Source organism: the organism of the source record quoted next, unplaced genomic scaffold, assembly GCF_019419815.1.
Source record: "Pyrus x bretschneideri cultivar Hongxiangsu unplaced genomic scaffold, Pyrus_bretschneideri_v1 Contig11, whole genome shotgun sequence".
In the NCBI taxonomy this organism is placed as follows: Eukaryota; Viridiplantae; Streptophyta; class Magnoliopsida; order Rosales; family Rosaceae; genus Pyrus; species Pyrus x bretschneideri.
Genome location: NW_025999402.1, coordinates 7,380,001 through 7,505,839, shown reverse-complemented (window position 1 = coordinate 7,505,839; position 125,839 = coordinate 7,380,001). Strand labels below are relative to the sequence as shown.

At 36.9% G+C, this 125,839-nt stretch overlaps 17 protein-coding genes and 2 long non-coding RNA genes across 26 annotated transcripts in view; 9 read left to right on the top strand and 10 right to left on the bottom strand.

The window, feature by feature from the left end:
- Positions 1-234: 234 nt before the first annotated feature.
- LOC103934029 (putative polyol transporter 1) lies at positions 235-2,824 on the bottom strand. Its single transcript, XM_048573079.1, has 3 exons — positions 2,668-2,824; positions 2,192-2,538; positions 235-1,320 (listed from the first exon to the last, which is right to left on the bottom strand). Exons 1-3 carry the CDS (start codon positions 2,822-2,824, stop codon positions 235-237), a joined length of 1,590 nt encoding a protein of 529 aa, XP_048429036.1.
- Positions 2,825-13,681: 10,857 nt separating this feature from the next.
- LOC103942451 (putative polyol transporter 1) lies at positions 13,682-16,338 on the bottom strand. The gene is made up of 3 exons (XM_048577125.1): positions 16,182-16,338; positions 15,639-15,985; positions 13,682-14,767 (listed from the first exon to the last, which is right to left on the bottom strand). The coding sequence occupies exons 1-3, from the start codon at positions 16,336-16,338 to the stop codon at positions 13,682-13,684; spliced, it is 1,590 nt and encodes a 529-aa protein (XP_048433082.1).
- A 3,888-nt stretch (positions 16,339-20,226) lies between these two features.
- Positions 20,227-20,775, top strand: LOC125473819. Its single transcript, XR_007255625.1, has 3 exons — positions 20,227-20,408; positions 20,489-20,597; positions 20,699-20,775. It is a non-coding gene; the product is annotated as an uncharacterized LOC125473819 (long non-coding RNA).
- A 3,850-nt stretch (positions 20,776-24,625) lies between these two features.
- Positions 24,626-25,333, bottom strand: LOC125473905 (acyl carrier protein 1, chloroplastic-like). The gene is made up of 2 exons (XM_048577329.1): positions 25,190-25,333; positions 24,626-24,861 (listed from the first exon to the last, which is right to left on the bottom strand). Exons 1-2 carry the CDS (start codon positions 25,331-25,333, stop codon positions 24,733-24,735), a joined length of 273 nt encoding a protein of 90 aa, XP_048433286.1. The 3' UTR covers positions 24,626-24,732.
- Positions 25,334-26,313: 980 nt separating this feature from the next.
- Positions 26,314-32,673, bottom strand: LOC103942447 (polyol transporter 5-like). The gene is made up of 6 exons (XM_048577328.1): positions 32,517-32,673; positions 31,974-32,320; positions 30,417-31,101; positions 26,814-26,893; positions 26,487-26,711; positions 26,314-26,340 (listed from the first exon to the last, which is right to left on the bottom strand). The coding sequence occupies exons 1-6, from the start codon at positions 32,671-32,673 to the stop codon at positions 26,314-26,316; spliced, it is 1,521 nt and encodes a 506-aa protein (XP_048433285.1).
- An 11,534-nt stretch (positions 32,674-44,207) lies between these two features.
- Positions 44,208-46,903, bottom strand: LOC103934026 (putative polyol transporter 1). The gene is made up of 3 exons (XM_009343733.3): positions 46,708-46,903; positions 46,165-46,511; positions 44,208-45,293 (listed from the first exon to the last, which is right to left on the bottom strand). The coding sequence occupies exons 1-3, from the start codon at positions 46,862-46,864 to the stop codon at positions 44,208-44,210; spliced, it is 1,590 nt and encodes a 529-aa protein (XP_009342008.2). The 5' UTR covers positions 46,865-46,903.
- Positions 46,904-50,233: 3,330 nt separating this feature from the next.
- Positions 50,234-52,244, bottom strand: LOC103934025 (acyl carrier protein 1, chloroplastic-like). Its single transcript, XM_048577327.1, has 3 exons — positions 52,122-52,244; positions 50,824-50,946; positions 50,234-50,495 (listed from the first exon to the last, which is right to left on the bottom strand). The coding sequence occupies exons 1-3, from the start codon at positions 52,242-52,244 to the stop codon at positions 50,367-50,369; spliced, it is 375 nt and encodes a 124-aa protein (XP_048433284.1). The 3' UTR covers positions 50,234-50,366.
- A 3,728-nt stretch (positions 52,245-55,972) lies between these two features.
- LOC103934027 (putative polyol transporter 1) lies at positions 55,973-58,629 on the bottom strand. Its single transcript, XM_009343734.2, has 3 exons — positions 58,473-58,629; positions 57,930-58,276; positions 55,973-57,058 (listed from the first exon to the last, which is right to left on the bottom strand). The coding sequence occupies exons 1-3, from the start codon at positions 58,627-58,629 to the stop codon at positions 55,973-55,975; spliced, it is 1,590 nt and encodes a 529-aa protein (XP_009342009.2).
- Positions 58,630-60,727: 2,098 nt separating this feature from the next.
- LOC103934054 (acyl carrier protein 1, chloroplastic-like) lies at positions 60,728-62,456 on the bottom strand. The gene is made up of 4 exons (XM_048577123.1): positions 62,299-62,456; positions 61,789-61,899; positions 61,293-61,415; positions 60,728-60,964 (listed from the first exon to the last, which is right to left on the bottom strand). The coding sequence occupies exons 1-4, from the start codon at positions 62,368-62,370 to the stop codon at positions 60,836-60,838; spliced, it is 435 nt and encodes a 144-aa protein (XP_048433080.1). The 5' UTR covers positions 62,371-62,456; the 3' UTR covers positions 60,728-60,835.
- Positions 62,457-65,521: 3,065 nt separating this feature from the next.
- LOC103934024 (vesicle-associated protein 2-2) lies at positions 65,522-69,227 on the top strand. Of its 3 annotated transcripts, XM_048577122.1 has the most exons (10): positions 65,522-65,654; positions 66,069-66,122; positions 66,403-66,473; positions 66,584-66,665; positions 67,067-67,182; positions 67,256-67,435; positions 67,729-67,957; positions 68,006-68,301; positions 68,504-68,581; positions 68,787-69,227. In XM_048577122.1, exons 2-10 carry the CDS (start codon positions 66,074-66,076, stop codon positions 68,901-68,903), a joined length of 1,218 nt encoding a protein of 405 aa, XP_048433079.1. In that variant the 5' UTR covers positions 65,522-65,654; positions 66,069-66,073; the 3' UTR covers positions 68,904-69,227. The 3 variants fall into 3 exon arrangements, with proteins under 3 accessions (XP_048433079.1, XP_009342004.2, XP_048433078.1); XM_009343729.3 differs by having other exon boundaries at positions 67,729-68,301; XM_048577121.1 differs by lacking the exon at positions 65,522-65,654 and having other exon boundaries at positions 65,739-66,122; positions 67,729-68,301.
- A 9,893-nt stretch (positions 69,228-79,120) lies between these two features.
- LOC125473904 lies at positions 79,121-79,801 on the bottom strand. The gene has a single exon (XM_048577326.1). It carries the CDS (start codon positions 79,799-79,801, stop codon positions 79,121-79,123), a length of 681 nt encoding a protein of 226 aa, XP_048433283.1.
- A 3,182-nt stretch (positions 79,802-82,983) lies between these two features.
- LOC125472027 (2-oxoglutarate-dependent dioxygenase AOP2-like) lies at positions 82,984-85,590 on the bottom strand. The gene is made up of 3 exons (XM_048573066.1): positions 85,140-85,590; positions 84,583-84,916; positions 82,984-83,413 (listed from the first exon to the last, which is right to left on the bottom strand). Exons 1-3 carry the CDS (start codon positions 85,499-85,501, stop codon positions 83,174-83,176), a joined length of 936 nt encoding a protein of 311 aa, XP_048429023.1. The 5' UTR covers positions 85,502-85,590; the 3' UTR covers positions 82,984-83,173.
- A 2,591-nt stretch (positions 85,591-88,181) lies between these two features.
- On the top strand, positions 88,182-90,625 carry LOC103934023 (trafficking protein particle complex subunit 6b-like). Its single transcript, XM_009343728.3, has 4 exons — positions 88,182-88,393; positions 88,828-88,945; positions 89,034-89,259; positions 90,337-90,625. Exons 1-4 carry the CDS (start codon positions 88,242-88,244, stop codon positions 90,363-90,365), a joined length of 525 nt encoding a protein of 174 aa, XP_009342003.1. The 5' UTR covers positions 88,182-88,241; the 3' UTR covers positions 90,366-90,625.
- Positions 90,626-92,218: 1,593 nt separating this feature from the next.
- LOC103928355 (FRIGIDA-like protein 5) lies at positions 92,219-98,267 on the top strand. The gene is made up of 4 exons (XM_009337388.3): positions 92,219-94,154; positions 95,042-95,596; positions 97,151-97,323; positions 97,409-98,267. Exons 1-4 carry the CDS (start codon positions 92,219-92,221, stop codon positions 98,012-98,014), a joined length of 3,270 nt encoding a protein of 1,089 aa, XP_009335663.2. The 3' UTR covers positions 98,015-98,267.
- A 2,024-nt stretch (positions 98,268-100,291) lies between these two features.
- On the top strand, positions 100,292-105,457 carry LOC103934051 (putative leucine-rich repeat-containing protein DDB_G0290503). Its single transcript, XM_048573058.1, has 5 exons — positions 100,292-102,119; positions 102,877-103,434; positions 104,130-104,302; positions 104,400-104,801; positions 104,850-105,457. The coding sequence occupies exons 1-5, from the start codon at positions 100,292-100,294 to the stop codon at positions 105,306-105,308; spliced, it is 3,420 nt and encodes a 1,139-aa protein (XP_048429015.1). The 3' UTR covers positions 105,309-105,457.
- A 2,927-nt stretch (positions 105,458-108,384) lies between these two features.
- On the top strand, positions 108,385-113,203 carry LOC103928358 (FRIGIDA-like protein 5). 3 transcript variants are annotated; one of them, XM_009337390.3, is made up of 5 exons: positions 108,385-108,575; positions 108,861-110,458; positions 111,220-111,798; positions 112,087-112,259; positions 112,410-113,203. In XM_009337390.3, exons 2-5 carry the CDS (start codon positions 108,877-108,879, stop codon positions 113,088-113,090), a joined length of 3,015 nt encoding a protein of 1,004 aa, XP_009335665.3. In that variant the 5' UTR covers positions 108,385-108,575; positions 108,861-108,876; the 3' UTR covers positions 113,091-113,203. The 3 variants fall into 3 exon arrangements, with proteins under 3 accessions (XP_009335665.3, XP_048433077.1, XP_048433076.1); XM_048577120.1 differs by having other exon boundaries at positions 108,850-110,458; XM_048577119.1 differs by having other exon boundaries at positions 108,846-110,458.
- A 2,741-nt stretch (positions 113,204-115,944) lies between these two features.
- Positions 115,945-120,099, top strand: LOC103928354 (FRIGIDA-like protein 5). 3 transcript variants are annotated; one of them, XM_048577117.1, is made up of 5 exons: positions 115,945-116,027; positions 116,233-117,906; positions 118,360-118,932; positions 119,327-119,499; positions 119,613-120,099. In XM_048577117.1, exons 2-5 carry the CDS (start codon positions 116,253-116,255, stop codon positions 119,886-119,888), a joined length of 2,676 nt encoding a protein of 891 aa, XP_048433074.1. In that variant the 5' UTR covers positions 115,945-116,027; positions 116,233-116,252; the 3' UTR covers positions 119,889-120,099. The 3 variants fall into 3 exon arrangements, with proteins under 3 accessions (XP_048433074.1, XP_048433073.1, XP_048433075.1); XM_048577116.1 differs by having other exon boundaries at positions 116,025-116,130; XM_048577118.1 differs by lacking the exon at positions 115,945-116,027 and having other exon boundaries at positions 116,137-117,906; positions 119,327-119,475.
- Positions 120,100-120,857: 758 nt separating this feature from the next.
- Positions 120,858-123,635, top strand: LOC125473818. 2 transcript variants are annotated; one of them, XR_007255624.1, is made up of 6 exons: positions 120,858-120,957; positions 121,066-121,196; positions 122,161-122,269; positions 122,373-122,442; positions 123,274-123,342; positions 123,437-123,635. It is a non-coding gene; the product is annotated as an uncharacterized LOC125473818 (long non-coding RNA). The 2 variants fall into 2 exon arrangements; XR_007255623.1 differs by having other exon boundaries at positions 123,270-123,342.
- Positions 123,636-125,006: 1,371 nt separating this feature from the next.
- The window catches only part of LOC125473903 (nuclear matrix constituent protein 1a-like), a 6,834-nt gene continuing 6,001 nt past the window's right edge, over positions 125,007-125,839 (top strand). Inside the window, exons 1-2 of the mRNA XM_048577325.1 lie at positions 125,007-125,071; positions 125,298-125,839. The exon at positions 125,298-125,839 is cut by the window's right edge and continues 325 nt beyond it. Coding sequence (XP_048433282.1) covers positions 125,308-125,839 — 532 coding nt within the window. The 5' untranslated portion in view covers positions 125,007-125,071; positions 125,298-125,307. The remainder of the gene's footprint in view (positions 125,072-125,297) is intronic.

Here is a 125,839-nt window from a genome sequence, read left to right as displayed (position 1 = left end):
GAATTTAATATAATGGCTGGAGCGATTGCTTGAGATCTATGTTTCACTAAAGATGAAAACCATAAGTTTTCAAAATTTTCAACTTCACTACGTACCAAACAAGTTTTTGGGTTTTAATGAAAATTATTCTTGTAAATGTAAGTACAGTTGCATATAACTGAAATATATGAGACAAAGGAATTGATCATCGTCATAAAGTGCATTAAACATTGATTGAGCATTGCCCTTCTATTCCTAATGGATTTGAGCCTTGTTGACGTCATCAAAACCATGATCAGCTTGCTTAGTCTTGTTAAGCATGGCATTGGCTTCTCTCCACTTGTGGTATTTACCAAACAAGACCTCCATATCTTCAAGGGATCGACCCTGCGTTTCTGGATACAACGTATAAAAGAAGACCCAACTAAGCGCAGCAATTCCCGCGTAAAGAAAGAAGGCCCCACCAATCGTGATGGCCTTATACAATGAAATAAAAGTCATGGAGATGACCCCGCTCGTCAACCTGTTTACGGCCACCCCCATACTGCACCCTTGTGCGCGCAACTGCAACGGAAAGATCTCAGAGCTGTAGACCCACGTGATGGGTCCCAACCCGATGGAGAAAAAAGCGACTATGAATAGTACCATGGCGATGCACAACCCGACGGCCCATGGGACCTTGCTGTGGGATTGATCAACGACCGTAAGACCCACACCGAGTAGCGTAAAAGAAACTACCATTCCACCCACGCTGCTCAAAAGCAAAACACGACGTCCGAACCGATCAACTTGAAATGTTGCCACCAAGATTGCAATGGTCTTGACAAATCCAACAGCCACGGTTGCAAGTAGCTTGTCATTGTAAGAAGTGATTCCCGCTTTCTCGAAGATCCTAGGGCTGTACAAAACCACAGAGTCTGTACCCGACACTTGTTGAAAGAAGTGGATACCAAGGGCTGCTACTAAAATGTGGCGAACAGCCGGTGTGGGGCGAATGAGCAATTCCTTCCATATACCTTCACCTTGGCTGCGTTTAGAAACCTGAACGACCTCATCCTTTGAGTCTTTGGGGATTCCTGCAGCTTCTTTAATCTCGTCTAGTCTGAGCTGCGATTCCTCTTCAGAAGATGATGTTCTATTTAGTACTCGCTTGGCGTCTCCGAGTCTCCCTTGCATGACGAGCCAGCGTGGTGACTCGGGCATGGCTAAAACGCCAAGGGCTAGAAAAACTGAGGGAATTGCGCCGATGCCGAGCATGATCCTCCAGTTCAAGTGGATTGGGAGCTTGGCTAAGGCAAAGTTGGATACATACCCGAGTAATATACCAACGTTAACAAACACCTACATATTTTCAAAATGATCAATTCTATTAATATAAACTCCACGTGCATGCATTTGAAAGGTTTACGAAACAATAAATAGGGTGGTGCTATCTACACATCCCTTAGTATTTTTCACACACCTCTTGTTAATTTCCGTCTTTTGATATTCTTTAGTTCATTTGATCTTGCGGTCGGAAATTCAGAAGGTGTATGGAAAGTAAAACATGGTGTGGATAGCGCCACCTAGTAGATATTTTAGGAAAATTCTAGGGTGAGCACATTTTTATATGGCATTTGTGCACTATCTAATGTGGCAAGTGATGTGTACATGTCACATTAATTAATGAATTTATCTCATTGAATGTTGGTTGCATACATCACTTGCCACATGAGATGATACACTAATGTGCTCTAAATATCTGGTGTCCCTAGCATTATTTTTTGGGTGGTGCTATTCACACACTCTTTTTTACCATCTAACACATTCTCTCAATTTTTGGCTGTCGGATCAAATGAATTGAAGAAGACCAGTGGACAAAAATTAACAAGAGTGTGTGGAAGGTAAAGAGGGGTGTGTGAATAGCAATCCCCTACTTTTTACAAGGAAATTGTTAGAATATCACATTTTTTTACCGTATTTTTATACCTTTGGACGTGGCAAGTGATGGTTTAAATGCCACATCAATTAATGAATTTATCTTATTGAATGTTCATTGTATGCGCCACGTGTTACATGAGATGATATAGAAATGTGATATAACTATATGGTCTCGCAAGCATAACTTTTTTCAAATGCTTAGAGGCTTATATTTACGTAAACATATCACCCTGGCTAATAACAAAAATAGTTAGTATATTATATGATAATTTAACGTGGTAATGAAAAAAACCTCAGGGAAAGATGTGAGGAAGCCACGAAAAGAGGCCGGAGAGATTTCGGCGGTGTAGACAGGAGCTATCATAAGAGCATAGCCAACTCCAACTCCGGCAATGAATCTACCAAACATGAGGAAGGCGTAGTTCGGGGCAAAACCCATGAGGAGAGCTCCAATAAAGAAGATTGTTCCGGCTAGTACTATGGTGTACCGGCGTCCAATCCAGTCAGAGGTTTTACCGGCCAAGGCGGAGCCAATGAGAGAGTATATATTCAAGGTGCCGTTAAGAACTTCAACTTGAACATCGCTGATATTGAGGTTTTCTTTGATGAAGAGAGACGCTCCACTCATTACACCAATATCTGTAAATAAATTAGAAATAAGCATGCGTCGCAGGTGGAGAAGTTTCTTCCAAAACAAAAATATCTATGAGTTTATCATTAGAGAACCACAACCACTAATAATATCTATGAGTTTTAATGAACAATTACCATAACCCAGTAAGATAGACGTCATTGAAGCCAAAACAGCACAGGCAACAGCAAACTTCTTTGTCTTGGGTTTCTTTGGGGGATCAAAGTCTGCAATACTATTCTGGGGTTGGCCGGAGACGACGTTATTTTCTGCTCTTTGGTCAGCCATCTTCATATCTATAGAGCTAGATAAATGAATTGATAGAGAGAGAGAGAGAGAGAGAGAGAGAGAGAGAGAATTAGATATGAGGAATGAGCTATTAATCAAGTACCATTTATACAAATTATATCCATTTGTCTGAAATGTTGTTGTTCATGGAAACAAACACCGTCATCCAATACTGTCATCAATCAACGAAGAAATTTGAATTATCTTAATTCTAGAACACAATTTAGTTAATTAGTTCTTATATACCAAAGCAACAAAATAAAAAACTGAAATATGGTTCCATATTTAGTGTCATTTCAGGCACGCAACTATATATGCGCAAAAACTGTGTGATATTGTTCCATATATGTTACAAGCTCACCCGCCACAAAAAAATTGGGGTTGCCCTACAAAACCTTGCCCTTAGGAAATAACTAGTTCGTTGCATAAAGGTCATGAAAAAAAAAAATTGTGAGACAAAATAATGAAATTTGTCGCACAACAAATGATTGTGCGTTAAAAAAAATGATTCGTCGCATTAAATGTAACAGAACAAAGAGCTTAATTTTTCGTGTGAAATGCAACGAGGCAAAAGTATGCTGTCATATTGTCCTAATGGGGACGAAAATGCTGCGTTAGTCAAGCATTGCACGACGAAACGTTTTGTCTAGTAAACATTCATGCAACAAATTGGAGTAATTTTAATATTATTTAATTGTCACAAATTTGTCGTATGCATTGTGACATCCCACATCGCCCAGGGAGTGATCCTTATGTGTATATTCTCATCCCTACCTAGCACGAGGCCTTTTGGGAGCTCACTGGCTTCGGGTTCCGTAGGAACTCCGAAGTTAAGCGAGAAGAGGGCTAGAGCAATCCCATGATGGGTGACCCACTGGGAAGTTGCTCGTGAGTTCCCAAAAACAAAACCGTGAGGGAATGGTAAGCCCAAAGCGGACAATATCGTGCTATGGTGGTGGAGCGGGCCCGGGAAGTGATCTGCCCCGGGCCGGGATGTGACAAAATGGTATTAGAGCCTAACCCTGATGCCGTGTGTGCCGACGAGGACGTCGGGCCCCTAAGGGGGGTGGATTGTGACATCCCACATCGCCCAGGGAGTGATCCTTATATGTATATTCTCATCCCTACCTAGCACGAGGCTTTTTGGGAGCTCACTGGCTTCGGGTTCCGTAGGAATTCCGAAGTTAAGCGAGAAGGGGGCTAGAGCAATCCCATGAAGGGTGACCCACTGGGAAGTTGCTCGTGAGTTCCCAAAAACAAAACCGTGAGGGAATGGTAAGCCCAATTCGGACAATATCGTGCTACGGTGGTGGAGCGGGCCCGAGAAGTGATCTGCCCCGGGCCGGGATGTGACATGCATATTACTGTTACGCGACAAATATGGTTGTGGCATTTACTGTTACGCAACAAAAGGTTTTGTTGCGTAAAGTTTAATATACATATTTTTTTTCTTTTGGGTTGTGAAAACATTTTTTAAATTAAAACAACAATTAAAAAAAAATTTGATTAAATTGTAACAATAATTTATAAAAAAGTTATTTACAATTTTTTTTATAATTAAATTGTAAAAGTAATTAATAAATTTGTTTTATTTATAATATAAAGAAAAATGTACGTACAATTTCAAAAGTTCTTCATATATCTACATTTTGCTAAATAAATACTATCTGCAATTCCCGAAAATTGTTGTTATCCACACTTTACTTTTACTACTAGCTGCAAAATTAACCCAAAAAAATAAGGTGAAAAGGCAAAGCAACAAAATTTGGTTGATCAATAATAAAAATTACTGTTAACCGTATAATATATAATTCGTTGTCAATAAAAATTAGAACTAAATTAACTCCTCAGTGAGATTCGTTGATCTGGTGCACACAACACAACTCAGTATCACAGTATATGCCTCTTATAAATTTGGTTACTTTCTAGCTAGTTATTTCCTTTTGATCGCTTTGGTACTTTGGTTGCAAACCAATAAAAAATAAGCACCGTCACTCATGCAAGGAGCCTAACGAGGAAGGACGCTCTACTTACCATTTGATGTATATTACAATATTATATATTATATTATATTATATTATATTATATTATATTATGTTCTTGAGTAGTCTTTGAGGAGACTTAAATCTAGTTAAACTTGAATGATATCTTAAGACTATTGGTGATTCATTTTCACCAAATGGTCATCATACATATTGTATAGCTAGCTATGACCGTAGGTTTAATGCAGTTATTGATATTTCCAGTAAAATCTAGATTCGTTAATAGACACTAGTCATCAATTAGGTAAATGCCACTTCAACTGCTTGCTATACACTTGAATTACTTTGATAAAGTGAATGGAATTTACATTCTTTGATATGACAAGCGATGTGATATAAACTTGATTACTTATAGTTTTTTACTATATATATGATTTCAAAATGAGGGTTATTATATTCAAATGATTTTAACTAGATAAACTTGATCTACTCACATTTTATTTTGTCGACCTCTCAGGACATAGTGAGAACATGGATAATCCAGGAAGTGAAGAGTAGGCTTGACAATGAGTATAATAATTGCATGATTGTACTCTTGATTATATATGACACTACATTATTTTGTGTTAACTGTTGTGTGAGGCCACTATCAGCTTTGGTGTAATACGATAAGGATGAGATTACATCCTCGAACATGTGTCCCCAAGTGGGGAGGTTGATGAGGTTTTCTTAGTAGACTGTTTTGATTATTAATAAAGAACAGTTTGGTTCAAATTCATTCACATCATAATTATCTTACGATGGCTTTCATCACTAAGTCAGCTTGTGACGTTATCTCATGATGGGTTCATGTGATCAATTTAGTGGCGGCCCGCATATTACGGCCTCGTAACTTGTGTTATTGGGATCAGAGTGTGTCACTGAATTTTCATGCCTAACACGTGGACAACACACATGGTAATGCTAGGGAGACCAAATTTGGAGACTAAATTTATAAACTAAATGATGTGTCACCAATAAGAATAAGCACGTTTATCAACGAGTAAGAAATAAATCAATCATCAACTTTCATGTCCTTTAGTTTTCAAAATTGTGTCCATAAATTTAGTCTCTCTGGCCTTACTCTAATACAAATAAGGTGACGTAGAGCACGTGTGGCCGTCGAGCTTCATACATAGAGCAACCTGCTATGATACCATATAGAAATATGATTCCCTGATTTGTCTGATACAATGTGTATAATATATTTATATATAGGGTTTGACAAAACCCATATGAGACGAATTCCTAAAATAATTACTATAAAATTTTACCTTCTTGCAATTACGGAGAAGATTCTATATTAACTAAATGTTCTAACAAGAACAAACAATTATATATTAAGCGCATCTACCAAACATATTGATAGAACGTCTTGTTACTTAACAAAGAAAATAAGATGTCTGAGACTCTGAACCTTCCCAAAAGGTGAAAGTGAGCACAGAACTTGTGCGCTCGATTGATCTTGATGATGAAGATTTTGTAAGGGTTTTGAGACTTTTGGTGTCCCACATCGGGAAACACTAAAGGTTCATTGCCCTTTATATAGATTTAGTGCTTTAGTCTAGTAATTAGAACATTGATCATTTGGAAATGGATTGAAGGCTTGGGCCTTATGGTTGCCCTTAGGAAATAACTAGTCCTTTGCATAAAGGTCATGAAAAAAAAAAATTGTGAGACAAAATAATGAAATTTGTCGCACAACAAATGATTGTGCGTTAAAAAAAAAATGATTCGTCGCATTAAATGTAACAGAACAAAGAGCTTAATTTTTCGTGTGAAATGCAACGAGGCAAAAGTATGTTGTCCTATTGTCCTAATGGGGACGAAAATGCTGCGTTAGTCAAGCATTGCACGACGAAATGTTTTGTCTAGTAAACATTCATGCAACAAATTGGAGTAATTTTAATATTATTTAATTGTCACAAATTTGTCGTATGCATTGTGACATCCCACATCGCCAAGGGAGTGATCCTTATGTGTATATTCTCATCCCTACCTAGCACGAGACCTTTTGGGAGCTTACTGGCTTCGCATAATCGGCTAAAATTAAAGTCGGAGAGAAATTGTCTGCTTGCGCATCAGGGAAGCAACCATAAGGGCATACTTGATATTTTGAGAAAAGGGTTACCCTTGCCTTAGGGGGCAAAAGCGACTTTTTATATTCTTTCTATACGCAAATTTTCCCCAAAATCGTTTTGTCATATCGAAATTATATTCCCAATTGGGTCACAAAATTTGATTATATTTAAACTTGTGCGCCTGTTAAAAAACCGAGGGAAAACCCAACTGCAAAAAATACCTTACTTCTCTCACTCAGAACTCCGACCACCAACAATGGCGGCGTCTTAACCGTCCGTCCGGCCTATGCTTGTATTTCGCCGAAATCTCTCTGCCTCCCCCACTGCCTTTCCCACCCACACAAGTCCTCGCTTCTGTCCGCTACCAAATGATGAGAATTTCAGCATTTCAGACGGAAATTGCCCTGAGACTGAGAGTCTCTCTCTCTCTCTCCTCCATTTCCGTGCTCTCCGAGTCGAACCCCAAATTCTCAAAGGTATTGACTTTTTGTTTGCTTTATCAATTTTTTGTTTGCGATAGTGTAATGTGCTCAATTTTGGGTTTTTGTTTTGCCTAAATTTTAATTCTCAATGAATTTTTGTTAATTTGATTTAACTTTATAACCCAAAATTTCTGTTGATACCGATGACACGGGCAATATGATTTGTGTCTATTCACTACACACAACAATTCTCAAAATACTCGTTCAACGATGATAAAAAGCTTTTAAGTTCACTTGTTTCAGATTTGCAACAGTATGGTCTTGCACAAGTTTCTGAAATTTCAAAAAATAAGCTGCTCGGAAGTCTTCCGAACCATCCATAATCGTTACGCAACAGCATGGTCTGGCGAACATTGTACGGTTATTCTCCATTTGATCAGAACTCCACCGGTGAAAAGAAACGAGAGTATCGAAAACTCAACAGAAACTCGAAAATTCATAAATTTATAGTAAAACCACGCAACTACGAGGTTCGGATTTAACACAAAACAACCGAGTACATAACCAGTTTACCGAGTACTTATCTCTAAAGCAGGCTAGGAAATGAAAATGCTTCTCGACTCGTTTCCATCGCTTCTGCGCCTTATTTTTCTCAATGAGCTTCTCAATAACATCTGCGGCATCCTGCACAGTTGCAATGGTCTGACCGCTTTCCTCTTCCACACTGATGCCGAATTCCTCCTCAAGTCCCATCACAATCTCAACCTGGAGTGCAGCTTCACATTAGAACAAATTCAAACTACAACAAATAACAATGAAGTTTAAATACCGAAACTGTAACTACGTTAGAGAAACCAAAATGATTTCTACGTCTGAAGATTTTTAACTGCAACGAACACTGTTAAAAGTAAAGAGAATTTTGAAAGATTGCACACAAAATAACCAATATGTCTCCTTATTCTTCACTAGTACTGCAATAGTCGTAACGATTGTGAAATGTAGTATATTTTTCTGGTTAGAAGAACTCCCTGCGAATACGGATGGAAAAAATATAAAGAAACCGGAGTAGGATGTTAATGAATGTTGAATGTACCGTATCTATTAATCCGCTCCAAGTTCGGAAAACTTTGACTCGCCGGTAACTGCAGAGTCATCTGGCAATGCAAGTTGCTTCTTTACTATCTTAGACACCTTTTCCACCGTATCCGGCTTTGCCTGATGATGGACAATTAACATTACTACAGCTCACAACTACCAGATAACTATCAAATTTTTAATTTTTACTACATTTGACTTAATTCGGGTAAACTCGAGAAACACTCAAACAATGGCACGCTTTTCCATTAACTTTGTACAACTCAAAACAATTTTTTTTGTAACGTACACAATAGTTTATATACAAACAATTTAACACACCATAATTTAAAAATAAATTAAATAATTTAAATTTTTGAAAACCAAAGAACATACCTCCAATTTCGTTCTTCACCTATCGATAATCGTATACAAAAGCTATATAGAAAACAAATTTAATGGCATTAGTACAAATTCACAATGAAATTTTCAAATACAAAACAAAAACGCATACCGAATATAGTAGGATAGATCGATTTAGGGAGAGATGATGAAGATTGAGATGATGGGAGTATTAGAGGATGGATTTGATAGTAATGGAAGGAGGAAGATTGAATTTTTCTGGTGGCAGAGGCAGTTGCTGCAAAATTTGCAGTTTTTACCTCTACAGCTGAGTAATCTGATTATAAACACAAATTCTTTGTGCGACGAAACCTCCATTGCGCAAAACATATACCATCAAAAATTGGCGCAAAATCTACCTGAATTTTTTGGCCACTTTGTGCGACGAATATTTTTGTGCGATGACAGGTTCGCCGCCTAAATGCTGAAGCGACAGAAGACATAAAATTTAAATATTTATTTGAAAATTTGAAACTTATGTAAACAAGGAGTTTATTGTCTAATTGATTAAGTAAAATAAAAAAAAACTTAAATCAAATTAAGTTAACCAAATAAATCAAATTAACCAACTAATCAATTAAACTGAAATTTTAATTCAAATACATATTAAAGAAATAATTAAAAACATTGTCCTCAAATACACAAATATAAACATATGTTATTCGTCCACAACACTTAATTAACACTTCTACTCCACTAGTCGGTCAGGATTTCCCTGTAATTCTACGTGTCGCTAGACGTTAGGCCACCACTGCCAGTAATGCGTCCTGAACATCTCATCGATCAACTTCATCAAGCGTTGGCCGTAACATAAATAATATAGTTACATTGTGACACAAAAAATAATTACAAATTAATCGTTATAATATACTATTTAACAAAATAATAATGATTTTACTAATTTACACTTACTGATAATTCATCCAACATAGACCTCTTCAAGTCCTTAGGTAAATTTTTCCAAGACACCCGCTTCGTAAAACAGTTGATCCGCACTAGCTCAGCATTCCTCGTCGTATTCAATCCCCTCATATCATCATAAATGATTCGCATACGTTGCGCATTTTCCTCCTTTAGAGCCTGCACCGATCTCTAGGTTTTTTTTATTTGCAATATCTGCGGAAACAAAAAATAAATTTCTAAATCACAGTAAGTGATTCACCCAAAATTGTTTTTCCAAAAATATAAATATTACATCCACAAAAACTTAATTATTACCTTTCCCAAATACTTCTCCCTTACATTGCTTAGTTGTAAGAGCAGCGGAATCGGCCATCTCACGAAAATTAAAACAAGACCTTAAGATATTTTAAATACAACAAGTTCAATGTGCACTGACCATTTCAAAGCCCTTTACCTGATAAAATCTCTCGCATAATGTTTACATGGGAAATTCCTCGTCATGTGACTATTTGGTGCCAAAAAACTCCTTACCCGCATTTACTTGAAAGCCTTTGCACGATGAAGGTTTTTAGTAGTTGTGAAAAGGTACCTTTCGCGGAAAAATCCTTCGTAGCATAAATTTTTCCACATTTGACTGTCGTAGGGCAAGATTTTGGAGCCAACAAAAAATTTGGCACGCAAGTCATTAAGGCTTGCAGGACAAAACACTGATTCGTTGGCTAAGTTTAGTTTGCCCGACGGACAGTTTCATTGACTAACGGTATCAGTTAGTTTTAACAAAGGACCACACCGATGTGTTAAAAAACGAGCAGAAACACATTTGCTCAACCACTGAGTGAAGGTGCATGTCGAGGATTTCCGTCGGGCAAACACTACTTCACCAATTAGGTCTGTGCGTTCTTCTTTATTCCCATTCTCCTTTCGCTGTTCCCCTCGGCGGCTGCTGTTTCTCCTTGCATCTTTCTCTCTCTCTCTCTCTCTTATACACAAACACCCTACACTCTCCTCCATCTCTTCCTCTCCCAATTGATTGAAGATTAGTTTATTTTTATTTGTTGATTAATTTTTTCTTCGAATGTATGATTAATTAATTTAGTAGCTATTAAAAAGGAATCATGCAAGGAGCCTAACGAGGAAGAACGCTCTACTTACCATTTGATGTATATTATAATATTATATATTATATTATATTATATTATATTATATTATGTTCTTGAGTAGTCTTTGAGGGGACTTAAATCTAGTTAAACTTGAATGATATCTTAAGACTATTGGTGATTCATTTTCACCAAATGGTCATCATACATATTGTATAGCTAGCTACGACCGTAGGTTTAATGCAGTTATTGATATTTCCAGTAAAGTCTAGATTCGTTAATAGACACTAGTCATTGATTAGGTAAATGCCACTTCACCTGCTTGCTATACACTTGAATTACTTTGATAGTGTGAATGGAATTTATATTCTTTGATATGACAAGCGATGTGATATAAACTTGATTACTTATAGTTTTTTACTGTATATAAGATTTCAAAACGAGGGTTATTATATTCAAATAATTTTAACTAGATAAACTTGATCCACTCACACTTTATTTTATCGACCTCTCAGGACATAGTGAGAACAAGGATAATCCAGGAAGTGAAGAGTAGGCTTGGCAATGAGTATAATAATTGCATGATTGTACTCTTGATTATATATGACACTACATTATTTTGTGTTAACTGTTGTGTGAGGCTACTATCAGCTTTGGTGTAATGCGATAAGGATGAGATTACATCCTCGAACATGTGTCCCCAAGTGGGGAGGTTGATGAGGTTTTCTTAGTAGACTGTTTTAATTATTAATAAAGAACAGTTTGGTTCAAATTCATTCACATCATAATTATCTTACGACGGCTTTCATCACTAATTCGGCTTGTGATGTTATCTCATGATGGGTTCATGTGATCAATTTAGTGGCGGCCAGCATATTACGGCCTCGTAACTTGTGTTATTGGATCAGAGTGTGTCACTGAATTTTCATGCCTAACACGTGGACAACACACAGGGTAATGTTAGGGAGACCAAATTTGGAGACTAAATTTATAAACTAAATGATGTGTCACCAATAAGAATAAGCACGTTTATCAGCGAGTAAGTAAACCAATCATCAACTTTTATGTCCTTTAGTTTTCAAAATTGTGTCCATAAATTTAGTCTTTCTGGCCTTACTCTAACACAAATAAGGTGACGTAGAGCACGCGTGGCCGTCGAGCTTCATACATAGAGCAACCTGCTATGATACCATATAGAAATATGATTCCCTGATATGTCTGATACAATCTGTATAATATATGTATATATAGGGTTTGACAAAACCTATACGAGACGAATTCCTAAAATAATTACTATAAAAATTTACCTTCTTGCAATTACCGAGAAGATTCTAAATTAACTAAATGTTCTAACAAGAACAAACAATTATATATTAAACACATCTACCAAACATATCGATAGAACGTCTTGTTACTTAACAAAGAAAATAAGATGTATGAGACTCTGAACCTTCCCAAAAGGTGAAAGTGAGCACTGAACTTGTGTGCTCGATTGATCTTGATGATGAAGATTTTTTAAGGGTTTTGAGACTTTTGGTGTCCCACATCGAGAAATACTAAAGGTTCATTGCCCTTTATATAGATTTAGTGCTTTAGTGTAGTAATTAGAACATTGATCATTTGGAAATAGATTGAAGGCTTGGGCCTTATGGTTGTGTGGATTAGGCTTGTATAATATAGGCTAAATGCAATTAATATTAATTAATCAAGACAAGAGCCTTGGGGGCACTTGGGGCATTGGAATTTAAAATTAATCTAATTCATTAATTTTAATTTTCGGATTAAGTTTTTAATTAATTTATTAATTAAAAATGTTTTGATTAAAAGACACAGCTCTTAGAAAGAGTTGTTACTTTCAAATACGCTGAACAGGTATTTGAGAGGTTGTGAAACAACCTATATATTTGTAATCACAGTATCCAAGTGAGATCATCCTTTCTTCCTCTTTTTCTTCCTTACGAAAATTCCAGAGAGTAAGCACACAAAGCAAATTCGCTAGAATTCTAGAATCCAGTGCAGGTTGTAGAATTAGGTAGTTGAATTCTGGTCGAGCAGACGTTGTAGAGTCACAAGCACAAGAGTGAGACAGAAGTACTGTTCGAAGGACATAGCTTTTGCTAGCTTCTACCTTCTGTAATCAAGTTAGTACCAATGTTATTCTTATATTAATTTATGTATTTATAGTGTAATTTTATTCTGCACGACAAGTATTTTTGGTTAATAAATATTAGAATTTCAAGTTTTGTTTATTTATGTTATTTTTGTTTATTTCTGAATTGTTCTCTAACATATTTTGTGTCCACTAGAAAATGTTAGAAAGGACGCTAGGATCAGAGTGAACAATAAAGGGAGAGTCGATAAGAGAGGGTGAGGGTTTACAGGTAAGTCAATGGATGTCTAGGTAGACTGGGGTTTTCATGTGCTGTGTCTAGTGATTTTTTTAGAAGGATAATGCTAGGTAGCAAACTTTTAAACCAAATTTTGCAAACCAAATGATGTATCATCAATAAGAGTTAAGCATGTTAATCAACACTTAAGTAATAATCCAACCATAAACAATCGTATCATTTGGCTTACAAAATTTGGTTTGAAAATTTGGTTCCTTGGCATTATTCTTCTTAAAAGTTCAGAATTTAATATAATGGCTGGAGCGATTGCTCGAGATCTATGTTTCACTAAAGATGAAAACCAAAACTTTTCAAACTTTTCAACTTCACTACGTACCAAACAAGTTTTTGGGTTTTAACGAAAATTATTCTTATAGATGTAAGTACAGTTGCATATAACTGAAACATATGAGATAAAGGAATTGATCATCGTCATAAAGTGCATTAAACATTGATTAAGCATTGCCCTTCTATTCCTAATGGATTTGAGCCTTGTTGTCGTCACCAAAACCATGATCAGCTTGCTTAGTCTTGTTAAGCAAGGCATTGGCTTCTCTCCAATTGTGGTATTTACCAAACAAGACCTCCATATCTTCAAGGGATCGACCCTGCGTTTCTGGATACAACGTATAAAAGAAGACCCAACTAAGCGCAGCAATTCCCGCGTAAAGAAAGAAGGCCCCACCAATCGTGATGGTCTTATACAATGAAATAAAAGTCATGGAGATAACCCCGCTCGTCAACCTGTTTACGGCCACCCCCATACTACACCCTTGTGCGCGTAACTGCAGCGGAAAGATCTCAGAGCTGTAAACCCACGTGATGGGTCCCAACCCGATGGAGAAAAAAGCGACTATGAATAGTACCATGGCGATGCACAACCCGACGGCCCATGGGACCTTGCTGTGGGATTGATCAACGACCGTAAGACCCACACCGAGTAGTGTAAAAGAAACTACCATTCCACCCACGCTGCTCAAAAGCAAAACACGACGTCCAAACCGATCAACTTGAAATGTTGCCACCAAGATTGCAATGGTCTTGACAAATCCAACAGCCACGGTTGCAAGTAGCTTGTCATTGTAAGAAGTGATTCCTGCTTTCTCGAAGATCCTGGGGCTGTACAAAACCACAGAGTCTGTACCCGACACTTGTTGAAAGAAGTGGATACCAAGGGCTGCTATTAAAATGTGGCGAACGGCCGGCGTGGGACGAATGAGCAATTCCTTCCATATACCTTCACCTTGGCTGCGTTTAGAAACCTGAACGACCTCATCCTTTGAGTCTTTGGGGATTCCTGCAGCTTCTTTAATCTCGTCTAGTCTGAGCTGCGATTCCTCTTCAGAAGATGATGTTCTATTTAGTACTCGCTTGGCGTCTCCGAGTCTCCCTTGCATGACGAGCCAGCGTGGTGACTCGGGCATGGCTAAAACACCGAGGGCTAGAAAAACTGAGGGAATTGCGCCGATGCCGAGCATGATCCTCCAGTTCAAGTGGATTGGGAGCTTGGCTAAGGCAAAGTTGGATACGTACCCCAGTAATATACCAACGTTAACAAACACCTACATATTTTCAAAATGATCAATTCTATTAATATAAGCTCCACGTGCATGCATTTGAGAGGTTTACGAAACAATAAATAGGGTGGTTCTATCTACACATCCATTAGTATTTTTCACACACCTCTTGTTAATTTCCGTCTTTTAATATTCTTTAGTTCATTTGATCTTGTGGTCGGAAATTCAGAAGGTGTATGGAAAGTAAAACATGGTGTGGATAGCGCCACCCAGTAGATATTTTAGGAAAATTCTAGGGTGAGCACATTTTTATATGGCATTTATGCACTATCTAATGTGGCAAGTGATGTGTACATGTCACATTAATTAATGAATTTATCTCATTGAATGTTGGTTGCATACATCACTTGCCATATGAGATGATACACTAATGTGCTATAAATATCTGGTGTCCCTAGCATTATTTTTTGGGTGGTGGTATTCACACGCTCTTTTTTACCATCTCACACATTCTTTCAATTTTTGGCCATCGGATCGAATGAATTGAAGAAGACCAGTGGACAAAAATTAACAAGAGTGTGTGGGAGGTAAAAAGGGGTGTGTGAATAGCAATCCCCTACTTTTTACGAGGAAATTGTTAGAATATCACATTTTTTTACCATATTTTTATACCATCGGACGTGGCAAGTGATGGTTTGAATGCCACATCAATTAATGAATTTATCTTATTGAATGTTCATTGTATGCACCACGTGTTACATGAGATGATATAGAAATGTGAAATAACTATATGGTCTCACAAGCATAACTTTTTTCAAATACTTAGAGGCTTATATTTACGTAAACATATCACCCTGGCTAATAACAAAAATATTTAGTATATTATATGATAATATAATGTGGTAATGAAAAAAACCTCAGGGAAAGATGTGAGGAAGCCACGAAACGAGGCTGGAGAGATCTCGGCGGTGTAGACAGGAGCTATCATAAGAGCATAGCCAACTCCAACTCCGGCAATGAATCTACCAAACATGAGGAAGGCGTAGTTCGGTGCAAAACCCATGAGGAGAGCTCCAATAAAGAAGATTGTTCCGGCAAGTACTATGGTGTACCGGCGTCCAATCCAGTCAGAGGTTTTACCGGCCAAGGCGGAGCCAATGAGAGAGTATATATTCAACGTACCGTTAAGAACTTCAACTTGAACGTCGCTAATATTGAGGTTTTCTTTGATGAAGAGAGACGCGCCACTCATTACACCAATATCTGTAAATAAATTTGAAATAAGCATGCGTCGCAGGTGGATAAGTTTCTTCCAAAACAAAAAGAGTAGGAACGGAGAATGGCATATTGCAATAGTAAGATAATATTTTTAATCAAATAAGAACAAGATTGGAGAATGAGTGTATCATTAGAGAACCACAACCACTAACAATGTCCATGAGTTTTAAGGAACAATTACCATAACCCAGTAAGATAGACGTCATTGAAGCCAAAACGGCACAGGCAACAGCAAACTTCTTTGTCTTGGGTTTCTTTGGGGGATCAAAGTCTGCAATACTATTCTGGGGTTGGCCGGAGACGACGTTATTTTCTGCTCTCTGGGCAGCCATCTCCATATCTATAGAGCTAGATAAATGAATTGATAGATAGAGAGAGAGAGAGAGAGAGAGAGAGAGAGAGAGAGAGAGAGAGAGAGAGAGAGAGAGAGAATTAGATATGAGGAATGAGCTATTAATCAAGTACCATTTATACAAATTATATCCATTTGTCTGAAATGTTGTTGTTCATGGAAACAAACATCGTCATCCAATACTGTCATCCATCAACGAACAAATTTGAATTATCTTAATTCTAGAACACAATTTAGTTAATTAGTTCTTATATACCAAAGCAACAAAATAAAAAAACTGAAATATGGTTCCATATTTAGTGTCATTTCAGGCATGCAACTATATATGCGCAAAAACTATGTGATATTGTTCCATATATGTTACAAGCTCACCCGCCACCAGAAAATTGGGGTTGCCCTACAAAACCTTGCCCTTAGGAAATAACTAGTTCGTTGCACAAAGGTGATGAAAAAAAAATTGTGAGACAAAATAATGAAATTTGTCGCGCAACAAATGATTGTGCGTTGAAAAAAATGATTCGTCGAGTTAAATTTAACAAAACAAAGAGCTTAATTTGTCGTGTGAAATACAACGAGGCAATAGTATGTTGTCATATTGTCCTAATGGGGACGAAAATGCTGCGTTAGTAAAGCATTGCGCGACGAAACGTTTTGTTTAGTAAACATTCATGCAACAAATTGGAGTAATTTTAATATTATTTAATTGTTACAAATTTGTCGTATGCATATTACTGTTACTCGACGAATATGGTTCTGGCATTTACTGTTACACAACAAAAGGTTTTGTTGCGTAAAGTTTAATATACATATTTTTTTTCTTTTGGGTTGTGAAAACATTTTTTAAATTAAAACAACAATTAAATTTTTTTTTTAAATTAAATTGTAACAATAATTTATAAAAAAGTTAATTACAATTTTTTTTATAATTAAATTGTAAAAATAATTAATAAATTTGTTTTATTTATAATATAAAGAAAATTGTACGTACAATTTCAAAAGTTCTTCATATATATACATTTTGCTAAATAAATACTATCTGCAATTCCCGAAAATTGTTTTTATCCACACTTTACTTTTACTACTAGCTGCAAAATTAACCCAAAAAAAGAAGGTGAAAAAAAGGCAAAGCAACAAAAATTGGTTGATCGATAATAAAAATTACTGTTAACCGTATAATATATAATTGGTTGTCAATAAAAATTAGAACTAAATTAACTCCTCAGTGAGATTCGTTGATCTGGTGCACACTATAAGAAACTGACTCTTTGTATTTCATTACTTAATGTGTAAGAATTACAACTCAATATATATACAGTTCTCTAACAAAGCTTAGTACCTAATTACACATAATTAGGTCTCTAATACAGAGATTAGTTACAAAACTGTTACATCTATAAATGACAGCTGTACAAGCTGTTAGCTATGACTACTTATCCCTTTACACCCCCTCAAGCTAATCGGAGGAGAACCCAGAGAAAGCTTGGATTGAAGGAAATGAAATCGTGCCTTGGGTAAGGACTTAGTATGAATATCTGCAACCTGGTGTTCAGTGGGGACATAGAGCACCTTGACCAAACCTGCAAGAACAAGTTCCCGAATGTAATGGTAATCGATCTCCACATGCTTAGTGCGCGCATGAAAGACAGGATTGGAAGCCAAAGAAATTGCAGAAACATTGTCACACCACAGTATAGGGGGATGAGAAAGAGGGAAAGTAATGTCATTGAAAATCTTGCAGATCCATGTAAGTTCTGCAGCAGTAAGGGCAAGAGAGCGATATTCGGCCTCAGTGGAAGAACGGGCAACAGTGGGCTGCTTTTTAGCACTCCAACTGATAAGATTGGAACCGAAGTAGATACAATAGCCAGAAGTAGAGCGACGATCAAAAACACAGCCAGCCCAATCCGCATCAGAGAAAGCGGTGAGCTGCAGAGATCCCTTTTTGAACCAGATGCCTTGATCAATAGTGCCTTTGAGAAACCGAAGAATGCGTTTAACAGCCTGAAAATGAGTGTCACGAGGACAGTTATATTGATGAGAGATGCCATTGCTGGAGAGAAATGAATTGAACACAGAACTGGTGAATTCACCCCCTGAATCAGATCTCAAGATTTTGATTTTATTACCAATCAAGTTCTCAACATAGGCCTTGAAGATGACAAAGAGAGAAAAGACCTCAGATTTAGCTTTCATAGGAAACAGCCATGTGTATTTAGTAAAATCATCCACAATCAACAAGTAGAATATGTAACCAGTAACAGAAAGAACTGGAGACGGACCCCAAACATCACAATGGAGTAACTCTAAACTAGTTGAAGTAGAACTAGTGCTAGGAGAAAAAGACAGCTTATGGTTTTTGCCTATTGCACAATCTGTGCAAAAAAAAGATACAGACTTGTCACCAATGGAGGGAAGACACTGCTTATTTAAAACTTTCTGAAACATAGCAGAGGAAGGATGACCAAGTCTGTGATGCCATGTCTTCAACGAAACTTTAGTGGTAAGAAGAGCAGTATGTGAAGAAGAAGCCGGAGAGAGACCTTGAAGGGGATAGAAGCCGGAGAGAGACCTTGTGGGCTGCAAATGGGTGTTCCGGATTAAAAGGAAACCCGATGGCACGATTGATCGGTACAAGGCTCGCCTTGTAGCCAAGGGATTTCACCAGCAAGCCGGTCTTGATTTTACAGAAACCTTCAGTCCTGTTGCCAAACCAGTCACCATTCGCATTTTATTAACCCTTGCTGTCCAAAATGATTGGTTTCTTCATCAGTTGGATATTAGTAATGCGTTTCTTCATGGTTCTCTGAAAGAGGAGGTGTTTATGCAACAACCTCCTGGTTTTGTTGATGCCTCTAAGCCTTCCTTTGTCTGCAAGCTAAATAGATCTCTTTATGGCTTAAGACAAGCCCCTCGGGCCTGGTATGACAAACTTGGTCGCACCTTGCTTTCTCTTGGTTTTGTTAATTCTCAGTCTGATTGCTCTTTGTTTGTGCGCTCTGCTCCTTCTCTGGTGATGGTCTTGGTGTATGTCGATGACATACTTGTTACTGGTCCCGATGCCTCTCAGTGTCAAACTTTTATTCAACAGCTCTGATACCATATAAGAAACTGACTCTTTGTATTTCATTACTTAATGTGTAAGAATTACAACTCAATATATATACAGTTCTCTAACAAAGCTTAGTACCTAATTACACATAATTAGGTCTCTAATACAGAGATTAGTTACAAAACTGTTACATCTATAAATGACAGCTGTACAAGCTGTTAGCTATGACTACTTATCCCTTTACACACAACACAACTCAGTATCACAGTATATGCCTCTTATAAATTTGGTTACTTTCTAGCTAGTTATTTCCTTTTGATCGCTTTGGTACTTTGGTTGCAAACCAATAGAAAATAAGCACCGTCACTCAATATTACGGTCTGGTGGTATTTCTCTTTACTTGAACATGAGAGGTATTAGATTCGAACCTCGTGGATGACTAATTCAATATCAAATTAGATTGTCCATTGTGTGGCTTAGCCGAACTCCTCCCTCAATGTAAACTATATCGTTGTACTAAAAAAATAGAAAATAAGCACCTATGATGCACAAATACTTATGTTTGGTCGTGTATCCATGTAACAACCCGTCCCGGGATTTACTGAAGAAAATGGGTATTTTTGTATTTTCACTAAGTTTGGGGGATACCTTCCTTTTTAAAATTGTTTTTTAAACCTTAATTGGTGAGCCCAAGGGGCCCACCCCCTGTTTTGTCCCCCCTGCCGTGTCCCTCCTCTCTTCTTTCTTCTTTTTCTTTTTTTCTTCTTTCCTTCTTTTCTTTCTTTGTCTGCACCTTTTTCCTTTCTTTTTGAAAACTCCTCCATTCTTCTCTTCTTCTTCCCCGTGACAACACACACACACACACACACCCACAACTACACCTACTCGAGGAAATCATCACCATCATCGCCATTCAACTGCATCTCTCTCTCTCTCTCTCTTTCCCCTGCTCGCGGCGCCGGGAGGACACGAACACCTCCGGCGAGTTTTGGTTGTTTTCCGATTGGGTAAGCCCTTTTTCTTTTTCTTTTCTTATGTTAGACTTTGCCTAGATGTGGTTATTGAGTTTGGGTTCTTGAATTCCAAGGTTTTGGAGTGTTTTTGGCACGGGTGAGTGCACACCCAATTTTCCGGCGAGCACCGCCCCTTTCGAGGCAATTTCCGGCCAAACCACGGCGAGTTGGCCGGCGTGCGAGGTATCAATCTCTTCGTCTCGCTGAGAACTACAACTTTCCTTTTTGTTTCACTCAATTTCATTGAGTATTGAAGAAGTTATGCTCATTTGAATCTTACCCAGTTCCGGCGGACACCGGTGGCTTCCAGGCTGTTTTCCGGCCAACTCCGGCCACAATGACAGGAACCAAGGGTATATTTCGATTCCTTATCTTCGGGGCTTCAATTTGGTATATTGAATGACATGTTTTGGTTGAGTTTAGAGCTCCAACGGAGCTTGGGAATTTTCCGGCCGAATTCCGGCCTTCTTCTCCGGCGGGAAACCCAGCCCAAGAAACCACCCAGGCCTTCAGGCCGTTTCCTTCCCCCACGGGCCTTAGGCCTGTTTTGGTATTTGGCCCAAAACCCTAACCTTTTCTGTTTTTATTTTTATTTTTGTTTACTTTAAAACCCCAAAGGCCTTAGGGCCGTGTGAACCAAGCCCAAAACCCTTTTTAATTGGGCCATTGGGCCGTGAGGTTAAAGCCCAAACTCAGCCCACCTAAAACCTAAACCCAATTATCCTAACCCAAACCCTTTAGGCCCAAACCCGGATCCAACCCAAGTCCAAACCCTTTAACCCAACCTGGATCCAAGCCCAGACTTGTTTGACCCGTTGACCCGGACCCGGACCCGGTCTGACCGTTGACCCGGTCAACGGTCAGCGTTGACTTTGACTTTGACCGGTCAGCGGTCAATGTTGACTTTGACCGTTGACTTTTTGGGTTTCCGTGCGGAACCCCTCCTAGGCTAATTTCGACGTCCTGAACCCGTTTCCGATGTCCGTTTTCCCAAATTCTTTTGGTTGAGTAGAGTTTGACTAAATGTACCATTTATGTGCTTAGGGGCAATTATCTGTGGCGTTTCCTTCTTCGCTAGATGGCATGTCTTTTCGACGGCGAAGTACTGTGAGTGGACCCCTTCTAAAAATGCATGTTTTAATGGTAGAATTGCATACACAGAAAAGCATGACTTTACGATTATGTTTTATGAACGTTTTACGAGATAACATGCTTACTAAGGCTAGTTTGAATTATTACTATTTTTCCTATAACCCATGTTCTTATAGCATATCTGATGGATGACGATATGATATTTAGAACATGTTTAGAACACCTCTTTATAGTATAGATGATGGATGACTTTATACTATGAAGTTGATTTTCAATATATGTATGTTCACTGGTTTTGTACTTACCTAGTGGTCATTTCCGCTACGGGACGTAGGGATAGATCCGGTCCGTCCCGGGCGACGGTTTGGTGTTGGCATAGGGCCTGAAATGTGTTTTCCTCTGACTGTCTGCTCAGAGACGGGGAGCCGGCAAAGGGCCTGAAGTGCATTTTCCTCTGACTGTGTGCTCAGAGACGGGGAGCCGGCATGGGGCCTGAAGTGTTATATCGGACATTCACTAGTGATTATTATTGTTTATGAGAATGATGATTTGAGACATTGCACGACATGCTAGATTTCGGAAAACCTATGTTTCTCATTATACTTGTGTTTTCATAAAACCTGGGGGTTAGTATGTTGATAACTGTTTTATTATATATATATCAACCTGGTCCACTCATGTTTGTTTTGCGCCCCCTTCAGGACTTAGAATCGAGGCATACAATCCCGACGTCCAGGCACTTCCGCATCGGCATCTTCGAGTCCTCTCGGTGTAGGACCCACTCCTTTGTTTCATTCAATTTTATATTATTTTCTTTTAGTGTTCTAGATTAGAGGTGTGCTCTGAACACGGTCCTTATTTACATATTAATTATTCTTTTATATTTATAAACCTTATTTATCCCTTGTTTTCAGCATTTGCACTTAATAAATGGCTTTCGTCACCCTCGGGTGTCGGCCAGCACGTGCCTACCTTGGTATTCGGGGAATATCGGGGTCGGGGCGTGTCAATCCATATTTGATACTTGATTGGATACGATATTTGCCTGATACTCTCGGATACTCATCCGATATGTATCATGGTCTATGGACATGTCTCTGACTTGATGGATATGTGTATCCTATATTTAAGATACACGTATTTGGCTTTTAGAATTCATTTACACTTTTAAAAAAAGATATGAAGATGAGAAAATTAATAGGAGACATCTATAATTGAAAGTTGATGAATACAAAGAGAGCTTCATTTTAATTAAAACCATGAATACAATCTCACACTTCTTCTACTATATATAAGCAGGATTAGATTTCCAACTTTTCTTCTTCAACAACTCAAATGTACTTGAATTTGAATGATGAATTATGTTTTAAAATGTATATTTTTATTTGTTGTATCCATAGCATATCGTATCTCAATTTTTAGAGATTTTCGTGTTGTCGTGTCGTGTCATATCGTATCACTGTATCCGTATCTGTATCCATGCTTCATAGATAAGCATTACTCTTTCCTTTTTATCAGTTCGGTTATTAGTATAATGTCATATTGCTTTTTCTGGAGTATCATGTGTGCATTGATTTGTTGAACTATAAGCTCTGTACGTAGCTACAAGGAATGGAGGATTGCAGATTGATATGGCTTGGTTTCTGTTTTAGATTCATAGAAATGTTCCTAAGTTTGAAGTCGTATTCATGTGTAATGGACGACCACGATTTAAACATCTAGATGGTGTATATCGTGTCACCTGTCTAATTTGAGTTGTTATGTGCAACTCGCGTGCTAGACTTCTAGCTAAGGTGTGAGCTAGCAACGGCTATATTGCTCACACTCTCTTCGTGTTTGGCATAATAGACTGGAAGAAATCCGCTGTAGATTCTCAAGAGACGTTTTCGTTTTTGTTCACTCTTCTCTCCCTTATCTTACTCTCTGCAACTTTGAGATCATAATATATGTGATTTCAGTAGCTAAACCCAATCAAAACTCAAACTAAACCGCCTCAAATACACTAACACGATTTATATGCTGTAATTTAATTTCAGCATTTATATTGATCTCCTTTTCCTAGTAAGCAACCATGAGTCCGGAAGGAAATTGGGTATTATAAAAGTTCAGGAGATAATCGACTAAAGTCAAAGTGTAAGGAGGAAATTGAATAATTATAAAAGTTCAAAGAATAATCGGCTAAAATTAAAGTCGGAGAGAAATTGTCTGCCAGCGCATCAGGGAAGCAACCATAAGGGCATACTTGATATTTTGAGAAAAGGGTTACCCTTGCCTTAGGGGGCAAAAGCGACTTTTTATATTCTTTCTATTCGCAAATTTTCCCCAAAATCGTTTTGTCATATCGAAATTATATTCCCAATTGGATCACAAAATTTGATTATATTTAAACTTGTACGCCTGTTAAAAAACCGAGGGAAAACCCAACTGCAAAAAATACCTTACTTCTCTCACTCACAACTCCAACCACCAACAATGGCGGCGTCTTAACCGTCCGTCCGGCCTCTGCTTGTATTTCGCCGAAATCTCTCCGCCTCCCCCACTGCCTTTCGCACCCACACAAGTCCTCGCTTCTGTCCGCTACCAAATGATGAGAGCATTTCAGACGGAAATTGCCCTGAGACTGAGAGTCTCTCTCTCTCTCCTCCATTTCCGTGCTCTCCGAGTCGAACCCCAAATTCTCAAAGGTATTGACTTTTTGTTTGCTTTATCAATTTTTTGTTTGCGATAGTGTAATGTGCTCAATTTTGGGTTTTTGTTTGATTTAACTTTATAACCCAAAATTTCTGTTGATACCGATGACACGGGCAATATGATTTGTGTCTATTCACTACACAACAATTCTTAAAATACTCGTTCAACGATGATAAAAAGCTTTTAAGTTCACTTGTTTCAGATTTGCAACAGTATGGTCTTGCACAAGTTTCTGAAATTTCAAAAAATAAGCTGCTCGGAAGTCTTCCGAACCATCCATAATCGTTACGCAACAGCATGGTCTGGAGAACATTGTACGGTTATTCTCCATTTGATCAGAACTCCACCGGTGAAAAGAAACGAGAGTATCGAAAACTCAACAGAAACTCGGAAATTCATAAATTTATAGTAAAACCACGCAACTACGAGGTTCGGATTTAACACAAAACAACCGAGTACATAACCAGTCTACCAAGTACTTATCTCTAGAGCAGGCTAGGAAATGAAAATGCTTCTCGACTCGTTTCCATCGCTTCTACGCCTTATTTTTCTCAATGAGCTTCTCAATAACATCTGCGGCATCCTGCACAGTTGCAATGGTCTGACCGCTTTCCTCTTCCACACTGATGCCGAATTCCTCCTCAAGTCCCATCACAATCTCAACCTGGAGTGCAGCTTCACATTAGAACAAATTCAAACTACAACAAATAACAATGAAGTTTAAATACCGAAACTGTAACTACGTTAGAGAAACCAAAATGATTTCTACGTCTGAAGATTTTTAACTGCAACGAACACTGTTAAAAGTAAAGAGAATTTTGAAAGATTGCACACAAAATAACCAATATGTCTCCTTATTCTTCACTAGTACTGCAATAGTCGTAACGATTGTGAAATGTAGTATATTTTTCTGGTTAGAAGAACTCCCTGCGAATACAGATGGAAAAAATATAAAGAAACCGGAGTAGCATGTTAATGAATGTTGAATGTACCGTATCTAGAGAATCCGCTCCAAGTTCGGAAAACTTTGACTCGCCGGTAACTGCAGAGTCATCTGGCAATGCAAGTTGCTTCTTTACTATCTTAGACACCCTTTCCACCGCATCCGGCTTTGCCTGATGAAGGACAATTAACATTACTACAGCTCACAACGACCAGATAACTATCAAATTTTTAATTTTTACGACATTTGACTTAATTCGGGTAAACTCGAGAAACACTCAAACAATGGCAGGCTTTTCCATTAACTTTGTACAACACAAAAACAATTTTGTTTGTAACGTACACAATAGTTTATATACAAACAATTTAACACACCATAATTTAAAAATAAATTAAATAATTTAAATTTTTGAAAACCAAAGAACATACCTCCAATTTCGTTCTTCACCAATCGATAATCGTATACAACAGCTCTATAGAAAACAAATTTTATGGCATTAGTACAAATTCACAATGAAATTTTCAAATACAAAACAAAAACGCATACCGAATAGAGTAGGATAGATCGATTTAGGGAGAGATGATGAAGATTGAGATGATGGGAGTATTAGAGGATGGATTTGATAGTAGTGGAAGGAGGAGCTGAATTTTTCCTGTGGCAGAGGCAGTTGCTGCAAAATTTGCAATTTTTACCTCTTCAGCTGAGCAATCTGATTATAAACACGAACTCTTTGTGCGACGAAACCTGCATTGTTCAAAACATATACCGTCGAAAATTGGCGCAAAATCTACCTGAATTTTTTGGCCACTTTGCGCGACGAATATTTTTGTGCGATGACAGGTTCGCCGCCTAAATGCTGAAGCGACAAAAGACATTAAATTTAAATATTTATTTGAAATTTTGAAACTTATGTAAATAAGGAGTTTATTGTCTAATTGATTAAGTAAAATAAAAAAAAAACTTAAATCAAATTAAGTTAACCAAATAAATCAAATTAACCAACTAATCAATTAAACTGAAATTTTAATTCAAATATATATTAAAGAAATAATTAAAAACATTGTCCTCAAATACACAAATATAAACATATGTTATTCGTCCACAACACTTAATTAACACTTCTACTCCACTAGTCTGTCAGGATTTCCCTGTAATTCTACGTGTCGCTAGATGTTAGGCCACCACTGCCGGTAATGCGTCCTGAACATCTCATCGATCAACTTCATCAAGCGTTGGTCCGTAACATAAATAATATAGTTACATTGTGACACAAAAAATAATTACAAATTAATCGTTATAATATACTATTTAACAAAATAATAATGATTTTACTAATTTACACTTACTGATAATTCATCCAACATAGACTTCTTCAAGTCCTCAGGCAAATTGTTCCAAGACGCCCGCTTCGTAAAACAGTTGATCCGCACTAGTACACGAATGTCGTGCATAAGCTCCACATTCGTCATCGTATTCAATCCCCTCATATCATCATAAATGATTCGCATACGTTGCGCATTTTCCTCCTTTTGAGCCTGCACCGATCTCTGGGTTTTTTTTATTTGCAGTATCTACGGAAACAAAACATAAATTTCTAAATCATAGTAAGTGATTCACCCAAAATTGTTTTTCCAAAAATATAAATATTACATCCACAGAAACTTAATTATTACCTTTCCCAAATACTTCTCCCTTGCACTGCTTAGTTGTAAGAGCAGCGGAATCGGCCATCTCACCAAAATTAAAACAAGACCTTAAGATATTTTAAATACGACAAGTTCAATGTGCACTGACCATTTCAAAGCCCTTTACCTGATAAAATCTCTTGCATAATGTTTACGTGGGAAATTCCTCGTCATGCGACTATTTGGTGCAAAAAAACTCCTTACCTGCATTTACTTGAAGGCATTTGCACGATGAAGGTTTTTAGTCGTTGAGAAAAGGTACCTTTCGCGGAAAAATCCTTCGTAGCGTAAATTTTTCCACATTTGATTGTCGCAGGGCAAGATTTTGGCGCCAACAAAAAATTTGGCGCGCAAGTCATTGTGTCTTGTGGGACAAAACACTGATTCGTTGGCTAAGTTCAATTTGCCCGACGGACAGTTTCATTGACTAACGGTTTCAGTTAGTTTTAACAAAGGACCACATCAATGTGTTAAAAAATGAGCAAAAACACATTTGCTCGACAACTGAGTGAAGGTGCCTGTCGAGGATTTCCGTCGGGCAAACACTACTTCACCAATTAGGTTTGTGCGTTCTTCTATATTCCCATTCTCCTTTCGCTGTTTCCCTCGGCGGCTGCTGTTTCTCCTTGCATCTCTCTCTCTCTTATACACAAACACCCTACACTCTCCTCCATCTCTTCCTCTCCCAATTGATTGAAGATTAGTTTATTTTTATTTGTTGATTATTTTTTTCTTCGAATGTATGATTAATTAATTTAGTAGCTATTAAAAAGGAATCATGCAAGGAGCCTAACGAGGAAGGACGCTCTACTTACCATTTGATGTATATTACAATATTATATATTATATTATATTATGTTCTTGAGTAGTCTTTGAGGAGACTTAAATCTAGTTAAACTTGAATGATATCTTAAGACTATTGGTGATTCATTTTCACCAAATGGTCATCATACATATTGTATAGCTAGCTACGACCGTAGGTTTAGTGTTGTTATTGATATTTCCAGTAAAATCTAGATTCGTTAATAGACACTAGTCATCAATTAGGTAAATGCCACTTCAACTGCTTGCTATACACTTGAATTACTTTGATAATGTGAATGGATTTTACGTTCTTTGATATGACAAGCGATGTGATATAAACTTGATTACTTATAGTTTTTTACTATATATATGATTTCAAAACGAGGGTTATTATATTCAAATGATTTTAACTAGATAAACTTAATCCACTCACACTTTATTTTGTCGACCTCTCAGGACATAGTGAGAACAAGGATAATCCAGGAAGTGAAGTGTAGGCTTGACAATGAGTATAATAATTGCATGATTGTACTCTTGATTATATATGACACTACATTATTTTGTGTTAACTGTTGTGTGAGGCTACTATCAGCTTTGATGTAATACGATAAGGATGAGATTACATCCTCGAACATGTGTCCCCAAGTGGGGAGGTTGATGAGGTTTTCTTAGTAGACTGTTTTGATTATTAATAAAGAACAATTTGGTTCAAATTCATTCACATCATAATTATCTTATGATGGCTTTCATCACTAAGTCGGCTTGTGACATTATCTCATGATGGGTTCATGTGATCAATTTAGTGGCGGCCAGCATATTACGGCCTCGTAACTTGTGTTATTGGGATCATAGTGTGTCACTGAATTTTCATGCCTAACACGTGGACAACACACAGGGTAATGCTAGGGAGACCAACTTTGGAGACTAAATTTATAAACTAAATGATGTGTCACCAATAAGAATAAACATGTTTATCAACGAGTAAGTAATAAACCAATCATCAACTTTCATGTCCCTTAGTTTTCAAAATTGTGTCCATAAATTTAGTCTGTCTGGCCTTACTCTAATACAAATAAGGTGACGTAAAGCACGTGTGGCCGTCGAGCTTCATACAAAGAGCAACCTGCTATGATACCATATAGAAATATGATTCCCTGATTTGTCTGATACAATGTGTATAATATATTTATATATAGGGTTTGACAAAACCCATATGAGACGAATTCCTAAAATAATTACTATAAAAATTTACCTTCTTGCAATTACGGAGAAGATTCTAAATTAACTAAATGTTCTAACAAGAACAAACAATTATATATTAAGTGCATCTACCAAACATATTGATAGAACGTCTTGTTACTTAACAAAGAAAATAAGATGTCTGAGACTCTGAACCTTCCCAAAAGGTGAAAGTGAGCACAGAACTTGTGCGCTCGATTGATCTTGATGATGAAGATTTTGTAAGGGTTTTGAGACTTTTGGTGTCCCACATCGGGAAACACTAAAGGTTCATTGCCCTTTATATAGATTTAGTGCTTTTGTCTAGTAATTAGAACATTGATCATTAGGAAATGGATTGAAGGCTTGGGCCTTATGGTTGTGTGGATTAGGCTTGTATAATATATAGCCTAAATGCAATTAATATTAATTAATCAACACAAGAGCCTTGGGGACACTTGGGGCCTTGGAATTTAAAGTTAATCTAATTCATTAATTTTAATTTTCGGATTAAGTTTTTAATTAATTTATTAATTAAAAATGTTTTGATTAAAAGACACTGCTCATAAAAAGAGTTGTGTACTTTCAAATACGCTGAACATGTATTTGAAAGGATGTGAAACAACCTATATATTTGTAATCACAGTATCCAAGTGAGATCATCCTTTCTTCCTCTTTTTCTTCCGTACGAAAATTCCAGAGAGTAAGCACACAAAGCAAATTCGCTAGAATTCTAGAATCCAGTGCAGGTTGTAGAATTAGGTAGTTGAATTCTGGTCGAGCAGACGTTGTAGAGCCACAAGCACAAGAGTGAGACGGAAATACTGTTCGAATGACATAGCTTTTACGCTTGCCTCTACCTTCTATAATCAAGTTAGTACCAATGTTATTCTTATATTAATTTATGTATTTATTGTGTAATTTCATTCTGCACGACAAGTATTTTTGGTTAATAAATATTAGAATTTCAAGTTTTGTTTATTTATGTTATTTTTGTTTATTTCTGAATTGTTCTCCAACAAATTTTGTGTCCACTAGAAAATGTTAGAAAGGACGCTAGGATCAGAGAGAACAATAAAGGGAGAGTCGATAAGCGAGGGTGAGGGTTTACGGGTAAGTCAATGGATGTCTAGGTAGACTGGGGTTTTCATGTGCTGTGTCTAGTGATTTTTTAAGAAGGATAATGCTAGGTAGCAAACTTTTAAACCAAATTTTGCAAACCAAATAATGTATCATCAATAAGAGTTAAGCATGTTAATCAACACTTAAGTAATAATCCAACCATAAACAATCGTATCATTTGGCTTACAAAATTTGGTTTGAAAATTTGGTTCCTTGGCATTATTCTTCTTAAAAGTTCAGAATTTAATATAATGGTTGGAGCGATTGCTTGAGATCTATGTTTCACTAAAGATGAAAACCAAAAGTTTTCAAAATTTTCAACTTCACTACGTACCAAACAAGTTTTTGGGTTTGAATGAAAATTATTCTTATAAATGTAAGTACAGTTGCATATAACTGAAATATATGAGACAAAGGAATTGATCATCGTCATAAAGTGCATTAAACATTGATTGAGCATTGCCCTTCTATTGCTGTGGGATTGATCAACGACCGTAAGACCCACACCGAGTAGCGTAAAAGAAACTACCATTCCACCCACGCTGCTTAAAAGCAAAGCACGACGTCCGAACCGATCAACTTGAAATGTTGCCACCAAGATTGCAATGGTCTTGACAAATCCAACAGCCACGGTTGCAAGTAGCTTGTCATTGTAAGAAGTGATTCCCGCTTTCTCGAAGATCCTGGGGCTGTACAAAACCACAGAGTCTGTACCCGACACTTGTTGAAAGAAGTGGATACCAAGGGCTGCTATTAAAATGTGGCGAACGGCCGGCGTAGGGCGAATGAGCAATTCCTGCCATATACCCTCACCTTGGCTGCGTTTAGAAACCTGAACGACCTCATCCTTTGAGTCTTTGGGGATTCCTGCAGCTTCTTTAATCTCGTCTAGTCTGAGCTGCGATTCCTCTTCAGAAGATGATGTTCTATTTAGTACTCGCTTGGCGTCTCCGAGTCTCCCTTGCATGACGAGCCAGCGTGGTGACTCGGGCATGGCTAAAACGCCGAGGGCTAGAAAAACTGAGGGAATTGCGCCGATGCCGAGCATGATCCTCCAGTTCAAGTGGATTGGGAGCTTGGCTAAGGCAAAGTTGGATACGTACCCCAGTAATATACCAACGTTAACAAACACCTACATATTTTCAAAATGATCAATTCTATTAATATAAACTCCACGTGCATGCATTTGAGAGGTTTACGAAACAATAAATAGGGTGGTTCTATCTACACATCCATTAGTATTTTTCACACATCTCTTGTTAATTTCCGTCTTTTGATATTCTTTAGTTCATTTGATCTTATGGTCGGAAATTCAGAAGGTGTATGGAAAGTAAAACATGGTGTGGATAGCGCCACCCAGTAGATATTTTAGGAAAATTCTAGGGTGAGCACATTTTTATATGGCATTTGTGCACTATCTAATGTGGCAAGTGATGTGTACATGTCACATTAATTAATGAATTTATCTCATTGAACGTTGGTTGCATACATCACTTGCCACATGAGATGATACACTAATGTGCTATAAATATCTGGTGTCCTTTGCATTATTTTTTGGGTGGTGCTATTCACACGCTATTTTTTACCATCTCACAGAATCTTTCAATTTTTGGCCATCGGATCGAATGAATTGAAGAAGACCAGTGGACAAAAATTAACAAGTGTGTGTGGGAGGTAAAAAGGGGTGTGTGAATAGGAATCCCCTACTTTTTACGAGGAAATTGTTAGAATATCACATTTTTTTACCATATTTTTATACCTTCGGACATGGCAAGTGATGGTTTAAATGCCACATCAATTAATGAATTTATCTTATTGAATGTTCATTGTATGCACCACGTGTTACATGAGATGATATAGAAATGTGATATAACTATATGGTCTCGCAAGCATAACTTTTTTTCAAATACTTAGAGGCTTATATTTACGTAAACATATCACCCTGGCTAATAACAAAAATAGTTAGTATATTATATGATAATATAACGTGGTACTGAAAAAAACCTCAGGGAAAGATGTGAGGAAGCCACGAAACGAGGCCGGAGAGATCTCGGCGGTGTAGACAGGAGCTATCATAAGAGCATAGCCAACTCCAACTCCGGCAATGAATCTACCAAACATGAGGAAAGCGTAGTTCGGGGCAAAACCCATGAGGAGAGCTCCAATAAAGAAGATTGTTCCGGCAAGTACTATGGTGTACCGGCGTCCAATCCAGTCAGAGGTTTTACCGGCCAAGGCGGAGCCAATGAGAGAGTATATATTCAAGGTACCGTTAAGAACTTCAACTTGAACATCGCTGATATTGAGGTTTTCTTTGATGAAGAGAGACGCTCCACTCATTACACCAATATCTGTAAATAAATTTGAAATAAGCATGCGTCGTAGGTGGAGAAGTTTCTTCCAAAACAAAAAGAGTAGGAACGGAGAATGGCACATTGCAATAGTAAGATAATATTTTTAATCAAATAAGAACAAGACTGGAGAATGAGTGTATCATTAGAGAACCACAACCACTAACAATATCCATGAGTTTTAAGGAACAATTACCATAACCCAGTAAGATAGACGTCATTGAAGCCAAAACGGCACAGGCAACAGCAAACTTCTTTGTCTTGGGTTTCTTTGGAGGATCAAAGTCTGCAATACTATTTTGGGGTTGGCCGGAGACGACATTATTTTCTGCTCTCTGGTCAGCCATCTCCATATCTATAGAGCTAGATAAATTAAATGATAGATAGAGAGAGAGAGAGAGAGAGAGAGAGAGAGAGAGAGAGAGAGAGAGAGAGAGAGAGAGAGAGAGAGAATTAGATATGAGGAATGAGCTATTAATCAAGTACCATTTATACAAATTATATCCATTTGTCTGAAATGTTGTTGTTCATGGAAACAAACACCGTCATCCAATACTGTCATCAATCAACGAAGAAATTTGAATTATCTTAATTCTAGAACACAATTTAGTTAATTAGTTCTTATATACCAAAGCAACAAAATAAAAAAACTGAAATATGGTTCCATATTTAGTGTCATTTCAGGCACGCAACTATATATGCGCAAAAACTGTGTGATATTGTTCCATATATGTTACAAGCTCACCCGCCACCAGAAAATTGGGGTTGCCCTACAAAACCTTGCCCTTAGGAAATAACTAGTTCGTTGCACAAAGGTCATGAAAAAAAAAATTGTGAGACAAAATAATGAAATTTGTCGCGCAACAAATGATTGTGCATTGAAAAAAATGATTCGTCGCATTAAATGTAACAGAACAAAGAGCTTAATTTGTCGTGTGAAATACAACGAGGCAAAAGTATGTTGTCATATTGTCCTAATGGGGACGAAAATGCTGTGTTCGTAAAGCATTGCGCGATGAAACGTTTTGTTTAGTAAACATTCATGCAACAAATTGGAGTAATTTTAACATTATTTAATTGTCACAAATTTGTCGTATGCGTATTACTGTTACGCGACGAATATGGTTGTGGCATTTACTGTTACACGACAAAAGGTTTTGTTGCGTAAACCTTTTGTCGCGTAAAGTTTAATATACATATTTTTTTTCTTTTGGGTTGTGAAAACATTTTTTAAATTAAAACAACAATTAAAATTTTTTTAAAATTAAATTGTAACAATAATTTATAAAAAAGTTAATTACAATTTTTTTTATAATTAAATTGTAAAAATAATTAATAAATTTGTTTTATTTATAATATAAAGAAATTGTACGTACAATTTCAAAAGTTGTTCATATATATACATTTTGCTAAATAAATACTATCTGCAATTCCCGAAAATTGTTGTTATCCGCACTTTACTTTTACTACTAGCTGCAAAATTAACCCAAAAAAGAAGGTGAAAAAAAGGCAAAGCAACAAAAATTGGTTGATCGATAATAAAAATTACTGTTAACCGCATAATATATAATTGGTTGTCAATAAAAATTAGAACTAAATTAACTCCTCAGTGAGATTCGTTGATCTGGTGCACACAACACAACTCAGTATCACAGTATATGCCTCTTATAAATTTGGTTACTTTCTAGCTAGTTATTTCCTTTTGATCGCTTTGGTACTTTGGTTGCAAACCAATAGAAAATAAGCACTGTCACTCAATATTACGGTCTGGTGGTATTTCTCTTTACTTAAACGTGAGAGGTATTAGATTCGAACCTCGTGGATGGCTAATTCAATATCAAATTAGATTGCCCATTGTGTGACTTAGCCGAACTCCTCCCTCAATGTAAACTATATCGTTGTACTAAAAAAAATAGAAAATAAGCACCTATGATGCACAAATACTTATGTTTGATTGTGTATCCATATCTGATACTTGATTGGATAAGATATTTGCCTGATACTCTCGGATACTCATCTGATACGTATCATGGTCTATGGACATGTCTTTGACTTGATGGATATGCGTATCCTATATTTAAGATACACATATTCGGCTTTTAGAATTCATTTACACTTTGAAAAAAAGATATGAAGATGAGAAAATTAATAGGAGACATCTATAATTGAAAGTTGATGAATACAAAGAGAGCTTCATTTTAATTAAAACCATGAATACAATCTCACACTTGTTCTACTCTATATAAGCAGGATTAGATTTCCAACTTTTCTTCTTCAACAACTCAAATGTACTTGAATTTGAATGATGAATTATGTTTTAAAATGTATATTTTTATTTGTTGTATCCATAGCATATCGTATCTCAATTTTTAGAGATTTTCGTATCGTTGTGTCGTGTCGTATTGTATCACTGTATCCGTATCTGTATCCATGCTTCATAGATAAGCATTACTCTTTCCTTTTTATCAGTTCGGTTATTAGTATAATGTCATATTGCTTTTTCTGGAGTATCATGCGTGCATTGATTTGTTGAAATATAAGCTCTGTACGTAGCTACAAGGAGTGGAGGATTGCAGATTGATATGGCTTGGTTTCTGTTTTAGATTCATAGAAATGTTCCTAAGTTTGAAGTCGTATTCATGTGTAATGGACGACTACGATTTAAACATCTAGATGGTGTATATCGTGTCACCTGTCTAATTTGAGTTGTTATGTGCAACTCGCATGCTAGACTTCTAGCTAAGGTGTGAGCTAGCAACGGCTATATTGCTCACACTCTCTTCGTGTTTGGCATAATAGATTGGAAGAAATCCGCTGTAGATTCTCAAGAGACATTTTCGTTTTTGTTCACTCTTCTCTCCCTTATCTTACTCTCTGCAACTTCGAGATCATAATATATGTGATTTCAGTAGCTAAAACCAATCAAAACTCAAACTAAACCGCCTCAAATACACTAACACAATTTATATGCTGTAATTTAATTTCAGCATTTATATTGATCTCCTTTTCCTAGTAAGCAACCATGAGTCAGGAAGGAAATTGGGTATTATAAAAGTTCAGGAGATAATCAACTAAAGTCAAAGTGAAAGGAGGAAATTGAATAATTATAAAAGTTCAAAGAATAATCGTATATTTTTAAAATTGAATTTGAATGATGAATTATGTTTTAAAATGTATATTTTTATTTGTTGTATCCATAGCATATCGTATCTCAATTTTTAGAGATTTTCGTATCGTTGTGTCGTGTCGTATTGTATCACTGTATCCGTATCTGTATCCATGCTTCATAGATAAGCATTACTCTTTCCTTTTTATCAGTTCGGTTATTAGTATAATGTCATATTGCTTTTTCTGGAGTATCATGCGTGCATTGATTTGTTGAAATATAAGCTCTGTACGTAGCTACAAGGAGTGGAGGATTGCAGATTGATATGGCTTGGTTTCTGTTTTAGATTCATAGAAATGTTCCTAAGTTTGAAGTCGTATTCATGTGTAATGGACGACTACGATTTAAACATCTAGATGGTGTATATCGTGTCACCTGTCTAATTTGAGTTGTTATGTGCAACTCGCATGCTAGACTTCTAGCTAAGGTGTGAGCTAGCAACGGCTATATTGCTCACACTCTCTTCGTGTTTGGCATAATAGATTGGAAGAAATCCGCTGTAGATTCTCAAGAGACATTTTCGTTTTTGTTCACTCTTCTCTCCCTTATCTTACTCTCTGCAACTTCGAGATCATAATATATGTGATTTCAGTAGCTAAAACCAATCAAAACTCAAACTAAACCGCCTCAAATACACTAACACGATTTATATGCTGTAATTTAATTTCAGCATTTATATTGATCTCCTTTTCCTAGTAAGCAACCATGAGTCAGGAAGGAAATTGGGTATTATAAAAGTTCAGGAGATAATCAACTAAAGTCAAAGTGAAAGGAGGAAATTGAATAATTATAAAAGTTCAAAGAATAATCGGCTAAAATTAAAGTCGGAGAGAAATTGTCTGCCAGCGCATCAGGGAAGCAACCATAAGGGCATACTTGATATTTTGAGAAAAGGGTTACCCTTGCCTTAGGGGGCAAAAGCGACTTTTTATATTCTTTCTATTCGCAAAATTTCCCCAAAATCGTTTTGTCATATCAAAATTATATTCTCAATTGGGTCACAAAATTTGATTATATTTAAACTTGTGCGCCTGTTAAAAAACCGAGGGAAACCCCAACTGCAAAAAAGACTTGACTTCTCTCACTCACAACTCCGACCACTAACAATGGCGGTGTCTTAACGTATGTCCGGCCTCTGCTTGTATTTCGCCGAAATCTCTCCGCCTCCCCCACCGCCTTTCCCACCCACACAAGTCCTCGCTTCTGTCCGCTACCAGATGATGAGAATTTCAGCATTTCAGACGGAAATTGCCCTAAGACTGAGAGTCTCTCTCTCTCTCTCTCTCTCTCTCTCTCTCTCTCTCTCTCTCTCTCTCTCTCTCTCTCTCTCTCTCTCTCTTCCATTTCCGTGCTCTCCGAGTCAAACCCCAAATTCTCAAAGGTATTGACTTTTTGTTTGCTATATCAATTTTTTGTTTGTGATAGTGTAATGTGCTCAATTTTGGGTTTTTGTTTTGCCTAAATTTTAATTCTCAATGAATTTTTGTTAATTTGATTTGATTTAACTTTATAACCCAAAATTTCTGTTGCTACCGATGACACGGGCAATAGGATTTGTGTGTATTCACTACACATAACAATTCTCAAAATACTCGTTCAACGATAATAAAAAGCTTTTAAGTTCACTTGTTTCAGATTTGCAACAGTATGGTCTTGCACAAGTTTCTAAAATTTCAAAAAATAAGCTGCTCGGAAGTCTTCCAAACCATCCATAATCGTTACGCAACAGCATGGTCTGGCGAACATTGTACGGTTATTCTCCATTTGATCAGAACTCCACCAGTGAAAAGAAACGAGAGTATCGAAAACTCAACAGAAACTCGAAAATTCCTAAATTTATAGTAAAACCACGCAACTACGAGGTTCGGATTTAACACAAATCAACCCAGTACATAACCAGTCTACCAAGTACTTATCTCTAAAGCAGGCTAGGAAATGAAAATGCTTCTCGACTCGTTTCCATCGCTTCTACGCCTTATTTTTCTCAATGAGCTTCTCAATAACATATGCGGCATCCTGCAAAGTTGCAATGGTCTGAGCGCTTTCCTCTTCCACACTGATGCCGAATTCCTCCTCAAGTCCCATCACAATCTCAACCTGGAGTGCAGCTTCACATTAGAACACATTCAAACTACAACAAATAACAATGAAGTTATTGATTTTCAAGGAATGAATTGTATCTCATTCATTCATCATTTTTAGTTACAAGAACAACAAAACATATATAGAGGAACCTATAGAAAACTAATAGGAAAGCTACGGAAACAATGGAGAGTTAAGACCCCTCCATGACACCTCCACCTAACTTAAACCACTAATTAATCCTTACAATGATGATGAGGTCTCCACTCTACCTAACTAAACATCATCAAGGCTTGCATTATGCCTAAAGTAGATATTAAACTAAGATGCACTAAAGCATCACTTAAGTTTTAGCCGAAAGTTTGAATCCATGCATTAGCTAGCTTTCCATTATTCTATTCTTCCATGATACTCCATGATGCTTCCAACTCTTAGGAACCCTACTTCCAACCCTACTTCAAATAAACAACCATCCAATACTCCCCCTCAAGCTGGATCCAAAAGGTTGATGGATCCAAGCTTGGAGAGGAGTCTTTGAAACTGATGAGAGGCCAGAGGTTTGGTGAATATATCGGCCAGCTGATCGGAGCTTTTTACATAATGTGTCTGAATCACCTGCGACTGTACTTGTTCACGAACATAGTGACAGTCGACTTCAATGTGCTTCGTTCTCTCGTGAAAGAATGGATTTGATGCTATGTGCATAGCAGCCTGGTTGTCACAAAATAAGGTCATTGGTTGAGTCGTGAACACACCTAAGTCACATAGAAGTCCTTTTAGCCATATCAGCTCACACGCGGTTGAGGCCATTGCACGATATTCAGCTTCGGCACTTGATCTTGCAATGACAGTTTGTTTTTTGCTCTTCCATGTGACCAAATTTCCACCGACAAAGGTACAGTAACCAGTGGTGGACTTGCGATCGATGGCATTTCCTGCCTAATCTGCATCGCAGTACCCCATGATTTGAGTGTTGTCATTCTTCGTCATGAGGATGCCACGACCAACGGACCCTTTTAAGTAACGTAAGATCCTTTTTACAAGGTTCAAATGCTCGATGGTGGGGGAATGCATGAATTGACTGGCTATACTCACTGAATATGAGATGTCAGGTCTGGTGATCGTTAGGTAAATCAGCTTACCGACAAGCCTCTGATAGGAGCTGATATCCGAGAGTGGTGTGCCTCCCAAGTCAAGTTTGAGCTTGCTATCGAAAGGAGTAAGTGCAGGCTTAGCATCGCTCATATTAGCATCCTTGAGTAGGTCCATGACGTATTTTCGTTGATTAAGAAATAGTCCCTTGTGAGAAGATGCCATTTCGATTCCAAGAAAATACTTCAGCACCCCAAGATCTTTAATTGCAAATCTTTGTTGAAGTGACTTTTTGAGTGTGGAGATCTCTGCAGCATTATCACCTGTAATTATTAAGTCATCCACGTATATCAACACAACTAATTTGCTCGCAGCTCCCGTGCGAACAAATAATGATGAATTTGCATTACTCCTTTTGAAACCAACACTATGAAGAACTGAACTTAGTTTTGCATACCAAGCACGAGGCGATTGCTTCAATCCATAAATCGACTTATGCAACTTACACACCAAATCAGGCTCCTGGCTTTGAGGGTGTCCTGGTGGCAATCTCATATAGACCTCTTCTTCAAGATCACCATGTAGAAAGGCGTTCTTTATGTCCATTTGGTACATGGACCAACCCTTATTGATGGCAACAGACAATAGGACCTTAACTGAGTTCATTTTTGCAACAGGAGCAAATGTTTCTTTGTAATCTACCTCAAATGTTTGAGTGAATCCTCGAGCCACCAGCCTGGCTTTATGTCTTTCAATTGAACCATCAGCATTAAACTTGATCTTATAGATCCATTTGCAGCCCACTGCCCTTTTTCCTTTTGGAAGTTTGGTGATGCTCCAGGTGTTATGTTGGTCCAGTGCTTTGAGTTCATCTCGCATTGCTTCTTTCCACACAACTTGGTTATTAGCCTCATGAAAGTTTTGAGGCTCACTGTGACTTGAAATGGTATTAAGAAAAGCAGCAATAGATGGAGTCACCTTTTGATACGACACGCAATTGGAGATTGGATACCTCGGTTTATATGTGACAAAATCTTGAAGTCTTGTGGGAGGTTGTCTATCACGCCGAGGGTTGCATCGAGGTACTGGGAGAGTTGTCTCATCCTCGTTCAAATTATCAGCCACACTTTGAAGATTTTCTTGGTTGCCGCTGTTATCATCATCCATAGAACCATCAGGATGAGTGCCTTCATTGTTGACTTCAGTGAGTGGTGTAGGAGATTCATCATTGTTGTCATGGTTAGAACCTCTTTCATTTAAAACATCTGGAGTGCTGATTCTTGGTAGATGAAGCAGATCAAAGATACACTCCCCCTGACCTGTGGCTTCAAGTGACTTGCTGAAAAAAGGGTTAGCTTCATGGAATCGAACATCTTTGGATACAATGATTTTTCTCAGTTGGGGATCATAGCACTTATATCCTTTTTGTGTTGATGAATAACCAAGAAAAATGCATTTGAGAGCTCTAGGGTCCAATTTATCTCGATGGTGTGACTGAACATGAACAAAACAGACACAACCAAAGGTTCTAAGATGTGAGAGGTCGATTTTTCTTCCTTTCATGACTTCAAGGGGAGATTTAAACCCCAAGACTCGGCTAGGAAGTCTATTGATGATGTACACAGCCGCCATGGCTCCTTGGGACCAAAATCTTGTTGGTACATTCATGTGTAACATTAATGCTCTTGTTTTTTCCAGTATGTCACGATTTTTCCTTTCGGCTACACCATTTTGTTGAGGTGTGCCAACACAGCTTGTTTGATGCATGATACCATGATTGCTCAAATATTGTGACATGAGATGGGACGTGTATTCGGTGCCATTGTCAGATCTTAAAGTTTGAATTTGAGAAGAAAAATGGTTCTTAACAAGGTTGTGAAAATCCTTAAATACTTCCATCACTTTACTCTTAGACTTTAAAAGGTACAACCAAGTGGCTTTAGAGAAATCATCAACAAAGATCACATAATACTTATAACCATCAAAAGATTCAAACGTTGGTCCCCATACATCTGAGTGAACTAGTTCGAAAACTTTACTAGTCCTAGATAAGGATGGGTTAAAAGGCAATCTAGTGTCCTTAGACAAATGACAGGTTTCACACGAAATTAAATCATTCCCTAAATTTGGAAACAAAGATGACAAAACAGGTTGAGAAGGATGAGCTAGACGTTGATGCCACAATTGACTATCTTGGGATGGATTGGACTTGGCTTGAAATCCCCTGGGACTGCTTTTTGATATGTAATAGAGACCATCTAGATAAAACCCTTCACCAATCGTCTTCTTGGTGAGACAATCCTGAAAAATGACATTGTGAGGAGAGAAGATGGCTAAACAATTCAAGGTATTGGTGATTTTTCCCACAGATAGAAGTTGAAATGGAAAAGAAGGAACATATAAGGCTACTGACTCAATTTTGTCCGACATTAAGTGGATATTTCCCTTGCCTAAAACCTTGGAACTCTCACCATTGGCAGTTGAGACTTGAGAAGGTTGCGAAAATTTTTCAAACTTTTGAAACTTAGAAACATGATTGGTCATATGATCTGTGGCACCCGAATCAACAATCCAAAAATCATGCATCATATTTACATTAAGAGCAGTTTTGAAAGCAGTCATGATACCTTGCATGTCATCTTGGGACATGTGTTGTGTGTCTGTCAGAAAACCAGCGAACTTGCCTAGCAAAGCTGTTGAGTTTCCATCTTCAAAAACGACCGTTTGATCACTCTTAACCTCTTCTTTCTTGCTTTGAAGATATGCTGCAAACTCATTTATGAGTGCAGCCGGATTTGCTGTGAAGCTCTTGAGTGCGTCAGACCCATGTGAGGTTGAGGTAGATGCATTGTTGGCTCTGTGTGGTGCACGGTTCAGTCTTTGTGAGCCCTTGTTATCCTTCATGAACTATGGCTTTAATTCTGGATGTAAAATCCAGCATGTCTCCTTAACATGGCCAGTATAGTTTCAATGTTGGCACTTCAAGTGTGGATTCTTCACTTTGTATTTTCTTTCGTTGGTTAGGTAAGACCTTGCTTCAGTTACATTGGTCTTTGTGCCAATGTTCATGACTTTCCTTCGTACTTCTTCACGTTGGATTGTTGCACATACACTGGTGAAGGAAGGTAGTTCGGGGTTCATGAGTATGTGGCTTCGTAGGTCTTCGTATCCTGAATCAAGGCTTGACAAGAGTTGGAATATCTTGTCTTCTTCTGCCCTTTTCAGTAGCACGGACGCTTCAGTTGTATGAGGCCGATACATTTTCAACTCATTCCACATGCTCTTCATGCTGCCAAGAAGTTGAACAAATGGCTTTCCTTCTTGTTGCAGGTTGGAAATGTCCTTCTTTAGTTGAAACACACGTGCAGCATTGTTTTGACTGCCATACATCTCCTTGACTGTCTCTCATAGCTCGAATGATGATTCAGAATAACTGAATATTTCAGCTAGTTTACGCTCCATGGAATTTAGGAGCCATGACATAACTAGCTGATCCTTGCAAAGCCAGTTTTCATATGTTGGTGAGGAAGCATCAGGAACTTCGATGCTTCCATTTATGAACCCTAGCTTGGACCTTCCACCTAGAGCAAGGCTCACTGCTCTCGACCAAGGTAAGTAATTAAACTCATTTAACAAGACTGAGCTTAACCTTTGATTTGGATTGACATCCACCTCAGACATATTTCCGGAAGAAAGAACCGGTGAACTTTCAGCATCTGACCTAAGAGGATTTTCTTCAACCATCTTGAGGATTGATCACGTTCGGATGAAGCAGAAGCAGGTTATTTTTCCTGCTCTGATACCATATTGATTTTCAAGGAATGAATTGTATCTCATTCATTCATCATTTTTAGTTACAAGAACAACAAAACATATATAGAGGAACCTATAGAAAACTAAGAGGAAAGCTACGGAAACAATGGAGAGTTAAGACCCCTCCATGACACCTCCACCTAACTTAAACCACTAATTAATCCTTACAATGATGATGAGGTCTCCACTCTACCTAACTAAACATCATCAAGGCTTGCATTATGCCTAAAGTAGATATTAAACTAAGATGCACTAAAGCATCACTTAAGTTTTAGCCAAAAGTTTGAATCCATGCATTAGCTAGCTTTCCATTATTCTATTCTTCCATGATACTCCATGATGCTTCCAACTCTTAGGAACCCTACTTCCAACCCTACTTCAAATAAACAACCATCCAATAGAAGTTTAAATACCGAAACTGTAACTACGGTAGAGAAACCAAAATGATTTCTACGTCTGAAGATTTTTAACTGCAACGAACACTGTTAAAAGTAAAGAGAATTTTGAAAGATTACACACAAAATAACCAATATGTCTCCTTATTCTTCACTAGTACTGCATTAGTCGTGACGATTGTGAAATGTAGTATATTTTTCTGGTTAGAAGAACTCCCTGCGAATACGGATGGAAAAAATATAAAGAAACCGGAGTAGCATGTTAATGAATGTTGAATGTACCGTATCTATTAATCCGCAACAAGTTCGGAAAACTTTGACTCGCCGGTAACTGCAGAGTCATCTGGCAATGCAAATTGCTTCTTTACTATCTTAGACACCTTTTCCACCGTATCCGGCTTTGCCTGACGAAGGACAATTAACATTACTACAGCTCACAACTACCAGATAACTCTCAAATTTTTAATTTTTACTACATTTGACTTAATTCGGGTAAACTCGAGAAACACTCAAACAATGGCAGGCTTTTCCATTAACTTTGTACAACACAAAACAATTTTGTTTGTAACGTACACAATAGTTTATATACAAACAATTTAACACACCATAATTTAAAAATAAATTAAATAATTTAAATTTTTGAAAAACCAAAGAACATACCTCCAATTTCGTTCTTCACCAATCGATAATCGTATACAACAGCTCTATAGAAAACAAATTTAATGGCGTTAGTACAAATTCACAATGAAATTTTCAAATACAAAACAAAAACGCATACCGAATACAGTAGGATAGATCAATTTAGGGATAGATGATGAAGATTGAGATGATGGGAGTATTAGAGGATGGATTTGATAGTAATGGAAGGAGGAAGGCTGAATTTTGCAAACCAAATGATGTATCATTTAAACCAAATTTTTTTAGAAGGATAATGCTAGGTAGCAAACTTTTAAACCAAATTTTGCAAACCAAATGATGTATCATCAATAAGAGTTAAGCATGTTAATCAACACTTAAGTAATAATCCAACCATAAACAATCGTATCATTTGGCTTACAAAATTTGGTTTGAAAATTTGGTTCCTTGGCATTATTCTTCTTAAAAGTTCAGAATTTAATATAATGGCTGGAGCGATTGCTTGAGATCTATGTTTCACTAAAGATGAAAACCAAAAGTTTTCAAAATTTTCAACTTCACTACGTACCAAACAACTTTTGGGTTTTAATGAAAATTATTCTTATAAATGTAAGTACAGTTGCATATAACTGAAATATATGAGACAAAGGAATTGATCATCGTCATAAAGTGCATTAAACATTGATTGATTGCCCTTCTATTCCTAATGGATTTGAGCCTTGTTGACGTCACCAAAACCATGATCAGCTTGCTTAGTCTTGTTAAGCATGGCATTGGCTTCTCTCCACTTGTGGTATTTACCAAACAAGACCTCCATATCTTCAAGGGATCGACCTTGCGTTTCTGGATACAACGTATAAAAGAAGACCCAACTAAGCGCAGCAATTCCCGCGTAAAGAAAGAAGGCCCCACCAATCGTGATGGCCTTATACAATGAAATAAAAGTCATGGAGATGACCCCGCTCGTCAACCTGTTTACGGCCACCCCCATACTGCACCCTTGTGCTCGCAACTGCAACGGAAAGATCTCAGAACTGTAGACCCACGTGATGGGTCCCAACCCGATGGAGAAAAAAGCGACTATGAATAGTACCATGGCGATGCACAACCCGACGGCCCATGGGACCTTGCTGTGGGATTGATCAACGACCGTAAGACCCACACCGAGTAGCGTAAAAGAAACTACCATTCCACCCACGCTGCTTAAAAGCAAAGCACGACGTCCGAACCGATCAACTTGAAATGTTGCCACCAAGATTGCAATGGTCTTGACAAATCCAACAGCCACGGTTGCAAGTAGCTTGTCATTGTAAGAAGTGATTCCCGCTTTCTCGAAGATCCTGGGGCTGTACAAAACCACAGAGTCTGTACCCGACACTTGTTGAAAGAAGTGGATACCAAGGGCTGCTATTAAAATGTGGCGAACGGCCGGCGTAGGGCGAATGAGCAATTCCTTCCATATACCTTCACCTTGGCTGCGTTTAGAAACCTGAACGACCTCATCCTTTGAGTCTTTGGGGATTCCTGCAGCTTCTTTAATCTCGTCTAGTCTGAGCTGCGATTCCTCTTCAGAAGATGATGTTCTATTTAGTACTCGCTTGGCGTCTCCGAGTCTCCCTTGCATGACGAGCCAGCGTGGTGACTCGGGCATGGCTAAAACGCCGAGGGCTAGAAAAACTGAGGGAATTGCGCCGATGCCGAGCATGATCCTCCAGTTCAAGTGGATTGGGAGCTTGGCTAAGGCAAAGTTGGATACGTACCCCAGTAATATACCAACGTTAACAAACACCTACATATTTTCAAAATGATCAATTCTATTAATATAAACTCCACGTGCATGCATTTGAGAGGTTTACGAAACAATAAATAGGGTGGTTCTATCGACACATCCATTAGTATTTTTCACACATCTCTTGTTAATTTCCATCTTTTGATATTCTTTAGTTCATTTGATCTTATGGTCGGAAATTCAGAAGGTGTATGGAAAGTAAAACATGGTGTGGATAGCGCCACCCAGTAGATATTTTAGGAAAATTCTAGGGTGAGCACATTTTTATATGGCATTTGTGCACTATCTAATGTGGCAAGTGATGTGTACATGTCACATTAATTAATGAATTTATCTCATTGAACGTTGGTTGCATACATCACTTGCCACATGAGATGATACACTAATGTGCTATAAATATCTGGTGTCCTTAGCATTATTTTTTGGGTAGTGCTATTCACACGCTCTTTTTTACCATCTCACACAATCTTTCAATTTTTGGCCATCGGATCGAATGAATTGAAGAAGACCAGTGGACAAAAATTAACAAGTGTGTGTGGGAGGTAAAAAGGGGTGTGTGAATAGGAATCCCCTACTTTTTACGAGGAAATTGTTAGAATATCACATTTTTTTACCATATTTTTATACCTTCGGACATGGCAAGTGATGGTTTAAATGCCACATCAATTAATGAATTTATCTTATTGAATGTTCATTGTATGCACCACGTGTTACATGAGATGATATAGAAATGTGATATAACTATATGGTCTCGCAAGCATAACTTTTTTCAAATACTTAGAGGCTTATATTTACGTAAACATATCACCCTGGCTAATAACAAAAATAGTTAGTATATTATATGATAATATAACGTGGTACTGAAAAAAACCTCAGGGAAAGATGTGAGGAAGCCACGAAACGAGGCCGGAGAGATCTCGGCGGTGTAGACAGGAGCTATCATAAGAGCATAGCCAACTCCAACTCCGGCAATGAATCTACCAAACATGAGGAAGGCGTAGTTCGGGGCAAAACCCATGAGGAGAGCTCCAATAAAGAAGATTGTTCCGGCAAGTACTATGGTGTACCGGCGTCCAATCCAGTCAGAGGTTTTACCGGCCAAGGCGGAGCCAATGAGAGAGTATATATTCAAGGTACCGTTAAGAACTTCAACTTGAACATCGCTGATATTGAGGTTTTCTTTGATGAAGAGAGACGCTCCACTCATTACACCAATATCTGTAAATAAATTTGAAATAAGCATGCGTCGTAGGTGGAGAAGTTTCTTCCAAAACAAAAAGAGTAGGAACGGAGAATGGCACATTGCAATAGTAAGATAATATTTTTAATCAAATAAGAACAAGACTGGAGAATGAGTGTATCATTAGAGAACCACAACCACTAACAATATCCATGAGTTTTAAGGAACAATTACCATAACCCAGTAAGATAGACGTCATTGAAGCCAAAACGGCACAGGCAACAGCAAACTTCTTTGTCTTGGGTTTCTTTGGGGGATCAAAGTCTGCAATACTATTCTGGGGTTGGCCGGAGACGACATTATTTTCTGCTCTCTGGTCAGCCATCTCCATATCTATAGAGCTAGATAAATTAAATGATAGAGAGAGAGAGAGAGAGAGAGAGAGAGAGAGAGAGAGAGAGAATTAGATATGAGGAATGAGCTATTAATCAAGTACCATTTATACAGATTATATCCATTTGTCTGAAATGTTGTTGTTCATGGAAACAAACACCGTCATCCAATACTGTCATCAATCAACGAAGAAATTTGAATTATCTTAATTCTAGAACTCAATTTAGTTAATTAGTTCTTATATACCAAAGCAACAAAATAAAAAAACTGAAATATGGTTCCATATTTAGTGTCATTTCAGGCACGCAACCATATATGCGCAAAAACTGTGTGATATTGTTCCATATATGTTACAAGCTCACCCGCCACCAGAAAATTGGGGTTGCCCTACAAAACCTTGCCCTTAGGAAATAACTAGTTCGTTGCACAAAGGTCATGAAAAAAAAAAATTGTGAGACAAAATAATGAAATTTGTCGCGCAACAAATGATTGTGCGTTGAAAAAAATGATTCGTCGCAATAAATGTAACAGAACAAAGAGCTTAATTTTTCGTGTGAAATACAACGAGGCAAAAGTATGTTGTCATATTGTCCTAATGGGGACGAAAATGCTGCGTTAGTAAAGCATTGCGCGACGAAACGTTTTGTTTAGTAAACATTCATGCAACAAATTGGAGTAATTTTAACATTATTTAATTGTCACAAATTTGTCGTATGCGTATTACTGTTACGCGACAAATATGGTTGTGGCATTTACTGTTACACGACAAAAGGTTTTGTTGCGTAAAGTTTAATATACATATTTTTTTTCTTTTGGGTTGTGAAAACATTTTTTAAATTAAAACAACAATTAAATTTTTTTTAAATTAAATTGTAACAATAATTTATAAAAAAGTTAATTACAATTTTTTTTATAATTAAATTGTAAAAATAATTAATAAATTTGTTTTATTTATAATATAAAGAAATTGTACGTACAATTTCAAAAGTTGTTCATATATATACATTTTGCTAAATAAATACTATCTGCAATTCCCGAAAATTGTTGTTATCCACACTTTACTTTTACTACTAGCTGCAAAATTAACCCAAAAAAAGAAGGTGAAAAAAAGGCAAAGCAACAAAAATTGGTTGATCGATAATAAAAATTACTGTTAACCGCATAATATATAATTGGTTGTCAATAAAAATTAGAACTAAATTAACTCCTCAGTGAGATTCGTTGATCTGGTGCACACAACACAACTCAGTATCACAGTATATGCCTCTTATAAATTTGGTTACTTTCTAGCTAGTTATTTCCTTTTGATCGCTTTGGTACTTTGGTTGCAAACCAATAGAAAATAAGCACCGTCACTCAATATTACAGTCTGATGGTATTTCTCTTTACTTGAACGTGAGAGGTATTAGATTCGAACCTCGTGGATGGCTAATTCAATATCAAATTAGATTGCCCATTGTGTGGCTTAGCCGAACTCCTCCCTCAATGTAAACTATATCGTTGTACTAAAAAAAATAGAAAATAAGCACCTATGATGCACAAATACTTATGTTTGATTGTGTATCCATATCTGATACTTGATTGGATAAGATATTTGCCTGATACTCTCGGATACTCATCCGATACGTATCATGGTCTATGGACATGTCTTTGACTTGATGGATATGTGTATCCTATATTTAAGATACACGTATTCGGCTTTTAGAATTCATTTACACTTTTAAAAAAAGATATGAAGATGAGAAAATTAATAGGAGACATCTATAATTGAAAGTTGATGAATACAATCTCACACTTGTTCTACCATATATAAGCAGGATTAGATTTCCAACTTTTCTTCTTCAACAACTCAAATGTACTTGAATTTGAATTTGAATGATGAATTATGTTTTAAAATGTATATCGTGTCACCTGTCTAATTTGAGTTGTTATGTGCAACTCGCGTGCTACACTTCTAGCTAAGGTGTGAGCTAGCAACGGCTATATTGCTCACACTCTCTTCGTGTTTGGCATAATAGATTGGAAGAAATCCGCTGTAGATTCTCAAGAGACGTTTTCGTTTTTGTTCACTCTTCTCTCCCTTATCTTACTCTCTGCAACTTCGAGATCATAATATATGTGATTTCAGTAGCTAAAACCAATCAAAACTCAAACTAAACCGCCTCAAATACACTAAGACGATTTATATGCTGTAATTTAATTTCAGCATTTATATTGATCTCCTTTTCCTAGTAAGCAACCATGAGTCAGGAAGGAAATTGGGTATTATAAAAGTTCAGGAGATAATCAACTAAAGTCAAAGTGTAAGGAGGAAATTGAATAATTATAAAAGTTCAAAGAATAATCGGCTAAAATTAAAGTCGGAGAGAAATTGTCTGCCAACGCATTAGGGAAGCAACCATAAGGGCATACTTGATATTTTGAGAAAAGGGTTACCCTCACCTTAGGGGGCAAAAGCGACTTTTTATATTCTTTCTATTCGCAAATTTTCCCCAAAATCGTTTTGTCATATCAAAGTTATATTCCCAATTGGGTCACAAAATTTGATTATATTTAAACTTGTGCGCCTGTTAAAAAACCGAGGGAAACCCCAACTGCAAAAAGACCTGACTTCTCTCACTCACAACTCCGACCACTAACAATGGCGGTGTCTTAACGTCTATCCGGCCTCTGCTTGTATTTCGCCGAAATCTCTCCGCCTCCCCCACCACCTTTCCCACCCACACAAGTCCTCACTTCTGTCCGCTACCAGATGATGAGAATTTCAGCATTTCAGACGGAAATTGCCCTGAGACTGAGACTCTCTCTCTCTCTCTCTCTCTCTCTCTCTCTCTCTCTCTCTCTCTCTCTCTCTCTCTTCCATTTCCGTGCTCTCCGAGTCGAACCCCAAATTCTCAAAGGTATTGACTTTTTGTTTGCTATATCAATTTTTTGTTTGTGATAGTGTAATGTGCTCAATTTTGGGTTTTTGTTTTGCCTAAATTTTAATTCTCAATGAATTTTTGTTAATTTGATTTGCTGATTTGATTTGATTTAACTTTATAACCCAAAATTTCTGTTGCTACCGATGACACGGGCAATAGGATTTGTGTGTATTCACTACACATAACAATTCTCAAAATACTCGTTCAACGATGATAAAAAGCTTTTAAGTTCACTTGTTTCAGATTTGCAAAAGTATGGTCTTGCACAAGTTTCTGAAATTTCAAAAAATAAGCTGCTCGGAAGTCTTCCAAACCATCCATAATCGTTACGCAACAGCATGGTCTGGCGAACATTGTACGGTTATTCTCCATTTGATCAGAACTCCACCGGTGAAAAGAAACGAGAGTATCGAAAACTCAACAGAAACTCGAAAATTCATAAATTTATAGTAAAACCACGCAACTACGAGGTTCGGATTTAACACAAAACAACCGAGTACATAACCAGTCTACCAAGTACTTATCTCTAAAGCAGGCTAGGAAATGAAAATGCTTCTCGACTCGTTTCCATCGCTTCTACGCCTTATTTTTCTCAATGAGCTTCTTAATAACATCTGCGGCATCCTGCACAGTTGCAATGGTCTGAGCGCTTTCCTCTTCCACACTGATGCCGAATTCCTCCTCAAGTCCCATCACAATCTCAACCTGGAGTGCAGCTTCACATTAGAACAAATTCAAACTACAACAAATAACAATGAAGTTTAAATACCGAAACTGTAACTACGTTAGAGAAACCAAAATGATTTCTACGTCTGAAGATTTTTAACTGCAACGAACACTGTTAAAAGTAAAGAGAATTTTGAAAGATTGCACACAAAGTAACCAATATGTCTCCTTATTCTTCACTAGTACTGCAATAGTCGTAACGATTGTGAAATGTAGTATATTTTTCTGGTTAGAAGAACTCCCTGCGAATACAGATGGAAAAAATATAAAGAAACCGGAGTAGCATGTTAATGAATGTTGAATGTACCGTATCTAGAGAATCCGCTCCAAGTTCGGAAAACTTTGACTCGCCGGTAACTGCAGAGTCGTCTGGCAATGCAAGTTGCTTCTTTACTATCTTAGACACCCTTTCCACCGCATCCGGCTTTGCCTGATGAAGGACAATTAACATTACTACAGCTCACAACGACCAGATAACTATCAAATTTTTAATTTTTACTACATTTGACTTAATTCGGGTAAACTCGAGAAACACTCAAACAATGGCAGGCTTTTCCATTAACTTTGTACAACACAAAAACAATTTTGTTTGTAACGTACACAATAGTTTATATACAAACAATTTAACACACCATAATTTAAAAATAAATTAAATAATTTAAATTTTTGAAAACCAAAGAACATACCTCCAATTTCGTTCTTCACCAATCGATAATCGTATACAACAGCTCTATAGAAAACAAATTTAATGGCGTTAGTACAAATTCACAATGAAATTTTCAAATACAAAACAAAAACGCATACCGAATACAGTAGGATAGATCGATTTAGGGAGAGATGATGAAGATTGAGATGATGGGAGTATTAGAGGATGGATTTGATAGTAATGGAAGGAGGAAGGCTGGATTTTTCTGGTGGCAGAGGCAGTTGCTGCGAAATTTGCAATTTTTACCTCTTCAGCTGAGCAATCTGATTATAAACACGAACTCTTTGTGCGACGAAACCTGCATTGTTCAAAACATATACCGTCGAAAATTGGCGCAAAATCTACCTGAATTTTTTGGCCACTTTGCGCGACGAATATTTTTGTGCGATGACAAGTTCGCCGCCTAAATGCTGAAGCGACAGAAGACATTAAATTTAAATATTTATTTGAAATTTTGAAACTTATGTAAATAAGGAGTTTATTGTCTAATTGATTAAGTAAAATAAAAAAAAACTTAAATCAAATTAAGTTAACCAAATAAATCAAATTAACCAACTAATCAATTAAACTGAAATTTTAATTCAAATACATATTAAAGAAATAATTAAAAACATTGTCCTCAAATACACAAATATAAACATATGTTATTCGTCCACAACACTTAATTAACACTTCTACTCCACTAGTCTGTCAGGATTTCCCTGTAATTCTACGTGTCGCTAGACGTTAGGCCACCACTGCCGGTTATGCGTCCTGAACATCTCATCGATCAACTTCATCAAGCGTTGGTCCGTAACATAAATAATATAGTTACATTGTGACACAAAAAATAATTACAAATTAATCGTTATAATATACTATTTAACAAAATAATAATGATTTTACTAATTTACACTTACTGATAATTCATCCAACATAGACTTCTTCAAGTCCTCAGGCAAATTGTTCCAAGACGCCCGCTTCGTAAAACAGTTGATCCGCACTAGTACACGAATGTCGTGCATAAGCTCCACATTCGTCATCGTATTCAATCCCCTCATATCATCATAAATGATTCGCATACGTTGCGCATTTTCCTCCTTTTGAGCCTGCATCGATCTCTGGGTTTTTTTTATTTGCAGTATCTACGGAAACAAAACATAAATTTCTAAATCACAGTAAGTGATTCACCCAAAATTGTTTTTCCAAAAATATAAATATTACATCCACAGAAACTTAATTATTACCTTTCCCAAATACTTCTCCCTTGCATTGCTTAGTTGTAAGAGCAGCGGAATCGGCCATCTCACCAAAATTAAAACAAGACCTTAAGATATTTTAAATACGACAAGTTCAATGTGCACTGACCATTTCAAAGCCCTTTACTTGATAAAATCTCTCGCGTAATGTTTACGTGGGAAATTCCTCGTCATGCGACTATTTGGTGCCAAAAAACTCCTTACCCGCACTTACTTGAAGGCATTTGCACGATGAAGGTTTTTAGTCGTTGAGAAAAGGTACCTTTCGCGGAAAAATCCTTCGTAGCGTAAATTTTTCCCCATTTGACTGTCGTAGGGCAAGATTTTGGCGCTAGCAAAAAATTTGGCGCGCAAGTCATTGAGTCTTGCGGGACAAAACACTGATTCGTTGGCTAAGTTCAGTTTGCCCGACGGACAGTTTCATTGACTAACGGTTTCAGTTAGTTTTAACAAAGGACCACATCGATGTGTTAAAAAACGAGCAGAAACACATTTGCTCGACGACTGAGTGAAGGTGCCTGTCGAGGATTTCCGTCGGGCAAACACTACTTCACCAATTAGGTTTGTGCGTTCTTCTATATTCCCATTCTCCTTTCGCTGTTCCCCTCGGCGGCTGCTGTTTCTCCTTGCATCTCTCTCTCTCTTATACACAAACACCCTACACTCTCCTCCATCTCTTCCTCTCCCAATTGATTGAAGATTAGTTTATTTTTATTTGTTGATTAATTTTTTCTTCGAATGTATGATTAATTAATTTAGTAGCTATTAAAAAGGAATCATGCAAGGAGCCTAACGAGGAAGGACGCTCTACTTACCATTTGATGTATATTACAATATTATATATTATATTATATTATATTATATTATGTTCTTGAGTAGTCTTTGAGGAGACTTAAATCTAGTTAAACTTGAATGATATCTTAAGACTATTGGTGATTCATTTTCAACAAATGGTCATCATACATATTGTATAGCTAGCTACGACCGTAGGTTTAATGCAGTTATTGATATTTCCAGTAAAATCTAAATTCGTTAATAGACACTAATCATCAATTAGGTAAATGCCACTTCAACTACTTGCTATACACTTGAATTACTTTGATAATGTGAATGGAATTTACATTCTTTGATATGACAAGCGAAGTGATATAAACTTGATTACTTATAGTTTTTTACTATATATATGATTTCAAAACGAGGGTTATTATATTCAAATGATTTTAACTAGATAAACTTGATCCACTCACACTTTATTTTGTCGACCTCTCAGGACATAGTGAGAACAAAGATAATCCAGGAAGTGAAGAGTAGGCTTGACAATGAGTTTAATAATTGCATGATTGTACTCTTGATTATATATGACACTACATTATTTTGTGTTAACTGTTGTGTGAGGCTACTATCAGCTTTGGTGTAATACGATAAGGATGAGATTACATCCTCGAACATGTGTCCCCAAGTGAGGAGGTTGATGAGGTTTTCTTACTAGACTGTTTTGATTATTAATAAAGAACAGTTTGGTTCAAATTCATTCACATCATAATTATCTTACGATGGCTTTCATCACTAAGTCGGCTTGTGACGTTATCTCATGATGGGTTCATGTGATCAATTTAGTGGCGGCCAGCATATTGCGGTCTCGTAACTTGTGTTATTGGGATCAGAGTGTGTCACTGAATTTTCATGCCTAACACGTGGACAACACACAGGGTAATGCTAGGAAGACCAAATTTGGAGACTAAATTTATAAACTAAATGATGTGTCACCAATAAGAATAAGCACGTTTATCAACGAGTAAGTAATAAACCAATCATCAACTTTCATGTCCTTTAGTTTTCAAAATTGTGTCCATAAATTTAGTCTCTCTGGCCTTACTCTAATACAAATAAGGTGACGTAGAGCACGTGTGGCCGTCGAGTTTTATACATAGAGCAACCTGCTATGATACCATATAGAAATATGATTCCCTGATTTGTCTGATACAATGTGTATAATATATTTATATATAGGGTTTGACAAAACCCATATGAGACGAATTCCTAAAATAATTACTATAAAAATTTACCTTCTTGCAATTACGAAGAAGATTCTAAATTAACTAAATGTTCTAACAAGAACAAACAATTATATATTAAGCACATCTACCAAACATATTGATAGAACGTCTTGTTACTTAACAAAGAAAATAAGATGTCTGAGACTCTGAACCTTCCCAAAAGGTGAAAGTGAGCACAGAACTTGTGCGCTCGATTGATCTTGATGATGAAGATTTTGTAAGGGTTTTGAGACTTTTGGTGTCCCACATCGGGAAACACTAAAGGTTCATTGCCCTTTATATAGATTTAGTGCTTTAGTCTAGTAATTAGAACATTGATCATTTGGAAATGGATTGAAGGCTTAGGCCTTATGGTTGTGTGGATTAGGCTTGTATAATTAATTTATTAATTAAAAATGTTTTGATTAAAAGACACAACTCATTTCATAAAAAGAGTTGTGTACTTTCAAATACGTTGAACAGGTATTTGAAAGGGTGTGAAACAACCTATATATTTGTAATCACAGTATCCAAGTGAGATCATCATTTCTTCCTCTTTTTCTTCCGTACGAAAATTCCAGAGAGTAAGCACACAAAGCAAATTCGCTAGAATTCTAGAATCCAGTGCAGGTTGTAGAATTAGGTAGTTGAATTCTGGTCGAGCAGACGTTGTAGAGCCACAAGCACAAGAGTGAGACGGAAATACTGTTCGAATGACATAGCTTTTACGCTTGCCTCTACCTTCTATAATCAAGTTAGTACCAATGTTATTCTTATATTAATTTATGTATTTATTCTGTAATTTCATTCTGCACGACAAGTATTTTTGGTTAATAAATATTAGAATTTCAAGTTTTGTTTATTTATGTTATTTTTGTTTATTTCTGAATTGTTCTCCAACAAATTTTGTGTCCACTAGAAAATGTTAGAAAGGACGCTAGGATCAGAGAGAACAATAAAGGGCGAGTCGATAAGCGAGGGTGAGGGTTTACAGGTAAGTCAATGGATGTCTAGGTAGACTGGGGTTTTCATGTGATGTGTCTAGTGATTTTTTAAGAAGGATAATGCTAGGTAGCAAACTTTTAAACCAAATTTTGCAAACCAAATGATGTATCATCAATAAGAGTTAAGCATGTTAATCAACACTTAAGTAATAATCCAACCATAAACAATCGTATCATTTGGCTTACAAAATTTGGTTTGAAAATTTGGTTCCTTGGCATTATTCTTCTTAAAAGTTCAGAATTTAATATAATGGTTGGAGCGATTGCTTGAGATCTATGTTTCACTAAAGATGAAAACCAAAAGTTTTCAAAATTTTCAACTTCACTACGTACCAAACAAGTTTTTGGGTTTTAATGAAAATTATTCTTATAAATGTAAGTACAGTTGCATATAACTGAAATATATGAGACAAAGGAATTGATCATCGTCATAAAGTGCATTAAACATTGATTGAGCATTGCCCTTCTATTCCTAATGGATTTGAGCCTTGTTGACGTCACCAAAACCATGATCAGCTTGCTTAGTCTTGTTAAGCATGGCATTGGCTTCTCTCCACTTGTGGTATTTACCAAACAAGACCTCCATATCTTCAAGGGATCGACCCTGCGTTTCTGGATACAACGTATAAAAGAAGACCCAACTAAGCGCAGCAATTCCCGCGTAAAGAAAGAAGGCCCCACCAATCGTGATGGCCTTATACAATGAAATAAAAGTCATGGAGATGACCCCGCTCGTCAACCTGTTTACGGCCACCCCCATACTGCACCCTTGTGCGCGCAACTGCAACGGAAAGATCTCAGAGCTGTAGACCCACGTGATGGGTCCCAACCCAATGGAGAAAAAAGCGACTATGAATAGTACCATGGCGATGCACAACCCGACGGCCCATGGGACCTTGCTGTGGGATTGATCAACGACCGTAAGACCCACACCGAGTAGCGTAAAAGAAACTACCATTCCACCCACGCTGCTTAAAAGCAAAGCACGACGTCCGAACCGATCAACTTGAAATGTTGCCACCAAGATTGCAATGGTCTTGACAAATCCAACAGCCACGGTTGCAAGTAGCTTGTCATTGTAAGAAGTGATTCCCGCTTTCTCGAAGATCCTGGGGCTGTACAAAACCACAGAGTCTGTACCCGACACTTGTTGGAAGAAGTGGATACCAAGGGCTGCTATTAAAATGTGGCGAACGGCCGGCGTAGGGCGAATGAGCAATTCCTTCCATATACCTTCACCTTGGCTGCGTTTAGAAACCTGAACGACCTCATCCTTTGAGTCTTTGGGGATTCCTGCAGCTTCTTTAATCTCGTCTAGTCTGAGCTGCGATTCCTCTTCAGAAGATGATGTTCTATTTAGTACTCGCTTGGCGTCTCCGAGTCTCCCTTGCATGACGAGCCAGCGTGGTGACTCGGGCATGGCTAAAACGCCGAGGGCTAGAAAAACTGAGGGAATTGCGCCGATGCCGAGCATGATCCTCCAGTTCAAGTGGATTGGGAGCTTGGCTAAGGCAAAGTTGGATACGTACCCCAGTAATATACCAACGTTAACAAACACCTACATATTTTCAAAATGATCAATTCTATTAATATAAACTCCACGTGCATGCATTTGAGAGGTTTACGAAACAATAAATAGGGTGGTTCTATCTACACATCCATTAGTATTTTTCACACATCTCTTGTTAATTTCCGTCTTTTGATATTCTTTAGTTCATTTGATCTTATGGTCGGAAATTCAGAAGGTGTATGGAAAGTAAAACATGGTGTGGATAGCGCCACCCAGTAGATATTTTAGGAAAATTCTAGGGTGAGCACATTTTTATATGGCATTTGTGCACTATCTAATGTGGCAAGTGATGTGTACATGTCACATTAATTAATGAATTTATCTCATTGAACGTTGGTTGCATACATTACTTGCCACATGAGATGATACACTAATGTGCTATAAATATCTGGTGTCCTTAGCATTATTTTTTGGGTGGTGCTATTCACACGCTCTTTTTTACCATCTCACACAATCTTTCAATTTTTGGTCATCGGATCGAATGAATTGAAGAAAACCAGTGGACAAAAATTAACAATTGTGTGTGGGAGGTAAAAAGAGGTGTGTGAATAGGAATCCCCTACTTTTTACGAGGAAATTGTTAGAATATCACATTTTTTTACCATATTTTTATACCTTCGGACATGGCAAGTGATGGTTTAAATGCCACATCAATTAATGAATTTATCTTATTGAATGTTCATTGTATGCACCACGTGTTACATGAGATGATATAGAAATGTGATATAACTATATGGTCTCGCAAGCATAACTTTTTTCAAATACTTAGAGGCTTATATTTACGTAAACATATCACCCTGGCTAATAACAAAAATAGTTAGTATATTATATGATAATATAATGTGGTACTGAAAAAAACCTCAGGGAAAGATGTGAGGAAGCCACGAAACGAGGCCGGAGAGATCTCGGCGGTGTAGACAGGAGCTATCATAAGAGCATAGCCAACTCCAACTCCGGCAATGAATCTACCAAACATGAGGAAGGCGTAGTTCGGGGCAAAACCCATGAGGAGAGCTCCAATAAAGAAGATTGTTCCGGCAAGTACTATGGTGTACCGGCGTCCAATCCAGTCAGAGGTTTTACCGGCCAAGGCGGAGCCAATGAGAGAGTATATATTCAAGGTACCGTTAAGAACTTCAACTTGAACATCGCTGATATTGAGGTTTTCTTTGATGAAGAGAGACGCTCCACTCATTACACCAATATCTGTAAATAAATTTGAAATAAGCATGCGTCGTAGGTGGAGAAGTTTCTTCCAAAACAAAAAGAGTAGGAACGGAGAATGGCACATTGCAATAGTAAGCTAATATTTTTAATCAAATAAGAACAAGACTGGAGAATGAGGGTATCATTAGAGAACCACAACCACTAACAATATCCATGAGTTTTAAGGAACAATTACCATAACCCAGTAAGATAGACGTCATTGAAGCCAAAACGGCACAGGCAACAGCAAACTTCTTTGTCTTGGGTTTCTTTGGGGGATCAAAGTCAGCAATACTATTCTGGGGTTGGCCGGAGACGACGTTATTTTCTGCTCTCTGGTCAGCCATCTCCATATCTATAGAGCTAGATAAATGAATTGATAGATAGATAAAGAGAGAGAGAGAGAGAGAGAGAGAATTAGATATGAGGAATGAGCTATTAATCAAGTACCATTTATACAAATTATATCCATTTGTTTGAAATGTTGTTGTTCATGGAAACAAACATCGTCATCCAATACTGTCATCAATCAACGAAGAAATTTGAATTATCTTAATTCTAGAACACAATTTAGTTAATTAGTTCTTATATACCAAAGCAACAAAATAAAAAAACTGAAATATGGTTCCATATTTAGTGTTATTTCAGGCATGCAACTATATATGCGCAAAAACTGTGTGATATTGTTCCATATATGTTACAAGCTCACCCGCCACCAGAAAATTGGGGTTGCCCTACAAAACCTTGCCCTTAGGAAATAACTAGTTCGTTGCACAAAGGTCATGAAAAAAAAATTGTGAGACAAAATAATGAAATTTGTCGCGCAACAAATGATTGTGCGTTGAAAAAAATGATTTGTCGCATTAAATGTAACAGAACAAAGAGCTTAATTTGTCGTGTGAAATACAACGAGGCAAAAGTATGTTGTCATATTGTCCTAATGGGGACGAAAATGCTGCGTTAGTAAGGCATTGCGCGACGAAACGTTTTGTTTAGTAAACATTCATGCAACAAATTGGAGTAATTTTAACATTATTTAATTGTCACAAATTTATCGTATGCGTATTACTGTTACGCGACGAATATGGTTGTGGCATTTACTGTTACACAACAAAAGGTTTTGTTGTGTAAAGTTTAATATACATATTTTTTTTTCTTTTGGGTTGTGAAAACATTTTTTAAATTAAAACAACAATTAATTTTTTTTTTAAATTAAATTGTAACAATAATTTATGAAAAAGTTAATTACAATTTTTTTTTATAATTAAATTGTAAAAATAATTAATAAATTTGTTTTATTTATAATATAAAGAAAATTGTACGTACAATTTCAAAAGTTCTTCGTATATATACATTTTGCTAAATATATACTATCTGCAATTCCCGAAAATTGTTGTTATCCACACTTTACTTTTACTACTAGCTGCAAAATTAACCCAAAAAAAGAAGGTGAAAAAAAGGCAAAGCAACAAAAATTGGTTGATCGATAATAAAAATTACTGTTAACCGTATAATTTATAATTGGTTGTCAATAAAAATTAGAACTAAATTAACTCCTCAGTGAGATTCGTTGATCACCAGCACACAACACAACTCAGTATCACAGTATATGCCTCTTATAAATTTGGTTACTTTCTAGCTAGTTATTTCCATTGGATCGCTTTGGTACTTTGGTTGCAAACCAATAGAAAATAAGCACCGTCACTCAATATTACGGTCTGGTAGTATTTCTCTTTACTTGAATGTGAGAGGTTTAGATTCGAACCTCGTGGATGGCTAATTCAATATCAAATTAGATTGCCCATTGTATGGCTTAGCCGAACCTCGTGGATGAGAATTTCAGCATTTCAGGCGGAAATTGCCCTGAGACTGAGACTCTCTCTCTCTCTCTCTCTCTCTCTCTCTCTCTCTCTCTCTTCCATTTCCGTGCTCTCCGAGTCGAACCCCAAATTCTCAAAGGTATTGACTTTTTGTTTGCTATATCAATTTTTTGTTTGTGATAGTGTAATGTGCTCAATTTTGGGTTTTTGTTTTGCCTAAATTTTAATTCTCAATGAATTTTTGTTAATTTGATTTGCTGATTTGATTTGATTTAACTTTGTAACCCAAAATTTGTGTTGCTACCGATGACACGGCAATAGGATTTGTGTCTATTCACTACACATAACAATTCTCAAAATACTCGTTCAACGATGATAAAAAGCTTTTAAGTTCACTTGTTTCAGATTTGCAACAGTATGGTCTTGCACAAGTTTCTGAAATTTCAAAAAATAAGCTGCTCGGAAAGTGTTCCAAACCATCCATAATCGTTACGCAACAGCATGGTCTGGCGAACATTGTACGGTTATTCTCCATTTGATCAGAACTCCACCGGTGAAAAGAAACGAGAGTATCGAAAACTCAACAGAAACTCGAAAATTCCTAAATTTATAGTAAAACCACGGAACTACGAGGTTCGGATTTAACACAAAACAACCCAGTACATAACCAGTCTACCAAGTACTTATCTCTAAAGCAGGCTAGGAAATGAAAATGCTTCTCGACTCGTTTCCATCGCTTCTACGCCTTATTTTTCTCAATGAGCTTCTCAATAACATCTGCGGCATCCTGCACAGTTGCAATGGTCTGAGCGCTTTCCTCTTCCACACTGATGCCGAATTCCTCCTCAAGTCCCATCACAATCTCAACCTGGAGTGCAGCTTCACATTAGAACACATTCAAACTACAACAAATAACAATGAAGTTTAAATACCGAAACTGTAACTACGGTAGAGAAACCAAAATGATTTCTACGTCTGAAGATTTTAACTGCAACGAACACTGTTAAAAGTAAAGTGAATTTTGAAAGATTGCACACAAAATAACCAATATGTCTCCTTATTCTTCACTAGTACTGCAATAGTCGTAACTACTGTGAAATGTAGTATATTTTTTCTGGTTAGAAGAACTCCCTGCGAATACGGATGGAAAAAATATAAAGAAACCGGAGTAGCATGTTAATGAATGTTGAATGTACCGTATCTAGAGAATCAGCTCCAAGTTCGGAAAACTTTGACTCGCCGGTAACTGCAGAGTCATCTGGCAATGCAAGTTGCTTCTTTACTATCTTAGACACCTTTTCCACCGTATCCGGCTTTGCCTGATGAAGGACAATTAACATTACTACAGCTCACAACTACCAGATAACTATCAAAGTTTTAATTTTTACTCCATTTGACTTAATTCGGGTAAACTCAAGAAACACTCTAACAATGGCAGGCTTTTCCATTCCGGACATAAAAACACTTATCCCTACAGCTACATGCCTACAAAATAGTGTTCACAATTCACATCAATCCGAGCTTTAAACTGTTACATCGTAAGTATAAAGCTCGGATTGATCGTGCATCCAATCTAAACCTTTAAGACTGAAACTTTCGACACTTCCAATGAAACCCCAGGATATTGTGAATGCAAAATTCAAACTGTAAAAATCATAACAAACAACAAGAGCACTTCAAACAAACACATACAGCGCAGGAAACGCGAAGCCGGGCCGAACGTTGTTGCAGCCCGAAAGAGAGGGAACTTCTTCCATAGCCAGCAAGTGAAACTGATCTCAAACCGTTAGCCCTGGATAATGCCTGTTCAAAGATGAATTGTTCAATAAAATTCAAATAAAAAATTCAGTAAAATGCGAATTGTTCATGCATTTTTTCAATACCCATGAAAACATGGGCAATTGGGTACAATTTCAAATGTAGCATTATATATGTAAAATCACAGAATTCCAACACCAACCCAATAAAGCTATATAATCGAGAAAAACAATACCAACATAATTAACTTTCACTGCAATTAAAAACTAAAACTAAAAGCATGTAAAGTACAACAACAACAAAGCTTTTTCGTATTAAGCGAGATCGGCTATATGATTCTTAGAACGATATTGCGCTCGGTTCGTAAAAGCATATAAAGAAAACTGTAAAAAATAAATATGATCAAAATTGTAAATTACAGTGTAATTAAAGAAATGGGTTTACGAGATTTTGGTGGAACTGCTGGGGGGAGGAGCGGATGAGGGAGATCGAAGAAGCTCCGGTGACGGCGGCCATTGGTGGAGCTACGGCGAGACCGAATTAGAAGGAGAGGGAGAGACTGAGACGGCGAGACCAAGGAGAGGAGTAGTGTGAGAAAGAGAGGGTCGTTTGCAGGTGGGTATTTATGGAACAGGGAGAAGGATTCTGTGACTGACACGTGTATGTGACAGAAGGCAGGAGAGAGTGACTGCTGAAATGGTCACTGACTCATCATGGACGGACGGTACAATGCTTTCGACTTAATGGGCCTGAAAAAGTTGGCTGTTTTCTTGAATTTACGACGTGAAATGTCGAAGAACTCTTTAAAATAAAATTAATGAAAAATGGTTGAAAATTTTGAATATTAACAATAAAAATAAAATAAAGAGTAAAATGAATAGTATCAGGATTGATTTTTTAGTGTAAAAATATGGTTTTTCGTTAAAATAAACAGTTACCAGGAATTTTTTGTTAAAGTTCCCCTCTTTAAAAAGTAGGAATTTTTATGACTTTTCAGTTTATTTATAATTTAACGTTAATTTTTGTGTCAAAATCATAAGGTGACAGAATTTCACTTTTAAAAGAATACCGCTAGCATTTCTCATTTCTGATTTCTTTTCCAGAATTTCAACTTATGACTTAAAAACTTTCCCTGTTGTTTGTGACGTTTTTTGAAATGGCAAAAAGCATTTTTCAACAATCTAAGACCTGGTTTGGTACTGAGGTGATTCTGAAAAAAACTGGTATCAAAAAAAGCTGGGAGTTGTTTTTGTGTTTGGTAAACATTCAACTTCAGCTTTTTTTCACAGTTTTGGGTGAAAAAAAGCCAAAAACAAGAAGCTGCAAAACCTAGCTTTGAAAAATCGGCTTTTTTTCACATCTATTTTACATAAAAGTTTACCAAACACTATAATACTGTTTTTTTTTTTTTCAAAAACACTTTTACAAAAAAGTTTACCAAACACTCTGCTGCTTTATTTCACATCCGCTTATTCTCATAGCACAGCAAAATCAGCTTTTTTTCAAAGCACAGCAATACCAAACCAACCCTAAAGTGCTTCGAACTATTTTTTTTTTTAATGGTCAATATTAATTATGAGTTGTAGAAGCACATTTTAGGTGTTTCTTTTTGAAGCACTTTCAAATATTTTTTTAGTAAACACTTGAGTTGTTTTTAAATTTAACTATTTAAGCACTTGTGAACAAATATGCTTCCACATGAGCGGTCTCAAATAAACTCTAAAATACATAGTTTCTTTTCGAACTAATGATTTAAAAGTAGAAACATTTGTCACCTAGTACTACAGTTTAGTGGTATTTCTCTTCACTTGTAAGTGAAATATCTTAGGTTCGATTATCGCCAAAGATATATATATCACTCGTTAAAAAAATGTAATTATTTAAATTTGAATTCTCTTTGAATAAATCTTCAAAAAAACTATGTAAATTTTGAATTATTATAAATAAAATATATATATATAGAAAAGTATGAGCTTTGAATTTTTAATTTGGTTAACTTTGAATGAGCATGAAATTCGGATGGGATAATTCAAGGTGCAACAAATTCTTCTTGGTCTACTCTTTGCATGACCAAATTATTTGGAAAAAGCAAACCATCTTAAGAAAAGATGCCGAGTCTCTTCGGGCGTATGGTAATTTTGATCTTGGTGCTATGGATCTTGAACCTTCTCACATCCCAACTTTGTTGGCTGATTTCATACGAAACCCCAATTAATGGTGGTCTTCCATTTAATCAATTAGTATTTATTTGGTTTAATTCGACTTGATTGTGCGTAAAGTTTGAAGGAGAGTGTTACCAACCTTCTCTCTTATCTTTTTATTTCAATTTTCTCATTATTTCTCATGTCACATGTATTCTGCTAGCACTTAAAATTAAAATTTAATTACTTTTAACTAAATTATACTAAAATGATAATTTGTCTACCAAAAAGAAACTAAATTTTTAGTTTTAACGGCTAGTGAAGTGCACATTGTATTAAAAGAAATGAGATGGTTAAAACTTAAAATGACAAAGTAAGTGAGAATGGAATATGTTTGCTCAGCTACCTTAAGTGATGATAATGATTACCAACCTATTTATTATCGTTGAATGTATTTAAATTTCTAGATCTGTCTAGTGAGTAAACGCAAATATCAAAATTTAAATTCATCAAATGATAATAAGTATCACCACCACTTGAAGGCGGTGAGTTAAACCGACCCAAAAAATAGACTTGTTGGAGTTTGGACATGCCAATAGCGAAAAAGCAACTTGCCAGGTTGTACATTCTAGTCTTAGCTAGGGATGGGCAAAATACCCACAGATATGGGTAATCGTGGTTACCCGCCCATTTAAATTTCATGGTTACAGTTATGGGTAACCGTTTAAATAAATAAACGGTTATAGTTAAATAGGTATGCAATTATAGGTATGGTTAACCGTTTATAAACGGTTATAGATATGAGTATAACCGTTTAGGCAATTACCCAACGGGTAAACGGTTATGGGTAAATAATCGCGGTTACCGACCCACCATAACCTTTGCTCATCCCTAATCTCGGCCCTGATGTTTTTCCTTGGGCCTGTTTGTTTGTTTGGGCTCCCGCCTCATTTCAACCCTACCCAATGGAGTAAATAATAAAAAACAGGATTCGGTATAACTCAACCCAGTGGAGCAAGCAAGGCGGAGTAGCCCACCATCCAAACGGCGGGTACAACTAACGCACACCAGCACCCAACAGGATCTTTTGGTGAGAATCTCAAATATTCATGAATTATGTTCATTCATCGTATATCATACGATTAGTTTTTATTAAATATTTTTGTTTAATTTTAAATAAAAATATTTAAAATAATTTATGACGATACGATATACAATAAACAAATACGATTTACGAATTTCCAGAATTCTGACAAAAATGACCCGGTGAGAATACGAATTCCACCAGCAGCAATACTGCTTCGTGTTAGTTGCCCATCACTTCCTTCTCACCGTCAATATATTATTAAGCTCCCGCTGTACTGTTTCAGGCCACCAAACACACAAACACATCCTTCTCTCTCCTCCCTCTCCCCTCTCTCTTTCTCTCTCTAGAATCCACTACTTGAGATCCTACTTGGATTTATCGATTCCATCAAATCACCTTTCCATCCTTATTCTGTCGATTATATTATATTATTCATCCAAACGCGGCCTTTCCCAATTCCTCTCCGGTTCTCCCTCGGTAAACGCTTCCTCAACCTCCTTCCCCCCTCTCTCTGATCGAAACGTCGTCGTTTCCCGAAGTCCATCTCCACTGAACGCGTTTTGACGATCCGAGTGAGTGAGAAGCGAGTCAACTCTCTCTCTCTAAGCGGCGTTATTGATTTTGTATTTTGATTTTTATCCGGTCTGTGTCTGTTTGGTTGCTGAGAAAAAAGCAGAGTGCGGGAAAATGGAAGTTGATTGAATTTGATTTTCCCGACAGATTTTATCACGATTCTCTTCTTTTTGTTTTGGGATCTAGTGCTCGAAAACTTTTTCGCAACTTTTCTATAAAAATTATTCTACTGGGTCCCGACGATTCGATAATTTCAATCATATTCGTAATCGATTAGTAAAGTTTTTGTTTCTGAGATTTTCTCAGCAACCAAACAGCCGGTCAGTCACTAATATACACGATCATATACGCATACAGATACATCATACGTGTTTCTAATTTCTAAATATTTACATTGTTACATTTGTATGCAGTAACAATGAACACGCAGCTGTTGGAGATTCAACCAAACGAATTGAAGTTCTTGTGTAAGTTCGTCGATGGCAGACTAATCATTTTCTTTGTGATTTAGTGTGTATTCGATCACTGCTACAATAATCGCTGTTTGAAAATTTGTTACGTTTTGGTGTTGCTGGATCAGCTGATTTCATGCTATTGAATTTTTTCTAGTTCTTTTTGTATCGAAAAGAACATCGATTTTGAAACTATGAATACTGAACAGACTGATTCAAATTCGTATTAGGTAGGTTAGGCTTTGTTTGCTGATTGCTTTTGAATTGTAAACTGATTGCGAAATTGTTTTTGTAGTTGAATTGAAGAAGCAAAGCTCATGCTCGATTCGGCTTACCAACCTGACCGACAGCTATGTTGCTTTTAAGGTGCATATTGCATTTTGTTTGTTTATCAAATTAGTGAAAACTGCTTTTGTGTATTTCGCTGAGTCTGATCAAATTTTAGTTGGATTGTAATTTGGCAATGACATTTGCAGGTTAAGACTACGTCCCCTAAGAAATACTGTGTCCGCCCAAATGTTGGTGTTGTCTTACCGAAATCAACTTCTGAGTTTTCGGGTATGCTTTTTCATGTATCTCGTTTGGTACGTTTTGAGCATGTGTTAATGTTTGATTGTTCATGTAAGCATTACTTCATCAGTATGTAGAAAAGCATGAAGTTTGACGTTTAAGTTCCACTTCTGAATTTTCGGTTTAAGATGACAGGAGAAAACCAGATCATTATATTCTATATTGCACATTGACATTTTTAATATACGCTGTCTCCTCGTGGATGGAATAGCTTAGCTACTATAAGGTTTTCCAGTTGCTTTTACATGCTTTAGGCATCATTTTTTTTGGCACATGATTCAATCACAATGTAACGACATCATTTCTTTGGTTTTAGATTGCATTTAACTTTCTAATTGTTTTCTTCTTTACTGGGTCTTGTTATAACCATTTAAATTTTGTCAACATAGTTACAATGCAAGCACCACAAACTGGTATGGTAGATATGGAATGCAAAGATAAGTTTTTAATCCAGAGCACGATTGTTTCTTCTCGGACAACTGATGAGGATATTACCGCTAGCATGGTAAGTCTTGGTAGTTAATTTTGGTCTGGAGATTTTGTATTGATTTCTCATTGTTTACATATTACATTCACAGTTTTCTAAAGACGGTGGCAAGTACATTGAAGAGAAAAAGCTAAGAGTAACCCTCTTTAGTCCACCCAATTCCCCAATGCTGTCACCAATGAAGGTAGACTTGAAGCAGGGGCTCGGCTATGAACATTCAGTTCTAAAAGATCAATTTGGTGGAGTTGAAATCCTCCCTTCGCTGAACCAGGTTAGAGAATCTATTCTTATTTGGCAATGTTTGATTCTCTTCCTCTCTATCCCCCTCCCTCTTCCCCTCCCTTTCCTTCCTTCCCATGTGCTTGCTTTCTGTATGTATTGATCCATCATGCTCACTTTCTCCAAGTGCCTTGCATTATCGCTTAAACAGCATATTTACATAACGATGACTGACAACTCAGCGTAGTAGAAAACTTTCAGGAAATCCGAATAATTTCTTGGTATACTGTTATGTGGTTCAAGAACACCATGCAAAATCATTTTGTGGTTCTTATTTTGGACCAGGTTACTAAGGATGTGAAGTTTGCGGCTACTAATGAGATGCGAAAGCCATCAACGGATACTCATGAGAAGCCAAAACCATCAAAGGATGTAGAGTTGAAACCAGGAAAAGACTTTGAATTGAAACCAGAAAAAGATTTTGAGTTGAAACCAGAAAAAGATGTGGAGTTGAAGCCAGCAAAATATGAGGCATTGGAACCAGAAAAAGAGGCTGAGTTGAAACCAGTAAAAGATGTGGAACTAAAATCAGCAAAGGATGTGGAGTTGAAACCAGTAAAAGATGTGGAACTAAAATCAGCAAAGGATGTGGAGTTGAAACCCGAAAAAGAGGTCGAGTTGAAACCCGAAAAAGAGGTCGAGTTGAAACCCGAAAAAGAGGCGGAGTTGAAACCTGTAAATGACGTGGAACTAAAATCAGCAAAGGATGTGGAGTTGAAACCGCCAAACGTTACGGAGTTGAAACTAGAAAAAGATGTGGAGTTGAATGCAACAAAGATTGTGGAAGATTTGAAGTTAGTGAAGGATATCCAAGAGATGAAATCAAAGCTAAATGCACTTGAATTAAAGCTGAGCCAGGTTTTGGTCTTTAGCAGAATTTTGTTTCGAAACATATGATATTATTGCGGTTACGTTGCCTGTAGAAACTGACCTCTAGCAGTGTTCCTCTACATTATGCGAAGAGTTTAGTTATTGGTTATACACTACACGAACAGTTCTCAAAATGCAATCTTACAAGTTTTCCGTTCTTTATAACTTTGAGTTAATTGGCGTTTTTCAGGCTGAAGTTACTATTTCAAAGCTAACAGAGGAGAGGAGTTCAAGCATTCAAGAGACGAGAAATATACAGCAGCAATTAGTAATTTCTTGCGCCCCTTCCGTTTTCTATTCTCGCAACTCTTGTTGTTTGTCTACCGATGAACAATGATATGAGCTTAAATGTTATGAATCGATTATGAAGTTTTATTTTGGGTTTGTTTGTCGTAATTTTCATACTACTGTGCTAATTTCTTTAACTCCGCACACTCGTGTTTGCAGTTATTAAGACTTACTAATGATTGCAGGCACAACTGGGTATAAGAGGTGTGGATGTGAAAGTAGTCCAAGTCGGATTTCCTCTCCTCTTTGTTTGTATGGTGGCGATCATGAGCGTTGCTATCGGATACTGTATACACCCTTGAAGAACATGTGCATGAAGCTAGAACCATCGGTGCCAGTTAGATGTGTACAGATGAAGTTTATAGGGGACAGTCTAGCCAAATTTAATCACAGTAGAGACATTAGATACACACATTTTCTTGTTTCCGATAAGGTATGTACTTGTTTTCAAGGCATGGTGTTTTGAAGGAACTACCTTTACCCTTAAAGAATTTAAAACATTAAAAAATAAAATAGATTAGGGTGCGTGGGGAGCAAAGTTTTCTGAACTTTATGCCATGTTTAGTTTCTGTCCATGAACTCTCATATTAGTTTTCTTCGTCCTTAAACTTAAACTTTGCGTTGTATGAGTAGTCCTTCCGTCAAATCTGGTGGGATGGGTTTCAGAGAGGGTGGTGCAGGTGCTTGAACCTCGCCTAGCTCTTTAGTTCTTGACATTTTTGGCCTTCCGGGTTGCTTTTTGGTAACATCTTTGAAAACCTTCACGAGACTACACTTATCCCATCAAGATAGTGTATAGATTTAAAAAGCTTGTTAGTTATTTTAATTTCACTATAATATCCGTGTATGTTAAAGCAGTTAAACACAAAAATCCTATTGTGTAATATTAGTAGTGTCCAATAAGAGTGCATACTTGCATGAAATTATTTAGCTTGTAAGGTTATTATGTGGTGTATATTTTTGGTATGCTATGCCTTTTTATTCCATATTTGTCCCTAATAGTAATATATATTAATTACGACCATCTCCAAAGGAGATGTGTCAAACTTTAAACATAAAATTTAAATTTAAAGGCTTATGTCCACTTTTTGATATGTGAAATTTAAACTATTATTTTATTGAATTATTTCTTTCTTATTTTGATAGCAACTTCAAATCTTTAGTGATTAATAAATGATTTTTACTATTTTTATTATTATTATATTTTTAAAAATACTTATTAAAAGTAAATAATGTAATAAATTATAGTTTAAATTTGACATATCGGATGGAGAATAAAATTTAAAAAAAAAAATTCAAAGTGTCACATAAGCTTTGGAGATGCACTATGTGCCTTTTTTATTCCAGATGAGTGAAATGTCACACAATCAAATTTGAAGGTAAGAAAAAGGTTCAATCGATATGAAAAAAATGTGCTGTCAATTAATTTTCTAATTATTTTATTGTGTGCATCCTATTAATGCATCAATTATAAATCTTAAAAATTATTTTTATCGATTTCATTTTAAATGTGGATCCTACATATATCATTTATATAAAAAAAAATGAGTTAGAAAAAGAGAAAATCTGACATTGATACCTCAATAATCAAATTAATATTTGACATTTATCTTTGCTCAAAGAGTTCAAAATTAAAAGTTCTAGAATTTATGAGAAAATTCATCAATACATGAATTCGTGGATATACCATCAATATATGAAAATATGGAATTAAATCTTACAATAAACCAAAAGATTCAAACTCTGTGTAAAGACATGAAACCAAGAGAAAAATCAACGGTAACCAATTTATCGGTATATGAATTCGTGGATTTACTGTCAAGTGTTACAAATTAATTTAATTAGAGCGTATTTGGTACTCTACTTGAATTCAACTTTTTAAACTTAAAAACAATTTTCAAGTTTTAAGTCTTAAAAACTTGTTTGGTATGATTATTTTAAAAAACTGAACTCAAGTCTAACTAAAAAATATAGTCTATTATCTAAAAACACAAAAAATGAGTTTTTAGAGTTTTTAAACTTAAAACTCACTCCTTTCTTTTCTCTTCATCCTCCCCTCTCATTCCAAATCTCTCTCTCTCTCTCTCTTCTTCTTCTTTCTCTCTCCCCCTTCTCTTATTTTTTTTTTACTTTTTCGTCTCTCCTCCAATTCGCTCTCTTTATTCTTTCGGTTTTTTCTCTCACTCTTCTTCCTCTCTATCTCCTCCGATTCTCTCACTTCTTTCTTTTTCCTCCAATCATCTCTTACTTTCTTTCCTCCTCTCTCCTCTTTCTCTCTTGACCCCTTTTTTTTGGATCTCTTTGTCCAGTTTAAGTTGTAAGATTTAAAAATTTTAAATCGCATACCAAACAAGTTTTTGAGTTTTAAAGAAAATTGTTTCAAGAAAATTTCTTAAGAAATGTTTTGAGAAATTATAAAAAATTTCAAATAGGATACCAAACAAGCCTTTAGTTTTTTTTTTTTTTGGTCAAAATTAATTAGTTCATTTACAATTTGGCCACAAAAAAAAATTCATGTACGTTTTAATTAGTATTTTAAATTATGTGTAAATTATGCAATCACGTAATTTAAAATATTATGACAGATATAAAAGTTTATTATTTACCATATCCAGAAGATTTTTTCAGTTAATTAGTATTTTAAATTATGTGTAAATTATGCAATCACATAATTTAAAATATTATGACAGATGTAAAAGTTTATTATTTACCATATCCAGAAGATTTTTTTCAGTTATTGACATGTCTTTTGATAAGATAATGACGACCCTTTCACTATAAATATTGTACATCATTTTCATTTGCACTACAAACTACATTACCGATTGTAATATTTGGATTACGAGGAGAGAAACATGGAGAAATCCACACTCACATTGGCTTTCTTGGTCGCCTTCCTAGTCGTTATCTCTGGTATCTCTCACATTGCGTTATGTTTGTTACAGCCAACACCATTTAGTGGTATAAATGTTTGTTGTTCTTGTTATTGAAATTTGTATTGATTGGCAGGTTTTTCAAACGAAATTGAAGCAGCAAGAAACACAAAGGAGGTTGCAAGTTTGCCATCTTTCAGAGCGTTGGAAGGTCAAAAGAAGCCACAGCTAGTGCCGATGGAGGGTGGTGGCTGCATTTTTTGGTGGGACTGTAGTAAGATATGCCCTCCAGGATGCGACGTTGGAGTTTGTGATCGTGGACATTGCCGTTGTACTTGTACCTGAACAAATCGATATCTTTCGAATTTTCTGTGGAGTAAAGACGATAGAAAATTTCATTAAATTCGAAAAGAAAAAAGAAAGTGTTTAAATCACATGCTACAATATTAAATAACAATTCCAACTCAAAACGATCTCTTCTATGAAGGCCGTCTTTTCTCGAAACAAAAATTAACGTAGCTATTCCAACTGAACTCGCACAGTCAAGTTTCTTTCAGAATTTCAATTATATTCATTGTTACTTTTAACATATTTAAGCAATATTTCTTTTATACAATAGTTAGAGATTGAACTATGTCACATAATGAATCAACAATAATAATTACGTATCAAGCTCACTATCCATGAAAGTCAAACTTAACTTCTCTCACTTGTAAATCAATTGTAAGCAGAGAGAAATAACGGAGTTAATGACAAATAAGTTCAATTGAGTGCAAAACAAAGAAAGAAAAAGTATATGACAATTGCGTAACCATATAAAATATGATGGCGAAAATTGTAATATACATGAATTTGGACTATATGCACTGAGCCGATAACCCGAACAAAAGGAAAATAAAAATCAATTTTGAAAGGAAAAAATTATGCTACCAATTAGTTCATGTGCATTTTATTTTTCTTTAAAAAGGAACCAGCTAGTTGTGAAGTCCCAAAAGTTCAACATTTTAGGAGCCGAGATGACGCACAGAGTCATTTCAGGCTTTCAGCCTACCAAATTAGTTCATGTGCATTTTGGTTAAAACAAAAATGGTTCATGATTTTGACATTTGATTCATGAAATTATGTGATCATACATATACCATATTATAATAATTGTAAATACTTTACACTTTACTATATCTAGATGAAATTTTTTCCAATCATTAGACTCGTTGTTATTTTTGTTAATAAGAAAATAATGATAATCCTACTATAAATAAGGGTACATCAATCTCCACAATTTTCATCTTGCACTCGAAGTTTCATTACTTAATCACATATTTCAACGCTTAGAAACAAAAATAGTGGAGAAATCGACACTCGAGTTAACTTTCTTGGTGACTCTTCTAGTTTTTTTCTCTTTTAAGTCTTTCTCACATTGCATTACGTTAACATATTTACTTGTATGGTTATATGTCAGCAATCCCCACCCGCTTCACAAGCTAGCTATTGGTGTCACGTTGTTAGTTGATTTTCACACACATTTTCAATCGCAAGTGTGTTGACATGATATGGATAACTATACAATTTAAGCATCAATGAAGTGAATAGATGAACGACATGTCGGCAACACATTAATATAATTTTTTAATATCAGATGGTCGAGCGTGTCACGACCCAAGATTCTCTCTATGAATACTCAGAATTATAATATTTATACATTGGCAGGCTTTTCAAAAGAAAGTGAAGCAGCAAGAGGCATATATGGAGTTGCAAGTTCGCTGTATCAACTGCAAGTGAGGTGCACTTTCTTTTGGGAATGCCGCCACATATGCCCTCCTGGATGCGACTGGGGGATTTGTTACGACGATAGAGTTTTCTCATGTACTTGTATCTGAACCAATTTGTTTAGGTTTATATTTGTGGAATAAAAAAGATGATATCTGTGGACAAGTATGAATAAATAAAAGAGGCAATTTGATTCACCACCTAACATATCCATTTTTTTATTAAACATTTGTCGCTTTTGAAGTTTTAATTCGACTACATTTTACTCTCATAGTGCCTTTTTTTTTTCATTTTTCAATTGACCTACTAAGTGGTTGAGCCAAAATTATAATTTAGAACGAGTCTAAATGTCTCAATATGAAATATTTTTTTGATCTTATAAAAATTACTTTGTTGTGCGATGACCAATGTTGTTTAGGTCTGGTATAGTGTCGTTCTCATCATCTTCTTTTTTAAACTTAAACCCCCAAGCCTCTCTAACATTCTTTCTCCCTCCACAAGTTGCCAGGCCAAAGTCTTCCTCAAAACTCACAAGCAACAGATTGTCTAAACTCCATAGGAATCAAACTCTATGAAAGAAAAGTAAAAACGTCGATCGGTATCTTGAGCGTAAAAAAACCCTTGAAAATCATACCCATGGCGCTAAACATTTCTGTGCGAAAAAAAAAGAAGTCAGTGGTCTTTCATGGCTCCGGCGCTGCATTTACCCCCATTTTACGTGGGGTTAAATCTTATTTATTATGACTAATATTATGGATAATCATACAATTTAAATTTTGACAAAAATGAGAAATACATACACAATAAAAAATGAAAACTGTACATGGACCCATGCCAGAAAACACAATCAGCAAACTAATGTACTGATGTAGTTTTCTTACTTTTAACGAATACAGCAAACTAAAATCGGAAAAAATGATTAAATAATCTTTAGCAAAATAATATCGTGCGTTTCCTTATGAAAATCAAAATGACCCCATCTGCAACCAAATGTACCAAAATAATATTGGTACGTTTAAAATCAAACGTACCATAAAGATAGACGTACTTATATGGGTGGGTTCAAAAAATTGAAAACCGAAAAAAATCAACCCGAACATCAAACCGAGACCTAAAAAATTGAACCGAACCGAATTCTTTTGGTTTGATTTATGTTTCAATGGTCTAAAAACCAAACCAAATTAATTATTAATATTTTATTTATTTATTTATTTATCTGTTTTGGGTATTATTTTCTAAACCCAATTTGTAAGCCAAAATGTGCAATGTGTTGCCAAACTTTAAGCCCAAAATATTAAAAAAAGCATTTAGAAACCCTAAACCCTAACCTATTATTTGTCCCCCTTCTTCTCTTTCACCCTAGCCGCACCTTACCATCTCTCCATCTTCTTTCTTTCTTTTTCTTTTCTGTCCCTCTCTTTCATTTCTTTCTCCTGGACTCCAGCCGCACCTTCATTCTTCTCTCCCTTTTTTTTTTTTCTTCCCAACCAGACCTTCATTCTGTTTTGCTCTCTAATCATCATCTTCTTTTTTTCTCCCTCTTCATAATTTGCTGCATCAATAGCAGCCCACAAGTCCTGCAAACCCTAAACTTTGCCCACACTTGCCGAGTGAAATCCCAAAGAAAAGAGTAAGCCAGTTTGCAGATTTTGTTCGATTTTTGTGTTGTGTGGTTGTTAGTTATTTAAATTTCAGCTAAATGAATATAATTGTTGTTGTAATTTGTGTTGTGGGGTTGTTAGTTATTTATTTTTAGTGGTTTTTGTTGTTCCTATGATAGTAATGCTTATGTTGTCAATTAGAAGATTTTGATTGAAATGTTGTCCTCGATGGGTGAGTCTCTCGATTTATGTTATGATTGTGTTGAAGATGTTAAAATTTCAGATTTTAATTTTTTTTTTATCATTTTTTGAAAAGAAAAATAAAATAAAATAAAAAAAAGAACCGAACTGAAATTTCGGTTGAGTTTCGTTTTTGGCAAAAAACCGAACCCAGCCCTAAACGTACCATAGTTTGTTTTTGAGAAAAAATGATGGTAGGGGATTTAAGACCCTATTATGGACTTTATAAAACTAATTTCAATTTTAATTATATGTGCTTATTTAATAGAGAAGTCGATCCCAATGAACTTAGAAGATTTTACTCGATGCATGTTTTTTATAGATATCTTGTTGGAGAATCAAATTGAGGCTATTCACATATCTTTAACAATCATTGAGTAATATTAGAGAGTTTAAACAAGATTTTGGTTATGATTTGAAGCCAATTCGAGAAAGTTTTCGAAATTCTTATTAAGAAAAAAACCATGAACAACGTCGACCTCGATTCTGGCCAAGACGATGAAGAAGTCAACGGAGTGTAGAAGGGGAGGAGTTGGTGGCGGAGATGTGGGAATGGATGTAGGGAGTGGGTGGTTGGCCGGAGGTTTTAGGTACAAGTGGGTGAGTGATCAAGTGTTCGGTGGCTGCATTTTCATGTTTTTACTATTCTTTTTAACTTTTTTTCTTTGGTTTAAATTTTTTATTTTTAAAGTTTTCACTTATTTTTTGTTATTATAGTTTTTGAAACTTTAACACGTGTGCTTCACAGATGTGCCACGCGAACAAATTAGTAGAAATTATAACATAATTGGGAAACAAAAGCAATTGATTAGTGGGTAGAAGGCAAAATTGATGAGTTTAAAATACAAAAGTCATGAACTTGTGACCTACCTTTTTAACGAATGACGACATACTATGCGGCATTATCTACAATTTTATTCTTTTTTTTTTCCTCCATATAACCCACCATCCATCCTAAAAAATCACACACCAAAATCAAAATCTCTATCATTATTCATAGTTTATGTTCCTTCATAATGTCACAATCTTGTTGAGCCCTTATTTCTTCTTTAAACTCTTCCCTTTCTTGCCTAAGTAGCTCTCTTTCTCTCTCATTAGCTTGAAATAATTTCTCAACAACTGCAACTTTTGCCTCTTTTCTAGCCTTATCAGCCTCAAATTTGGCCATTTCTCGCACCAAAGTCAATTCACCTTGGCGAGCAAGTTCTTCTATATATTTTGCATAATCATTCTTGGAAGCACTCCCTTTTCTCTTTGAAGCCTTCTTCCCTTGCGGCCTAATTAGATAACGGGTCGACCCCGATGCTTGTTCAGGGGGCATTTTCAACACTTCTTCTGTGTCGGCTTCATGAACATGTGAGTCAAGAACGGGCGTATAATGTAGAGGGGTGTTGTTCAAGACAACTTCTGGACCGACAGGCACAACTCTGAATTTAGGACAATCTTTGACAATATTCCCCAACATTCCCACCAGGTGAATGATTTGTTTTTGTTTTTGGTTTTGGCATTATACGAAGCTTGTGCTTGAAGTATCTACACAATGCGGGAGAAGAAATAATTATAATCAAAGTAGCTAATCTAAATTTGGGTATAGTACAAACAAATAAATAATATATTGTTATATGATCCGCTAAATTTTCCCCACTTCGAAGATTAGCACTAGCTTGTGCCAAGGCGTCTCTCCAAAGACTAAACGATTGGCTGAATATTCTCCAACGATTGGACATCGATTCTTTGGTTCATTTCCCACCAATTTTCTCAAGATAATTGGTATGAATAAGACTCTACATTTCTCGCAACTGCATCTCATTACCCGTAATCCGATCATGAGTAACTTCAACCCAGCTAGAACACAACGTAACATCTTCAATAAGCGTCCAATTCGTACTTGCATCATTAATCATTTTGTTAGAAACCAATTGGATTGAAACTTTGAGAGAAAGATTGGAATGTGGTTGAAAGTATTTGAGAAAATATGAAATTGTGGTGTAAGGTAGAAGATAATGAGAAAGTATTTATAGAAAAGTGAAAATCAAATTTTTTTTTTAATTTTTAAGATTTTTTATTACCTTGAATAATTTCTGCTGTTGGATTAAAAAAATTTGAAATCCAACATGCCAGAATGTGCCACATGGCACAACGGTAACATTTCAAATTTTTTTAATGTTAATTCTTTTTTTTATAATTTATAAAGGTGAATAATGTAGACCATTGATCTCAAATCCAACGGCTGATATTGCCGAAAGTTTCAAATATTTTTTTTTATCGATGGAAATCCAACAGTCCAGGAAAAGTAATCGTTGAAATCCAACGGACGAGAACGTGACACGTGGCCACCAACGGTAACATTTCTGCCGTCTAAACCGTGGGCCCCAGCGCCTGAAATGTTGTCGAGGTTGCACCCCTACGCGCGCGTGTTGTGCACTCGCCTGACACAAAAATAATTAAATAGTGGCTGACACCACCCTGACGTCAACGTTGCATCACTTTGCCCTCGGGCTCTCGAGCTGAGCCTTTCACTCACCCCCCCCCCCCCCGGTCTGCCCAATCGCCCTCTAGACTGGAGCTTGCAGCTTTAACTATTGAGTTGGTAAAGTTGCCGGTCCATCAGGCTAATTGGCCCGGTGGAGTTGCTCTTACGAGGACGATGACATCACTTGTTTCCTTTTATAACCCAAACCCTTTTTCCCATGGACAAGGATTGTCTGCCCTCCTAGTTTCGGTACCCTCCCGTGCCCTCCTGTTTGTTTGGTCACAGTTAAATCACGTCAACATTTTATATTACTATTCATTTTTATCTTATTATCTCTATAAAAAAATAATATAAAATGTTGACGTAACTTAACCGTGACCATACAAAATAAGAGAGCACAGGAGAGCATCAAAACTAGAAGGATAGAGAATCCTTGTCTTTTTCCCATTAACCAAACAGTAAAAAATGACGAAAAGGATGAGTAAAACAATTCAAAAATGACAAAAAGGTGAAGCGAAAGTACCTGACTTTCGCTCGCTTCCCCATGATCTTCCTTGGTTTTCTTCAAAATCGGGGCATGTTCTTGACTTGGACTTATTCAATGCGATGAGTGCAGCAGATAGAGAGCAGATGATTTAAATTGGCCTTATATGTGGGTATTTATGGGACAGATTATATAACCTCCCGCCCCCGACTTAAGTTTTGTTTTAAAATTTTCCCCACAGCAACGTAAATTTTTTTTTTTTTTTTTTAAACGATAAATTTGTTAGATTAGATGTTAGATTAGGAAGTCGACGGGATTAGAACCCATGCCGTGGTACAAAGGTAACATTCTTCTTCATCAATGTGGTAAAGAGCCACTTAGCAAAACTAGAAAGTTGGTTCATCGGGAAACAACTAAGTAGTGGTAGATTCAAGACTTTGCCCTCGTTGCATCCCAATGGTAGAGCATCGCAAATAAATAAATAAAATTCTAGTTTTTAAAGGTGAGGCATTTCGTCGACTATTTGACCGACCCATATTATTGTATGATTAACGTACATTCCACTTTTTAGTGCTATTTTAATTGTTTTTTTTTCTAATTTGTCAATATTGTTATAGTGAAATAAAATAAAGAGTTTAATTATATATGTGTAGAGTCGGGAGCTCAAATTGATATGACGATTGAGAGGAGGAAAGTTTAAAGAGGCTTTTATTTTTCTAAATGAGTAATTTTAAACTTATATATATATATATAAAGGTCGTATTTCGCTAAACACATATAAAATTTCCCTTGTTCTTCTTCTTAGTGATCAGCCATGACCAAATCTTATGTAACGCAAATTAATGCATGTTTCTTAAATGCAGAGTCTCGAGATCTTATGAAGTCTATATAATAAAAATAATGTGAATTAAAGAAAAAAACTAACTACATTAACAACATTCCAATATAGTGATATCAATCAATTAAAAATACGTAGTATCAGTGTAGTTTTTAGATCGCTAGCTAGCTAGTCTTGGTCCATGCCATCGGTGTAGTTGTCTATCAACATCTGCAACGCATTTCTTGTCGTTGGCATTGGGTATCATGGCATCGTTGGCATTGGGTATCGGCACAAGGGACACAAATGGCTCGTCTCCAACCATTGAACAATGCAGTCTCCATGATAAAGGTGCTTGCAGGGCATGCGAGCAAGTGGTGGACTTCGATCATCATCAACGTGATCATGACCTTGGCCGTCAACGTTGAAAAATCCCTCCATGCAAATAACGCAGAAAAGCGACGTTGTATCATTAGCTGCTGCTCCTTTTTTTAACAGGCCTTGGAGATCAAGTAATCTCACTTTCTCCAAACCGTCGATGGATGATTTAGTCGCAGGAATATACTTGACTTCAGTCTCACTAATCCTACTAGGTACAACTGGGTGACGGCGTCTCAAATGCGCAGTGAAGTCCTCAATGTTGACTTCAATAGTCTGGAAGGGGACGACGTCTTGTTCGTCAATCAACCGAAACACTTTGGCGATAATATTTGGTTGCTCTTCTTCTGGGACTTGAATATCTGTAAGATCCCTAGCAATGCGCTCTGCTGAATATGTCAGTTTGAAAGAGCAAAGGCGCACCGTTAATAATATTTCAGCTGTTACACATTGTTCAAAACGAAAGCCTCTAACTATCGGTGTACCACCAGTTGTTTCTTCTTCTTCTTCTTCGTCTTCGTTAATCCAACCTCTTCCTGTTGTTTTGTAGTACCTTAAATTGATCATAACCAAGCCTTCCTGCCCTGCCTAATCATTATCTCTTTGTGGCATGCATCGTCGTTCACCCACGCCAGGCTATCAAAATGGTGTATACATATCTCGCTGGATGATGGCTGCATGATTATTGGATATCAATCAACCAATAATATATGGATCGGAGAATTTAATTGCTTAACGGAGATCGGTATACAAACTCTAGTAACTTGTAATGTACATATATATAGCTAGCTTATGTCCCTAAATTCTAAGTCGAGGAGGCTTAGGTTTCCTAAGCCTGTAAGGAATGGGATTGTATTCTGTTTCTCACAAAAAAAAAAGGTTTTATAACTCACTAATTAATTCTACATCCTTCCAATCCTAGTCTGATACGAACTAGGGTTTAGTAAGATTTAGCGGATCGGAAAGTAAGAAAAAAGATACCTCATCATCTATCTTTATAAAACCAATTTCAATTTTAATGTTATATATGGATGCTTTTTTGATAGAAAAGTTGTTCAAATCTTATACATCCAACTTATTGTATGGAGTAGGATTTTTTTCTCTCAAAATTTAATTTCCCTTCAGACTCCTCATATTTGAATGATTACGTTTAAATCCGTCAACATCTTTTCTTAACTTCTTTATAGAAGGAGAAGAAGAGAAAAGTGGGAGTAGGAGACTGGAGCCGGCAAATTTGGAGGAAAAGAAATTTCTACTCCCTTACTGTACCACACCACATGTGTCAACTTTAATATTAAGAAATGTAGACATTTATTTTCAACTTTATTTGCGGTTAACTTGTTATAAAATAAAATAAGTGATAAAACCCCGGCCAAAAAAGGCGCCCAACCACAACCAACACTGGAAAACCACTCGCCAAGCGCTCAGTCCCACCGGCGAAAATTCTTCCACTCCTCACCTCCATCCAAGCCTTACTTCACCACTCACTGAAAATTGAAAATAACAACATAATAATGAAAAACAAAACAGTGTTTATTCGAGACTATTTATGTCGAAATGATTTTCACGTCCTTTTTTTTTTTCAGTCTACGCAATCAAGGAACATAAATTAATAGGGTGTTCAAAAATAGTCTAATAGTATTTCTCTTCACTTATAAGTGAGAAGTCTTAGATTCGATTATCGTCGAAAGTGAATTTGAATCACATTATTGCTAACTTATTATGAAGCTTAATCTACCCCCTCTTTTTTAGTGTACATAATATTATTTGTTAAGAAAAGAAAAAAAAAAAAAAAAAGTTTCACCCAATTGTCACATACCCACAAGCCCATGTTCTATAAGCCCAATATTCCCCTCACAAAATCTATTTTTTTTTCTTTGCTCTGAAAAAAAAAATATTCAATTTAGAAAGGAAAAATCATAGAATATACATCATTTGTATGAATGATGGCATGTCAACTCGCAACTGAACTCGGTTGGGTGAGTAGAATGGAGCTGGTGGTGGTGTTGAATACTCTACTAACTTTTGTGCCAAAGCAATTAGGGCTGAGAAAGAAAGATGTCTCAGCCTTGGGTTTTAGAACCTGAAGATAATGTTACTAGATCACTGTGAAGTTCAACAATTAGTTCAACTTTTGTTGTGCCGACCAAGGAGTAAACTAGGAACATCTCACTTCGCTGAAGTTGGTGGTTGGATTTTAAATACCTACCAACTGCTTCGGCATAATATGGATTGCTGCAAGTTGACGACCATGATTACCAGAATTCGAAATTAACAAAGATATTCTACAAAACAAATACATCGTTAGTAATATAGATAATATTATCATTTTTTCTTTTTAAAAAAGAGATTAGCTGGTGGCTTTCCTACGGCAGTCCATCCTTTTGGGGGTCGAGAAGACTCACAGAGGCATTTCAGCCTTCCTTGACCACCATCATGCGATTCACCAGCACTAGAAATCAAACTAGAATGTGTCATGTAGAATATATGCCTGAAATTCATCTCCAACTATTGAATCATCCCGTGATGATTAATATAGAATATTATCACTAGACTTACTATTTGTTTTATTTAGCAAAAATAATGTATGATAGTTCAAGAGTTGCGCTGCAATTGTCACTGATGCTGGCGGCCCAAGGACCAAACCACACTACTTTGATGTTGTAGTGACTAAAAAAGTAAACAATGCAAACTATTCTTTAAATGGTGACAAAGAAGCACTAACCTTTGCTTACATTACTTGTAGTGCAACTAAATGTTAATTTATTAGAACACACTAGCTTTTTGTTGTGTCTCTCAATTTATTTTTTGATTAATTATTACTTCTCAACGAAAACAAATTAAATAAAAGTATTCATCATTATTTTATTTTTTAAACAAGCGATATTGCTCTTTTATTGTTTTTAATAAATGCATTTATGGTTGTGTTTCTTTTATAAGTACTGAATTCAAACCAACCACGTGTAGTTTTTTATTTTTATTATTATTATTTTTTTAACAAATGATATTATTTACACAAAGAGGGTAGCCGAGTGGGCTAAATCTCACAATGAGTTAGCAATAATGTGGTTCAAATTCGCCTTTAATGAAAATCAAATCTAAAACCTCTCACTTACAAGTAGAGAAGAGTACTATTAACTCGTAATACTAAGTGGCATGAACCACATGTAGTTAATTATGTTTAAATGGATAGAAAATTAAAAAAATGTTGGCTTATGTTTTCAACTTTACCCTTAAGATCTATTTTCTTCCCAACCCTCTATTGTCACATCCCGACCCGGGGCGTATCACTTTCCGGGCCCGCTCCACCACCGTAGCACGATATTGTCCGCTTTGGGCTTACCATTCCCTCACGGTTTTGTTTTTGGGAACTCACGAGCAACTTCCCAGTGGGTCACCCATCATGGGATTGCTCTAGCCTCCTTCTCGCTTAACTTCGGAGTTCCTACGGAATCCGAAGCCAGTGAGCTCCCAAAAGGCCTCGTGCTAGGTAGGGATGAGAATATACATATAAGGATCACTCCCCTGGGCGATGTGGGATGTCACATCTATCATTTATGGAAGTTAGCCCTTAATTTACAAGATAATTAAAGAAGTACAAAACTTATGTCCATCCAATTGTGATTAATGTTTATTTATTATACAAATATTATAATTAGAATCATACATTTCCTTTATTATTATCTAAATTAGGACCAAGGAACAATTATAGCGCAGATAGAAGTATCATTCAACAAAGAAATATATGATACACAAATTAATTAGTCTCATTTATTGAATCCAAGATATCTTGATTACACACGGTGATTTGTTACCCGTCCGTTCAGGGTGGGGCATAAAATATCAATTGTACCACATATCTCTAGGCATGCACAACTCTTATTTACTAATCATGGGAGAAAATACATGTATAAATATCATTTCATGGTGGTATTAGTATCAGATACCACAGTAGGCCTTGATACGACCGGTCATATCCAGGTTGGAGAAAGCAAAAGTAATATAGCCAAGACCATCACATGGCTTGTAGCACAATGGGTGGTTCTCATCGGTTACTTCTTCTGGTGGTTGTATTGTTCCCCTGTTGAATATGAAAATTCCCACTGAGCACCTTTCCACATTCACGTCCCAAATCCTGACGCGATGGTTGCAAGCTTTTATTCTCTGGTTACTCCAAATCTGATTATTAACAAATTAATCAATCATTTATAATTAATTAATGAATAATATACGCTATAAGTTTTAATACTCATGATTTAGGATGTTGAAGTGTGAAGGCGGGGCATGGTTTAGGAGTGTATATATACGAGTTTGCTCCATCTTTTAGAAGTTTGCAAAATGCAAATTTGAGTCATATTATTGTTAGTTTATTATAAGGTTTAGTCTACTCTTTTTATCTTTAGTATAACTAATATCATACGTAAGAAAGAAAAAAAAAAAAAAAAAGAAGAAGAAGAAGAAGAAGTCTGCAAAAAAACTTTAAGCAACTTTAAAGTTACCAATTGTTCACCATCAGTCCTTTTAATTAATCTGTAAATTGTCTTTTTTATTTTTTTAATTATATTTTGCAATCACACCGATCAAGTTAGTTGGTACTCAGTTTTTAGAGAGCAACATACACGGAATGGATTCACTGCCACATAAAGTTCCGACCCAATCATACATTGCCAAGTGGATAAAAACTTGCATACGACAATGTTATTGGACATGGACACTATATGGTGGTGAACCTATTCCATATAAATGCTTCTCCTTTTTTAGAGGATGTTCTTGTGAGCTAAGCTATTGCTTACATGGATATCATAATGATATCATCCACATAGGTCATTTTTCATTCAAAAATATTACTCTTACTACATTTTTCATATCACATTAATATCATATTTCTAATAGAGATGAAACTCACATATGTTGGTGTGCCATACTTTTATTAGAGAGATTATACAAATATGATATGAAAAATGGTTAAGTGTAGCGTTAGTCTTTTTCATTTGGGGTGTTATCCACACATCCCTTTTTACTTCTCACACACCCCTTTTAATTTCTGTTATTTGATACTCTTCAATCCATCTGATCCGACAGCCGAAAATTAGAAGGATGTATGAGAAGTAAAAAGGAGTGTGTGGATATCTCACCCCTTTAAAGAAATATCTAATTTGACCTTTATAATGCTAGGGAGACTAAATTTCTACACCAAGTTTTGTAAACCAAATAATGTGGATGTTGATAATTAGATTATTGCTTAAGTATTGATTAATGTACTTATTTTTTATTGATGACACATCACACATCATTTGATTTACAAATTTGGTCTCCATAACATTATCCTTCAATTAACTCATACTTACCTGCAACATGTCTCCTGCGAAGACTATGAAGTGGCCAGGTGAGGCGTCAATACCCACAAAGGTTCCATCCTTGGATTTGATTTCTAAACCGCCAATTTGGTGCTGGAAAAGTATTGATATGAAGCTTGCGTCGCTATGGTTTGGAAACCAAACACTAGTACCAGTGATGTCGATGTCTTTCATTTCTCTATACTTGATTAATCGAAAAACGTGGTCATTGAAAGCAGCAAAGGACTCATAGTGCTTCGCTGCAACACCATAGCTTTCGAACAACAATCGCATCACCCGTTCACCCAACTCTTCTATCAACTTCACATAACTGTGAGTAGTTTCACTGCACATGTACATGCATATATAACAAACATTTATTAAAAAAATAATAATTAAACCGAAGATAGAAGTCAAGCAAATTCAGAACCATATTATGTCACATATACGCGAACGAACCAAAAAAATTATACACACACACACACACACACATGTTCCACGCAAATGTCTGCAAAATATGTGATAAGAAATTAACACGAACGATAATATATTAATTTGATTAATATTACCAGAAGTTATCTTTGCCAGCAGGCCACACGAGGTTCATGAAATTCTGCACATCTTGGAAGCTTGTAGCATGACTAATCGCAAAGGTCTCGGAGTAAGGAAGCCTAGGACTTGGTCCAATATATCCACGGAGTACGTCGTCGCCAGTGTGGCTAAGTTTGGTTTCTGTGGGCAGATCAAACAGATCCTTAGACTGGGCCATTACCTTGTCAACAAGTTGAGCCGGAACTCTGTCATACGCCGCCACGAAACAACCGTACTCTTCAAGTGCATGTCTTACTTGGTCTGGCGTGGTGCCACTGCCACTATTTGTGAAATCAATGATAGGAATTTTTAGAGACGCTGTTTCGGAACCCGATCCCATACTTGAGTTTCGACTGATCGTCACTAACGTGGTGTGTGCGAATGTGAGTGAGTTTAACCTTTTAAGTGAGCCGAATGAGGATGCATGGAGTTGAGATAGATAGATATATATATATATATATATATATATATATATGTATATGTGTGTGTGTGTGTGTGTGTGTGTGTGTGTGGTAGCTGGGCAGTGATATTAGGTATATGAAATTATTAAATAATTAATTTTATGTTCATCATGATGCGTGTGTGTGTGTGTGTAGTAGCTGGGCAGTGATATTAGGTATATGAAATTATTAAATAATCAATTTTATGTTCATCATGATTCACCAACACGATATTTTCTATTATATGTGTGAATCATGTGATATGGCTTTCGGATGTTCAAAGGATGTGGAGCGGCTACATAATTTTATTTTTTTATTTTGTTTCTGTTTAAATAATTTCCAAAATTTATCTTAGAATTTCGTTTGATTTCTCTCTTTAGGAGAGAGTTTGCTAGTTTGATTGCTCTCAATCAAAATGTCACAAAAAAAAAAATAAATAAAGAAAAAAGAGTCGCTTGCTAGTATCATCCAAAACCTACAATTAGCTGTCGGCTTGTTGCTTTCTCCCGCGCATTAAAATAAAAAGTTTGGAGCAGGAATGTAGGACTTCATGCACGTTACAAGGACCGTAATCATAAACAATCTATCTTCGTTTTTTTTTTTTCTTTTTCTTTTTTTTTTTTATAAAAGGGGTTCACCATGACAATTTATCTTTTCGAGAGCCGAGAAAACTCATAACTGCATTTTAGCCTTCCTCTAGCTACTATCATACGATTTACCAGTGACAAGAATCGAATCTAGAACATGCCGTGCAAAATATGAGCCTGAAATTCGTACTGAACCATTGATCCATCCCGTGGTAGTTTCACTAGATCTTAATTTTGGGTTTGGTATAAAGACAAAATTACCAAAATCGATTTTTTTATATATATTGCCAACTAACATAATGATAAGGCAATAATAAAATGCTTATAAAAAAAAATAAACGAATTAATCAAGTATATATCACATGTTCCCATTGGCATTTTCCCCAAAATTGAGTTCAGTTCATAAAGAAAATGATATCCATCCACAAGTGCACATAACAAATCTGAAAAAAACAATTACTTAAAAAAATATGAACATGAAAACAAGAAAATAATTTCATGCCCCATTTTTCTTTCCCTGTATTTTCAATTGAATAATGTAAAAGAAAAATCAATGGAAAGAAATGTGACTAAAGAAGAAAAATAAAGTGCATAATTTTTTTAAAAAAAATATAACATAAATTAACAGGATGCTAAAATAAAAATGAGTGTTTATAAAATATTTTTATTTTTCTTCACAATTAGACCATTTCTAACCTTTAGAGCAATTCCACCCCAGCCTGATAGGCTGACACCCAGCTTGAAAAATGGGCCGGCCTCCCCTTTTTTTTGCTCCACCCCAGCCTAACAGGCCATAGGCCAGCCCATAATTGACAGACCCATGGAACAACCCATTTGACGCCAACGTGGTGTCGGAGAGAGAAGGACGGGAGGACGAAGCGGACGACGCGGCCCTGGGTGCACTTGATGCCCTACCATTGGCAGTAGTCAAAGCGCTCGTTGAGGGTGTAGAGGAGCTTGATGTTGAGGTCGGCTTGGGATTTGAAGGACAGGATGGCGACGACGTCAGAGGATGAGATGAGGTGGTTTGGAGGCGACGGTGGGAATGGAAGGGAAGTGGAGGGGTGGACGACGGTAGCGACGAGGAAGAAGGGTGGAGATGCAGAAATTAAAAATATTTTAATAAAAATATTATTATTTTATTAAAAAGTCAGAAATTAAAGGTTGAATTATTATTTTATAATAAAAATTAATAATATTTTAATAAATTTGACTAGGCTATGTAGTTTTAGGGGTTGAGATGCATTTGACCAATTTAACTATTCACGGGGTCTATCACAGTTCACTGAGTGGATTAAATGGGTTAGGTGCCAGCGCATTTTTTAGGGGTGGACTTGCTCTTAGGAATAAAGCTTAAAAATTTAAGTCATAACCGATAAACTGCTTTTCTTCTTCAATAGTTATGACTTAAAATTTTTGCCCAAGATTATTAAATGATGATTTTAGCCTAATTTTTTTTGGTAAATTTTTTGAAAATAAAATTTATGTAGATTATCCTAATTTATCTTCATGAACATTTTAATCTTAAAATATTTAAATTTTGATAAATAAAGTGAATTTTGATTTTAAAAAAATTATTTTAGACATTAGATTTGATTTTGGGCTGTAATTTTTTTACCGTTAAATTTGATCACAACTGTCGGATTATAAGTAAAAACAAAAAAAAAGTTTGAAATATAACAATTTGGTGGGTGTAGAATAATTTAAACTAGACTTAATTTCTAGGGAGTTTAGCCAAAAGATATTATTTTCTCTCCAAAGCTTATTTTAATTCAATAGTTGGAGATGATTTAGGAATGGAGGTTTAACGCTTATATTTTAAGTTTTATTTTATGAGACGATGTAATGCTTTATGATCACCCAATGGGCCAATTCTTCCATACCCACACCAAGCCCATATTCTATAAGCCCAATAATCCACTCTCAGAATCTATTTTCTTTGTTTGTTTTTTTTTTTATGAAAAAAATCAATTTACAAAGAAAATCTCAGAAAATACAGAGAGAGCGCGAGAGAGAGAGAGAGAGAGAGAGAGAGAGAGAGAGAGAGAGAGAGATGGGGAGAGAGGTCTCAGAGAGCTGCGTGGATAGTCTACTGACAGAGATGGTCTCTATGTACTGCAATCGGTTATACGCCAACAAGCCCGAGCTCGCCGCCAGTAGGATCGACGCTATTGGCTACCAGGTCGGCCACCAGCTCTCCGAGCGGTACACTTCCCCGCCTATATCCTAACCACCCTGCCCTCTCTTGTTCTTTCCTTTATTTCATTGTAATTGAATTGGATTTGTTTGATCTCACAGATTTTTGGGTTTTTAGATCTGAAATGCCTATTTTCGAAGTGTTTGATCTCGTAATTTGTTCTCTTTTTTCCGTTTGTAATGATTTGGGAGAGTGTTTGGTTGCTGAGAAAATGTGGAATAGTAATTCGAAGTGTTTGATTTCGAAATTTTTTCTCTTTTTTCGTTTGTAATGATTTGTTAGAGTGTTTGGTTGCTGAGAAAATGTGGGAAAGTAAAGCATATGTGTGTGGCATTGAATCCTATGCTATTCTAGGTCTACTTATAATTTAAAGTTAACAAAATAGTGCTCATTGTAAATTGTAGGAATAGGAGTGTGATTATGGATAAATTTCACTTGTTAGGTACACGATGGAGCGGCCTCGGTTTACTGATCATCTGGATGCAATTAAGTTCATCTGCAAGGACTTTTGGTCCGAGCTCTTCAAGAAGCAGATTGACAACTTAAAGACCAATCATAGGGTAATTTGTGTAGAATCGAGTTGAATTGGGGTTCTTTGTCAATGTGTGAATTTGATAAAGGCTAAGATGGTTTTCGTTTGTGTTGTAGGGTACTTTTGTATTGCAAGATAATCGGTTTCGTTGGGTTTCACGCATGTCACTCGATCCTTCCGAAAATGGTGACTTGTCTCAAGAAAATGCCGAGGCGGCTGAAAACAAGGCAGCAGAAGAACCAAACATGCATCTCCATTTCTCATGTGGAGTCATAAAGGGTGCTCTTCATAACTTGGGGATTGCTTGTGCTGTTTCTGCCGACACATCCCACCTTCCTGCGTGTAAGTAGTTCTCTGTTTAGTGCTTTAGAATTATGAGTACATTTTCTGTGCCAACACTGTATATGACATTGTTTTTAACAAATATATGCTCCTAAACATGTAAAGTTAGAAAATTTGATATACCTGTGATAATTCATTGTTTTTGGAGTAGATCATTATATAGAATCTATACCCTCCACAATCCACTTATACGTTAAGCATCACTTTGCAGTGTTATCTGCCTATATCCTCTTAGTAATCTTACCAAAAGTGAGTTACGATATTTTGGGCTACTGAATAACTGTCTGTCTGTATCTCACTAGTCATGAGATGATTCTCACCTATGCTAGTGCTTTAATGTTTTTCGGCATATTTGAGGTGGTTCATGTTTAGTTAGAGCAGTATATTACATTGAAGTGTAGTAATCAGTAAGAGGACAATTCTTGGGAATTTTTGTTGTCCAGCCATGCTTAGAATTCCATATTTCCTGGATAAATGTGACAAAGTCAATCATAATCTGCCCGGATAGTATCACCTTCGAACCCTGTATTTTCTTCTCGTGGGCTCAGGTATCTGTTTCCTAGAATGAATACTTGGTGGATCATGGGTTTCACTTTGACTACCTATCACTTGGAATATAAATGCCATCAGTTGATCCAATAGCTCGTCATTCCAACTTGTTTTATCCTATATAGCATCAAAAGCCTCAACCTCTTCCTGACTCAAATTTTTTATAAATTAAACGGCAAGGGGTGAAGCATTTTACTTTGTTGTGCATGCAGCTTGCTCCTTCATTGCAATTTGACACCGATAAGAATCTGTTTATTTCCTTACATGCGTATCTGTGTTTATTTTCATACATGGGTATCTGTCTCATTATTATTTCATGCACTGAAATACTGAATCTGACATGATCTCACGACATTCTCGACAAATATTCCATTCATCCTCGTTATCTCATATATATACGGTTGCCATCATTCATAAATGAACTGTAGCTGGCAAGTTGGCTTGAGATCTAAAAGATTATCGTTGCTTGGTTTTCCGGCATCCTTATTGCAATAGCAATTGATTCTTTCTGCTGAAATTGTTGAACAGGTTCATTCGTGGTTCGTATAAAGCCCTGACGAACGCTTCTCCAAGGAACTTTCAGAAAAAAGTTGGGGTTTACTTCGTCGGCCTATTGAGATTTGTAATCCTTCTCCTTCTCTCGTGTACAAGAATTTTTACCGCGATTTCAGAATTTAGTTGTAACCTTCAAACTGAGAAGATTCATCTCGGGGAAATCACAAGATTGTACTTACTAGTGTTGTGAGGGTGAGGAGAATGTTGAGAAACATGAATTGTATTTATCCTTAACTCCTAATATAGAACGTTGAGCCCACAATATTTACTTGTACCTTGTTACTAAATCACCCGATTGATCAACCTTGACACCTATTTTTATCGTTAAGCTACTTGACAACACAGAAAACTATTGTTCAACTATTTGACACCAATTTGTTAAAAAAAAAAAAAAATGGCTATTAGATGCCAAGAAACCAAACCATCATACTTTGAAGATCAACTGACATTGAATGGGTTTAATGGCTCGTGCTGCAAGGCTTCAAAAGGCGATAGTTTGGTAGGAAAATTTTTATTTTTTTTAGTAAATTTATTATACAACATATAAATAAGTGTGTTTATACTTAAAAAAAGATTATACTGATTTAGAAAATCAGAAAAAAAACAAAATGCAAATTAAAAAATACATACATACAAATTTTCATAAAAAAAAAGTTAGAATATGATTGGGTTAGGAGAAAAAGAAAATTTAAAGGAATATAAAAATGAGAAGAGCCACTTCGTACGATGAGATTCCCGATCGGTTTGATCGAATTACTTAAAATCTTTCTCCTTATGGTGAATCTTTTTCCTACGCCTTAAGCCACCGAAAGGTGGGGAGGATGAAAAAGGGGATGACCTCGATTGAAAGGGAAATGGCAACCAAAAGAGATCTCCTCGTAGGAATAATTTTTTCTTTTCGTTGATTTGTGAAACTCGAGTCAATGGCTACGCAGTATAGTGGAGAGCCAAAAAGAGGTTGGCCCGCTTCATTGGCCAAGTGAATGATCTTCGTTTCGCGGAAACAACAAAAACCACCATCGTGGTATTCTTTTGTCTTGGGTTTTATTTTTGCTAAAATCGAATTTGAACTACATTATTAATAAATTATTATGAAGTTAAGCTCATCTCTTCTTTTTTCATGTACATAATATCGTTTGTTTAAAAAAATGAAAAAGACCATGATTAAGATGGTTGGGTCGGTGAGGAAAAGATGATGGGGATAAGACGATGGGATTTGGATCCCAATTGGATCCAAATTATGAGAATACTAAGGATCCTCACATCCTAACAGTTTATTGTATATCTTGCGTTAGAAATTATTTTTAATTTTGTATTTAATATTAAACATAAATAGTAATTAACGAAAAATAATTGCAAGATATACGATAAAACGGTTAAAATGTGAAAATTTTATGAAGCCTCAAAAAGAGAGATGGTGGGCCGACGAGAAAAAGACAATATGGCGGGGTCAGAGAGGAAAGAGAAGATATTTAGTAGAGTAAATTTACGAAATTACCATCGCAGACGAATTTGCGGCAGTTTAACATCCACGGTATCACAATCCAATAATTGTCGTCCAGGTCCAGGGTCCTAAAGTCAAACAGTAAAGCAATTCCATTCAATTGGGCCCAAGGATTCAAGCATCCAGATTCGCACACGTGGCGTCCTGTATGCTTTCGTGGCCCCACCGCTGTCTCCACTACTCCACTCACTCCACTAGTCCACTACCCCTTCCGGCTACCGTGTGAAACGGCAAGCAGTCTTGCTTTAACCAGGGTTTCCGAGCACTACCATCTTCTCTTTTTCTTGTTTTTCTTGGCTTCTCCGGCACGACGACGACGTTTCACCTGGGGTTTATGCGGCGGCGGAGACAATGGAGAAGATACAGGCGGAACTGAAGGAGGCGGAGACGAAGCAGAGGAGTCTGAGCAAGGCGTACGAGTGCGTACACGCGCAGGCGACTGCGCTTATTATCTTCGCCGTGCAATGGAAGGATCTGGAGGAGCACTTCGAGTCGACTCGGTACTCGCTCGAGTTGCAACTCCGGGAACTCGCCCGTCGCGAGACGGCGGTCCAGGTGCGGTACGGGGAGTTGGAGGCGAAGGAGATGAAGTTCAACTCTGAAATCGAATCGAAAGCGGACGAGTTGGGGGGGCTTCAGAGGCTGATCGACGAGAAGGTTGAGGATGTTATACAGAATAAGAACCACTTGCACTCTCTCCAGTCATTGATTCAGGAATGTAGCAATGAGGTTGTGGTGCAAGAGACGAGATTGATGGAGGCTGAGGGTTTTGTTGTGGAGAAGAAGAGGGAGTGCGATTCGATTGAGAGGCGGGTTGAGCGGAGGCAGAAAAAATTGGATTGGGTTGAGAGAAGGGTGGAGGAGAAGTTGAAGGTGGCGGAGGAGAAGTCGAAATTGGCTGAGGTGAAGGCGGAGGAAGCGAGGGGGTTTGAAGAGGCGTTGGAGAAGTGTGTCGAAGAGATTGAGTTGAAGAAGAGGGAGTTGAATGAGATTAGGGGGTTGATTGAGAAGCGCAAGGAGGAGTTCAATTCGATAGGGGAGCAGATTATGGGGGCGGAAGAGTTGATGAAGGTCCAGGAGGAGCAGCTGGGTTTTAAAGAAGAGAGAATTAAGGAGGCGCAAAGGGCGGTTGAACAGTGCGACAAAGAGTTGAAATGGAGAGAGAAGCTGATTACGGAGGCGGAAAGGGCGGTTGAAGAATGTGACAAGGAGTTGAAGCTGAAAAAGGAGAAACTTGTTGTCATTGATAAGTCATTAGTGGAGTGCTCGAATGCGCTGGAATCAAGAGAGAAAAAGATTAGGGAAATAGACTCGAAAAAGGATAAAGATTTGTGCTTGCGTGAGAAATCATTGGAGGAGTGGTCCTGTAAGCTTGAGTTTAAAGAGATGGAAGTTAGATTGGGAGAGAGAATTGTCGAGTTAAAAGCTGGGGAACTCCAAAAGTTGAAGGAAGGCGAAAGGTGTTTGGAATCTGTCTCGCAGGTACTTAAACAGAAAGAGAACCGACTTCAAGACCTTGACGAAGAGCTCGAATTGAAGCAGAAAGAACTTGATTTGATAAAAAAATCCACTGAAGAACGCGCCAAAAACTTGGAATTGAAAGAGAGGCAACTTGAAGATCAGACCAAAGAGCTTGAACTGAAGCAGAAAGGATTTGATTCGATAAAAAAATTCTCTGAGGAACGCACCCAAAACCTGAAATCGAAAGAGAATACTAGTATTCTTCTTTCTCATGTGAAAATTGAGCAATTTGAACATATCCCTGCCAACAATGTTGTTGTTCCTTCTACCTCAAGTAACCAGTCCAGCGTCAATATGGATGGTAGAGGCTTGCTGTTGTTCATAAATGAGCATTTGAAGACATATGTTCTATTGGGTAGTGAAATCTCAGCTGCTCTTCAGGCGTCACCAGACCCGGCAAAATTAGTTTTGGATGCTATGCAAGGTTTTTACCATGCAAATTCAAGTGCGGACAAAAGCGAGTGTGATTTTGATTTACGCATTACTAGGATGACTTGTAGCCTTTTGTTGGAGAATTTAAAGAGTGTCTCCCCCCAAATTAACCCTGAGGTGAGAGAGGAAGCAATTAAGTTGGCAGGTGATTGGAAGGTTAAAATGAGGACGGACAATTGCTTGGAGGTTTTGGGTTTTCTGCGGCTTGTTAGTACATATGGAATCACCTCGTTTTATGATGCGAAGGAGCTTCAAAGTCTTTGTGCGATTGTTGCTAAGGATGAACACACAACTGAATTATCCTGGGCTTTTGGTATGACTGGTGAGGCACCTGGTAAAATCTTTTTGCTTGTTCATATTTATATCTAAATTTCTAATTTGCTTGTGTTGTCTCTTTATTTTATTGCATACATATATGAATGGTTTCCTGATTTACTTTGAAAAGTCGAATGTTCCTATTATGTTTCTCACCCTTGTTCAGTCAATAAGTAGAACTGTATATCAGCAGCAACGATGCCTTTTAAGGGCTCGTTTGTTGTCCATAGAAGATGAATTTTTCACTAAGGAAACTTATCTCTTCCGATTAAGAATGGAAAATTTTCCTATTCGACATGCCTTAGAGTGTCTGCAGTTTAGAGCAGGATTGTTTACTAGTCCCTTGAGAAATTTTTGCAACGGTTGTCATATTTTGCAAAGATGACAGATTATCTTGCAATTACGTAGTGTATCTAGTTCTCTTCTCTTATCTCAGAAGAATCTCTTCTTTTACCATTTCATCTTAGATTTTATTCCAAAATAGTTTTTTTTTTTTTTTTTTTTTTGGGAAATTAATCTTATTGCAATTTTTTTCATGAACTTCATAATTGGTCGTTTATAGCATGCGTCAAGTTTTCTTCTCATTTATCTCATCTTCTTTTGATGCCATTTCATCTTAGATCCTCTTATTGCACATTTTACATATACTTCCGAATTGGTCTTTTAGGCCATCGTTATCTCCAATTTCCCCATAATACCATCTTATGCTTGCAAGTTTGCAAAACAAGTACATTTTGCTTTGATAGGATTCTGAAGTGATAGCTTATGACCACCACACCCACACCACACCTTACCATTTGACTCAAAGCACGACAGGACACAATGCTCTGGATACATTTGATATGTTACATTTGGAACTATTCACTCTCTAACCTGCCCACTGCATTTTCTTGTTTCGTACCACAGCCAAAATTGAGGCCCCAGAATCTTTACCGGCAAAAAATGCAGAAACTCGTTCTTCTCCGAATCTTCAGCTAACTGCCACCAGAGATGCTAGTGCTACTCATTTGCAGGGGTTTTTAAATGAGCTTTTCAGTAGGGATCGTTTGACACAGACCGAAACTTGGGCTGCTTTTCAATCGTCATCAGAACCAGAACCAGAAAAGTTTGTGATGGATGTGATGCAAACTTCTTTTGATAAATACTCCAAAATAGAGGATGCTGGTTTTAAAGAAATTGTCATGGCAAATTACATTTCACTACTCAACATGCTGATGAGAATTAAACCGCATGTTGGACATCATGTTAACAAAGATGCTCTAAAGCTAGCAATCAATTGGAAATTGAAAATTGGTGCCAGTACCCAACCCCTCGAGCTTTTGGGTTTTTTGCAGTTCATAGCTACATATGGACTGCTTTCCATGTTTAATAGAGAGACTTTAGTGTTGCTTGGAAGGATTTCTCAGCAGAAGCAGGCGCTAGAAATATGTCAGACGCTTGGTTTAGCTGATAAGATCCCTGGTAAGTTTATTAAATTAATTTCTCTGTGTGGTAGTTACTCAAATTAGTTTATCGGCATGCTATTTAAATTCTCTTTAAAAATTCCCCAAATTTGGCCATAGGTATCAGTCACTATAAGTGTCCCAGATGCCATTTTTGTGCCCCTTAGTGTGATAGTTACTTTTTGTTGGTTTTATACTGCCTGAAGGAGCTGATGGCTTGGGTGTTATTTAACGCTTTATAGATGATTGAGATGGTAGCGGCTTCTGTCCTAAATTCCTAATCCATTCTCTCGTAACCAAACTAAGCTTTTAATATCACCATGCAATGTGTGAAATACAAAATCGTGGATTAAAACTTTTTTCAGTCTTTCTTATTTCTTTCCAATTGAAACATACACAAAATTGATAGCAATATTAGAGAGAGAAGAAAATACGTTGATAAAAAGAATAAGAATGAGAAATTTTCTCTTACACATGAAAGAACTTCATCTGTTCATCCCTGTTCTTCAATGTCAAGAGTGAAGCTTTCTCAACCTTCTATAATCTTTCTTCCTCAAGATATTAGACCCCATCCTACTCTCTAGCCCTTTTTTTTATTGGAAAGTAGGACGTAGGTCATAATTTTGAAAAGAATGCTGCAATTACAAGCTCGAAAGACGGTTTTATTGAGAGACACATGTTGGACCGGTAGCTGTTTGATTTGCTGATAAATTTTGCAATCTTGGTGGATTAATCTGATAGGTAGTTTTCTGTTTCTATTCAAATCCTTTTGTGAAAAGTGCAGGGTTACAAATTTCCGGAGTATGATGATGCTTGTTCTCAAAACAAAGGGATTCCAAGTTGCTCAATCTTTTTCTTCCACTCAACAAATAATAGTTTCACAATTTACTAACAGTTGCCAGGGTTTTTGAAAACAGCAATGAAAATTAGTATGCAATTTTCGGTTGACAATTCGACTTCTCAGTTTTTATTTCTTTGTCATTCCTAGTTTTCGCATTATTCTTTTCTTTCCCTAATTGGGTATATTGCTTATATGTTTTAAATGGAAAAAAAATGAAACAAAAACTTAAAATTGTTCGGAGCCACAGGATCTTAATATGACACCTGTATGATGAGGTTTAAAGTTTAGGTGGGTTAGGAGAAGATAGATTAGGAGAGAAGCCGCTCCTGGGATTAAGAAACCAACAGTAAGTACGTCATATGAGATGGGTAAATGTACAATAAAGTTAAGCTATGAAGAGATTATCTACATAATGATCTTTTTGGCCTCAGTTAATTCCCCCGACGTGTATATTTTCATTAATTTGATATCTATATGGGAACAATTATCCTCTCTTACGATTTAGAGTTCCTGAGTTGGTGTTCTTGCTCACTGGTATTTTGTGTTTTCCTTGCATAATTTTGATTCTGCTTTAACTTGCATCTTTTTCCATCTTAAATTTTTTTCCTCTTGTTAATGCATTTGTCAACGTTACCTTCTTTATGTTTGGGTGGCACTACTATGATATTTTCGTCTTGAAACTTCTTTGGAGCAGTTTTGATAAATCCTGCAATTCTGTTTTATATGCAACAGAAATCATTCGGGGTCTTATTGAAAAGAAGCAACTAATTGAGGCCGTTCGATTGATTTGCCCGTTTAAGTTAATTGAGAAGTTCCCGCCAGCACCACTCTTGGAAGAATTTGTGGAGAATGCGAAGTTGTTGTGCATTCAAATGAGCAAGAGACATAAATTATTTTCTGAAAGGGTAACCATTGTATTTTCTTTCGACATCCGATATCTTCAATGTAAATATACATTTACTGACTCATACTTTTTACCTTTGTTCACAGGATAAGTGTGTAAACGACCAGATTGCTGCTCTTAGAGTTGTGATTCAATGTATCAAAGATTGCAACCTCGAGTCCGAGTACCCTTCCAGGTTCATTGAAACACGAATAGCTCTTCTGGAAAACATGAAGAAGAATCGCAGACGCCAAATGACATCTCCTCCCTCCAAGGTTGAACAACAAGGGAAGAAAAATTCTCGAGTCTCCAAGGTTGAGGGACAAGAGCAGAAACAGTCTCCTGCCTCCGAAGTTGAGGGACGGGAGCAGAAAAAGTCTCCTTCCCCTAGAGTTGAGGGACGAGAGCACATCAAACCTCTTGCCTCCAATGTCGAACAAGGGGCAGAAAAGCCTTTTGCTTCCACTGTTGAGGGACAAGAGCAGAAAAGATCTGTTCCCTCCCAGGCTGAATCAGAAGAACACAGAAGAGGCAAGAAACGTCAACCCAACACTTTGCCTCGCCGCATTCAACCACCACAACAACGTCGAAATATGTATAATCAGACATCTGCTTCCCCTGGTACATCCTATTCATCACCACTAATCACCCCAGGCTATCGGAAGCCAGGTCCGTTGCCTGGGGAGAATTTTCAAAGCCATGCCGAATCGTGATTAGACCGAGTATGAACCTGCTATACGTACTAACTAGGAAAGACCACTGCGTAACTCTGAAGTCCCGTCCTAGTTCGCAATGCTGCTTACGGATACCTTCCTCGTAATGTACCCTTAGTTTTTATGGTGGCACTATAAGTTGGCAACTCGTTGTCTTCTGTAAGTTGCACTACCACTATTTAGGAGAGGCGACATAATCTGACCTGACTATTGTAAATACCCTTTGGCATAGATAGTGTTGTTTTTGTTTTTTTTTTTTTTTTTGGGTCCAAACTTGACTTGGAGTTGTATGTATCCACAACCTTATAGCTCGTTTTAGAGTGTTTTTTGAATGACTGAAAATGTTTTGGTGAAATTAAGCGAAGCACCATGTATTTGCTTCTTGCAGGAAGCACCTAAAGGGTTTTTTCATGATCCATTTTGGATTTTTACGAAGGATTAGTTCTTAAAACATTTTTACAAAAAACATTTTCAATTCTTTTAAAAGCACTTACAAAACAAGTCTTAATGTTTTCTCACACTAGACTAGCTATAACAATGTGGTTCGATTTTGCCACAATTCGTCTTTGATGAAATTGAACCCGTAGATCTCTCACTTACAAGTGAAGAGGAATATCACTACATTGTAATAATAAGTGACGTGTTTTGTTAACACATGAACAACTCCTTTCTTTCTCACGTGCACAATATGTGACTTTGATTTAGTTGTGATTGACAAAAACTCCACGGCAAAAATCATTGAAATGCATTCATGTTGTGCACCACAACTTAAAACACCAAATTAAGAGAAAAAAAAAATATGGGAACTTTAACGAAAAGTTTTTAGTACTTGTTCATTTTAATGAAAAATCACATTTTTACATTAAAATATCAATTCTGATACTATTTACTTTACCCTTTATTTTGTTAAAACTTAAAATTTTCAAGCTCTTTTCATTAGTTTGCTTAAAAAAATAAAAGTTTTTAGGAATGAGATTAAAATGAACGGAAGTATTTTGGAAATCAAAAACAATTTCACCCAAAATTTTTTTAAGTCATTTTAAAATAACTTTTAAATAAGCCCTGAGCTTTCTTCACGTATTGCTCAGAGGACAAAAATTCATTTATCGAGCGTGCGAATATGAAATACAAGATTTTTATCCTTAAGGTTGGGTTGAACAAAATCGACATTTTAATTTGTCAACAATATTCAAATTATTATTATTATGAGATTTATTTAAATTTCGAGATTGTTATCAATCCATTATCCATTTACAAATTTTGAAATTTAAATCCGTTCAACAGGATAAATATTAGCATGGTCGTGGTGGGAAAAATGCAGTCAATTAAATGACTAAATATCCTTTCCAAAAAAATTAAATGACTAATAGAGTTGTATTCAATTAGGAATTTGAGAGATTTTAATGGATTTATCCATAGATTTTTATGAAATTTAACCGATTCGTAGAGATTCCATGTAAAATTTTAATTTAATTTCCTCAAAATCTAATGGGGAAATGTGAGATTTGTAGATGCTTAACTACAAAATCTTAGCAGTTCCCTCTAATTCCTCAACTTTTCCAAATTCTTTAAATTCTAATTCTAATTGAATACACCTGGAATGTTGTAAATTTCTTTAAAATTCTAATTGAATACACCTAGATTTCTAAGGATTTTAATAAAATATCTTAAAATCCTAATTGAATACACCTTAAATTTCAGAGAATCACTTAAAATCTTGATTGAATACCCTAAATTCATTAAAAGAATTAAAATCCCTCAAAATCCCAATTGAATACACCCCCTAAGCATTTGAGAAAGTTGAGGAATTAGAGGAAATTGGAGAGATTTCGTAGTGTATTTTAAGTATCCACAAATCTCACATCTTCCCATAAGATTTTGAAGGAATTGAATCAAAATTTTATATGAAATCTATACAAATCAATTAAATTCCATAAAAATCTCTCAAATTCTCAATTGAATACATCCCCTAAATATGAAAGAAAACAATACGAACGAAATAGTTGGACACGTGGCAAATTGCATGCATTGGGTGTCCCTCCTGTAATCTCTGAAGCATAACACGTGAACACAGTAGTTGAACAATACACAAACGCTCTCTTTTCTCTGCGCTCTCGTTACTCTGTTTAGGGGTTTTAAGAAACCGAACCTTCACAAAGGCGGGAAAATCTCCACACGGCGCTAGGGTTTCTCTTCGCCTTCTTCTTCCAGCTCCGCCACTTCTTCCACCAACCGTGGCTGCGTCCGCGCGGTTAAATTTTGTAACTAGGGCAAAGAATGGACAAGATTCAGGCGGATTTGAGAATCTCGGAGGAGAGGCAGAGCAGCCTCTGCAGAGCGTACGAGAGCTTGCATGCCGAAGCGAACTCCGTCGTTCTGTTTTCTCTGCAGTGGAAGGAGCTCGAGGAGCACTTCGAGTCGACCCGTAGCGAGATCCGGACCCGATTACAAGAACTCGAGAACCGCGAGAAGGAGATGGACGATCTTGGGAAGCGGCTGGAGGCGTCAGAGTTGAGATTCGACTCGGAGATGGCAGCCAAAGCTTTGGAATTGCGTGGAATCGAGAAGTCGATTGCGGAGAAAGTGAAGGAGTATGAATCAGGTAAGCTCCGCTTGAAATCGGTTGATTTGTCGATCGATGTTAAAAAGAGGCAAGTTTCGGAAGTTGAAAGCTTGGTTAGAGAGAAGGAGAGGGAGCGGGATTCAATTGATAGATGTATCGAAGAGCGGAACAAGATATTGAATTGGTTTGTGAAAAATGCGGAAGAGAGGTCTGTGGAGATTGAGGCTAAAGAGAAGGAAGTGGAAGAGGTCAGGACGGTGTTGAGCAAGTACGGAGATGATATTGAGTTGAAGGAGAGGCGGTTAAATTCGATTATGGAGTCGATTGAGGAGCGGACTAAAGTGTATGATTTGAAAGAGGAGGAGATTAGAAGGGCGGAAAGATCGATTGAAGAATGTGACAAGAAGACGAAATTGAGAAAGGAGAAACTCAGTTTGATTGAGATATCGATCAAAGGATGTGAGGAAGAGATGAAATCGAAAAAGGAGAAACTTAGTTTGATTCGGAAGTCATTGGCTGAATGCTCTAATACACTGGAATCCAGAGAGAATGCAATTAGGGAATTGGAGTTGAAAGAGAGGGATTTTTGTTTGCTCAAGAAACCAATGGAGGAGTGGTCCTGTAAACTTGAATATAAAGAAAGGGAACTCTGCGGATGGTTGGAGAAGCTTGAACTGAAAGAAAAAGGATTTGAGCAGAAACTAGAGGAACTTCATTTGATTGATAGGAGGGTTAATGATATCTTCGATGACGTTCAGTTGAAAGAAAAGCATTTGGATTCACTCCAACAAATGATACTTGAACATGAAAAGCGTTTGGATTCACTCTCCAATGGACTTCAAGTTAAAGAAAGGAAACTTGAACTACAGGCCAGAACGCTTGAATTTAGGCAGAGAAAGTTTGATTCTATTCGTAAATCCGCTGAAGAACGTTCCAAGAAAATGGCATTGGAGAAGAAGACTAATATCCTTAATTCTCAGGTGAAGATTGAGCAATTGGAACATAATCCTGCTAACAATCCCTCTGTTCCTTTGCCCGCAATTATCCAATCCAGCATCAACATGAGTAGTAAGGACTTGCAGTTGTTTCTGAACGAGCATTTGAAGAGACATGATTTATTGGGTACCGAAATCTCAGGGATTCTTCAAGCGTCATCAGACCCCGCCAAATTAGTTTTGGATGCAATGCAAGGGTTTTACCCTTCAAGTTTGGTTGTGGAAAATAAGGAGTGTGATTTTGACGTGAGCGTTATTAGGAGGAGTTGTATTCTTTTGTTACAGGAGTTAAAGAGAGTCTCACCGCAAATTAATCCTCCGGTGAGGGAAGAAGCAAGAAAGTTGGCAGGTGACTGGAAGGATAAAATGACGGTGGCAGTAGAAAATGGGTTGGAGGTTCTGGGTTTTTTGCTGCTTATTACTACATTTGACTTGACCTCCACGTATCCTGAGAGTGAGCTTCAAAGTCTTCTTCTTGTGGCTGGTCAGCAAGCACACGTTGCACAGGCTACTGGATTGAGCCTTGGCATCTCAGATAAGGCACCCGGTAAGCTTTTTTCTTTTATTCATATTTATATCTGAATTTTAATTTGTATAATTCTCTTTCCCTTATTTGAATATGTTTCCGCGTTAGATGGAAAAAAGGGAAATTGAATGCTTATAGTTCTTGCGTTGTAGATTTGCTTTATACTTATGCATTTTCGAGTACAACCGTAGAGTGTTCATTTACTTTAAGAAGTTAATAAGCAATGAGTTTTAAGCATATCTCTAAACAAGAGATCCTTTTAGGCCTAGTTGTATTCTGCAAAGAAGTGTTTTTATTTGATTTTTCCTAAATACTTTATCCCGTCTCCTAGTCAGAAAATCGTAATAGTTGCTGTGTGGTCATTTTATAACTATGTTGTTAGAGGCTCCTAGCATCTCTTGTCCATGTTTTTTTCTACTGATTTATTTCGCCGTGATCTCAGTGCTGGTGCCAAACACATGGTGCTCATCAGTATATCATTTCATGATTTTCATCCTTGATGCTAAATTATATTTTTAGGCAGTCACTTTCTCCAGTTTCCACATAATACCATCTGATGCTTTGACATTTATGCAAAATAAGATTTATACCTAATTGGTATGCTACCACCACCGCACCTTATCTCTTCACTGAAAGCACAAGTGGCACGGAATGCTATTAGTATCTCTTTTATTTTGGTACAGAATGATATAAATATCTTTCAGTAAAATCTTAAATTCAGAATTACCCTCGGTAACCTATCTACTACCATTTTTTGTACCTTACTGTAATTGCATAGAGTGCAGCATAACCTCTGTCAAAATTGTGGAACCTGAATCTTCACTGGCCAAAAGTGAAGCAACTTTATCTTCTCCATATTTTCAACCAAGTGCCACCATTGATGCAAGGACTTTGCAGGGGATTTTAATTGAGCATATGAAACAAAATCATTCAATGCAAAAAGAAATGTTGGCTGCTCTTCAAATGTCATCAGACCCAGCAAAACTTGTGTTGGATGTGATTCAAACATCTTTTGCTCGATACTGGAGTAGAGGAGAGGTTGCTTTAGAAGAAACTTTCATGTTAAGCATGATCGACCTTCTGGAGGAGCTAATGAGAGTCTCTCCGAATGTTGGACCTCATGTGAAAGAGGATGCAATAAAGCTAGCGTACACGTGGGAAGCAAAAATGAAGGGCAACACTGAAAATTCATCGGAGAGTTTGGGATATTTGCAGTTTTTAGCTACATACAGATTGCTTTATCGTTTAAATGAAGATGAGATCAAAAAGATTCTTGGGATGATTTATCAGCATAAGCAGGCCCTAAAAATATGCCAGACACTTGGTTTTGTCCCAGGTAAATTTCTTGAAAATTGGCTTTCATAGTGTGCTGTTTGTGGTCCACTTACTATTGCTCATTTATTTCTTGGAATGGTATTTAATTTCTTCTGAACTATGCAATATTTTGGCTAAAGTTTTTAACAACATTGTCCTAGATGTCATAGATTAGACTCATAGTTATATTGTGCTCTAGTTATATTTGGGTTCTTGAATAGTTATCTTCGGGTTCTTAAACCTAGTTATCTTGGATTTCGTATTACACTGCCGCCAGGAGCTACTGGGTATTAGCAAATGGCTGGATAATGACTTAGAAACCGAAGATAAACTTCATGAGACGAGATGAGGGATAGGAAAATGCACGACAAAGTTAAGTAAAATCTTGTTTAGAGATTTCTTTTGGCTGGTTTCGTCTGGATTTGTTCTACATTGTAAGCTCATGTTTTTCGGGAGCTCTGTAAATTTTTGCAGAAATGTGTTTTTTGATTGGTTCGGAATTTAGTTTGTGGAATTATCCTCTCCTAGATGAGAGTATCGTTTAAACATGTGTTTTCTCACGGAACTGTGTTTTCCGGCTTAGTTATGATTGTTATTTCTTTTCCATCTTAAATATGATTTCCTTTGTTAATGCATTTGCTCATTGAGTGCAGTTCTTTTTTTTGAAACGTCTCTTGACAGTTTGATGATCACGCAATTCCGTTTTACATGTAACAGAATTTGTTAAGAAGCTAATTGAGAGGAAGCAACTTCTAGAGGCTGCTAGACTTATTTGCACCTTCAAGATAGCTGAAAAGTTCCCCCCGGTACGGCTTCTAAAAGAATATGTGGAGGGTGCAAGGAAGTCTTGCAGGAAAATGTGGAGGAAAAAGAAATCACTTGATGAAAAGGTACTTTCACTCTGTTTTGGACCGTCTGATATCTGCTTCCTAAATCTAAGCCATCCAATTTAAATGCTTATCCGGCAAGGCTTACTTTTGCTCACAGGAGGAGGTTGTAGACCATTTAATAGCTGATCTAAGAGCTGTGACTCAATGCTTCCAAGATTACAACCTCGAGTCTGATTACCCATCCAAGGGCATCGATATGCTGATAGTTGAGCTGGAAAAAATGAAGGAGAACTGGAGACGTTGTGAGCAATCTCTCGTGTCCAAGGTCGAGCAAGAGGTGAATGAACCGTCTCCTGCCTCCAACGTCGGACAAGAGGGGGAAAAGGAGGACCAGTCTCCTTGCCCCAAGGTTGGACAAGAGGAGCGAAAAGCTTCTCCTTCCTCCAGGGTCGGACAGAAAGAGAAGAAATCCCCTCCTTCCTCCAAGGTCGGCGAGGAGGAGACGAAACCGTCTCCTGCCACCGAGGTCCGAAAAGAGGTGAATAAAGTGAAGAAACTGGTGAAAAAAGCGAAGAAACTGTCTATTGCCTTCAAGGTGGGACAAGAGGTGAAAAAGGTGAAGAAGCCCTCTCTTGCCTCCAAGGTTGGACCAGATGATAAAGCGGAGAAGAAACCGTCTCTGGCCTCCACGGTTGAACAAGAGGAGAAAACAGAGAAGAACCCATCTCATGCCTCCACGGTCGAACAAGAGGAGAAAACAGAGAACCCCCCTCTTGCATCCGCGGTCGAACAAGAGAGCAAAACGGAGAAGAAACCATCAGCCTCCAAGGTCGAGCAAGAGGAGAAATCAGAGAAGAAATCTCTTGCCTCCAACGTCCAACAAGAGGAGAAAAACGAGAAGAAACGCAGTGCCAGTGCTTCCGACTCCACATTTCAACGGCAACAACGTCAAAGTAAACGTCCTCGGATACATGTACCAGCAGCTACACCGTACCGAATGTCAACCGTCCCTCCTGCCTACATGTACATGTTCTGGCCCAACCCTCCTACATATGGCTATTATTAAACCTAGTACGAAGAACCAGCCATGCATGCTAACCTTGAAGAACCAATTGTGCGTGCTGATTTTGATTTTTGCCACCCTCTTGTGGCTCAGTTGTTGAAATCTTCACTTGGCTTTTTTGGATCCAAGAGTTTTGGAAATCTTTGACGTAGTTGGACTAGTATTTTGAAAACATTAATATAGATGTTCAATGTTTATAGACGAGTTCCTTGCAGCAGTATTTCAAGTTACTCACGTACAAGAATACGTGCCAAGTTACTCACGTACATGAATATGTGTGAAAAAGTTAAAACGGTGGAAGTATGTGATTAGTTTGGAATATTGCTTCAATACTTCCTGGTATACAATGATATATTGCCTTCAAGGATGGTCACTTAAGCTTAAATTTGATATTAAGAGTTCGGATTAAAGCATTTAATTCTCCAACCTTGGTATCAAATTACAAATTTAAGGATATGTGACTACGATTCTTGGGCAAGTGGGGTTGGATGTGGCCCTAGCTAGGCCCATATGGATTACTGGGTTTGAGCTCGGGGTTTTTGCACCGAGTGACAGAGAAAATTAAGAACTTGTTTGAAAATGCTTTTAAAATGGCTGAAAGAGGTTTGTGGTCAAAATGTTTTTAGAATAAATTCTTAATAAAACTGTAAGTAAATACTGAAAAACAGTTAAAGTGCTTACATGCTTCTTGCAGAAAACACTTGAAGTGCTTTTGAAACCTAAAAATATTTTATCTAAAAACATTTTCAATCATTTTAAAAATACTTACACGAGCTCTAAACCCCCGATATAAGTAAGTTTCTCTCCATAAGTTCTCATAATCGTTTGTTATCAACTTATCATCATTAGCCCTCATGTTTAACTAATTAGAGGGTGGTGGATTATTGTTAATCTTTTATTCAGGATGGACTTGCATGGCACAACCACCGTCATGTTAGCATTTTGTACTAATGAAATAAGAACGTTTAAGTTTTTATCTACGTATCTTCATTTTATTAGTACGAAACATCATGTTTTGGCATATTAATTTCATAGAGAGTAAATTGTAGTAATGGTCTTTTAACTTTAACTCAAATGAAGCAATAGTCCCTCAACTAAAACTTCATTACCATTGGTCCCTCAGCTCATCAAAACATGCAGCTATGGTCCCTCAACTAAAAATCTATTATCATTGATCCCTCAACTTCTATCCAACTGGAGAAATGATCCCTCAACTTCTATCCAATTGGAGAAATGATCCCTCAACTTTAAACCAATTAGAGCAATGGTCCATCAATTTTATCCTAATTGTACCAATGATTATTTCAACATAATTTATTTTGACAAAATTCTGACGAAGTTAACGAAAATGACCATAGTTACACGTTTTGTTGATTTGATAGACCCTATTTGTAGCAATAGTTACACGAAAATTCTAACAAAATTAACGAAAATTACCATAACTATACATTTTGATGAGTTGAAAAACTAATGCTAATGAATTTTTAATTAAATGATCATTCCTCTAATTTAATTAAAATTGATAAACCATTCGTTCAATTTACTCTCTCGTATACAAATTGTTTTCATAGCTCATTAATTCACAGAGACAAAAATTTCCTGTTTGGTGAATGCTAAGTCAGCCCAGCGTACTGAAAAGAAAAAAGACACATTTATATTATCTCACTGAAGAAAGAAACCTTCCAGAAAAGCTGGCAATCGGATACAAACAATTTCCAATATTTTGGTGCGGACCCACCGATATCAGATCTCTCTTGTTTTTTCCCTTAAATATGTAGTACTAGACTACTAGTACCCTCTCTCTTTCGTTTCGTTTTGCCATTTTTGTGCAATGTACTACTCTCTTCACATTGCATGCAAATTGCATTTACGGCGATGAGTTTACTTTTTCTTTATGCAATAAATTAATATTTTTAATGTTTTAATCTCAATTATTGATAGTAAATTTACGAGGGAACATTCATTCTTTCATCGTTGAACAAATAAGATAATATTTATGCAGAGGATAACCCTATTAATTTTTCGACCGTCAGATCGAATGAATGAAGAAGATCAAGGGTAAAAAATTATAAGGATGTGTTGGAGGTAAAAATGAGTGTGTGAATAGCACTTTCATATGCATAAAACGTCAAATATAATAGTTTTTCATCTTTAACGTTGATAATATAGTTACGCGTGTCATTGTTTTTAGTATTTAAATGAATATTTATTCGTTAGGTCATGACTAAATGAGAATGATTAACAGACGATTAAAAACAAATCCATGTATTTTATAATGATCGAGTTTGTAAAGAGTGTTATTATGCCCCAAACTACATGTTTAATGTTTTCAAGTGTGACTTATATGCTACATTGCCAAATGTGTTTTAGTTGTTATAACTTTTATTTCCAAAGTCATTAAATTTTCTATTTTTAATTCTTTTTTGTACCACTTAATATTAAAGAAAACTTGAATGTTTTCACCATATTGATTTGTCATATATAATTTAGTTAGAAGGTAGTTGGAAAGGCAAGATTAGTACGTGAGTATAATAACACATTGTATAAGTTCGTTAAATGTGAATTAAAATCTCTAATACTTTTAACGAAACATTTTCGTTATCCAAGCGATTTTGAGGAGATAAATTTAAATTCGAAATCATGATCACTAATGACTGAAATATCTTCTCCAACAAAAGCACTTCAAAACGAGACCTTCTCAATAAATGAAAGAAAGAAAATTAGTGTTTGATTAAATGTTTTCATAACTTTGGTTGCTTGGTTAAACAGTAAATTCCCATTTTAAGAAGAGTGCATTTTTGCTCACTACCATTTAGTATGGTGTATGCTCATCACCTTATTTATCATCGTTAGATGAGTTTGAATTTTAAGATTTGTGCTTATCCACTACACGAATTTAGAAATTCAAATCATATAACGGTAAAAAATAGAATGGTGAGCATACATCACATTGGTGAACAAAAATGCTCATTTTTAAGAAATACAAAACAATAGAAAAGTTGAAAATGAAGGACACGTGTCAAATTTTAAAACCCTATCCGACTGTCATTTCAGATGTATGATCTTTGAGCACAGTATTGTATAGAATCATCTGTGTGATTCAGAAGCGTTGAACGACAGTGCCTCCTGACATCTCCGGTGCTCCACACAGGGCTTGGAGAAAAGTGACAGACACTTGCAGGCGCTGGTTGGAGGTTGAAGACGAAGAAGTCTGCCCTAATTTTTCCACAAAATCCACTGCTAGGAGAATTTGAAAAACCCAACTCAAAGGTATGTCCAATGGCTCCCTTTCTCTCTTTCAATTTGTGAGAAAATGAATAGGTTTTGTAGGGTTTGGGGAAAATTTACCTTCCATGGCAGTGATACCAAGCACAATGCTTTTTTCTGCTCTCCCTGTTACTCTGTTTGTAGGGTTTTGGGGAAAGGTACCTTCCATGGCAGGAGAGTTTTTTCAGAGGCAACCTGGATTTTTGTGTTTATTTTTCATTTGCTTGAGCTTTGTAATTGACTCTTCTTCGTGGCCGTGTCGTCAGTAACAAGTTAGGGTTTTTACAGGGGAAGGAAAGCTAGAATGGAAGATAAAGGTTTGAAGTTGAAAGAATCTGAGTTGAGGCAGGGAAAACTGGCCCTGCAATTTGAGGGCCTTTTGGACTGCATTGATTCCACCCGGGCCGAGATCCTTGGCGTATTCCAAGAGGTCCAGGATAAGGATAAGAAAATTGGAGTTTTAGAGAGCCAAGTCGAAGCCAAATCCGAGGAATTGCGTGGAATTGAGAGGTTGATTGAAAAGAGATCAAATGAGCTCGAATCACTCGAGTCCTCCTTGTGGGACTGTCAGTCATCGATTGAAGAGCACAAGAAGGAGCTTTCGGCTAAGGTGAAGCGGCTGGAAGAAGTTCAGAGATGGGTTAGTGAGAAGGAGAGGGAGTATGATTCGATAAAGAAAGGGATTGAACATGGAAGAAGTAAATTGAATTGGTATGAGAAAGCTGTGGAAAAGAAGTCAAAGTTAGTTGAGTCCAAGGAGGAAAACTTGAAAGGGGTTCTACGAACGTTAGAGATATACAATGAGGAAATTGAGTTTCAAAAGAGGCGATTAAATGAGATTCGGGGGTCAATTGAGGAGCAGAAGGAAGAACTTGCTTTGAAAAAAGAGCAGACTAAAGAGGCGGAAAGAAAGGTTGATCAATGTGACAGAGAGACGAAGGATAAAGAGAAGAAGCTTAGTACGATTCAGAAATCAATTGAGGAAATTGAATCAAGAGAGAAAATAATTGATGCAATGGATTTGAAAGTGAAAGATTTTTTCTTGCTGAAGAAATCCATGGAGGAGTGGTTCAATAAACTCGAATTGAAAGAGAAAGAATTCGAGTCAAAAGTTGCGGATCTTAGTTTGATTCAAAAGAGAGTGGATGAATGCATCAATGAGGTTCAGTTGAAGGAACAACATTTGGATTCACTTGAAAAATTGATTCGAGAAGGAAAAATGCATTTGGATTCACAAGAAAGGTTGTTAAAAGAATTATCTAATGGTCTTGAATTAAAAGAAACGCAACTTGAGCAGCGGCATAAAGAACTTGAATTGAAACAAGAAGATATTGAGTCGATCCGAAATTCTGCCCGTGCTAACAGTGTCATTGTTTCTTCTTCCACAAGTAATCACTTCAGCATCGATAAGGATGGTGGAGGCTTGCAGTTACTCATGAAAGAGAGTGTAAAGAGAATTGATTTATTGAGTAGTGAATTGGCAGCTTTTCTTCAAGCGTCATCAGACCCAGCAAAATTGGTTTTGGATGCAATGCAAGGGTTTTACCCTTCAAATTCGATTGGGGACAACGAGGGGTTTGATTATGATTTGACAGTTATTAGAAGAAGTTGTGTTCTTTTGTTACAGGAGTTGAAGAGGTTATCACCACCGATTAATCGTCCGGTGAGAGAACAAGCAATTAAGTTGGTGGATGACTGGAAGGAAAAGATGACAGTGGTGGTGGAAAATAGTTTAGAGGTTTTGGGTCTTTTGTGGCTTCTTACGGCACTTGAGTTGACCTCAACTTATGATGCGAGGGAGCTTCAAAGTCTTCTTGCTTTAGTTTCTCACCCAGAACATGCACCTCAACTGCGCCAGGCCCTTGGCATCACATACAATGCATCTGGTAAGAACTGTCATTTTCTTCTCAACTAAAGCATATATCTGTGTGTGTGTGTGTGTTACATGCGAGGGATTTTCTTCTCAACTAAAACATATATTTATATCTGAATTTCTTAAGAATGATATGCGAGCGTTTCGCATTCTCATTCTGATTCTGATTTTGGAATAATAACGGATGGGATATCAAAGTTGCAATGTTTACAATGATTGCATTGCGTATATAGATACTATTTACTATTTAAAGTTGACCTTTCTTAAAAAAATCTTGGCTCCGCCACTGCATTAGCTGGTATTTGTTTAGTCATTTGGATAGTAACGGGCATGTTTTTAGTTATGCATCACACACCTCCTTTGGATCTAGCTTTCAACAGCGTAGAACACATTATGAGAGTCTAATAATAAGGTACACTCTGGGGTAGGCTACTCGTTCTCTGATATTGGCCAGTGGTGTAAATTTTCTGTATACTTCAAATTTGACTTTGAGGCTGTGCCTTTCTAATTTACTCAATATACCATCTGATATCTGAACTATGAAAAAGAAACATTTTATTATTTATCTTTTGGGTATTTTGTTTATATATATTTAATGTTTCTCAGTATAATTTGACCCAAAAAGCTATGCTCACCGCCACATATTGGTTAATGCTTGAGTAGAAGCACAAATGGCACATAATGTTGTAGATATCTTTTGATACATTACATTCAGAATTATTCAGGTACTGATCTGTGTGCTGCCTCGTTTTGTTTCCTATTGCAATTCCATAGTATATAGCGCCCTGTCAGTCCCTGTCAAAATTGAGGAACCTGAACCTTCAACAGTCAGAAATGTAGCTACTTCTCCTTCTCCAATTCTTCAACTAAGTGCGACTGCCACCACAGATGCAAGGAATTCGCAGGACTGTCTAGATGAGCATTTAAGTGGGAATGACTCAGCCAATAACGAATTGCTTGATGTTCTACGACTACCAGTAGACCCGGAAAAAGTAGTTTTGAAGTTGATGCAAAAATCTCTTGATCAGTACTGGAGCAATAGAAATGTTGGTTTCATAGCCAATCTCAAGAAGACCTACATTCCCATGTTGAATGAGCTGATGAAAATCTCAACAAATGTTGCCCTCGATGTGAAAGAAGATGCAGTAAAGCTAGCAGCCCAGTGGCAAGCAAAAATGAGAACCGATGCAGAAAACTCGTGGGAGATTTTGGGTTTTTTGCAATTTGTGGCTGCATATGGATTGCTTTCTACCTTGAGTGTAGATGAGACTGTGATGCTTCTTGGAAACATATGTCAGAATAAACCGGTTCTACAATTATGTCGGATACTTAGTTTTGCAGATAAGATCCCCGGTAAGTTTCTCAACAACATGGCATTCGTAGTGTGATGTTTGTATTCCATTACATTTCTCTTCAGTTTACAATATTTTGGCTATAGATGTTTGTAACTGTGAATACCTAGATGTCATTTCTGTGTCCGTAGTGCCAGGGTGATAGCTAGGGGTTGCTTACTGACTAAAAAAATCGTCTTCTTTGTTAATGCCTTTGTTAACAGTAACTTCAGGTTTGGGTGATGAAACTGTCATTTTTTTCCGAAACTGATCTGAAGCAGTTTGATGAACCTGCAATTTTGTTTTGCAGGTTTTATTCGGGATCTGATTGAAGGGAAACAGCTGATTAAGGCTGTTAGATTGATTTGCACCTTCAAGTTAACTGACAGGTTCCCGCCGGTAGTACTCTTAAATAAATATGTGGAGGATGTAAGGAAGTCTTTCCGTGCAATATGGCCGGGAAAGAGAACAATTTATGAAAAGGTAAATTTACTTCTTCTTTACATCCAATAGCAATGCTTCTTTTTTTTTTTTTTTTTTGAACGAAATAGCGATGCTTCTTAAATAGTTAAACCAAGGACTCCTCAGTGTATATATAATATATATTTTCCATGGCTTATATTTTTCTCACAGGATAATGTAATGAACAACCTAATAGCTGATATGAGAGGTGTACTTCAGTGCATAAAGGATCACAATCTTGAGTCCGAATACCCGTATAAGGACATTGAATTGGAAATAGTTCAGCTGGAAAGACTAAAGGAGAATTTGAGATTCTTGCCGACGGGGATTGCCTCCAGGTGTGAACAGCAAGAACAGGAAAGAAGGAAGAGATGCAGTACTAGTTCTACTTCCCAGTTTCAACCACCAGAGAAACGTCAAAATAGAAGTCATCCGACAGCTCCTGCAGCAGCTGCTAGATCCTACACAACTTTCCGTTCGCAGTTAAATCCGTCATCTCAGCTATTTGGAAATAATGATGGACACCCTGGGCAGTTTAGTATGTTTGCCAACCACCATGAAACTGGTTGCAGTTTTGTTTCCGAGCAGTTAACTTCATCGTCTCAGCTGTATGAAAACCATGGACACCCTTTGCAGTTTGCTATGGACCATGAAATTGGTGCTAATTTTGGTCCCATGCAGTTAAGGTGGTCCTCTCAGCTGGCTCAAAATTTTGGATTCCCTGCGCCGCTTCCTTTGGCTTCCAACGAGCATGAGATTGGTACTGATTTCAGTTGTATGCAGGATGCCGGATTATATAACTCTAATCAGTTCTTGCCCGGCACTCATGGTTTTGGCCGTAGAGAAACCTAGCAGGAAACCCTCCACACATGTAAACTTTGATGAACCACTTTCAACCCCAGTGTGCAGTTCTGATTGTAGTTTACACCGTCCTTATACGATTATAACGGCGTCCTTATGTCGCACGTAATTGTATCTACGACACGAATACGGTAGGTAGCCAGCCTGCTTTCTGTTTGTGGGTTGCACCACTTCCATTTGACTGACTCTTGTAGTATAGAAACCTGGAGATGGAATACAGTCCTTGACATGTTTAGAAAACATTATTGTGTGTGTCTTAGGATGTTGTACAAATTCTAGCTAGTGTAGTTCAAAGCATTTGGGGTGACTTTCTACGGTGCTCTAGAGTATTCTAGACTCCGAAGTTTTAACTGCTAGAATATTATTGACAAAAAAAATATACCGACCAAGATTTAACGGTTATAAACCCATAGTATAGGATACTTTGGGTACTGTTTGGTACATGGGACGAGACGGAATGTAGTGGAACGAGGCGTTCCGTCTCACGTTTGGTGCACCCAAAAATCGGGGAACACGTTGTCCCATGGAACAACTCGTTCCATCCCCGTGGAACATAAAATTATATTTTTTTGGACAACAATACCCCTCTTCTTTTTCATTAATTACATTGTCTACCTCCCTTTCTCTACCGTAACCTCCCTCTCTTCTACACTCCTCCTGTAGCCTTCTCTTCCTCCACCACAAACCCAGCAACCCAACTGCTAACCCAATCCCAGCAAACCCATCCGAACCCAACTATGGCTGCACCTTGTTCTCCGGCGCAGTCACCATAGCCAAGCCGACGACGACAACGACGACGCTGCAGGGAGGACGATGACGAAGACGCAGAAATTGATTGAAATGAATTTGCAGATCCGACGATTCGACGAAGCCTCTGTAAATTTAAAAAAAAAAAAAAAACAATTTGGGATTTTTCTGTGTTTGATTTGAAGAGAAAGAAATTAAAAGAACCCGGAACCCTAACACCTCCATTTCCAGAATTTTTGCGTTTTTTATCTTGTAATTGTTTGGGGAACTGATTGGTTGCCGAGAAAACGAAGGAAAGCGAAACTGAATTGTCGTTTGTTGATGAATTATTCCCCTGCAAATTTGGATTTGATCTGTTATGTGATAGTAGAAATTGATAGTGGCATTTTGTTTTTCTTTCCATGCTTGTTGATCCGAAGTCTTATGATCCAGTTGTTCATGTTAATGGCGTGAGCTACCTGTTTATACAGCATAACAATGTTTACTTGGTGACTGCGTCCAGGCAGAACTGCAATGCCGCTAGTCTTCTCTTCTTTCTACACCGAATAGTCGATGTAAGCTCCATCACGTTGAGAACTACAGCCATTGAGTTCAGCTAGCATCTCGGACTTACCCACGCATAAACACTGTACAATCCTTTCATTTTCTTTGTTTGAAGATATCCCATCTCGTCCCGTCCTATGCATAAACAATGTACCAAACAACAGACGAAACAAGACTAAGTTAGTCATTTAATCTTTTAGTTCTATTCTGTCCTGCGTTACCAAACGCAAAACGGAACAACCATCCTATTCCGTCCTGTGCATACCAAACATAACACGGAACCTCCATTCCGTTCCATTCCGTTCTGTCCCGTCCTGTCCAGTTCCGTTCTGTTCCGTTCCGTCCCGTCAGCATACCAAACGGTACACCGTAGAATTTTTACCATTTGGATAGCAAATCAAAACAAATGGCTTTCCTATTTTGATGCCAAAGTATAGGCTTTGTTCTCTCTATGCAGAAGACAACCTATGAACTTTTTCAGCTGATAACTCAATATATGTCCTCTTCTGTTTTCGTATAAGCTTGATTACAAGCGTAAAGATAAATGTTCATAACTTCTTGAGTTAAGTTTTTGTTTTTAGCTTTTGATTATTTCTTCTTGGTTTAATGCACATTTGAAATAATTTATCTGGTTGAGGTAAAATAGTATTTGATTTCTCATAGCATTTTTAAGTGAAAGAATTCTCATATGATTTTTAAGTGAAAGATGAGATTGTAGAAGTGTCATGGAATGGATTATTTGATATTTTTAATATTTATTATGTTTTTTTTACCTGTTACGAACATTATGTTATCAATTTTTCTCTTTTGCTTTAATATTGATGTATTTCATGTGTCCCGGATTTGAAACTCCCTCTTAAATAGTTTCGAACTCGATGTGTTCCGGATATAAAACTCCCTCTTAAATAGTTTCAAACTCTTTCCCTTTCTTTAATAATAATAAATTAAAAAAAAATGTATTCTATTGTGCGACGCTCTTTAACCTTCAGTTGGTTTGAAAGTTTCGACATAGTTTTAACAACATCAAAGTAGGATTCTCTCTACTCTAGTTCTCCTGTCATTCCTCTTGTCATTTCTTACTTTCTTCTTTGTCTTCCTGTCGATAAAAAGTAAACGTAAGATATTGACATGATGAGTTAATTGTGACCGTTCAAACAAATACGAATCACTCTTGCAATAAATATCGTACTTTCTCGGTCCTTTCTCCCAAAGAAAATTATCAAATTTTTTTATAGAAAGAAAAAATATTAATAATTATTTATTTATTTAAATAGGTTGCAGTCCCACCAAAATTTGACACAAATATGGATCTGTTTGTTTCCCTGCAGCAAAAAGGTATTTCTAACATAAGACCAATTTTGACCGATGCGGAAAAATCTAGACACGTGGCATTTGCCAATAGGGAAACAAAACTCGTTTCTGATTGGCCTAATGGCCTGACCCGGTTAGACTGAATCCTATCCGTTCATTCACCACACATCTAAACCAACGGCCCAGATGCATCTTGCAATAATTAACCCACTGAGCACTGCATGAGCTCTGAGGGACTGAGAACGTCGAGCTGAAGAAGAAAGCTTGCAGCTTCCGCCATAGCCGATACGTCGTCGTATTGCAGCAAAACTGAAAGCCGCAACTCAGGAACGTCGATACGGTGTCGTATTTTAGCTCTCTCTCTCGCATTCTGGTTCAACATTTCACCTCCTCTGTTTTAGGGGTTTTTGCTTCTGAGAAAATTGGAAATGTACCTTCTCTGATCGCCAAGGAACTTTAGGGTTTTATCGTTTTTCGTTCTGCATTTTCATACGGCGTCGGATTTCAGAAATTAATATTTTTTTGTTTGCAGAAGTTGCAGAGACGCCAGCGATGGAAACGATGGTGTCCGGTTCGGATGAACCGGAGTTGAAGCAAAGGAATTTGGTCCCGCAGTGGAAGCACCTCTTGGACCACATTGACTCGCTCCAGACCCGGTTCGAGGAGCTCCAGGACCGGTTTTACTCGGAGCAGAACTCGCTCCAGACACGGCAGCGGGAGGTTGAGGAGCGCGAGAAGGAGTTGGAGGGCAAAGTTTTGAACTTTAACTCGGAAATGGCGTCTAAAGCTCAGGAATTGTATGAAATCGAGAGATTGGCGAAAGAGAAAAGAAGGGAGGTTGGTGGTAAGGAAAAATGGTTGTTGGAAATCGAGGAATCGGTTAGGGGGAAGGCGAGGGAACTTGATTTGATAAAAAATGATATCGAAGAGCGAACGGAGAAATTGAATTCGATTGTGAAAAGTTTGGATGAGAAGTCGAGAGAGCTGAAGATGAAGAAGGAGGTCACTGAGTTGAACGGAAGGCGATTAAACTCGATGAAGGGGTCTATTGATGATGTCATGAAAGATTTTGTTTCGAAACAAGAGCAGGTTAAGGCGGCGCATAAATCTCTCGAAGAATGTCACAAGGAGATTCAATCGAAAAGGAAGATACTTGGTGCCGTTGAAAAATCGATAAGGGAATGTTACCGTACACTTGAATCCAAAGAGAAAACCATCAGGGCAGTGGAGTTGAAACAACAAGAATTTGAGTTGATGGTTCAAGAGTGCCAAAAGCATTTGGATTCACAAGAAAAGTTGTTGCAACAAGGTTGCCATGGACTCGAAATGAAAGAGAGGCAACTCGAAGAGCAGGTCAGAGTGTTTGAATCTGAACAACGACAATTTGATTTGACGGCTAAAGAACGCCAAAAATGTTTGGATTTGCAAGAAAAGTTGTTACAAGAAGGTTGCCATGGACTTGAAAAGAAAGAAGGGCGACTTGAGGAAAAGGTCAGAGAGTTTGAATCGAATAAAAAAGAATTTGATTCGATGATTCAAGAACGCCAACAACATTTGGATTCTCAAGAGAAGTTGTTACAAGAAGGTTCTCATGGACTTGAAATGAAAGAGAGGCAGCTTGAAGAACAGGTCAGAAAGCTCGAATCAGAAAAACAACAATTTGAGTCGCTGCAAAAATCCAGGGAAGACATCCAAAATCTGAAATCCAAGGAGAAGACTAATTGTTCCATGGATGGCAAATGCTTGCAGGTTCTCATGAATGAGAATTGGACGAGAACTGATCTTGTATGTGGCGAAATCGCAGCTTGTCTTCAGGCGTCATCTGACCCAGCAAAGCTCGTTTTGGATGCAATGCAAGGGTTTTATCCTTCAAATCAGACCGTGGACACCACTGAGTTTGCCTTTGATTTGACAGTTATTAGGAGGAGTTGTATTTTTTTGTTACAGCAGTTGAAGAGATTCTCACCACAAATCAACCCTCAGGTGAGAAAAGAAGCAAGGGCTTTGGCAGCTGAATGGAAGGGTGAGATGACTGTGGCGACTGAGAATGGATTGGAGATTTTGGGTTTTTTGGAGCTTGTTGCTGTGTATGAAATCACAACTGCTTATGATTCGAAGGAGCTTCAGAGTCTTCTTGGTACAGTGGCTGAGCACGAGCAAGGAACTGAACTATGCCAGGCCCTTGGTATCACAAGTAAGGCACCTGGTAAGCTCTTTTTCGGTTTTATTTACGTTATCTTTTATTCATTTAATATAAGTAGTTGTTATATCATGTAGGGGATAGAGCTTTAAAGTTTTCGAAGTAATTACTAGCTCCTTTTTGCTGGCCTGAAAAAACGTAATCAGTTTTACTCATCCCACTTTTATAACTGTGTTATCTAAGGATTTCGTTCTGCTGTGTCATGTTCTCTTCTCATTTATCGTTTAAGTATCTTAGTGAAGGTGTCTGGTGCCGCACATACTCTTGCTTTGAACCGTTTCATCCCAGATCTTGCTATTGGAGTTTTACAAATTCTTCTTGTTTGATCATTTAGGCAGCCTCTGTCTCCAATTTGCACATAACACGATTTGGTGTCTGATAGACCACTTCAGTCTTCAGTCTTCAGTAAAGCACAACTGTCAAATAATCCTTTTCTTTGTTCTTCTTGCAATTACACAGCGAGCAACAGCGTTTCTTTCCCTATCAAAATTGAGGAACAAGAATCTTCACAACTTATAAATGTCGCAGCTTCTTCTTCTCTGGATCTTCAACCGAGTGCAACCACAGATACAATGAATTTGCAGGGCTCTACGGATGAGCATTTAAGTGAGTACGAGTCAGTGCAGAACGAAATGCTTCTTGATCTACAAATGTCAATGGACCCAGCAGAACTAGTTTTGAAGTTGATTAAAGAATCTTTGTCTCAATGCTGGAGAAAAAGAGATGTTGGCTGTGAATCAGCTGTCGTGGAGAATAGCATTTCCCTGTTGAATGATCTAACGGAAGTCTCCATGAAAATTGGGCCACATGTTAAAAAAAATGCAATAGAGCTAGCAGTACAGTGGAAAGCAAAAATGAGAGTTGATGCTGAAAATTCAATGGAGATTTTGGTGTTTTTGAACTTTGTAGCTACATATGGATTGGTTTCTACCTTTAACAGATATGAGATTGTAAAGCTTCTCGGGACGATTTGTCTGCACAAAAAGGCTTTGGAATCATGCCAAGCAGTTGGTTTTGCAGATATGATCCCTGGTAAGTCTCTTGATTCATACTGTGGTGTTTTGTTCCAGAACCAAACTCTTATCTGTTTCTGTTGGTAGTTTACCAATTTTGGCTATATTTGATTGTATCTGAGAGTCCTAGATGCGATTCCTGCATCCATTGTGCTAGGGCGATAGATTTGAGCCGGTTTTATACTGCCTTCGGGATTTAATTGGTCTAATATTTGCAAATGGCTTGAAGATGATCGATGGGAAACTTCATGGGTCAATATAACTTATCATGAAAAAGTACATGAAGTTTAGAAAGAGATTATTTACAGGCTAGAGTGAATTTTCATTGAGGATGGATTATAATTTGCAATTCTCCTTACGGAGCTTCTCTGGAGCTGTTTGATGAATCGGTCAATTTTGTTTAAATGCTGCAGATTTTGTTCAAGATCTTATTGAAAGGAAGCAACTGATTGAAGCTGTTAGATTGATTTGCGGCTTCAACTTATCTGCCAGGTTCCCACCGGTACCACTCTTAAAAGAATATGTGGAAGGTGCAAGGCGGTCTTACTGCACAAAATGGCTGGTAAAAAGATCACTTGATGAAATGGTACATACATCTTTGGACTTCCAATAGCTGCTGCTTCATAAAAAGTTAATTTCAGGATCATTTACCCTCTTCGATACAAATATACAAATTTCAAGCCTTAATTTTGTTCACAGAATGAGGTGGTAGACAAGCAAATAGCTGATCTGAGCGCTGCGATTCATTGCATCAAAGACAATCATCTCGAGTCAGAATTCCCATACAACGGCATCGAAAAAGAGATAGTTAAGCTGGAAAAGCACAAGTTGGATTGGAGACGTTCGGTTCCAGTTGTTGGCTCCAAGGGTGAAGGAGAGCAGGAGAAAGGGAAGAAACCAAATACCAACCTTGTATCCTTCAAGATCAAACCGCCAGAACAGCGTAACTGCAAGCGCCTCAAACAGCTGGCCTGATGGACTCGTGTGCATAGTAAAACCGAAAAACTCGACCGTAGTGTTAGCCTCTAGTAACCTGCTAATTGCAAAGTTTGATAGCTTGCTGTCAGCTGCTTTCTTTTGAGTTGCATTGCCTTGCATTTAGGAGGAGCAGTTAGTTTGACTGACTTCAAGGTAGAATTGTTTATGTGGAAACAGGTTATGTTGCAAAACCTTGAGAGATACATGAAACGAAATTTTATATATACTAAAACCCGGTGAAAACCACTGTTCATTAACAGTGCTCCACCGGTTTTGCCCCTCTTTCTCTTCATGTTTTTTCAGCTTTAGTGGGGTTGAATGGTGAATTGGCCATTTTGCCCCTCTCTCATTTTTCTTTCCATCCGTGCGTGCGTTTTGTGTTTTCTAGGGTTCCAGCTTCTTCCACTTTTATCTGCTGCTGCGTGTTAGTTCCACGTGTTCGTCATCGGGATCATTTGGCCCATAGTGTCAGGATTTCCATTTGCTTCCAGTGGCTTCCAATTGCTTTCATTTGCTTCATCTCTCCTGAAATGAAAAAAAAAAAACCCTGCGTTCATCCAACCTTAGAATCCCGAAACCAAAATTCATCCGGATCGTTCCAATCTCCAACGGCATATCGAAATATCCAGTCGCTTGATTCTCTATCTAAAATACCCACTCATCCTTGCCTTATCTCTGATGATTCAATTGGCCGGCGACGGCTTCTAGGATTCTAGCTCGACTTCTCTTTCAAAACTCAGCTCGAGTGCTCGGGTATTTGTTTTTGGTTGTGATTTTGGGGATTTTGTTTGTAGCTTCGGATTCTGGGTGATGATGGTTAATTTGGTTTTGCTTTCGGTTTCAGGAGATCGGGTTTTTCGAATTTATGACTTTTCTTTGAAGCCTGCGAAGACCTTTGTGTTTAAGGTGAGTGCTTTTGAAATTCCACGGTTTTGATTCGACTTGCAGGCTGAGGTGTGATTTTAGATATGAAATTTTCAGGCTTCAGATCCCTTTCCACCGTTACTACCACCAATTCACCCATACCTCAGCTTTCTTTCCACGATTCCTCAAAGCGTTCATATCGGTACGTACACTCAAGTCCGATTCTATTTGAAAAGATCGATTATTTTCCTTTTTTTTTTTTTTCAGCAAAAAGCACCATCTTTGTCTAATTTTTTTGAATTTTTCTCAGGAATTCTGGCCCATCGTTGAGATTTTCTGTATGGGTTTTGGTTCTTTTGGATTTGGAAGGAGATGGAGATCGGAGTTCGTTGCTATCATTTATTCAACTTAAATTTTTGGGGATTTGGTTTGAATTTCTGGGTAGGCAAGTGTCACCTTTGTTCAACTTAAATTTAGTTTTTTTTTTTTCCTCAAATTTATTTGATGGCATGATTTTTTGATCCTTACTAAATAGTTGTTAAGAAATGTTGAAATTTTTAATAGTTCTGAATCTTCTGATTTCTTCTGAATTTGTTTTTGTTTTTACTATCATGTCTCATGCTTTCGAATATAATTGGGTAAATTTTCCCAAGAAATGGGTAATAAATGGAAGGCTCATAACATGTAATAGAAGAGAGTTATCAATGATGATAATAATATTTTACTATTAAGTACTTCAGTTGGACATCTCACAAGACATAAAAGCCCTGTAAGTTTTCTTCTTTTTCAAAGTGCATGTCTTTTTGGTGATTCTTTCAATGCTTGGACATCTGTTAATTTTGTGTGATTTTGCTTTGGATGGTTGTTGGGTTTGATTGGATTGCACACTTATTTAAAAATGGATAATCATTCTTCGAGTTAATGGCTGAATTGTAGGCTTGGCTTGATTTTGCCTTTTAATTTCCTCTAAAGTTGTAGGTTATAATTCAAATTATGGCTATCTTGAAGCATGTATAATTTTTGTTCTCTTTTATGAATTCAGAATAGGCGTGTGTGTGTGTGTGTGCATGTGTGATTAAAGCAATGATGTTTTTGTTTGAAATTTCGAAAGTGTTTGTTTTCCAGATTTTTAATCACTAATCTGTTAGAAGCCAAAGGATTCATATGCAGACAAAATGTTTGGTGTGTAAAGTTTAAAAGAATTCATTTTTATGAAAAAGATAAATAGGTAACTATAAGAACCTGCTTTGGTTATATTAACGGGGGAATGCAACTATAACAATTCATTAAATGCGATGATATAATCTGATAGTATGGATTCTTTTAAAGATTTTTTGTGATTATTTTACAGTAAGTATGTTGAGTAATTTTCTGGAGAGTAAACCTTTTAGATTTGAATATGCAGCAATTAATGCACTAGAAGGATTCCTCTTTCAATGGTGATTTGTCTTTTTGACATATTCATTGCAAGGACAAATGAGAAGTAATCGGAGGCTGTTGTACCTTACATTAAGGTTCATTCGTTGTGTTATATTTGGATTTTATTATATAATACTGTCTATGTATGGTTTTTGAAACGGTGCTCAAAATTATCCTGTGTTCTTTTTGTATATACAGAGTGAACAGTTCATCCTTTGCGAAGGATAAAACAGGAGACAAGGTTTTTTACTCCATATGGGACGGAGAGGTTAGTTTGATTGTGGTTACTTTTTTGGTTTAGTTGAATTGAAAATTGGTCATATTGAGTCGAATTTAATCATTTGCTTACATGGATTGAAATTACTGGTTCTATTAATGCTGATGACGGAAATCAACCCGAGTTCAAATTAAAACAATATGATAATTTTGGTTATGGTAAGAACTAAAAACTTAGTACCCTTTTTTTTTTATCTTTCCCCTTTTTGGAATTAAGAAATTAGGTTACCTTTCTATACCTTTTCTGTGATCGTTCACTGAAAATTTGTTAATTTTTTTAACATATATAAGGAAATATTTTTACTTTCTAGAATCCATTTCTAATGTTTAGAGTTTGCATGATTTTACATTGTCAAATAGTATATGAGTTTCCATGTTTAAGTGTGTCAGTGTGCTGTTGCACTACTTTAATTGGATGTGATAAAAGGTGACATGTTTTCGTCAAATTGAAGTTTTTAGTAATGAGTTTTTTCAATGCTGTTATTTTTTGAACATATAAAACGATATCGTTATGTTCATTACGGTGAGAACTGGGAACTTAAAACACTATTTTTTTAGCTTTTCATTTTTTGAAGAAATTGAATTACTTTTTTTTTTTTTTTTTTTTTTTTTTTTGTGTTTATATATATCTTTTCTTCATTCAATTAAGTATTACACCATTTAGTTTAAATTGCAAAGACAGATGTATGAACCGTATTTGATATAGAACGTTTTTTCAACCGTATTTAGTTTAAATTGCAAACAATATTTTCTCCTATTTTTCAACCATCTTTTATCTAATATAAATTTGTCTTTTTCAATCTTTGTTATACATCTAAGATAGTGAGCCAAAACAAATCACAAAGGCAAACACACAACAGTTTGATGAGGTGCTGTAAAATTGCTGAAAAAGGTAACAATACAAAATCCTTATTTTCTTCACGGTATAATTCTACTGTCATATAAATTCATTTCATGTGTTTCAATATTTTTCTTTCCTTGCCTAGGCTGCTTCCTCAACAATCAACAGTACTGGAGAAAACCTTTTAGCGTTGCAGTAAACTACTTTTCTCATATTTTGTTATTCTAGATAATACATTACAACTTCTGCAACTTTTGGTGTGTCTGCTGCATATATAAAATCTTTCATATGTAAAAATCATCATTTCCTTTTCAATGTAAATAATATTAATCTTTTATCTTATAGTCTTTAAATCTTTCAAACATAATCTTTCTTACAATTTTTAATCCCGCAGCAACGCGCGGGCACAACTTTCTAGTGTCTTGACTAATTCTTACACACACACACACACACACACACACATACACACAGTCTTTTAGCTAAATATTTGATTTGCTGATATGAAATTCTAAATCAATTTCTATGTACTTTAAAACTTAAATACGAGGATTCTTAAAAAAAAAAAAGGGGATTTTTTCTATACCACTGATATTCAACATCAAATTCATCTAATTACGAAATATGAGATTTAAACTTGAATGCAGAAAGAGGAGGAGCATAATGTTCTAACCAATTTTTTTTCTTTTTCCCAAGTCTTCAAATATGAGGATAGCGTTTTCATTGGTATAGAACCTGTAGCACCAAAATTTGGTATATATAAAATAAAAATAAATAAAAAGAAAAAGAAAGCATTATTATATTTATCATTTTTTTCCTTTTAAGTAAAGACCAAGTAATCCCACTAAATAGAAAGAGATTAATTAAGCCAAATTCAAAACAGATCAAATTAAACCATCTTAGGAGAGATTTTTTTTTTTTACACAAGCGCGACTAGTTCGTTTGGCGTCAGACACAAACAAATGGGCATTTCTACGTTGGTATTAGCTAGAGCAAGTCGATGTGGATCATGGACTGAGTAATTTGAACCACTCATTTCAAATTTTACAGCACCTATTAGCCCTAGTTTGGTACTAAGGTGATTCTGAAAAAAGTGGTTATCAAAAAAAGTTAGGAGCTTTTTCATGTTTGGTAAGCATTTAGCTTTAGCTTTTTTTCACAGTTTTGGGTGAAAAAAGCCAAAAACACAAAGTTGCAAAACCCAACTTTGAAAAATCAGCTTTTTTTCACATCTGTTTTACATAAAAGTTTATCAAACACTATAATACTGTTTTTTTTTTTTCCAAAAGTATTTTTACAAAAAAATTTACCAAACACTCTGCTGCTTATTTTCACAGCACGGTAAAAGCAATTTTTTTTCAAAGAACAACAATACCAAACCAACTATCATATTAGCTGACTTTACAAAATTGAGAGGTCCGGGATCCCCTTCTCTTTCTCTTGAACAGTGCGAATCTCGCGGTTGATTGGCTTGTTGGTAGTTGTGGTAGCGTGGTCCGCACGGACGATTTTTCTGATTGTAGGCCAAAGCGGGAAAAACGTAGACACGTGGCAACTAGCCGTACGGACAAAAGACTCGTTCAAATTGGCATGATCCGGGTTAGCTTGAATCTTGTCCGTTGCTTTGTGCAATCATTAAACTAACGGCCCAGATGAAATTTGTATGAAACAAATGCATGTAGCACCTGTGCGAGCTACTGAACGTTGGAGTGTTGAAGAAGAAGAAGAAGCTCCTTCCGCCATAGCCGTCGATTCAAGAGCAAATTCGAAATCCCCAACGCAGGTATGTCACTACGCCGTCGTATTATACCTCCCGCTCACATTCTCTTCCAGTATCTCAGAATCTGTTCAGGTTTTTTTTTTTTTTTTCCTTATAATTTTTTTTAGGAAAATTGAAAATGCACCTTCTATGTTTTAGGGTTTCTCATTTTTTTTCTTCAAATTTCATCCGCCATGGAGGTCGTAACAGTTAGGGTTTTTGTTTTGTTTCTTTTCTTTGTTTGGGACAGAAGCCCAACAATGGAGAAAAGGGAGTTGAAGCAGAGCCATCTTGCCCAGCAATGGAAGGACGTTTTGGGTTCTGACGGCTCGACCCGGAATGTGCAGTTCCTGACCCGAATCCAAGAGCTCCAGGACTACTTTGACTCGGAACGGAACTCGCTTCTGACCCGAAACCGAGAGATTGAGGACCGGGAGAAGGAATGGGAAGCTAAAGTTTTAAACTTTAACTTGGAAGTGGAAGCGAAAGCCCGAAAATTGCAGGAAATCGAGAGTTTGGCAGAGGAGAAAGGAAAAGAGGTTGAGTTTAAAACTATAAAACTTGGTCTCATTCAGAAATCAATGGTGGAATGCTGTAATACACTCGAAGCGAAAGAAGAAGTCATCGGGGCAATGGAGAAGAGGACCCGTAAACTCGAAGCGAAAAAGAGGGAACTTGAAGGATCGGTTGAGAAGCTCGAATTTAGACGCAGACAAGTTGAGAAACTCGGTTTGGTTGATAGCATGGTCACCGAATGCCCGAATGAGGTTCAATTGGAAGGAAAGCAATTGG

Excerpts from the sequence above, each read along its gene's own strand:
- LOC103934023 (XM_009343728.3), top strand. The coding sequence starts at position 88,242 with ATGGGGAGAGAGGTCTCAGAGAGCTGCGTGGATAGTCTACTGACAGAG. Across the intron at positions 88,394-88,827 it reads GGCCACCAGCTCTCCGAGCG|GTACACGATGGAGCGGCCTC; the intron begins GTACACTTCCCC and ends TTCACTTGTTAG. Across the intron at positions 89,260-90,336 it reads CACATCCCACCTTCCTGCGT|GTTCATTCGTGGTTCGTATA; the intron begins GTAAGTAGTTCT and ends ATTGTTGAACAG.
- LOC103928354 (XM_048577117.1), top strand. The coding sequence starts at position 116,253 with ATGGAAACGATGGTGTCCGGTTCGGATGAACCGGAGTTGAAGCAAAGG. Across the intron at positions 117,907-118,359 it reads TATCACAAGTAAGGCACCTG|CGAGCAACAGCGTTTCTTTC; the intron begins GTAAGCTCTTTT and ends GCAATTACACAG. Across the intron at positions 118,933-119,326 it reads TTTTGCAGATATGATCCCTG|ATTTTGTTCAAGATCTTATT; the intron begins GTAAGTCTCTTG and ends TAAATGCTGCAG.
- LOC125473904 (XM_048577326.1), bottom strand. The coding sequence starts at position 79,801 with ATGATCAATTTAAGGTACTACAAAACAACAGGAAGAGGTTGGATTAAC.
- LOC125472027 (XM_048573066.1), bottom strand. The coding sequence starts at position 85,501 with ATGGGATCGGGTTCCGAAACAGCGTCTCTAAAAATTCCTATCATTGAT. Across the intron at positions 84,917-85,139 it reads GCTGGCAAAGATAACTTCTG|TGAAACTACTCACAGTTATG; the intron begins GTAATATTAATC and ends GTACATGTGCAG. Across the intron at positions 83,414-84,582 it reads TCGCAGGAGACATGTTGCAG|ATTTGGAGTAACCAGAGAAT; the intron begins GTAAGTATGAGT and ends GTTAATAATCAG.
- LOC103934025 (XM_048577327.1), bottom strand. The coding sequence starts at position 52,244 with ATGACGAATGTGGAGCTTATGCACGACATTCGTGTACTAGTGCGGATC. Across the intron at positions 50,947-52,121 it reads CTATGTTGGATGAATTATCA|GCAAAGCCGGATGCGGTGGA; the intron begins GTAAGTGTAAAT and ends GTCCTTCATCAG. Across the intron at positions 50,496-50,823 it reads GAGCGGATTCTCTAGATACG|GTTGAGATTGTGATGGGACT; the intron begins GTACATTCAACA and ends GCTGCACTCCAG.
- LOC103928355 (XM_009337388.3), top strand. The coding sequence starts at position 92,219 with ATGGAGAAGATACAGGCGGAACTGAAGGAGGCGGAGACGAAGCAGAGG. Across the intron at positions 94,155-95,041 it reads TATGACTGGTGAGGCACCTG|CCAAAATTGAGGCCCCAGAA; the intron begins GTAAAATCTTTT and ends TTCGTACCACAG. Across the intron at positions 95,597-97,150 it reads TTTAGCTGATAAGATCCCTG|AAATCATTCGGGGTCTTATT; the intron begins GTAAGTTTATTA and ends TATATGCAACAG.
- LOC103934026 (XM_009343733.3), bottom strand. The coding sequence starts at position 46,864 with ATGGAGATGGCTGACCAGAGAGCAGAAAATAATGTCGTCTCCGGCCAA. Across the intron at positions 46,512-46,707 it reads GTCTATCTTACTGGGTTATG|ATATTGGTGTAATGAGTGGA; the intron begins GTAATTGTTCCT and ends ATTTATTTACAG. Across the intron at positions 45,294-46,164 it reads TCCTCACATCTTTCCCTGAG|GTGTTTGTTAACGTTGGTAT; the intron begins GTTTTTTTCAGT and ends GAAAATATGTAG.
- LOC125473905 (XM_048577329.1), bottom strand. The coding sequence starts at position 25,333 with ATGTTAATTGTCCTTCATCAGGCAAAGCCGGATGCGGTGGAAAGGGTG. Across the intron at positions 24,862-25,189 it reads GAGCGGATTCTCTAGATACG|GTTGAGATTGTGATGGGACT; the intron begins GTACATTCAACA and ends GCTGCACTCCAG.
- LOC103928358 (XM_009337390.3), top strand. The coding sequence starts at position 108,877 with ATGGAAGATAAAGGTTTGAAGTTGAAAGAATCTGAGTTGAGGCAGGGA. Across the intron at positions 110,459-111,219 it reads CATCACATACAATGCATCTG|TATATAGCGCCCTGTCAGTC; the intron begins GTAAGAACTGTC and ends GCAATTCCATAG. Across the intron at positions 112,260-112,409 it reads AGAGAACAATTTATGAAAAG|GATAATGTAATGAACAACCT; the intron begins GTAAATTTACTT and ends TTTTTCTCACAG.
- LOC103934024 (XM_009343729.3), top strand. The coding sequence starts at position 66,074 with ATGAACACGCAGCTGTTGGAGATTCAACCAAACGAATTGAAGTTCTTG. Across the intron at positions 66,123-66,402 it reads AAACGAATTGAAGTTCTTGT|TTGAATTGAAGAAGCAAAGC; the intron begins GTAAGTTCGTCG and ends TTGTTTTTGTAG. Across the intron at positions 67,436-67,728 it reads TCCTCCCTTCGCTGAACCAG|GTTACTAAGGATGTGAAGTT; the intron begins GTTAGAGAATCT and ends ATTTTGGACCAG.
- LOC103934027 (XM_009343734.2), bottom strand. The coding sequence starts at position 58,629 with ATGGAGATGGCTGACCAGAGAGCAGAAAATAACGTCGTCTCCGGCCAA. Across the intron at positions 58,277-58,472 it reads GTCTATCTTACTGGGTTATG|ATATTGGTGTAATGAGTGGA; the intron begins GTAATTGTTCCT and ends ATTTATTTACAG. Across the intron at positions 57,059-57,929 it reads TCCTCACATCTTTCCCTGAG|GTGTTTGTTAACGTTGGTAT; the intron begins GTTTTTTTCAGT and ends GAAAATATGTAG.
- LOC103934051 (XM_048573058.1), top strand. The coding sequence starts at position 100,292 with ATGGACAAGATTCAGGCGGATTTGAGAATCTCGGAGGAGAGGCAGAGC. Across the intron at positions 104,303-104,399 it reads AGAAATCACTTGATGAAAAG|GAGGAGGTTGTAGACCATTT; the intron begins GTACTTTCACTC and ends TTTTGCTCACAG. Across the intron at positions 104,802-104,849 it reads TGAATAAAGTGAAGAAACTG|GTGAAAAAGGTGAAGAAGCC; the intron begins GTGAAAAAAGCG and ends GTGGGACAAGAG.
- LOC103942447 (XM_048577328.1), bottom strand. The coding sequence starts at position 32,673 with ATGGAGATGGCTGACCAGAGAGCAGAAAATAATGTCGTCTCCGGCCAA. Across the intron at positions 31,102-31,973 it reads TCCTCACATCTTTCCCTGAG|GTGTTTGTTAACGTTGGTAT; the intron begins GTTTTTTTCAGT and ends GAAAATATGTAG. Across the intron at positions 26,341-26,486 it reads CTATGTTGGATGAATTATCA|GACGCATTACCGGCAGTGGT; the intron begins GTAAGTGTAAAT and ends TGAGATGTTCAG.
- LOC103942451 (XM_048577125.1), bottom strand. The coding sequence starts at position 16,338 with ATGGAGATGGCTGCCCAGAGAGCAGAAAATAACGTCGTCTCCGGCCAA. Across the intron at positions 15,986-16,181 it reads GTCTATCTTACTGGGTTATG|ATATTGGTGTAATGAGTGGC; the intron begins GTAATTGTTCCT and ends ATTTATTTACAG. Across the intron at positions 14,768-15,638 it reads TCCTCACATCTTTCCCTGAG|GTGTTTGTTAACGTTGGTAT; the intron begins GTTTTTTTCATT and ends GAAAATATGTAG.
- LOC103934029 (XM_048573079.1), bottom strand. The coding sequence starts at position 2,824 with ATGAAGATGGCTGACCAAAGAGCAGAAAATAACGTCGTCTCCGGCCAA. Across the intron at positions 2,539-2,667 it reads GTCTATCTTACTGGGTTATG|ATATTGGTGTAATGAGTGGA; the intron begins GTAATTGTTCAT and ends ATTTATTTACAG. Across the intron at positions 1,321-2,191 it reads TCCTCACATCTTTCCCTGAG|GTGTTTGTTAACGTTGGTAT; the intron begins GTTTTTTTCATT and ends GAAAATATGTAG.
- LOC103934054 (XM_048577123.1), bottom strand. The coding sequence starts at position 62,370 with ATGGCCGCCGTCACCGGAGCTTCTTCGATCTCCCTCATCCGCTCCTCC. Across the intron at positions 61,900-62,298 it reads AGCAGTTCCACCAAAATCTC|GCATTATCCAGGGCTAACGG; the intron begins GTAAACCCATTT and ends ATCTTTGAACAG. Across the intron at positions 61,416-61,788 it reads GGCTTCGCGTTTCCTGCGCT|GCAAAGCCGGATACGGTGGA; the intron begins GTATGTGTTTGT and ends GTCCTTCATCAG.